The 139,665-nt window shown below is 41.1% G+C and overlaps 9 protein-coding genes across 12 annotated transcripts in view; 4 read left to right on the forward strand and 5 right to left on the reverse strand.

Moving 5' to 3' along the window:
* The window catches only part of LOC108411276 (NLR family CARD domain-containing protein 3-like), an 18,562-nt gene extending 4,429 nt beyond the window's left edge, over positions 1–14,133 (forward strand). Inside the window, exons 5-10 of the mRNA XM_037533658.1 lie at positions 758–931; positions 2,671–2,844; positions 10,793–10,966; positions 12,706–12,879; positions 13,380–13,429; positions 13,589–14,133. Of these exons, the coding sequence (XP_037389555.1) occupies positions 758–931; positions 2,671–2,844; positions 10,793–10,966; positions 12,706–12,879; positions 13,380–13,429; positions 13,589–14,133 (1,291 nt within the window). The remainder of the gene's footprint in view (positions 1–757; positions 932–2,670; positions 2,845–10,792; positions 10,967–12,705; positions 12,880–13,379; positions 13,430–13,588) is intronic.
* A 4,894-nt stretch (positions 14,134–19,027) lies between these two features.
* On the forward strand, positions 19,028–23,013 carry LOC108411282 (macrophage mannose receptor 1-like). The gene is made up of 6 exons (XM_037534089.1): positions 19,028–19,130; positions 20,330–20,368; positions 20,455–20,669; positions 21,891–22,053; positions 22,238–22,597; positions 22,694–23,013. Exons 2-6 carry the CDS (start codon positions 20,332–20,334, stop codon positions 22,699–22,701), a joined length of 783 nt encoding a protein of 260 aa, XP_037389986.1. The 5' UTR covers positions 19,028–19,130; positions 20,330–20,331; the 3' UTR covers positions 22,702–23,013.
* A 1,616-nt stretch (positions 23,014–24,629) lies between these two features.
* On the forward strand, positions 24,630–32,274 carry LOC108411277 (macrophage mannose receptor 1-like). Its single transcript, XM_017682767.2, has 5 exons — positions 24,630–24,734; positions 26,529–26,567; positions 26,654–26,862; positions 27,400–27,562; positions 30,679–32,274. The coding sequence occupies exons 1-5, from the start codon at positions 24,671–24,673 to the stop codon at positions 31,047–31,049; spliced, it is 846 nt and encodes a 281-aa protein (XP_017538256.1). The 5' UTR covers positions 24,630–24,670; the 3' UTR covers positions 31,050–32,274.
* A 2,662-nt stretch (positions 32,275–34,936) lies between these two features.
* Positions 34,937–45,952, forward strand: LOC108411286. Of its 2 annotated transcripts, none has more exons than XM_017682779.2 (5): positions 34,937–35,366; positions 38,720–38,789; positions 42,118–42,160; positions 42,463–42,799; positions 44,935–45,952. In XM_017682779.2, exons 1-5 carry the CDS (start codon positions 35,079–35,081, stop codon positions 45,334–45,336), a joined length of 1,140 nt encoding a protein of 379 aa, XP_017538268.1. In that variant the 5' UTR covers positions 34,937–35,078; the 3' UTR covers positions 45,337–45,952. The 2 variants fall into 2 exon arrangements, with proteins under 2 accessions (XP_017538268.1, XP_017538267.1); XM_017682778.2 differs by having other exon boundaries at positions 34,938–35,366; positions 42,463–42,838.
* A 5,485-nt stretch (positions 45,953–51,437) lies between these two features.
* On the reverse strand, positions 51,438–61,418 carry LOC108411285 (zinc finger protein 37-like). The gene is made up of 5 exons (XM_017682777.2): positions 60,950–61,418; positions 58,253–58,319; positions 57,123–57,165; positions 55,966–56,278; positions 51,438–53,607 (listed from the first exon to the last, which is right to left on the reverse strand). The coding sequence occupies exons 1-5, from the start codon at positions 61,235–61,237 to the stop codon at positions 52,072–52,074; spliced, it is 2,247 nt and encodes a 748-aa protein (XP_017538266.2). The 5' UTR covers positions 61,238–61,418; the 3' UTR covers positions 51,438–52,071.
* Positions 61,419–65,808: 4,390 nt separating this feature from the next.
* LOC108411278 (zinc finger protein with KRAB and SCAN domains 8-like) lies at positions 65,809–74,207 on the reverse strand. The gene is made up of 6 exons (XM_037532800.1): positions 73,646–74,207; positions 70,947–71,078; positions 70,671–70,746; positions 68,961–69,003; positions 68,505–68,787; positions 65,809–67,233 (listed from the first exon to the last, which is right to left on the reverse strand). Exons 1-6 carry the CDS (start codon positions 73,979–73,981, stop codon positions 66,118–66,120), a joined length of 1,986 nt encoding a protein of 661 aa, XP_037388697.1. The 5' UTR covers positions 73,982–74,207; the 3' UTR covers positions 65,809–66,117.
* Positions 74,208–77,462: 3,255 nt separating this feature from the next.
* On the reverse strand, positions 77,463–84,523 carry LOC108413148 (zinc finger and SCAN domain-containing protein 21-like). Its single transcript, XM_037533661.1, has 6 exons — positions 84,227–84,523; positions 81,912–82,032; positions 81,587–81,656; positions 80,802–80,837; positions 80,328–80,673; positions 77,463–80,051 (listed from the first exon to the last, which is right to left on the reverse strand). The coding sequence occupies exons 1-6, from the start codon at positions 84,521–84,523 to the stop codon at positions 78,945–78,947; spliced, it is 1,977 nt and encodes a 658-aa protein (XP_037389558.1). The 3' UTR covers positions 77,463–78,944.
* Positions 84,524–95,468: 10,945 nt separating this feature from the next.
* Positions 95,469–121,014, reverse strand: LOC108413146 (SUN domain-containing ossification factor-like). 3 transcript variants are annotated; one of them, XM_017685517.2, is made up of 24 exons: positions 120,729–121,014; positions 117,509–117,632; positions 117,110–117,223; positions 115,170–115,393; positions 114,658–114,759; positions 113,563–113,674; positions 113,068–113,179; positions 111,969–112,090; positions 111,359–111,426; positions 110,490–110,597; positions 109,796–109,901; positions 108,588–108,608; positions 106,022–106,077; positions 104,214–104,296; positions 103,966–104,031; positions 103,594–103,671; positions 103,370–103,451; positions 100,961–102,316; positions 99,291–99,378; positions 98,977–99,081; positions 98,014–98,171; positions 97,804–97,892; positions 96,628–96,683; positions 95,469–96,406 (listed from the first exon to the last, which is right to left on the reverse strand). In XM_017685517.2, exons 1-24 carry the CDS (start codon positions 120,782–120,784, stop codon positions 95,939–95,941), a joined length of 3,954 nt encoding a protein of 1,317 aa, XP_017541006.2. In that variant the 5' UTR covers positions 120,785–121,014; the 3' UTR covers positions 95,469–95,938. The 3 variants fall into 3 exon arrangements, with proteins under 3 accessions (XP_017541006.2, XP_017541005.2, XP_017541007.2); XM_017685516.2 differs by having other exon boundaries at positions 117,110–117,226; XM_017685518.2 differs by lacking the exon at positions 108,588–108,608 and having other exon boundaries at positions 117,110–117,226.
* Positions 121,015–127,698: 6,684 nt separating this feature from the next.
* Positions 127,699–139,665, reverse strand: part of dnm3b (dynamin 3b) — a 56,818-nt gene continuing 44,851 nt past the window's right edge. The window contains exons 18-21 of the mRNA XM_037544429.1: positions 139,392–139,556; positions 136,945–137,183; positions 135,855–136,028; positions 127,699–130,755 (exon numbers count right to left, since the gene is read on the reverse strand). Of these exons, the coding sequence (XP_037400326.1) occupies positions 130,713–130,755; positions 135,855–136,028; positions 136,945–137,183; positions 139,392–139,556 (621 nt within the window). The 3' untranslated portion in view covers positions 127,699–130,712. The remainder of the gene's footprint in view (positions 130,756–135,854; positions 136,029–136,944; positions 137,184–139,391; positions 139,557–139,665) is intronic.

A 139,665-nucleotide genomic window follows, 5' to 3' on the forward strand; every position in this document is an offset into this window, starting at 1 on the left:
ATCCATGATCTCTGCATGTCTACTGTGGCATCTGTCAGAATATACAAACTCATGACATTATTGTACATGAAAAACTGTTCATGTTGCAGTAAATTTCTTGAATCTTGAATATATGAATGAGATTTTATAAATGACTCTCTCCTTTGAATCCTATATCTATCATCATCAGCTCATCATCAGCTCCACAGCATTGCCTGACTTCAACCTTTACTTAATTTGAAAGCTGTAAAAACTCTGGTTCATACCTCTCATTTAGATCATATTTTTTATTATAATTCTTTTTCAGTAGCATTTCTAGAGACACTACACTGTAAAAAGTGAAGCAGGGCAGAAGTTCATGTAAAGTAAAGTGAGATTTTGACTGATGGAAAATATTGATTTTGTTCATTTGAAACAATTTTTATTGGTTAATCAAAATATTTATTTGGCTTGAATAAAAGGAGTTAAACTGTTTGTTACCACATGTTTTACATTTTAGGCTGAACTGATTGATTTTTTGCAGAATAAATAAACTCTATATTATTCAACATTCAGCTGTTGGGGTTTGTACTCACACTAAGTACTCTACACACATCACATAAATAATCCATCAGCAAAATTATGGATTTCATTCATTTTTAATTAACTTTATCTGTAAATGCAAATTTAATTGTTGTTATTCTAAAAATGTGTGGGGGAAAAAATGGACATAGCATCACTCCATTCTGATTCTCCTGACTTAAATGTACCATGTATTGTATTTACTCTTTCTTTTCAGACTAGCCAGCTGTAAACTCACCACAGTGTCTTGTGAAAAACTAGTGTCAGTTCTACAATCAGTAAACTCCTCCCTGAAAGAGCTGGACCTCAGTAACAATGACCTGCAGGATTCAGGAGTGGAGCTACTCTCTGCTGGATTGAAGAGTTCATGCTGTAAATTAGAGACACTCAGGTAAACTTTCTGTAATTTGGATCACTGTTTAGGGATAAACATATCATCATTGTAGCTTTATGAATGATTTCATTGAATTTTGGAGTGCCTATCTCTCTGAGGAGGCAGAAAGTTGAATTCTGATGTGTGGCAGTTCTTGATTTAGTTGTAGAAAAAAATTGTAACATCCACTGAAAAATATCTGACACATAATATCTGACACTGGTAAGCCTGTCAACAGAGTATTGATTATCATACGGAATGGAAATGTTTAATTGTGTGTCATTAGAATAGCTATGAAAAGTAATATCATGTTTCCCAATGACATCACCTAGAGATAACAGACAAAAGAGAAAAGCAAAGACCCCAAAACTGATCCTCATGGAAAATCATACTTTTGTAGTAACAGATTATTTACTTTTTACAAACTGATAGCAATGAGCCATGTAAGATCAGAACCAGGAAAGAGCTATTCCTGTTACTCCTACACAGTTTTTTAGTGATCATATCAAATACTGCACTAAGATCACGCAGAACCAGCAAAGATATGTTTTCTTTGTCAGAGAATAATAAGAGATTGTTTAACAGTTTCACTAGCGTTGCCTTTGTACTTTGATGAAGCCTAAATCAAGACTAAAAAGTTTCATGTATGTAAATACTATTCAAGTACAAACTAAGTTGCCGCTCTGCAGCTTTTCCCAAAGTCTAAAGGAAAGAATTGAGATGTCTATAATTTGACAGTTCACAGGGATCAGGATTAGGCTTCTTAATTAGAGATTTAATTACTGCTAATACATTTTGGTAGTTTGTGGTGTATGCCCAAGTAGAGTTTATTATTGATAAAGGAGGCTTGATTATTTTGGGTAACATTTATTTGAGTAATCTGATGAATGAATTGGATTTTTTATACAAGTAGGTTGAGAGGAGGCTTTAAAGAAGAAATAGTTTTAATCAAAGTAAGGTTAAAAGATTCTAACCTCTCTGCAGTAGTTACACTGTACTCAGGATCTTGACTGGCTTGGTAGGGCAGCAAATAGTTTAAATTGTATTGTTAAAATCTGAAATCATTGATGCTGTAGGCAAAGGTATTTATTGTAATGGTAGCTATTTGGTTCTTAGTTGTTGTAGGTTGAGTGTGCTGCAGTAAGTGCCCTTCTGCAGTCTATAATGCTATCCTTTCAAGCGGATTGGAATATTTCAGGCTTAGTGAGCTGCTATTTTCACATCAAACAGCAAAAATAAAAAATATATATTAAGGTAATAAGTTATTAAGGGAATAAGTTTATGGCCTCTTTTCAGAGCAGACTGTGACATTCATAAGTGGGACTTTTTTATAGACATTTAATACTTGGTATAAATTGTTTATTACATTCTTTTATACTTTAAAACACAATCTTATCTTCAACACGTTTTAAATTAGTTTACTTTAATGGCAATTAGGTAATTTCATTCCATGTCTCCTCTATAGTTTCACTTTGCATTGCTGCCCAGAGAAAAGTGGTTTCCACTTTGGAGTCTTGTCTTCTTTCAGAACTTCACCCTAGTCATATATCCTACATCTCTGAATTGGAGTAAGAGATTTACTGTGTGTTGTTCTTAGAAGTTTAAAGCTATTGTATACATTTTGATATGTTTTTGTGTTAACCTGTTTGATATCAGAATGTTGATGTGTATTTCAGAGAATTTGGTGTTTGCCCTGTTCATACTTTACAGTAGCCATTTTTTGGTTTATTTGTTCATTTTTTCTTTGCTTTCTGCAGATTGTCTGGTTGCATGGTTACAGATAAAGGTTGTTCCTCTCTGGTGTCAGCTCTGAAATCAAACCCCTCTCACCTGAGAGAACTGGATCTGACCTATAATTACCCAGGAGAGTCTGGATTGAAGCTGCTATCTGATCTACTGGAGGATTCACACTGTGCATTGGAGAAATTACAGTAAGTTACTGACTTGCTGTGTCCATAAACGTACTGACTGTAATTATACATATTATAGACATTAATGTTTTACTGTAGATGTGTAATATAAGGACACTGAGGTCCAGAGCTCAGAAGCATGGGGAGTGATGCTGGGGAGTGATTGCTCAAGGACATGATGTCCTTGAGCAAGACACCTAACCCCCAATTACTCCCCGGGTCCCGTGGATAGGGCTGCCCACCGCTCCGGGCAAGTGTGCTCACTGCCCCCTAGTGTGTGTGCATTCACTAGAGTGTATGTGGTGTTTCACTTCACGGATGGGTTAAATGCAGAGGTGAAATTTCCCTGGCTATGGGTTTAAAAAAAAGTATCACTTAATAATAAGAAGAAGAAGAAAAAGAAGAATCTTTGATCTAATGATGAACAGTAAGGATGGTTTATACTGTATTGATCTGTTTTTCTGTTTTTTTTTATATGAACTTTAATGAATGTATAAATGTGTGTGTTTGTTCTTCAGTGTGGATCATGGAGAGAAGATCTGGATTAAACCAGGAGGACTAAAGAAATGTAATATCTATCTATCTATCTATCTATCTATCTATCTATCTATCTATCTATCTATCTATCTATCTATCTATCTATCTGTACACACACACACACACACAAAATACACACACAGTCTTTAAAATTCTCTGTTTGTTTCCTCTAATCTGTGTGTGTACAGATGCATGTGATCTCACTCTGGATCCAAACACAGTGAACAGACGACTTTCTCTGTCTGAGAGGAACAAAAAGGTAGACTTTGTGGCAAGAGATCAAGGTTACAGGGAGCATGAAGATAGGTTTCAGTGTTGGGAGCAGGTTCTGAGCGTGGAGAGTCTGACTGGACGCGGTTACTGGGAGGTTCAATGGATTGGGAAGGAGGTTGAAATATCAGTATCATACAAAGGAATAAGCAGGGAAGGACGTGAATCTGACTGTAGGTTTGGATACAATGATCACTCCTGGAGTCTGTACTGTTTTGATGACCGTTACACTGTCCTGCACAATAAACAGAAAACTCACCTACCTTACCAGCCCTTGATCTTTGACAGAGTAGGAGTGTATCTGGACTGGGAGTCCGGCACTCTGTCCTTCTACAGAGTCTCACCTAAAACACACACACTGACCCACCTACACACATTCACCACCACATTCACTGAACCACTCTACTTTGGGGTTGGACTTAATTATGTAGGCAGCTTTGCTCATCTGTGTGAACTAGATTAACAGAGAGAGAGAGAGAGAGAGAGAGAGAGAGAGAGAGAGAGAGAGAGAGAGGGGAGGGGGGGCGTTATGGAGATAAGGGGAGTCAGTCAGTCCATGGTTCCTTATTTTTTGGAAAATGTTTTTTATCAGTTTGATCCTACCTTGAAAATGTGAGATATGCCAAACCTATCTGTGGTAAAAGTATTCAAAATAAATAAAGGGAATATAAAAATAAACTGTCTTCTCTAACTTTTTTGAGAAAGCGTGTCTTGCTGACAGTGTTTCCATAGGAACAAGTGAAGTAAACGGTGATATGTAAATGAAAGGTAAGTATTGTTAACAGTCAATGTATGTCACTGTTGCCCACCACCCAGGTTCCACCTCATTTTATTTCTCAGAACATATTTCCCAAACACACAGCTCAGTATCATACACACTGCTCCCAAAATCCTCCAGACTGAGACCTGCACAAGTTCCGTGCAAAGCCACAAGAAGCTGAAGAGCCACCTTGATCCTAACGACCCAACTTCAGTCTGGAAAGACCTCCAAGAAATCAAAAACTACACGGTGAGAGAGACGCTCCTTCTCCTGAAAAACCACCAGCTCACCAACAACCCGAACGAGTTCTACTGCAGGACAATCTACAGCCTCTCTCTGCCAGTCCCTCGTCCTCCTCTCTCACCCTAGCTCTCACCTCTGCCCGCTGCTTACATCACCAATAATGAGCAGGACGTTAACAGGCTTTATAGCAAAGAAAAAAAGGTCCCTGCATCCACCCTAAAGCACTGCTGTGACCAACTAGAGCCAATCTTCATTAACATCTTTTATAAATCACTGGAACTTTGTTCCCTCATGCTTCAAAACATCTGCCAACATTACAGACCCCAAAAAATGAACATTACTGGACCAAATGACTACCTGCCAGTAGCCCTGACCTCTGTAGTCACCAAGGTCTTTGAACACCTGGTCCTAGCCCACCTAAAGGCCATCACAAACCCTCTGCTGGATCCCCTGCAGTTTGCATACAGAGTTAACAGCTCTGTATATGACTGAGTCACTTGGCTCTGCACAGTGTCTTGACAGCCCTGCAACCTACACTATAGTTCTGTTTGTGGACTTTGGCTTGGCTTTTGACACCATAGTGCCAGAGCTGCTACAGGTCAAACTATCCCAGCTGTCAGTGACAGACCCCATGTGCTGATGGATTGTGGATTTTCTGACAAACAGGAGTCAAACACACATCAGACTCCCAGATCCTCCGTACTGGAGTTCCACAAGGTTATGCTCACATTTATATTTACATTTACAGCATTTAGCGGACGCTCTTATCTAGAGTGACTTACAAGAAGTGCTTTGTCTGTCTAGAGAAAGCATCTTTGCTAGTTATCAATAGGTTAGAGAAAGAGACGGTCCTGAGCTCAGATACTGCTAGAAACAAAAGTCACTGTAGATACCCAGAGAAAAAGAACAGAGCTGAACACAGAACTCAATACAATACATTTCAGTACAATGCATTACAGCGTTATGCATTAATTCAGTGCTCATTAAGTGCTGTGTGAAGAGATGAGTCTTCCGTCTGTGTTTGAAGGCCGTGAGAGACTCCGCTGCACAGACAGCCAGTGGGAGTTCATTCCACCACCTGGGCTCCAGTTCAGAGAACATTCTCGACGCTTGTCTTCCAGGCGCCTTGAAGGATGGCGGGTCAAGCCGAGCTGTACTCGAAGCTCGAAGGGCTCGTGGTTCAGTTCGAGATTTCACCATTGCCATCAAGTCGGTAGGAGCTGGTCCATTTTTGTCTTTGTAGGCCAGCATTAGGGTTTTAAACCTGATCCGAGCAGCTACAGGTAGCCAGTGAATGGAGCACAGCAGTGGGGTGATGTGGCTGAACTTGGGGAGATTGAAGACGAGCCGTGCTGCTGTGCCCACTCCTTCTCCTCAGTCTCTCCATCAGTGACCGTGTCTCTATAGAACCATTATCCGATATGATATTGAGCACTGAGAGGTCAGTGTTTAAACAGGTTACTGATCAGGTAACAACAACAATGAGAGCGATAACTGAGATGCTATTGAGTGACAATGTATAAAGATGGAATGATCTGGGCTGCATTTACTCAGATCTATCTGTCTGCTATATAAGTGAGTAACATAAAATGATGAAATGCAATACGTCTGCTCAATTCATTCCCTTTTAACATTTGCATTTAAATTGGCTCAGGGCATTTAATAGATATGTACAGTGAATTTTAAGTAGGAATTGATTTAGGAATTCCTTTTATAAGGCAACACAGATAGAAGAAACTGCCTGTATCATATTTCAGACTTGAAAAGCACAAAAATAACTGAACCATTTGATGTAAAGGTAAAATCTTTTCTGCTCCTTATAGTTCAGGATCCATTTTTTCATCAATATGCCTCCGACTAAATCATGCAAATATGATCATTTAGTTGGATAACATAAATATTCCCATTACTAACACTTCTCTTTCTTGTCATTGGAAAAAAGGCAATAGAAGTGATTTTGAAGCTCATAATAAGCAGACTGTGATTTGTATATGTTTTGAATGCTTAGTTCTTCAGTTCTTTATGTTCGGGATTAATTCACATTTACGTGCTACTGAAATGTGATTTTCATCTATATATCAAATATTCATTAATACACATAAAATACTGTTGTAGCAAAGGGGTTCTTTTTCTTTTCTCACAAGATTCCCCTGTTTGTTCAATTACCACTAAAATCTATAACAAATATTTGTGATATTTGCTATAAAAATAAGTTACTCTATTCTATGTGTATGAATAGAAAGCATATCTGACGTATATTATTTTAATTATAGGCTGTATCTAAAGTGAATCAATCGAAGTTTTGGAGGTACAAACCACAAAATATAAAACAAAAAACAAGGCAAAAACTAAATTTAGAGGTCAACAGCAATTCAGCAGTCCATAGACGAAATCACGTAACCAGTGTGGGGTCAAAAGCCAAGGCAAAAAAGGCCACAAAGTGAGAGCAGACATGGGTCAACAGCACAGGGACCTAGTGTAGGACGTAATGATGCTGCAATGGCCAGCAGGAGATCAGGCGTTACTATGGTGACTGTTCAGCACTCAAATGACAGTGACCTCTGGTGGCCAGTCCTGAGTCCTGCTGGGAATAGATGTGACAAATATCCAATAAAAATACTCAAACAATAATACACTGTGCGTCCAAACATTCATAGACCCACACATGTCCAGCATTTCTCCTTAAATCAAGGGCATTAATAGGGAGTTTGTCCTCCGTTGCTGCAGTAACAGCCTCTGGAAATTCTTTACGCTAGACATTAGAACTCTACTGTAAGGATTTGATTGCATTCAGCCAGACGAATACATAACCTCATGTCCACATACTCACTAAACTTTTAAACTTGTTTTATTTCTTTCTAAAGGCCTATCCAGGAATAGAGTATAATAATGAGCTATTAACGTTATTAATGATGGTCATTATTCCTTTCAGAGCCTTGTTTGATTAAATTCATCCAGCCGATGTTAGCTCTACTAATGCTAGCTAAGGTGTTTTTTCAAGCCTAAACCACAGAGACACATTGTCGCAAGTGAAGCCACTGTTACCTACGATATGTGAACATTTTGGGGATATTCATCTTACAAGGTGGCGTGGTGGGTAGTGCTGTCGCCTCACAGCGAGGAGGGCCTGGGTTCGATTCCCCAGCCAGGTGACCGGGGTCTTCTCTGTGTGGAGTTTGCATGTTCCCCCCGTGTCTGCGTGGGTTTCCTCCCACAGTCCAAAGACATGCAGTCAGGCCAATTGGACATGATGTGAGTGTGATTGTGTCTGTCTGTCTGCCCTGCGATGGACTGGCGACCTGTCCAGGGTGTATCCTGCCTTCCGCCCAATGACCGCTGGGATAGGCTCCAGCAGTCCCCGCGACCCTGTCGGAGAAGTGGCTTAGAAAGTGTCTTCTAAGTGGCTTAGAAGACGGCTCACATCAAAGCAACAGAAAAGGAAACATTCTCAATTTTCTTTCTAAAAGAGTAACAGAAATAAAAAGGCTGAGACAGAACAGTCCAGACCCAGCGGTCAGAAGAAAGGATGAAGTAAAGGCAAAAGAGTTGATATGCAGGGAGAGATGTGAAGTTGCGAAGGTCCGCACGTTGTGCTAATCTCTTTTTTTCTGTACTGCACACTGTGAACCGTAGTTCAAAACAGCTGCTGTGTTGTGATTCTGATAGTAATACATCTGGATCATATTCACTTGCAGTTTTAGGAACTATAGAGCACAGATGTAACCAACACAGTGTTATCATTACGTAGCCATTCACCAAGTACATGTCAGGTATTTTGCTGCCTATACATGATTAAGTTTTGTGACCCCTCTGTACGTTGGTGCCCACAGGTGCCACCCTGTGTTTAAAATGCTGGACACACCTCTGGCTGGATGTGGCCCTGTAAAACCATGAGGATCCACCGGGTGTCAGCGTAGGGGCCTTTATACCAGTCATTGCTGTCAACACACCTGATAACTACCCTGAGGTGTTTCAAAACTCCAGCAGCACTGCTGCGTCTGATCCACTGTACCAGCACAACACACATTAACACACCATCACCACGTCAGTGTTACTACAGTGCTGAGAATGATCCACCACCCAAACAGTACCTGCTCTGTGAGGGTCCATGGGGGTCCTGACCACAGAAGAACAGGGTAAAAGGGGCTAACAAAGTATCAGAGAAACAGATGGACTACAGTCTGTAACTGTAGAACTACAAAGTGCAGCTATACAGTAATCTGATAAAATGGGTGAGGTATATATAAGGTTGGTATACCAGTGGAAAACGGAAAATAGCCTTGGGCAGGTGCCTTTCATTTTGTGTATCAGTGTGATCTGTATCTAGGGACCGTTGTTCATTTGCATTAAGACAAAGAAGCAAACACAAATACAGAGCTGCACTGTGTTTAGTTATCACGCACAACATAAACTGCAGGAGACACACAGAGACTAACAGGGCACAACCTCCATCAGCATCAGGTAAGAAACCCTTTTAAGACTCTTTAAGCTGAAACACTTCTCTAAGAGAACTTTTCTCACGTTCTGTATATGCCTCACTTTTTTAAATATAATATTCCACTAATCATACCTGTTCCTTTTCAAGACGATACTGTATGGTATGTTCCTTTTCTTCTGATTACATATTCCTCATATGTAATCAGAAGTTGTTTACCCACTAGAACAGTTATAACGTTGGCACAAACTGACTTCCTGATACTATACATATTTTAACATTTGACATGTTAGCTGTATAGAACCATGAACACCCACAGAACCCTTTGCATGACCAAAGAGCTCTTGGAGAACGTGCTGTAGATGGTTCTATATCAAACCTTTTTTTTTAAGTGTTCTATATAGCACCCAAAAAGGGTCATCTGTTGTCAAGATGTTAAGCTTGAAGTGAAGAACCCTTTTGGGTACTATACAGAACCTTTTTCAGGGTTCAGAACCTTATAGAACCATCTACAGAACATTAATGCACAATTTCCATCAATTTGAAGAACCATTTCATCAGAGGTGGAAAATCCAGCTCCAGAAAGTAAAAATCCTTCCCAGGATTTTGTTCCAACAGCCTGGCTTCTCTAGTTAGATCTAACCACCAGCAGAGCTGTCCAGGCAGTTGGAACAAAATCCTGGGAAGGATTTTAGGATTTTTACTTTCTGGAGCCGGATTTTCCACCACTGCATTTCATAAGGCATTGATCCCCAGCTACTCCCCGGGCGCCGTGGATAGGACTGCCCACCGCTCCGGGCGCGCTCACTAGAGTGTATGTGGTGTTTCACTTCATGGATGGGTTAAATGCGGAGGTGGAATTTCCCTGTTGTGGGACTAATAAGTACCACTTAACACACTAAAAAGTGTAGCATAGTTTGGAGGCAACAGAGTTCCTGAGTTCCTGACCAAACAAGAACTATTAATCATCCATGATCTCTGCATGTCTACTGTGGCATCTGTCAGAATATACAAACTCATGATATTATTGTACATGAAAAACTATTCATGTTGCAGTAAATTTCTTGAATCTTGAATATATGAATGAGATTTTATAAATGACTCTCTCCTTTGAATCCTATATCTATCATCATCAGCTCATCATCAGCTCCACAGCATTGCCTGACTTCAACCTTTACTTAATTTGAAAGCTGTAAAAACTCTGGTTCATACCTCTCATTTAGATCATATTTTTTATTATAATTCTTTTTCAGTAGCATTTCTAGAGACACTACACTGTAAAAAGTGAAGCAGGGCAGAAGTTCATGTAAAGTAAAGTGAGATTTTGACTGATGGAAAATATTGATTTTGTTCATTTGAAACAATTTTTATTGGTTAATCAAAATATTTATTTGGCTTGAATAAAAGGAGTTAAACTGTTTGTTACCACATTTTTTACATTTTAGGCTGAACTGATTGATTTTTTGCAGAATAAATAACCTCTATATTATTCAACATTCAGCTGTTGGGGTTTGTACTCACACTAAGTACTCTACACACATCACATAAATAATCCATCAGCAAAATTACGGATTTCATTCATTTTTAATTAACTTTATCTGTAAATGCAAATTTAATTGTTGTTATTCTAAAAATGTGTGGGGGAAAAAATGGACATAGCATCACTCCATTCTGATTCTCCTGACTTAAATGTACCATGTATTGTATTTACTCTTTCTTTTCAGACTAGCCAGCTGTAAACTCACCACAGTGTCTTGTGAAAAACTAGTGTCAGTTCTACAATCAGTAAACTCCTCCCTGAAAGAGCTGGACCTCAGTAACAATGACCTGCAGGATTCAGGAGTGGAGCTACTCTCTGCTGGATTGAAGAGTTCATGCTGTAAATTAGAGACACTCAGGTAAACTTTCTGTAATTTGGATCACTGTTTAGGGATAAACATATCATCATTGTAGCTTTATGAATGATTTCATTGAATTTTGGAGTGCCTATCTCTCTGAGGAGGCAGAAAGTTGAATTCTGATGTGTGGCAGTTCTTGATTTAGTTGTAGAAAAAAATTGTAACGTCCACTGAAAAATATCTGACACATAATATCTGACACTGGTAAGCCTGTCAACAGAGTATTGATTATCATACGGAATGGAAATGTTTAATTGTGTGTCATTAGAATAGCTATGAAAAGTAATATCATGTTTCCCAATGACATCACCTAGAGATAACAGACAAAAGAGAAAAGCAAAGACCCCAAAACTGATCCTCATGGAAAATCATACTTTTGTAGTAACAGATTATTTACTTTTTACAAACTGATAGCAATGAGCCATGTAAGATCAGAACCAGGAAAGAGCTATTCCTGTTACTCCTACACAGTTTTTTAGTGATCATATCAAATACTGCACTAAGATCACGCAGAACCAGCAAAGATATGTTTTCTTTGTCAGAGAATAATAAGAGATTGTTTAACAGTTTCACTAGCGTTGCCTTTGTACTTTGATGAAGCCTAAATCAAGACTAAAAAGTTTCATGTATGTAAATACTATTCAAGTACAAACTAAGTTGCCGCTCTGCAGCTTTTCCCAAAGTCTAAAGGAAAGAATTGAGATGTCTATAATTTGACAGTTCACAGGGATCAGGATTAGGCTTCTTAATTAGAGATTTAATTACTGCTAATACATTTTGGTAGTTTGTGGTGTATGCCCAAGTAGAGTTTATTATTGATAAAGGAGGCTTGATTATTTTGGGTAACATTTATTTGAGTAATCTGATGAATGAATTGGATTTTTTATACAAGTAGGTTGAGAGGAGGCTTTAAAGAAGAAATAGTTTTAATCAAAGTAAGGTTAAAAGATTCTAACCTCTCTGCAGTAGTTACACTGTACTCAGGATCTTGACTGGCTTGGTAGGGCAGCAAATAGTTTAAATTGTATTGTTAAAATCTGAAATCATTGATGCTGTAGGCAAAGGTATTTATTGTAATGGTAGCTATTTGGTTCTTAGTTGTTGTAGGTTGAGTGTGCTGCAGTAAGTGCCCTTCTGCAGTCTATAATGCTATCCTTTCAAGCGGATTGGAATATTTCAGGCTTAGTGAGCTGCTATTTTCACATCAAACAGCAAAAATAAAAAATATATATTAAGGTAATAAGTTATTAAGGGAATAAGTTTATGGCCTCTTTTCAGAGCAGACTGTGACATTCATAAGTGGGACTTTTTTATAGACATTTAATACTTGGTATAAATTGTTTATTACATTCTTTTATACTTTAAAACACAATCTTATCTTCAACACGTTTTAAATTAGTTTACTTTAATGGCAATTAGGTAATTTCATTCCATGTCTCCTCTATAGTTTCACTTTGCATTGCTGCCCAGAGAAAAGTGGTTTCCACTTTGGAGTCTTGTCTTCTTTCAGAACTTCACCCTAGTCATATATCCTACATCTCTGAATTGGAGTAAGAGATTTACTGTGTGTTGTTCTTAGAAGTTTAAAGCTATTGTATACATTTTGATATGTTTTTGTGTTAACCTGTTTGATATCAGAATGTTGATGTGTATTTCAGAGAATTTGGTGTTTGCCCTGTTCATACTTTACAGTAGCCATTTTTTGGTTTATTTGTTCATTTTTTCTTTGCTTTCTGCAGATTGTCTGGTTGCATGGTTACAGATAAAGGTTGTTCCTCTCTGGTGTCAGCTCTGAAATCAAACCCCTCTCACCTGAGAGAACTGGATCTGACCTATAATTACCCAGGAGAGTCTGGATTGAAGCTGCTATCTGATCTACTGGAGGATTCACACTGTGCATTGGAGAAATTACAGTAAGTTACTGACTTGCTGTGTCCATAAACGTACTGACTGTAATTATACATATTATAGACATTAATGTTTTACTGTAGATGTGTAATATAAGGACACTGAGGTCCAGAGCTCAGAAGCATGGGGAGTGATGCTGGGGAGTGATTGCTCAAGGACATGATGTCCTTGAGCAAGACACCTAACCCCCAATTACTCCCCGGGTCCCGTGGATAGGGCTGCCCACCGCTCCGGGCAAGTGTGCTCACTGCCCCCTAGTGTGTGTGCATTCACTAGAGTGTATGTGGTGTTTCACTTCACGGATGGGTTAAATGCAGAGGTGAAATTTCCCTGGCTATGGGATTAAAAAAAAGTATCACTTAATAATAAGAAGAAGAAGAAGAAAAAGAAGAATCTTTGATCTAATGATGAACAGTAAGGATGGTTTATACTGTATTGATCTGTTTTTCTGTTTTTTTTTATATGAACTTTAATGAATGTATAAATGTGTGTGTTTGTTCTTCAGTGTGGATCATGGAGAGAAGATCTGGATTAAACCAGGAGGACTAAAGAAATGTAATATCTATCTATCTATCTATCTATCTATCTATCTATCTATCTATCTATCTATCTATCTATCTATCTATCTATCTGTACACACACACACACACACACACAATACACACACAGTCTTTAAAATTCTCTGTTTGTTTCCTCTAATCTGTGTGTGTACAGATGCATGTGATCTCACTCTGGATCCAAACACAGTGAACAGACGACTTTCTCTGTCTGAGAGGAACAAAAAGGTAGACTTTGTGGCAAGAGATCAAGGTTACAGGGAGCATGAAGATAGGTTTCAGTGTTGGGAGCAGGTTCTGAGCGTGGAGAGTCTGACTGGACGCGGTTACTGGGAGGTTCAATGGATTGGGAAGGAGGTTGAAATATCAGTATCATACAAAGGAATAAGCAGGGAAGGACGTGAATCTGACTGTAGGTTTGGATACAATGATCACTCCTGGAGTCTGTACTGTTTTGATGACCGTTACACTGTCCTGCACAATAAACAGAAAACTCACCTACCTTACCAGCCCTTGATCTTTGACAGAGTAGGAGTGTATCTGGACTGGGAGTCCGGCACTCTGTCCTTCTACAGAGTCTCACCTAAAACACACACACTGACCCACCTACACACATTCACCACCACATTCACTGAACCACTCTACTTTGGGGTTGGACTTAATTATGTAGGCAGCTTTGCTCATCTGTGTGAACTAGATTAACTGAGAGAGAGAGAGAGAGAGAGAGAGAGAGAGAGAGAGAGAGAGAGGGGAGGGGGGGCGTTATGGAGATAAGGGGAGTCAGTCAGTCCATGGTTCCTTATTTTTTGGAAAATGTTTTTTATCAGTTTGATCCTACCTTGAAAATGTGAGATATGCCAAACCTATCTGTGGTAAAAGTATTCAAAATAAATAAAGGGAATATAAAAATAAACTGTCTTCTCTAACTTTTTTGAGAAAGCGTGTCTTGCTGACAGTGTTTCCATAGGAACAAGTGAAGTAAACGGTGATATGTAAATGAAAGGTAAGTATTGTTAACAGTCAATGTATGTCACTGTTGCCCACCACCCAGGTTCCACCTCATTTTATTTCTCAGAACATATTTCCCAAACACACAGCTCAGTATCATACACACTGCTCCCAAAATCCTCCAGACTGAGACCTGCACAAGTTCCGTGCAAAGCCACAAGAAGCTGAAGAGCCACCTTGATCCTAACGACCCAACTTCAGTCTGGAAAGACCTCCAAGAAATCAAAAACTACACGGTGAGAGAGACGCTCCTTCTCCTGAAAAACCACCAGCTCACCAACAACCCGAACGAGTTCTACTGCAGGACAATCTACAGCCTCTCTCTGCCAGTCCCTCGTCCTCCTCTCTCACCCTAGCTCTCACCTCTGCCCGCTGCTTACATCACCAATAATGAGCAGGACGTTAACAGGCTTTATAGCAAAGAAAAAAAGGTCCCTGCATCCACCCTAAAGCACTGCTGTGACCAACTAGAGCCAATCTTCATTAACATCTTTTATAAATCACTGGAACTTTGTTCCCTCATGCTTCAAAACATCTGCCAACATTACAGACCCCAAAAAATGAACATTACTGGACCAAATGACTACCTGCCAGTAGCCCTGACCTCTGTAGTCACCAAGGTCTTTGAACACCTGGTCCTAGCCCACCTAAAGGCCATCACAAACCCTCTGCTGGATCCCCTGCAGTTTGCATACAGAGTTAACAGCTCTGTATATGACTGAGTCACTTGGCTCTGCACAGTGTCTTGACAGCCCTGCAACCTACACTATAGTTCTGTTTGTGGACTTTGGCTTGGCTTTTGACACCATAGTGCCAGAGCTGCTACAGGTCAAACTATCCCAGCTGTCAGTGACAGACCCCATGTGCTGATGGATTGTGGATTTTCTGACAAACAGGAGTCAAACACACATCAGACTCCCAGATCCTCCGTACTGGAGTTCCACAAGGTTATGCTCACATTTATATTTACATTTACAGCATTTAGCGGACGCTCTTATCTAGAGTGACTTACAAGAAGTGCTTTGTCTGTCTAGAGAAAGCATCTTTGCTAGTTATCAATAGGTTAGAGAAAGAGACGGTCCTGAGCTCAGATACTGCTAGAAACAAAAGTCACTGTAGATACCCAGAGAAAAAGAACAGAGCTGAACACAGAACTCAATACAATACATTTCAGTACAATGCATTACAGCGTTATGTATTAATTCAGTGCTCATTAAGTGCTGTGTGAAGAGATGAGTCTTCCGTCTGTGTTTGAAGGCCGTGAGAGACTCCGCTGCACAGACAGCCAGTGGGAGTTCATTCCACCACCTGGGCTCCAGTTCAGAGAACATTCTCGACGCTTGTCTTCCAGGCGCCTTGAAGGATGGCGGGTCAAGCCGAGCTGTACTCGAAGCTCGAAGGGCTCGTGGTTCAGTTCGAGATTTCACCATTGCCATCAAGTCGGTAGGAGCTGGTCCATTTTTGTCTTTGTAGGCCAGCATTAGGGTTTTAAACCTGATCCGAGCAGCTACAGGTAGCCAGTGAATGGAGCACAGCAGTGGGGTGATGTGGCTGAACTTGGGGAGATTGAAGACGAGCCATGCTGCTGTGCCCACTCCTTCTCCTCAGTCTCTCCATCAGTGACCGTGTCTCTATAGAACCATTATCCGATATGATATTGAGCACTGAGAGGTCAGTGTTTAAACAGGTTACTGATCAGGTAACAACAACAATGAGAGCGATAACTGAGATGCTATTGAGTGACAATGTATAAAGATGGAATGATCTGGGCTGCATTTACTCAGATCTATCTGTCTGCTATATAAGTGAGTAACATAAAATGATGAAATGCAATACGTCTGCTCAATTCATTCCCTTTTAACATTTGCATTTAAATTGGCTCAGGGCATTTAATAGATATGTACAGTGAATTTTAAGTAGGAATTGATTTAGGAATTCCTTTTATAAGGCAACACAGATAGAAGAAACTGCCTGTATCATATTTCAGACTTGAAAAGCACAAAAATAACTGAACCATTTGATGTAAAGGTAAAATCTTTTCTGCTCCTTATAGTTCAGGATCCATTTTTTCATCAATATGCCTCCGACTAAATCATGCAAATATGATCATTTAGCTGGATAACATAAATATTCCCATTACTAACACTTCTCTTTCTTGTCATTGGAAAAAAGGCAATAGAAGTGATTTTGAAGCTCATAATAAGCAGACTGTGATTTGTATATGTTTTGAATGCTTAGTTCTTCAGTTCTTTATGTTCGGGATTAATTCACATTTACGTGCTACTGAAATGTGATTTTCATCTATATATCAAATATTCATTAATACACATAAAATACTGTTGTAGCAAAGGGGTTCTTTTTCTTTTCTCACAAGATTCCCCTGTTTGTTCAATTACCACTAAAATCTATAACAAATATTTGTGATATTTGCTATAAAAATAAGTTACTCTATTCTATGTGTATGAATAGAAAGCATATCTGACGTATATTATTTTAATTATAGGCTGTATCTAAAGTGAATCAATCGAAGTTTTGGAGGTACAAACCACAAAATATAAAACAAAAAACAAGGCAAAAACTAAATTTAGAGGTCAACAGCAATTCAGCAGTCCATAGACGAAATCACGTAACCAGTGTGGGGTCAAAAGCCAAGGCAAAAAAGGCCACAAAGTGAGAGCAGACATGGGTCAACAGCACAGGGACCTAGTGTAGGACCTAATGATGCTGCAATGGCCAGCAGGAGATCAGGCGTTACTATGGTGACTGTTCAGCACTCAAATGACAGTGACCTCTGGTGGCCAGTCCTGAGTCCTGCTGGGAATAGATGTGACAAATATCCAATAAAAATACTCAAACAATAATACACTGTGCGTCCAAACATTCATAGACCCACACATGTCCAGCATTTCTCCTTAAATCAAGGGCATTAATAGGGAGTTTGTCCTCCGTTGCTGCAGTAACAGCCTCTGGAAATTCTTTACGCTAGACATTAGAACTCTACTGTAAGGATTTGATTGCATTCAGCCAGACGAATACATAACCTCATGTCCACATACTCACTAAACTTTTAAACTTGTTTTATTTCTTTCTAAAGGCCTAACCAGGAATAGAGTATAATAATGAGCTATTAACGTTATTAATGATGGTCATTATTCCTTTCAGAGTCTTGTTTGATTAAATTCATCTAGCCGATGTTAGCTCTACTAATGCTAGCTAAGGTGTTTTTTCAAGCCTAAACCACAGAGACACATTGTCGCAAGTGAAGACACTGTTACCTACGATATGTGAACATTTTGGGGATATTCATCTTACAAGGTGGCGTGGTGGGTAGTGCTGTCGCCTCACAGCGAGGAGGGCCTGGGTTCGATTCCCCAGCCAGGTGACCGGGGTCTTCTCTGTGTGGAGTTTGCATATTCCCCCCGTGTCTGCGTGGGTTTCCTCCCACAGTCCAAAGACATGCAGTCAGGCCAATTGGACATGATGTGAGTGTGATTGTGTCTGTCTGTCTGCCCTGCGATGGACTGGCGACCTGTCCAGGGTGTATCCTGCCTTCCGCCCAATGACCGCTGGGATAGGCTCCAGCAGTCCCCGCGACCCTGTCGGAGAAGTGGCTTAGAAAGTGTCTTCTAAGTGGCTTAGAAGACGGCTCACATCAAAGCAACAGAAAAGGAAACATTCTCAATTTTCTTTCTAAAAGAGTAACAGAAATAAAAAGGCTGAGACAGAACAGTCCAGACCCAGCGGTCAGAAGAAAGGATGAAGTAAAGGCAAAAGAGTTGATATGCAGGGAGAGATGTGAAGTTGCGAAGGTCCGCACGTTGTGCTAATCTCTTTTTTTCTGTACTGCACACTGTGAACCGTAGTTCAAAACAGCTGCTGTGTTGTGATTCTGATAGTAATACATCTGGATCATATTCACTTGCAGTTTTAGGAACTATAGAGCACAGATGTAACCAACACAGTGTTATCATTACGTAGCCATTCACCAAGTACATGTCAGGTATTTTGCTGCCTATACATGATTAAGTTTTGTGACCCCTCTGTACGTTGGTGCCCACAGGTGCCACCCTGTGTTTAAAATGCTGGACACACCTCTGGCTGGATGTGGCCCTGTAAAACCATGAGGATCCACCGGGTGTCAGCGTAGGGGCCTTTATACCAGTCATTGCTGTCAACACACCTGATAACTACCCTGAGGTGTTTCAAAACTCCAGCAGCACTGCTGCGTCTGATCCACTGTACCAGCACAACACACATTAACACACCATCACCACGTCAGTGTTACTACAGTGCTGAGAATGATCCACCACCCAAACAGTACCTGCTCTGTGAGGGTCCATGGGGGTCCTGACCACTGAAGAACAGGGTAAAAGGGGCTAACAAAGTATCAGAGAAACAGATGGACTACAGTCTGTAACTGTAGAACTACAAAGTGCAGCTATACAGTAATCTGATAAAATGGGTGAGGTATATATAAGGTTGGTATACCAGTGGAAAACGGAAAATAGCCTTGGGCAGGTGCCTTTCATTTTGTGTATCAGTGTGATCTGTATCTAGGGACCGTTGTTCATTTGCATTAAGACAAAGAAGCAAACACAAATACAGAGCTGCACTGTGTTTAGTTATCACGCACAACATAAACTGCAGGAGACACACAGAGACTAACAGGGCACAACCTCCATCAGCATCAGGTAAGAAACCCTTTTAAGACTCTTTAAGCTGAAACACTTCTCTAAGAGAACTTTTCTCACGTTCTGTATATGCCTCACTTTTTTAAATATAATATTCCACTAATCATACCTGTTCCTTTTCAAGACGATACTGTATGGTATGTTCCTTTTCTTCTGATTACATATTCCTCATATGTAATCAGAAGTTGTTTACCCACTAGAACAGTTATAACGTTGGCACAAACTGACTTCCTGATACTATACATATTTTAACATTTGACATGTTAGCTGTATAGAACCATGAACACCCACAGAACCCTTTGCATGACCAAAGAGCTCTTGGAGAACGTGCTGTAGATGGTTCTATATCAAACCTTTTTTTTTAAGTGTTCTATATAGCACCCAAAAAGGGTCATCTGTTGTCAAGATGTTAAGCTTGAAGTGAAGAACCCTTTTGGGTACTATACAGAACCTTTTTCAGGGTTCAGAACCTTATAGAACCATCTACAGAACATTAATGCACAATTTCCATCAATTTGAAGAACCATTTCATCAGAGGTGGAAAATCCAGCTCCAGAAAGTAAAAATCCTTCCCAGGATTTTGTTCCAACAGCCTGGCTTCTCTAGTTAGATCTAACCACCAGCAGAGCTGTCCAGGCAGTTGGAACAAAATCCTGGGAAGGATTTTAGGATTTTTACTTTCTGGAGCCGGATTTTCCACCACTGCATTTCATAAGGCAATGAACTCTTTAATCATGGAAAGGGTTCTTTGAGTATTCGTAGTTCATATTTGCAGCCCAATTAAGTGACTTATTCATCACTGAAATGCCTGAATTTCGTGAACCACTAAGTGATTTTCAGAGGGCTGAAGAAGTGTTTTGTCCTAAAATGTTTTTCCTGAAGTTGATTATTGTTTTTAGGTGCTTACTGTGTTAAACCATCAGCTAGGTGTACCCAGTAGAGTTTTTGTCAAGTTTCTGTCTCTTAAAAATGTTCTGCTACTTATATTTCTACAGCTTGTGTGTTACTTTAATCTCAAATGGCATCAGCAGCATCTCCTGCTTTCCAAACTGGCATGTGTTCCTCATCACAGCTCATCTCTACCTCCTATAAAGTCTCTCTTTCTCAGCTCAGGCTCTGGAAAGTTCGGTTTCATGTGCTGGTAGTAAAGACTGCTGAGGTGTTTAATGTGTGGATCGTGTCTCTCTTGTTCTCCACAGTCATGAGTTCAGCTCTGTATCTGGTCCTGCTTTTCTCAGGTCAGTGTAGCTTCATGATCATCTGTAAAACTCTCTGCTGCTTCATTACTGTACTGGCATGCTGATGAGAGCTTTCATCTCTACAGGTCTGTGGACGCTCTCCTTCTGTGCGACTCGTCAGTTTTATGTGGTGAATGAAAAGAAGACCTGGACCGAAGCTCAGCACTACTGCAGAGAGAAATACACTGACCTGGTCACCGTTGAGAGCCAAGAGGAGATGAACGCTCTGGTAGCTGTTCTCAATGGGAAAACTGGCTATTTCTGGATTGGACTGAGACAGAAAGAAAATAAGGACAACACTGTAAGTTGTATATAATATGAGGAAATTCTGTCATTCTAGTTTTCCTTATATGAAGTAGGATGCAAGTTTTGGAGCAACTCCATAAGCATTTATAGATTTTAAGCATTAAGCCCAAATTCTTCTTCACAATTATACACAGAATGCGTTCATGCATCACAGTAACTGTTCTCTGTTAGCTGTATGATATGCAGAGGTGGACGAAGTACATAAACCATGTACTTGAGTTAAAATAGAGAAACCCAAGGTAAAATTTTACTCCAGTAAAAGTAGAAGTTCCTCCCTTTAGACCTCCACTTGAGTAAAAGTACTAAAGTATTTACCTTCAAATGTACTTAAGTATAAAGTAAAAGTACTTATTAATTAACTTTATGCAACTTAGTTCCAGTTTAATAAAAACTGGCTTTAAACTCAGGATCACAGATGAGCTCCTTTACTATGTTGATCTGTAGGCGTCTGTTCATAAACATAAACCAGCCCAAACTCATTTACTATAAAATGAAATGGTGTTTGTAGAAATTCAGAAAAAAGCCGCGTCAGTCTCGACTGCATATGTGGACATATTTCTATATTGAGCTCTATTTACACAAAGTTAGGTTAGTTCATCATTTATGTTGAACAGACTCTCCCAAAGTTTTACGCTGCTGCGCTGACGTTGAACCGCGTGCTGCACTGGGTCGGTATGACCAACAGGTCAAAACCAGCTCTAAACAAAGTGACCGCTGGGCCCTGATTGGTGCTCTGGCTTTGCGCTTCTTTCGTTTTGACATGTTACGTTTTTATACACACAGAAACCAAAAGGAGCGACAGATTTGAAATGCAGTGGAGTGAAAGTAAAAAGTCACCAAAAGCGAAAAAACTTCAGTACAAATACAGAAAAAAGTACTTAAGTACAGTAAAGAATTACTTACATACTTTACTACTGTCCACCACTTATGATTTGTCATTAATGTTCATTATAGAGTTACACTTCATCTAAACTATGCTATAGTTGTGAATTACGTTTAAATAAAGTGCAAATACTAATTCAGCTTTCATACACATTTCCTCACTTTAATAAACACTGAAGAGAGCTCTTATAATAAACACACACACATACATCTTCAATCCTATTAAAACCTCTGCATCATAAAGATACCAAAGATGGTTTTATCGGGTGTGATGATGAGCTCTGAGAGGTCAGCGTTTAAACAATTCACTGATCAGGTATTAATGTGTTTCTAGGTCTGGATCTGGTCAGATGGGAGTAACTCCTCATACAGATACTGGAACACTGGAGAACCAAACAACGGTGTGGGTGATAACTGTGGGATATTAGTGAGCAACAATGCATATAGATGGAATGATCTGGGCTGTACATACCCAGATCCATTTGTCTGCTATATAAGTGAGTAACATAAAATGATGAAATCACTTTAAGCATTTGAATTTGTATTGGCTCAGGGCTTTTAAATAGATCTGAAGAGTGAATTTAAACAGGAATTCATTTCGGAATCCCTTTTAATAGGAATCAATCAGAGAAACACATACAGGTAGAAACGCTGCCTCTATTTTTTCTCACCTTTCAAAAGATATTCCACTCATCCTGATTAATGAGACCAAGACGTGGAGAGAAGCTCTGAGCTACTGCAGAGAGAATCATGTGGATCTGGTTTCTGTTCACACTGAGGAAATCCAGCACTGGGTGGAGATTATGGCTAAAAATGCCTCCACTGCTAATGTGTGGATGGGTCTGCAGCACACCTGTGTCTTAAGTATCTGGTTCTGGGTGAGTGGATTGACTATGTGCTATGAGAACTGGGCTCCGGGGAACGGGACGGAGGTGGAAGACTGCGGTGGAGGAGAAAGAACAGGAGCGGTGCAGTCTGGGAGTAAGCAGTGGGTCAGTCTGCCAGAGGATCAGAGACTCAACTTCATCTGCGCCACCAGGAGTAAGTCTGAGGATTATGCAGAGGGTTGAATATCTGCCAGTAGTTGAGTATTGATGGTAAAACCAATACTGAATAATGCTGCTTGCTTCTTTTTAGAGATCTAGAAGATTCAAGCTGTTCAGCTGGATCCGGTTCTTCACCAAGATGCTTCTGATGAAGTCAGACAAATATGATCGTTTGCTTAATAATATAAATATTCACATTACTCTTCTTTTCATTGGCAAAAGGCTTTAAAAGTAATTTTGAAACTCATAATAAGCTCATTATAATGTGTATGTTTTATATGGTTATTTAATGAGTTATTCATGTTGGGTATTAATTCAGACTTACTTGCTACTGAATGTTATTTTCATCGTTACATCAAGTAGAAATATTCATTAAACAAGGTTGGAAGGTGTCCAATCCCCAAAGGTCAATTCTCCTTCTCGCAACATTCCTGTTTATTCAATACACACTTGATGAAGAATTTATACACATATTTGTGATATTCATGACTACAATGAGTTTTTGCTTCATATGTACTAACTGTTCTATATGCACTAATACAAACATTCTCAAAGCATTTCTGACTTATTTTGCTTATAGGCTGTATCCAAAGTGAATTAAACAACAATAGTCAACAATAATTCTGCAGTCCATTAACTGTACCTCAACTGTTAACTGCCCATAACTGTTATTTACTGTTAACAGTGTATAAAAGCTCATAAAACCAGAGAAGGTTCAAACACTAAGGCAAAAAACACAGAAGAACAGTCAACAGGTGGAGAGCAGGCATGGGTCAAAAACACAGGGAAAAGCAGACACTGAAAAAGGCTTAGGAGTGGCAAGACTTCACAAACTGAGCTAGAAGGTCAGACTCCCTCATAGCTGTGGTAGGACTGATGCAGGACTAAGGGCCAGGGAGGAAAAGGGGTGGCAGTAGGGACTGCAAACACTTAAGCTGTAACATAACTTCATTAATAGTATTAATGATGGTTATTCTGATATTATTAAACATGGTTATTATTGCCCTCTGTCTTTCTCTACCAATTTATGTAGCTGGTGCCTTGCCCGCTCTCACGGGCACCCGTGGCACATCATTATTTGCATATTATTTGCACTCAGACCAGCGCAACACACACTAACACACCACCACCACATCAGTGTTACTGCAGTGCTGAGAATGACCCACCACCCAAGCAATACCTGCTCTGCGGAGGTCCTGTGGGGGTCCTGACCACTGAAGAACAGGGTGAAACTAGACTAACAAACAGATGGACTACAGTCTGTCAGAACTACAACAGTTTAAATATGTTAGATGGACCTGTTAAAACAGGTGAGAGGGTTGGTCTACCAGTGGACAGAGGAAAGCTGAACAGTGCCTATTCTGTCCTTATTGCCTGTAGCTTAGCACAACTTGACAGATAGCTAAACAGTTGGGGTTGAATAAAGAGCTGGACCAAAGGCGTTTCAGTTTCTTCAGTGTTTACTTTATCCAGATTCCCAAATTCTTTTTTGTGAAACTGCAAACAACATTGCATATCTTAAGTTTAGGAAAAACATCAGTATAATTACAAAATACACTGACATATTAGTAAAGCACGCTGCTTTGTATCTACAAAGAACATGTCATAGAAAGGCATCTAACAGTACTAACAGCTTACAAATGTGTTCAATATACTGCTCATCCATATCTTAAAACAAAATAGACAAAGTTTTACTCACAAACAGTGATGTCTAAGACACAAAACGTGAGGATGGAGAGAGATGAAGTTACATCTGCTTCATTACACACACGACTCAATCTAAGATGGCTGTGCTGACTTCTAAACTTCATCATGTGACTTAACTAGCGAATCAAATTAATTAAAGAAAAGTTAACAAACAATAGCAGTGCCATCTAGTGGCTGTGAAAGGGAATATCCAGTATATAAAACAACAGTCAGAACAGTGCCTTTTATTTTGTGTATCAGTCTGCTCTGTATCTGGGGATCATTGTTCATTTGCATTTACCCTCCGGAACGCATGTAAATGAGTATTTAAAAAAAAAGAAGAAGCAAGAACAAATACAGAGCTGCACTGTGTTTAGTTATCATGCAGAACATAAACTGCAGGAGACACACAGAGACTAACAGGGCACAATCTCCATCAGCATCAGGTAAGAAACCCCTTTAAGACTCTTTAAGCTGAAACACTTCTCAAAACAATTGAAAGCACTGTTGCTATGTTCTATATTTTCTATATTATATTTTTTAATAGGATATTCTACTATACATATATCAAATAGTGTAGTTTAAGAAGATGCTGCACTATATATATTATATTGTGACGGGGAGCGAGGAGGCGGACGCATACGCTGAGATAAGCGACTTTAATTAAGGGCAAATCCAGGGTCGTAGTCAAAACAGTCCAAGTTCAGGAAGCCAACACGGAGAGATTGGGGTTCAGACATGACAAGAAACACAAATAGCAAACAGATTCAAACACAATACAGCGGACAAAGACCGATACATTAAACAAAGACCGGCGAACACTAAGAGCAAACACAGGGCTTAAGTAACACAGGGACAATGACGGTCAGGTGCAGAAAATCAGGGGCAGAGTTACAAAACAAGGGGTTGGAATAGGACCACAACAAAAACGCACATGGACAGGACTGGGAGGGGCCAACCGTGACATATATTTGCTTATATGTAATCACAACTTATCAGTAAACTTATCTGTTTACACACTAGGACAGTGTCACTGTCAGTGTCAACTGAATTTACATATACTATACATATTTTAACATTTGAATGTCTCTGTTTATTATCTATGAGCTTATTTGTGTCAGATTAACAGGTTTACTTCATTTCAGCTGCTCTCTGCATGCACAGTGTTCATTATAAAGCTCATCACTGTCAACCCCTGCTGTAGTTATTAAATGACCTATGCTATACATGCACTAGATGACTCTGAAAAGACTCGTAAAAGACTGAAACACTAGCCACAGACTATGCTTTTACAAAGACTGGGGATCTTGCAGGGTCACCTTTTGCAAGAGGGCACCAAGACTTTTGAAATGAATTCCCGTCATGTAAAATTTATAAGAGAAACCTTTCCTTCCTCCACTTTGTAGGGGTACAAATGGGAAGACACACTGGCTGGGAATGCTCAGCCCAGTTCACCGTAGAATTGTATATTCTGGCAGATCATCACCCAGTATTTTTTAAATTAACCTGTAAAATGTGCAGTTAGTTTTTTTTTTTTTAATAGAAAGATTTACACATCAACACAACATGCAGCGATTCAGCATCGTTGATGGAGTTTTCTCAACTGATCCATAAAACCATTGTAACAGAATGAGTCTGTTATAGACTAAACATGCAGTTTACAGTTTGAGTTTATATCATCATTGTCCATTCTCTGTCTCGTTCTCTGTCTTTCTCTATCTATGTATCTATCTATATATCAGCTTGCTCGCTTGCCCATTCTCATGCACACCCCTGGCACATCACTATTTGCATGAGCCAAGATTTTAACATGGTTGATTTTATCGCTCAGCCCTGGAACAATGGACCAGCTTTTCACACTCACACAGACTACAGAGGGCCCCAGGGAATTTGCCAACCCAGTCTACATGTGTTTTGTGGAGAAGGCTTACGTTGTACAAGACTCTTGTTGTACCAGTAGCTGTCTTTATTGTCTCATATGGGTTCGCCTGTGAATGTGACCTTCTCATTTAACTACTCAGCTGCCTGTTGGTTTCATGTATGTGAAACCCCTTAGTTAGAGTATGTTTGTTTGTTTACTGCTGGAGCTTCTCTGTTCATCTCAGATCACTGATTGGGGATTAAGAGGTTAATGTTACTGTAATTACCTGAAATGTCATTACTTAAATGATCTAATGTGCTGGTAGTAAAGACTGCTGAGGTGTTTAATGTGTGGATCGTGTCTCTCTTGTTCTCCACAGTCATGAGTTCAGCTCTGTATCTGGTCCTGCTTTTCTCAGGTCAGTGTAGCTTCATGATCATCTGTAAAACTCTCTGCTGCTTCATTACTGTACTGTCATGCTGACGAGAGCTTTCATCTCTACAGCTCTGTGGACGCTCTCCTTCTGCTGGACTCCTCAGTTTCATGTGGTGGAAGAAAATAAGACCTGGACCGACGCTCAGAACTACTGCAGAGAGACATTCACTGACCTGGCCACCATTGAGAACCAAGAGCACATGAATGCTGTAAAAGCTGTTCTCACAGCGGCAGCAGGCAATGCCTGGATCGGACTGAGACGGAAAATTAACGCCGATGTAAGCAATTATGTACATTAAGAGAAAGGACCACAGAATTACTGAAACCACCTGAAAAATGAAAATCATAACTAATGAGTGTTAAACTATTAAAACATATATATCGCAATTAATCACAGTAGTTTGTGTAGTAGTATCCTGGTACAGACCAGTGATGTGCTGTTTAAAATGTAATCTGTCACTTTATCCAAAGCATTACTATTATTAAAGCGACCAGATTATTTTTCATGACTTTTTTTTCATTCATATAATTAAACATAAAACAGAAAACTCTACATTTCATTTGCAATCTATAATCTATTGTATGTCCACCATTATTCTTTCAAAAAAACCTGGTATATCCAAAATACAAATGGATATACAACAAATTGGACTGAAATTCTTCATTTGCAATGTCATTTCCCACTAAAGCATCTACATCAGACAGCTACTCCCTAAAATGACCATGTGGCTGACAGAATAACAATGGTGTAATAATATGTGATGTTACTGTATTAACATGTTCACTGATCTGATCAGGTATTAATGTGTTTCTAGAGCTGGATCTGGTCAGATGGGAGTAACTCCTCATACAGGGACTGGGACACTAGAGAGCCAAACAACGGTGTGGGTGATTACTGTGTGCAGTTATTGCAAGACCATGAATACAGATGGAATGATGAATGCTGCCAATGGGCAAATCCATTTATCTGCTATAAAGGTGAGTAATAGTAAAGAGTAATATAAGATGATGAGCTGCAGAGCATCTGTTACACGTCCAGTTCATTCACTGTTGCCTTTGTATGAAACAGGTTCACGTCTGTAGATCTAAATGGATTTAGAGAGACAGAGAAACAGAGAAACACCTACAAAAAGTTGTGTCTGTGTGGAAGAAGTAGAATCTTTAAGTGTTGTGACGGCTGCAGACTAGAAGCAAAAAGGCCAAAGCCTTGAAAACTTAGTCTACATCTTAGTCAGCAAAATCATACGTTGCACAGTTTATGACTTTCCATTGCTTTTCAAAGATACATCACATACAGATCACATATAGTGTCGTTACATCACCACGTACAGCCTACAGACTGCACACGTCCACGTTTAAACAGCTGAAATGAAAAAGAGCAGAAACCATATTTATAAAAGACTTACCTGGAACTCAAGTAGAATCTGTAAATAGCATCTTTAAATGGTGTATCTCCTGCGGACTGGACACAAAAAGGTTAAAGAAATACAAATATTTTCATATCTAGCATTACGCTGCTGTCAGAAGAAAACCTCGTATCTCCATTTTTGACGTTTTTCACTTTTTGACATAATTTGAAAATGCCTGTGACCCTTTACATTGTATGCCAATTTCCTGATGAATGGAGTACAAGAAATGAGCCAAAATGACTTGGGAAAAATTCTGGTTCCATTGACTTACATTAAAAGTAAAGTAGGTTTTTTCCTTCTCCTGTAAAGTTACCACTTTGGAGATACAAGGTTTTCTTCCGAGAACAGTCATAATGGACAGTAGAGAGAAAAAAAAATGCTAGCCAGCTTCGTTTAACCCAAACTGGAGAAACAATGAGAAAAAAGCTCTTAAAGTTTTGGAACAGTACATTTCTTGCAAAAATACTTGCTTATCTGTATGACAGTCATAGTGCGCAAAGTGTTTTTAATTAAAAAGAAAAAATCTTTAATCATTAAAATATCAAGGAAATACAAGGCAGAAAAATCAACGTGCTTCACTCCAGCATTGAAACTCATTCTGCTGAGTTTCCCTGAGCAGGGATGAGCAGATCGATACCGAGACATCGATATTTCCAATCCCGTTTCATATAGAGAATCAAACCTGATTTTCTTTAGTCAGTAAACCAAATAGACACCATCAACCATTACACTGGTTACTCTATAAAGGCTGATCACTTGGAGTTATTTCCCCAGACTTATTTGGCTGTTGATCAAACACCAATGCACTTATTTTGAATGCCCACTTCTTTCCTGATCATTAGACTTTGTATTGCTTGGTCCTGGATTGCAAAGACAGTTAATGGTACCACCCATCCCTATCTGCTGAGGTGCGGCAGCTCAGAAGGGCAAAACATTTGATCTGCAGTTTGCCACATTGCAGTAGAGGGCTCCCAAACACCATTACCCCACACAAAAATGCTTCAGTCCAAGACATTTACCTACAATTCGTGTCTGCTTTCTTACTCTGTTACTCCGTTACATAAGCCCTAATAAAAAACAACTGGACTCAGATGTAATTGTGTTTTCATTTTTTCCTGATGGTAAAACGAACACAATAAGTTGTGGGTAGAAAACCAGCAGTGTCATCTGAAGGATGGACAGGGCCAGTTAAGTCAGTGACATCACCCAAGCTTGTTTGGACCCCCCGTAGACACGCCACTCAAATCTGATATTACGTAATTATGAATTTCCGCAGTTTTTTCCCAAAACAGCAAGAAACAGATGATCCAGTTGCTGTGAATTAGGGCAGAGAAAGTCTCAGAAGACACAAGTGAGTGGGCTGGGTGTGTTTGTGCCCCCTTGTGAAGTAAAAGTTCCTTTTTATATAGTAGTGAAAAAGATAACCGAGCAGAACGAGTCTGACTTCCCTCTGTGGAATAAAAAAAATTAGAATAGCAAATCAAAGTGTGGTAGGAACAAAGTAAGGATGATTAGTATTATTCAAGTGTGAGTGTTATAATAGTGTTAATATCGGTGATGTGGTTTAATTTGCATAGTTAATCTGCACAGGTATGTACTCCATTTCTATAACCCTAACACCAAACCTATACTTCTAAAATCCCTCCAGTTATCTGTTCAGTTCAGATTAAGAGACCCTTAATAGTCCCACAAATTTCACCTCTGCATTTAACCCATCCATGCAGTGAAACATCACATACACACTAGTGAACACACACACTATGGTGCCCCGGGATCAGTTGGGGGTTAGGTGTCTTGCTCAAGGGCTCCTCAGTCAGGTACTGTGCCCTCAGGTACCTTCATGGATGTACAAGTCACCCATGCTTTGTGCACTAATGTCCAATACGGTCGTTCACTTTTGAAATGCGTGCTGATAACAAGCTGGATGGCCTCCTCTTTAGCCCAGAGGGTGCAGTGTCCACGACTTAGAAAAATACATTTGGATTCATCTGACCACATTTTTCTACTTCGCCTCGGACCATCTTAAATGAGCTCAGGCCCAGAGAAGGCGGCAGTGTTTCTGAATCCTGTTTAAGGTTTTCTTCTTTTCATGGTAGAGGTTTAACTTTTGCAGAGGTAGTAATGAACTGTGTTCACAGACGGTGGTTTTCAGAAGCGTTTCCGAGCCCACGCAGTGATTTACGCTACAGAATCATGTCAGTTTTAATGTAATGCTGTCTGAGGGCCCAAAGATCACGGCTAGCCAGTCTTGGTTTTTGGCATTGTCCCTTTTAATGATACTATGTACTGTAGATGATGAAATCCAAAAGAACTATTTTACGTTGAGAAACGTTACTCTTGAATTGTTCCACTACAGAGTGGTGAACCCCTCCCCATCTTCACTTCTGAAACACTCAGCCTCACTTAGATGCTCTTTTTACACCCAATCATGTTACTGACCTGCTGCCAATTAACCTCATTAGTCGTGAGATGTTCCACCAGGTGTTTGTTTTGTTGCTATCATCAAATTCAAAGGAAATATTTTTCAAAAAACAACACATTCTCAGGTTCAGCTTCAACATTCGAAACGCTGTCTTCAAGCACTGAAGCATTCGCTCAGAACCTAGCTATGTTTGCCTCTGTTGCAACGCCACTGAACCAGAAGAATCGTAGTAACATGACCTTTGTTGTCTCTCTCTGATTAAGCCATTCCACTCATCCTGATTAAAGAGGAGAAGACGTGGAGAGAAGCTCTGAGCTACTGCAGAGAGAATCATGTGGATCTGGTTTCTGTTCACACTGAGGAAATCCAGCACTGGGTGGAAACAGCTGTTTATTATGCCTCCACTGCTAATGTGTGGATGGGTCTGCGTCACACCTGCACCCTGAGCTTCTGGTTCTGGGTGAAAGGAGAGTTCATCTGCTACCAGAACTGGGCTCCGGGGAACGGGACAGGGGTGGAAGACTGCAGTGGAGGAGAAAGAACAGGAGCGGTGCAGTCTGGGAGTAAGCAGTGGGTCAGTCTGCCAGAGGATCAGAGACTCAACTTCATCTGCACCACCTCTGAGGGTAAATGAGAGAAATGCCCAGTTGACATGTAAAGCAACTGAATCTTCTTTGGTTCTTTTGTAAGGACTAAAAGAGGATGTGGGCATAAATAATGAACTGCATTTATATACTACTGCACTATATAATCCCGATATCTGATGCTAAATGCGTTCAGTCAAACTTCTAACAATGTATTATTTACTTATTCTTCCACTCTATAAAGCACCACTGATAAGTAAGCCTTAATCACTTTCAACATCATTTTAATTATCAGATTTTTCTCTTTTTCCCACAAAGCAGAATGGCAAGGATAGCTCAACTGAGATCGCACCTCTATTTGCCCAAGAAAGCATTCAAATTATTACAAGCAGAGCTTATCTATTGTCAGAGTTTTTGCCCAGGTACCTTGGATTGTTTTGTTTCTTATCTAAAGTTGGAAGAAAGTGCCATAAATCATGGGTTTTGCGGTAATAGTGCATTCCAAATGGCACAAACATCTGCAGATATAACTTGTGCAGGCTGGTTCTACTGTTCAAAAGCTCTTAGGAGAGCACCGCCAACAGAGTGGATTGCACAAGAGCTTTCGCCATGCCCAGTGCCAGTGGGGTATAAAGCCCCCTGCCAGTCTGGACTGACATCTAATATCTTTCACTATGATCCTACTAATGCTCTTGGGGCTGCAATCAAATTCTCACAGCAATGTTGCTACATCTAGTGTAAAGCCTTCCCGGACGAGTAGAGGCTGTTACTGCAGCACAGGGGAAAAATCTCCCTATTAATACTACTGATTTCAGAAGAAACACTGCATGAGCAGGTGTCCACAAACTTTTGGACACTTAATGTATCTGTTTATTTGCTAAAGCCCATGTTGGTCCAGGTATCTTTGGTTTCACCTAAAGAAGAGCTTTGCTCAGATGCTGTCAGAAGGGTAAAAGCATTTCAATTCTCCACGCAGAACAGCCTCCCACAGCTCCGAGATGCACACAGACTGTTGGTCTAGCGAGTCTATCCTTTTTGCTTGTAGTTTGATACTTTTCTTTGTTTTTTAATTCATATTTTATGGTAAATTTACTATTTTCTTTGACTTTATGTGACTGTTTTCTATGGAAGTCCATAGAGGCCATAGGCTGTTGCTATAATTTTCTGCATAGTTACCTTGACATAGCAAGATCAGTAACTTACAGAGCCCCGCTGGCGACATCATGTATATGTCGTTATTTCAAGACAACAAAGTTGTTATCACGAGATAATAAGATAAACGATTAGTTATTTCAAGATAACTTTATCTTGAGATCACAAGATGATCAACTCATTATCTCAAGATAACCACTTTTGTTATCTTGAGACAGCAAAATAAGTATCTTGTTATTTCAAGATAACGTTTTTGTTATCTTGCGACCACAAGATAATTAACTTGTTATCTCAAAATAACAATCAAAAAAATTCTAACTACCTCATGGCCTCCCTGGCCTTCCATAGTTTTCTGTGCAAAACAAAATAAAGGACATTATCGCGACACCAGTTCATTATTGAATCCTTTTTTTAACACGGTTTTGCTCAATTATGCCAATAATCTTTATTTATTTATCCATTTCTAACTGTCTTCATCACCAGCAGTTGCCTAATGTGTCTCATTGCGAGAAACAGAAATTCACCTGATTAGATAGAGGACCTTGTGTCCTTCTCCACACATCACAACGATGCTGCACGGCCGTAAGACTGCATGCAAACATTTGCTGCTTTCTGCTGCATTTCCACTGAAAATAACGGGACGTCTCTGCTGCTCTTCTTCATTAAGGTTGGTGTGGTTTAAGACACAGTATGAGTTACCGTGAAGCATAAAAACCAACAAAACTTCACTGCGGAGCCGCTCGGCCGCTTAAGACAGAAACTAATTGGACACGGCACGTTACACTCAGGATTTCTGTTGTTGCCATTAATGCATAACTTTAATAAGTTTAATTTCTGAAAAAAAACAAACAAACAATGGCTGAGATGCAATGGTTGTGCAACAGAATACACTGTACCACGTAATATTAATATAACAATATAATACAATAATTGATGTATAGTTGACACTATGTCGATGATCCAAACCTTTAAGTCAAACAAAAGTTTAATGTTTCTCAAAAACGGACAACGTAGTTGAGCTGTATCTGATACTTTTCTTTGCTTTTTAATCAATATTTTATATTTTTATTTGATATTTTAATTGACTGTTTTCTATGGAAGTCCATAGAGGCCATAAGCTGTTGCTATAATTTTCTACATTGTTATCTTGAGATAGCAAGATCAGTAACTTACAGAGCCCCGCTGGTGACGTCATGTATAAATAAAAATAACGCAGGGCCACGACTTAGTAAAGTGTGGGAACAAGATCCTAATGCGTGGCCACGACTTAGTAAGGCATGGGAATGAGATGATTAAGTCGTGGTAGTTGAACTGTATTGTAATCTTCCCAGTGACTTGGCTGTACAACACACCCAGCTGTTACACTGTGCTCCCATCTGCTGTGCTTGTGTTGCTGTACGACGCTGTTTATAAGGGTAGACGACGCCTACATAAGCTTGTTATGACAACTGACATAACCCTACACTCTTAAAAGGATGGCTTTTCAAGGGTTCTTTGGAAAAGAAACTGGTTCTATATAGAACCACAAACATTTAAAGAACCATTTGCATGACTAAAGGGTTCTTTGCATTGTGAAATGGTTCTTCAGATTCATAGAGAATGTGCTGCATATGGTTCTATACAGAACCTGTTTGAAAATGGTTCCGTACAGCACCTACTGTTACGAGCTTGGCATCATAATAGCAGAACCCTGCATAACATATCACCAAGCACAGAACCATTTAAGCACGCAAAAGGTTCTTTGAACGCTCATGGTTCTATAGAGAGCTATAGCTGGAGTGATCTTAGATCGCTTCACTGGGTTCAGCGATGGAAAATGTGCTTGAATGTGCTGTAGTTGGTTCTAAACAGAACCTTTTTTTTTTTAAAGAGTTCGATATAGCACCCAGAAGCTTGATCTCATAACAATAGAAGAACCCTTTTAGGTGCTATATGGAACCATTTTCAAAAAGGATCTACATAGAACCATCTACAGCACATTCTCAGTCAGTATGAAGAACCCTTTCATGATGCAAAGAACCCTTTAATCACCCAAAACGTTCTTTGAATGTTCATGGTTCTATATAGAACCATCTTTTTAAAGATATAACTTAACAAATTCTTATTTCCTTCTTAAACTACTCTTAAACAGGTGGTTCTTCAAGGGTTCTTTAGTAAAGAAAATGATTCAACATAGAACCACAAACACTCAGACCCCATGGCATGATGGTCCTGAACAGAACCCTTTTGAAAATGGTTCTATAGAGCACCAAAAAGGGTTCTTCTATTGTTTTAATGTCAAGCTTGTAACAATAGGGGCTATCTAGAACCAATTCCTAACAGGCTCTATACAGAACCATCTACAGCACATTCTCCATCAATCTCCATGAACACTCAAATAACCCTTTGCATGATTAAAGGGTTCTTTGCATCATGAAAGGGTTCTTCATACTGACTGAGAATGTGCTGTAGATGGTTCTATATAGATCCTTTTTGAAAGGATCCTTTTGTTCTATACAGCACCCAAAAGGGTTCTTTTTGGTAGCATATAGAACCCTTTTTAAAGGGGTTCTATATAGAACCATCATGCGAAGGATTCTGGGTGTTCATGGTTCTATGTAGAAACCTTATCTTTACTAAAGAACCCTCTTTTTAAAGAGTGAAACACTGGTATTTTAAGTGTTTTGGTTAAATAACATAAAATAGACACGTTCTCCCGAGCAGATAGATGTGCACTAGATAGTGTAGTGTGCAGTGGGCATGTGCTCGAATTGGAACACAGCCCAGAGCAACCTTCGCATCCGGGTTACAAGCACAAAGAAACGCCCATCTGCGCTGAGGAAAGCCGTGGACTCGGTCCGCGCTGCTGAATGGGCGGCTGGTTTCCCGGTGAATCCCCGTAAAGCCTGAGCGGTCAGCCGGCGAGCGGCCACTCTGCCCCGGGTACAATGAGGTGCGTCGTGCCGGGCTGCAGTAACTCGAGCGTGTCCGCGCGTCTCCACGCGTTTCCTCTGGGCGACCGCGCGCTGTGTCGCACTTGGCTGCGCTCCGTCCAGCACCCCGAGTTAGGAGCCGACACGGACCCGGCGGTGGTCACTCAGCAGCGGCTGAGGGTCTGCAGCGACCACTTCGTAGCCGCGGACTACAAGGGCAACTGCCTGAAGGAGGGCGCCGTGCCCTCCGTGTTCCCGTGGACGGGGATCCGAGTGGAGATGCTGTCCCAGCCGCTGGAGGAGGTGCGAGCACTGGTTCTGCACTAGGCCTGGCCAGGGTTGCCATATCAGCGCTGTAAAACTCCCCGACACCCTGTTCAGTCACTGGATGTTGTTGCCGTAAACTCGGCGGTGCTGTAGTTCTGAAATCACAGACATGTCACTCCAGCTAAAGATGGTTCTGTATAGAACCACACACACCCGAAGAACCATCTGCATGTTTAAATAGTTCTTTGCATGGCGAAATGCTTCTTCAGATCGATGGAGAACGTGTTGTATGTGGTTCTGTATTGCACCAGACAGGGTTCTGCTGTTGTTAATATGGCAAGCTTGTAACCATAGATCCTATCTAGAACCAATTTCAAACAGGTTCTGTATATAGGACCCTGTACGGCAGGTTCTCCACGGGTCTGAACCATTTCACCATGCAAAGAGCCATTTAAGCATGAAAATCGTTCTCGGCGTGTTGATGGTTCTAGGTAGAGCCATTGTTTTTACTGAAGAACCCTTAAAGAACCATCTTTCTGAAGAGTGTACGGACAGAGATGATGCTTCCTAAGCAAGTCGCACTTCATAAACGGTTGTCCGCGCATGAAAGGCAACCCATTCTTTTTATAGAAGCAGAATAATATGAGGATGAATTATGATGAATGGTACGGAAATTATAGGGTGAAAGAAGCAGTTTAAGCTTAGTAGGACGTGCTGTTTGAAAATGCTTGGAGGACAGGACGTCGTCCCTGGTCAGAAAACCAAAATCCCGCATCAGTGACACCAGTGACACCACGAATGACCCCATCCAAAGGTGCCAACAGCCACTTCTGCACAGTAGGCCAGAAACCGTGCACGTTCTGTAGAAGTGCGTGTTCAGCTTTGGACGCATCTGTGGTGTCGTGGTCAACTTCGAGCTTACGACTGTAAACAAACAATACAGCACACACACGTCTGCTGTTAGCCATCAAGGCTGAAGAGTCTAAATAGGCTGTGCTGTCAGCGATCTTGCCTGATAAGCTATAAAATAACATTGTTATGCCGTCATAGAGATATAGCGCTGTTCGGCCCCGACTCCCCAGACAGCGAGCATATATCAGTCCACTGGCTTGATAAGGTCAGCATCCCGCTGACTCTTCGCCACTGCTGGTCCACCTTCAGGCTACCCAGATTTCCGCCTCATACAAGCTCTAACTAGTTTTTAATCTCCACAAACAGATTTTAAACGAGACTTTTATTTTAGAAAAATGAACTAAGGCAAAAAAATTACAAACATCTGAGAAATTAAAAATAATCGCTAGGCCTAATGTAAAACGATTTCATAGAAAAATGTGTTGCTGGCACTAGATGGCCACTAGGTGGCACTGTGCTAGATTAAAATGATGGACATAAACTAATTCAGTAAATTAAAAAGTCATTTACCTTATAAATAAAGTCATTTAGTATTACTAAAGAAAGGAAGGAGGAAAACTTAAGTGAATGGGAATGCGAACGGAAAATGAGCGATGATAATACGTGGAATGTTTAATACTCTGCTTAACCAGCAGTGGGCCGCCCCGGAAAACGCTGAGCAGAACAGCAGTGGACCACCAGCTTTGCCATCACTGGGCCAACAGTGGCCCACTAACGCTTTGCTGTCAGGGTCTAGTAGCTAAAGCTTTTGTTGTCGAGTTTGAGTTCACTTGTTTGCTAAGTGGGTCTACAAAATATGATCTAGTCGACTACAGATACACAGAGCGGTGTGTAGAGCCGAGGAAAGCTTCAAGTTTCCCTCTCAAGCGTGAAAATATGAGCAAAAACAGACGTTGTGACTGCCAGCATGAATCCTAACAACATGTTAGCTCCCGGTTCATTCAAGTTAAGTGATACCTTTTTGATCCATATACACATACACACTAGTGAACACACACACACTAGGGGGCAGTGGGCACACTTGCCCGGAGTGGTGGGCAGCCCTATCCACGGCGCCCGGGGAGCAGTTGGGGGTTAGGTGTCTTGCTCATGGACGCCTCAGTCATGGACTGTCGGCCCTGGAGATCGAACCGGTGACCTTCCGGTCACCGGGCCGGTTCCCTAACCTCCAGCCCACGACTGCCTCAAATGCTGTGATTATTCGTAAAACTGTCGATGCGCCGCTTCATTCTCGTTAACTTACTGGTCATATGATCCCGTCTGGTGACACGTGGAAGAGCAGAAAATCACTAATTGTGTATTGGGCTGGCTGTGAGCGTGACTGTGTGCTAGGGCTGGGCAATATGACGATATTTATCATTACCGGGATAAATTCTGATCACAATACAACACAGCATGGATATAATCAGTACTTCAACAACACTGACTTACAGCACGTGGTACAAAAAAGAGAAATTCTGTGTATTAGTTCCAAATATTGAATAAAAACCATAACGTTCAGTTTTTGAAATGATCTTTTAAGATGTAGCCCTACTGTTTGTTTCTTTCTCTTTTTAACGGATGTGTGTGTGTGTGGCCTGTTGAGCTGTTGATGTAACGTTATATTATTGCCCACGTCTAATTAACCTGAAGACAGCTCATATATAGACGCTACTTAACAAGGGTTTTTGCTCACCAGTGTTTTTATGGAGACAACTGAAGTGTCATCTACAGGCTGGTGCCTCTCACTTTTTCATTACTTATTTTTCCATATTTTTGCTCATTTTTTACTATGGGTACCACTACTGTACTATTTCAGCAGTGACTGTGAAGTATGTTGTTTGCCCCCCTTTCACCTTAAGTATTAAAGTGGTACAAAATGGAAAAAAATAAATAAATAAATCTGTTGTGATCGTAACTATTAATCTCTTATGACGGCGCCACAGTCGTCTCTAGTACTGATTGACATTTTTGCGTAAAGCGTGCTGGGTAATGTAGTGTAAGAACGTTGCTGAACAGTAACAAAAAGAAGGAACTCAGTTGTGAATTCTGTCAGGCGGGTGAGGCTGAGGGACGCAGGGCTGCTCTACTTGGCAGTAAACGTAGTAACACAGTGAGAGATTTCCAGTACGTCTACTTATGTGTGGTCAGCCACTGAAATACTGTGCAAATTCACGTACCTGAATGGAAAGCATTCATTTGTGCCTGCAGCGTGAGTCACACTCAGTAACAGATGTTTGTTTCTACTTCAGCCTTGATAGTGGGCAGTCGTGGGCTGGAGGTCAGGGAGCTGGCCCTGTGACCGGAAGGTCGCTGGTTCGGTCCCCAGTGCTGACAGTCCATGATTGGTTAAACGCGGAGGTGGGATTTAAAAAGTATCGCTTAGTAATGAAGTTGTAATGTGAAGTTAAAGCACTCTAGTAACACGCATTGCAGAATTAGTTAGAGGCTTTGTGACTTAAACATTTGTAACATCTGAAGTAATTCTTCATTTAAAGGAGATGTCTGACAGAGAAGACTTTCCGGTGGCAACCTGCTCCCAGATGAAAGACGATCCAACTCTGAAAGGTAGGGAAGATGTTAATACAGTCAAAATATACACTGTACACTCATTATAATGTACACCTACATACATGTCCACTTTATCAGCTCCACTTACTGTATAGCTGCACTTTGTAGTTCTACAGTTACAGACTGTAATCCATCTGTTTCTCTGATACTTTGTTTGCCCCCTTTTACCCTGTTCTTCGGTGCTGAGGACCCCCACAGTGCCACCACATTTCAGGTATTATTTGGGTGGTGGGTGATTCTCAGCATTGCAGTGACACTGACGTGGTGGTGGAGTGTTAGTGTGTGTTGCGCTGGCACAAGTGGATCAGACACAGCAGTGCTGCTTGAGCTTTAAACACTGTCAAAGACAAAATGCGTGATCACAGATTTGACTCTTCTTACTGAGGTGTCAAGCATGCCATTCTGGAAGGTATGGACACCCAACTAATGCATGCGTCATGCAGCTTATCTGTTGCTACACAGGTTGTTCTCTGGTCCTTCATCGGTGTTCACAGGACTCAACTTGTACCAGCACAACACACTAACATGCTGAGAATGATCCACCACCCAAATAATACCTGCCCTGTGGTTGTCCTGACCATTTGATGAGCAGGTGTACTCTTAGAAATTAACGTATGAAACTATCACTGTTCCCTCAAGGGTACATCTCAGCACCTTTAGTCAGGGAACATAACCATATCATAATCCACTGAAATGATATGTTCTAAGCTGTACTGACTACACACACCCTGCCTCGCCTCCAGGCTTTTATTCTACTGTTCTGTTTTAAATCATTCGGTTATGAAAAGGTACAAATACGAACTTTTCACCTGGAAAACCCATTTAAGGTTCACAACTGGACCTCAGAACCGCTGCTGGAACATTGAGGGAACATTTGCGTTGTTTGTACCTTGATGAAAGAAAAATGTACCTGCACAGAACCTTCTTTTCTAACAGTGTAAAGGAGGGACAGATTGACTACAGTCTGCAAATGTAGAACTACAACCCCATATTTTTGCAAATATTCACTCATTTTGAAATTGATGCCTGCAACACGTTCCAAAGAAGTTGGGACAGGGGTGTGTTTACCACTGTGTTACATCACGTTTCCTGTTAACACTCAATAAGCGTTTGGGAACTGAGGACACTAATTGATGAAGCTTTGTAGGTGGAATTCTTTCCCATTCCTGCTTGATGTACAACTTCAGTTGCTCAACAGTCTGGGGACTCTGTTGTTGTATTTTGCCACACATTTTCAATGGGAGACCGGTCTGGACTGCAGGCAGGCCAGTCTAGTACCCACACTCTTTTACTACGAAGCCACGCTGTTGTAACACGTGCAGAATGAGGCTTGAGCCTTGCTGAAATAAGCAGGGCGTCCCTGAAAAAGATGTTGCTTGGATCGCAGCAGATGTTGCTCCAAAACCTGTATGTACCTTTCAGCATTAATGGGGCCTTCACAGATGTGCAGGTTACCCACGCCATGGGCACAAACACACCCCCACACCATCAGAGATGCTGGCTTTTGAACTTTGCTCTGATAACAGTCCAGACAGTCCTTTTCCTCTTTGGCCTGGAGGACACGAAGTCCATGATTTCCAAAAATTTGAAATGTGGACTCGTCAGATCACAGGACACTTTTCCACTTTGCGTCAGTCCATCTCAGATGAGCTCAGGCCCAGAGAAGCCGGTGACATTTCTGGGTGTTGTTGATATACGGCTTTCGCTTTGCATGGCAGAGTTTTAACTTGCACTTGTAGATGGAGCAACGAACTGAGTTCACTGACAGTGGTTTTCTGAAGTGTTCCTGAGCCCATGTGGGAATATCCGTTACAGAATGATGTGGGTTTTTAATGCAGTGCTGCCTGAGGGATCGAAGGTCACGGGCATTCAATGGTGGTTTTCTGCCTTGCCACTTACTTACAGAGATTTCTCCAGATTCTCTGAATCTTTTGATGATATTATGGACTGTAGATGATGAAGTCCCTAAATTCTTTGCAATTGCATGTTGAGAAACGTTGTTCTTAAACTGTTGGACTATTTGCTGATGCAGTTGTTCACAAAGTGGTGAACCTCACCCCGTCCTTGCTTATGAACGTTTGAGCCTTTCAGGGATTCTCCCTTTATACCCAATCATGACACTCACCTGTTTCCAATTAACCTGTTCATCCGTTTGAACATTAAATATCTTGTCTTTGTAGTGTATTCAATTGAATATAGGTTGAAAAGGATTTGCAAATCATCGTATTCTGTTTTTATTTATGTTTTACACAACATCCCAACTTCACTGTGTGAAGGTTGTACAACATACAACTATAGTGTAAGTGGTGCTGATAATTGAAGCATAGCTATAACAAAGGTGTGCTTCCCTACCTCGAAGTGGCCAAGTGTACGTAGCCCCAATCGGGGGCCCAAAAGCATTTGGACACTTAACTGTTGGTTGGTCCTTTAGGTTGCTTCCTAAAATATTTTACAAAATCATATTTAAAAAAAGACTTTTAGCACAGCATGAAACTGATAGTGTGTGGAGAAATCCTGGAGACGGATTCCAACCAGACTGCACTAAAAGTACTGTATTAGGAGTAGAGCACAGTGGAGATCTGAAAGTGTGGTGTGCTTAAAACGGTATCCGTGAGCTTGGATCATGAAGTGCATCTTGGCTCCAAGCCTGCAGAAGTCGGCAAGAACCTACTCAAATGACAGAACTAGAACTGTTGTTGATGACAGAATAACAATCTGAAACACACCAGCCGCCTTTTGAAAAGTAATGGTACAGTCTGTTTATAATAAACAGCATTTGGGTGGACGTTCTGTTTTGTAACACAGTGCACTTAGTATATTTTTAAGTATGATGCCATTATTTTGAGGCCACGATATGTAGAGACTATCTTAATATATGTCTAAATAAAACAGTTCTCACCTTGTCAAATGGATGGTTGTTGTGGAAGGTGGATGTTCTGCATTTGTCATTCAGTACCTCAGCTGATTATTAATGCTGAGACCACGAGCCTTAAGATAAGCTTCATTTACACCAGTGGTTCTCAATCCCAGTTCTGGGAGGCAATGCAGTGCATGGCTTGATGTTTTCTGTTCTGTAACATCAGGTTCATCTCATCATGTATTTACTGAATCCTTTATGCCTGAGCAGTTTAACTGTCTCAAAGCAGGGACCCATGCAAGGGGCCCCAGAAACGGAACTGAGAGTCACTGATTTACACCCAAACTTTTGTGGCAGCAGTGCTGAAATGAAAGTGAAATTCAATAGAAGTGAAAAGTAAATTCACTGCAATTGTTGTGTTACTTGGATATATGGTGTAATGACATGGGATGAAATGATCTTTTACAGCGTTCAAGATCAGCCAGGCACCTGAAGTGTCCGGTATACTAAAGTAAGTCCTGAACTTTGCTTTCAGTTCTAAATATCCTGCTTTGAAGCTCAAACTATGATTGCACCGTTGTAACTTTCACTGATATGTTCTTAACACAAAATTCAAGTAAACGTAGTCGAATTGAGACATAGTACAAGTTTGCGCGAGTAATCAGTGAAACGTACCGGCTGTGTTTCTTGAAAAGCGTATTTTTAGATATTTCTGGTGCAGTAAAGGCATGGCTTGTGTAATTATGAGCCATGATGTCATTTTAAGTATTAAAATATTACAACAAAAAAACAAAAACCTTCTCCTTGTTGCAGGAGTGATGAGGTGTTGGTGAACACACAGTGTTTGCTGGAGCTCTTCAAGTGTTGCTCTGTTTGCCTGGTCGAGTGCTGTGTCACCATTGAGGGCAACGAGAGGCTGTTTTCAGTCACCCAGGATTGCCAGAGCTGCGGCCACCACAGAAAATGGAGAAGCCATCCTAACTCTGCTGATGAACCTGCGGAGGATTTCAGTGAGGAGCATGAAGATCATGAGGAAACCATCCATAAAGAGCACAAAGACCATGAGAAACCCTTCCGTCGAGGATACAAAGACCATAAGGAGTCCTTGCATGAAGAACACAAGGATGAGGATGCAGTTTCACATCCAGAGGTACAAAGTACACCCGAGCCTGAGGAGAAGGATAGCGAGGTGTGTTCTTACTCAGTTAAGAAATTGCATTACATGTAAACAGATGATTGAAGAGCAGCTGCCACATTGCCTTTAGCTAATCAGGCATGGGTAGACTAGTCTTTATTACAGACAGCAAAGAGTGTTCTAAAGTAGAGAGGAGAAACAACAGCTCTGTCCATCATCTCTGAATCCATCACAGTTTACACCGATCAGGCGTAACATCATGACCACCTCCTTGTTTCTACACTCATTGTCCAACACTAACATGACGGTCCACCTTGTAGATGTAAAGTCAGAGACGACAGCTCATCTGCTGCTGCACAGTTTGCGTTGGTCATCCTCTAGTCCTTCATCAGTGGTCACAGGACACTGCCCACTGGACGCTGATCCACCACGTCAGTGCTACTGCAGGGCTGAGAATGATCCACCACCTAAATAGTACCTGTTCTGTGAGGGTCCATGGGGGTCCTGACCACTGAAGAACAGGGTAAAAGGGGGTAACAAAGTATCAGAGAAACAGATGGACTACAGTCTGTAACTGTAGAACTACAAAGTACAGCTATACAGTAAGTGGAGCTGATCAAATGGACAATGAGCATAGAAACAAGGAGGTGGTCAGAATGTTATACCTGATCGGTGTATATCATAATGAAAATTTCATACAAAACGGTTGACAGTGAAGATATGGTAGGGAAGACATTCGTTTGGACGTCGTCTCCATGGTGTACAAGGTTTGCTAGTGAGATTGAGTGAGCTAACTTTTCTAGCCCATGTGGATGACTGATGCACTCTTATCATTATAAAATCACAAGTCTGTATTTTAGTCTGATTTCAACACAGCAATTTAGATTGTTTATAGGCCCAGACAAGTTTAATGTGGTTCCTCCATTTGCTTGATGACATGGAAACACCCATGGTGGGGAAAAGAAAGCAGAGAGAAGGAGTGCACGTGGACACATACCATGTTCAGACTAAATGAACACCAGAAACACCTATTTTTAACAATTTCTATCAGATAAATAACATAACTTGCTCCTTAATGTGTACACAATCATTTAAATACCACCTGAGTGCATTTACCCGATACCAGTCGTTGCCTGTGTTCATCAGAGTTGACGGGAGAGGTAAATGGTTTGTACTATGTATGCAGTTTAATCATATACTGTGGTGGCAAAAAGAGATTTGGACACTTAAGTACACTACTTAAATATAAGTTTGTTTTAGAGAGCAGTGTGTCAAACCAACTGGTTTTAAAATTAGACCCTTTCATTGCTTTTTCAAAAGGCAGCTGGTGTGTTTCAGATCATCCAGCTGCCAGATCCAGTTCTGTTGTTTGGGCAGTTCCAGATGACTTTTGGGCTCAATCCCATTTCTTCTTTTTACCCCTACCCCTTGCTTTCGAGTGTCACCCTCATTTAGCCTGAACATGGTATGTGTCCACTTGCATTTTTTCTCTCTGCTTTTTTTTTTTGTTTGTTTGTTTCCATCAAGCAAATGGAGGAACCACATTAAACTTGTCTGGGTCTATAAACAACCTGAATTTCTGTGTTGAAACGAGACTAAAATACAGACTTATGATTTTATGATGATAAGAGTGCATCAAGTTACAAGGGGTTGAAATCTTGCCCTACAAAACGGGACAAACCTCAAATTAAACAAAAATACAGCGCTTCATTAACAGCTACTAGCGCTGCTCTGTAGGCGACCCGACCCGACTTCAGTGATAGCAGGGGAGGGTAAAGTTCTCACATTTGTGCCTCTGAAAAACCTCCATTTGGAGGGCCATATAGCCCTAACAGAGGGCTAAATGCTAAGTGGTGGGGGCAAGGGGTGGAATGGGATTGGGCCCTAGTTTGCCTCCAGAATGTCTTTGTACAGTTCATGATCTCTGAAGTTCATGATCTCTGACACCACTGTAGGAAAAAACGCTTCAGACTTCATTACCAGAACAATTTGACATTTACCGATGGTTAAAGTGTCCAAATACTTTTGGGGGCGCTGTGTCCTAAGCCTGTCAACGTCAAATGCAGTTTTGTCTATTTTTGCTCTGTTTTTGGTGTCTGTCACAGCGTACATGATCCGAATCACAACTGTATGCTCTGCTTTACCTTTAGACCGCGGTAATGGTGCCCCACCGCATGAAGACCAAAGAGGTGTCGATGGAAATAAAACAGATCATAGTGAGCATGAGAAATGAGAAGAAGTCGATCAGAGAAATAGGCAAAACGTTAGGCTTGTCCAAATCAACTGTCGGGTACATCCTTAAGAAGAAAGCCAGCACTGGAGACGTGAGTAACAGGAAACGACCCGGAAGGCCGAGGAAGGCGACCGAGGAGGTTGACCAAATAATCCTTTCCATTATGACGAAAAATCCTCGAACCCCAGTCCAGCAGATCAAGAACACTCTGAAGGAGGTAGGCAGGGAAATATCATTGACCACGATACGCAGAAAGCTGCATTCGCTGAACCACACGATAGAAACGGCTTTCCTTCACAACTTGAAAATGGCAAAGTAGCTTGTCTCACTTTCCTTCAAGTATCTGAATAAAGTATTTTGGTAAACGCACTTATTTTATGTTGAAGATCCTCTTGTCTTTTGCTGATTGCATGGGACAAGTTTCTGTCTGACAAATGGGTGAAATTCAACATGTTATGATGGGTGACAAAGCAATCTGTAGTTAGTTTCTAGTTAGTGAAGCTTGAGAAATATTACATAAAGCTTTCAGAGGACATGAACACTAATGACTCGTGGGAAGCTGAGGCCTTTTCTGGATGTCCTGGAGAACCATGTGGAGCTGTTATATCTGCAGAGATCGTGGTTCAGCTCAATGAAACAAATAATCCATGGACAAATCCCTTTTTCCTCCCAATTCTTCCACCTGTGCATCAGGAGATTTCCCTTAATGCATCGGGTACACAGGGAGGTTCTCAGACCACAAAATGGAACATATTGGAGCTGAAGAGTTCCTGCTGTGAACTGCAGGATGCCACGGACATGGGCCTGTTGGAGATTCAAGGCTAAATAAATAAACTAGTCACTCAACCTCAAGATTTGCCAAGTCCTTTGTATCCTACCTTCACACCCAACACAATGGCCTTGCCATGCATTAAATAAAGGGTTCAAACAAAGAGGATCTGACTGGTTGTTCGAGTGTTAGATGATCTCTATGTAAGGGGATAAATGCCTGTTAATGTTTGTTTGGGTGGGTGTTAGATTTCAGCAATGTGTAAACCTTTTGTTCCCCTCTTGGTCGAAATGTGCTGTGTCACCATGGAGGGTGTGGTACCGTATTATAACGTGCAAAAGTCAGAGATCACTCGTTTATGTATTTTCCAATCAAAACAGCCATTAAGTAATTCATTTTTCAGGAGATATGTATGAGGTATAAGAGAATCCACTTGCATAAGGATGGGGAAAATAAATGGGTTTCAAAAACTAGACTTCAAAAAATGATTTAAAGCTACAGGAAAAAATGGGACTCCTAACAACCACCTGGAAGACCAGCAAAATGATCCCCATCTGATAAACAGCACAAAGCTTTTTTTTTTTTTAAAGAGGAGAAAATCAAGCTGCTTCAGACCTAAAACATCCACAGGTGTTTCTGTCCATCCTTCCACTGTGAGAAGACGACTCAGTGCTGTAGGTCTGAAAGGATGGGCAGCTGTCGGGAAGAACCTCACTGAGAAAAAGAGACGGACACACCAAAAAAAGAAGCTGAACGACCCCAGAGTCCAGACCTCAACACCACTGAGTGTGTTTGGGATTACTTTGATTCTGAGTATCAGAAAATGCGGCCAAGACTGAACTTCAGAGGTGTCAAAAACTCAGCAGGTCTCCTCAAAAGCTGGGTTGGCTCACTGCCCTGCATGTTTGTAATGCTTTTCCTGCTTTAACACAGCCACTTTAACTTAACTATGGGCTGTGAAGGAGCTGGTTAGTTGGATCAGGTGTGTTGGGAGCAGAAAAACACTAAAAAGTGTGCGACAGTGGGCCTCCAGGAGCAGGGTTGAGAAACAAAGCACAAATACCGAGCATTTTGATGTTATATTCAGTTGTTGGTGCTTCTGTGTAATTCCTTTTTTTTCTTGGTGCTAAAAAAATGAATAACCTGTACCAGCCAGCTTGACTGGAAATGAAATAAATGAAGGCTGGTCTCTGACTTTTGCAAAGCACTGTAAGTAATGCAAGTTAAAAGCAGGAAAACCTCATTTGTTTTCACAATTTAATTATAAACATTACAGAATATAAATGACAAGACAAAACATCTACAATACTAATTATCAGGGGGGGAGCAATTGAAGCAGCTGATCAGTTATGACAGTCATGATACAGTCAACTCAGCAAACTGTACTAGGCAGACAAGATCAAATCCAACTAGTCCCCTGAATTGAAAACAATGCACAATGTGTGTTTTTGTTAATGAGACTTTTGGTTGCTCTGTGGAATGTTCTCCAGCAGATGGAAATATCACCAAGAGCCAAGATGAACATTGACTAAACATATATGAATTACTCCAATCAGGAATAACATCATGACCACCTCCTTGTTTCTACCCTCACTGTCCATTTTATCAGCTCCACTTACTGTATAGCTGCACTTTGTAGATCTACAGTTACAGACTGTAGTCCATCTGTTTCTCTAATACTTTGCTACCCCCTTTTACCCTGTTCTTCAGTGGTCAGGACCCCCATGGACCCTCACAGAGCAGGTACTCTTTAGGTGGTGGCTCATTCTCAGCACTGCAGTAACGCTGACGTGGTGCTGGTATGAGTGGATCAGACACAGCAGTGCTGCTGGAGTTTTTAAACACTGTGTCCACTCACTGTCCGCTCTATTAGACAGTCCTACCTCGTCGGTCCACCTTGTAGATGTAAAGTCAGAGATGACAGCTCATCTACTGCTGCACAGCTTGTGTTGGTCATCCTCTAGTCCTTCATCAGTGGTCACAGGACGCTGCCAACAGGACGCTGCCGGCTGGATATTTTTGGTTGGTGGACAGTTCTCAGTCCAGCAGAGAAACTGAGGTGTTTATATAGTCCAGCAGCACTGCTGTGTCTGATCCACTCAGACCAGCGCAACACACACTAACACACCACCACCACCACCACCACCACATCAGTGTAACTGCAGTGCTGAGAATGATCCACCACCCAAATAGCACCTGCTCTGTGAGGGTCCATGGGGGTCCTGCCCACTGAAGAGCAGGGTAAAAGGGGGCTAATGGATAATGAGTGTAAAAACAAGGAGGTGGTCGTCATGTTATGCCTGATCTGTGTATGAATTAGGTTCAGACATAGAAGGCATCTTATATACACAACCAATGATAAAGATGTGCTAATATTGTGTACATTGTTAACAATAAATCAGATACTAAAGTCAAATGTATTAGGACACACGTAACAAACGGAGCAAAAATGATCCAAATGCGGTAGCCTAGATAAATGGTTCTCAGAACAGGCCTCCCGATTTCTATAGGACTGATCTATAGGATAATAAATCTAATGAGGAGCGAATGTAGATGAACACAGAAAAGGCTGTCAGTTAAGTCTGCTCTGCAAAAGTGTCTACAAGTGCCACGTGCTTACCAAGGTGGTCTTTAGAAGAGGGGGGGGGGTGAAATCACTTGAAGTGATTTTCACCAACAGCTGTAAACAAATGTGTGTAGGTTTTTAATAATAATGATCATAATTATGCACCCATGGTTAGCTTGTGTACAAGAACGCAAACAAAAACATTTTCTATTCTTGCATGAACTCACTAAAGATCTTCATTGGCCACAGATCCTCATGAAAACACTGCGTTTACATGCACTTATTAATCCGATAACTACAGAAAATCTGACTTTGTCAGTAATCCAATCAATCAATGCGTTTACATGCACTTATCTGATAATGGAGAAACTCTGCATCTACATCAGTCGGGCAGTAATCAGAAACTCGCAGAAGACGTGACGTAAACGCAACATAAAACTCAAACTTTAACGTCATGCGAGTTTACCTGAAAACATGAACACACGTCATCTAGTAAGACGAAGAATATTTAAATCCTTTATTTTGTGTTTGGTTTCAGTGCTGCTCCAACAGTATTTTGCTGCGTCTTACGACAGCCACCGTCTGATCTTGCGTATGTGCGGACTGAGAAATCCAGTAGAAAATGGAGTAAAAGTAAAATCCAGCGCAGTAATCAGATCTCTTATTCGGATTTCTAGATCGCAGCATGCTGTTTACATCACCATTTGAATAATCAGATAACTGCAGAAATCTGATTACGATCGGATAATTGAGTGCATGTATGCGCACTCGCTCTATGTCCTGAATTTCTGTGTTTGTACCACTATTCAAATGTATAGCCCCTCTGGGCATTTGCTCTAAAATTAGTTTGATAAACCTCACAGTCCTTGATGCAATCTATCATCAAACAGATCTAACAGCAAACCACAGAATACAATGGAATGTTTCAAAGGTGTCAAGTCTGGGAACTGCTATGTATACTGAGCTGCCAGTTAATTAGGCACACTCACTGGCCATTTCATCAGGTATGCCTATTACACTGGGACATTTATAGGCATACAGTTACCGACTGTAGCCCCTCTGTTTCTCGTCCACCATAGAACCACCACTGATCAGATATTATGCAGGTGGTGGGCCACTCTCAGCAGAGCAGTGACACTGACGTGGTAGTGGAATGTTAGTAAGCACAGCCTTTTGAAATTCCACAGCTCCAGCTCATTATTTCAGGCACATCTGAATCTGGACATCATTTTTATTTACAGCTTCTTTGAGTCCTGCTAATACTTTGAAAGCTGTGAAGCTGCACAAGGCCATCACTTATTTTATACACTTATCTGCAAACAAATTTATATTACTAAAAATACTGATTCCAAACTTTTCAAAAGTGAGGTTGTGTACATAGTATGGTATGTACAGGCATATTTGATTTGGTACAGTGTAGGTGTACCTAATAAACTGTAATCTCCGTGTAGAATGAGGTCAATGGTATAGGGGCAAATAAAAATTTAGACTAAGTTATGTACTTACTTGGCCTTCAAATACAACCCCATTTCCAAAAAAGTTGGGACGCTGTGCAAAATGTAAATAAGAACAAATTGCAATGATGTGTCAATCATGTAAACCCTATATTTAATTGAAACTAGTACAAACACAACATATAAAATGCTGAAACCAAGAAATGTTATTAGTTTTTTGAAAAATTCATGCCCATTTAGAATTTGAGGCCAAGAACATGTTCAAAAAAAGTTGGTTGGTAAAGGCTGGTAAAGTTGAGTAATGCTTTAAAAAAACAGGTCAGTAACATGATTGGGTATAAAAGAGCACCTGAGAGAGGCTGAGTCTTTCAGAAGTAAAGATGAGGAGGAATTCACCACTCTGTGAAAGACTGCAGGATCAAATAGTTCAACAATTCAAGAATAAAGTGACAACATAAAATAGCAAAGAATTTTTCGCTTTTCATCATCTACGGTGCATAACATCAAGAAACGAGAAATCTCTGCAAATTTGCTGGTTGTGATCTTTGGGCCCTCAGGCGGTACTGCTTTAAAACAGACATGATTCTGTAGAGGAAAATCACTGCATGGGCTCAGAAACACTTCTGAAAACAATGTGAAAACAGTTCATCACTGCATCCACAAATGCAAGTTAAAACTCTCAAACGCATAGAAGAAACCATATAAAAACAGGATCCAGAAATGCTGCCATCTTCTCTGGGCCTGAGCTTATTTAAAACTGAGGGGAAGTGGGAAAAGTAACCTGTGGTCCGACAAATCAAAATTTGAAATTCTTTTTGGAAGCCATGGACACTGTGTCCTCTGGGCTAAAGACCACTCAGCTTGTTATCAGTGCACAGTTCAAATGTGCATTAGGCCGCATGGTATGGGTGACATGCACATTAGGCACCATTAATGCTGAACAAATCTATATCTGTCTATCTATCCATCCACACACACACACACACACACACATACATATATATATATATACACACACACACACACACACACACACACACACACGTTTTGACAACATATGCTGCCATACAGACGTCTTTTTCAGGGAAGGCCTTGATTATTTCAGTAAGACAATGACAAACCATATTATGCATGCATTACAACAGCATGGCTCTGTATTCAAAGAGTCTGGGCACTAAACTGACCTGCCTGCAGTCCAGACCTGTCATCACTGATAACATTTGGTGCATTATGAAATACAAATGAAAAATACAACAAAAGAGATCCAGAACTGTTGAGAAGCTGAAATTCAAGAATGGGAAAACATACTTTCAAAACTTAAAACTTGGTCTCCTCAGTTCCCAAATGCTTACAGAGTTTTGTTAAAAGAAGAGGTGATGAAACACAGTGGTAAACAGGCCCCTGTCCCAACCTTTTTGGAATGTGTTGCCAGTGCCAAAGTAAAAATGGGCACTTTTTTTTTTTTTTTTAATTTTTATATATATATATATATATATATATATATATATATATATATATATATATATATATATATATATATATATATCTCAGTTTCAGCATATGATATGTTGTCTTTTGAGTATTTTCCTTGAAAAATATGGGTAACATTATTTGCATATCATTGCACTGACAAAGGCACACACACATCTTTATTTACATTCTGCCCAGTGTCTCAACCTTTTTGGAAATGGGGTTGCATAAACTGTTAACTAAATGTACGATGTAGCCAACATGCATAGGGCTGCCTTTTTAGTTACATTGCCTGAAGTTGGTTATAGAGTTTCAAGACAAGTTACTATTCACAGAACTGTAATAAAATCAAGTGTCAAAAGTGTCATCTGATGAATTGACATGGATAACCCATACAGTGATTTTCAGAATTGTTGGCACATTTGGAAATTAAGAAATGAGGGGAAAAAAGGTCTTGTATAGCAGCTAGATGTTAAATTGAACAAGTGCAAGAAATTCAGCCTACTGGTTGAAACATGCCAACAATTCTGGACAGTAATTCAGATTTAATTCAGATTTCCATCTTTTCAGGAGACTGGCTTCATGGTATGGCTCTTTCAGTCTATTTAGGGTGTTTGGCTACCTAGTTGTTCTAGGTAAGAGCCATAAGTGAATTGAGAATTTACCTGAAAGTAACAAAACCATGTGGTGGTTACACTGTCCCCCTTTTTACTGCGTGCCTTCATAAAAGCAACCACTCTCCAAAGTTCAACATCCACCTCCATACAGCACACTGCTCTCTGGATCAACTTAGCCCTACTGTGTCTCCATCTGAGACAAACCTGAATAATGATACCGCATCAGGTGGTTCTTCAGGCTGACGTTGTGATTGAAACACTCTCCACACTGCTCACACATGAAGGGCTTCTCCCCAGTGTGGAGGCGCATGTGAGAGCTGAGATTTCCAATTTGGTTGAAGGAACGATCGCACACCTGGCACCTGAAGGGCTTTTCTCCAGAGTGAATGAGCTTATGCCTCTTCAGCATAATGATGTCCCTAAAGCGCTTCCCACAAGTGTCACAGGCATACTTATACGGACCTCTATGGAGCTTCAGGTGGCTGTTGCGTTTGTGAATGTTGTCGAACCTCTCTGGACAGTCTGGACAGCTGTATGGCTGTTTTTCCTTTGGATGGGTCTGCTCATGCTCCAGCTTTGATGGCCTGTTCGTGAAGAGCTTCAAACAGTATTTGCACGGGTGGTCTGCGTCCTTATGGAGCTTACTGAAATGTCTCTTTAGGCCAACCTCGGTAAGGAATCTTTTTCCGCACTCTGGACAGACGATAGATTTGGCCTTTTCACATTTGTGATCTTTCCTACCGCTGGATTTGGGTTCTGATAAAACGAGCTTGCCACATTCCTGACAGACTTTGTGAAGTGGTTTGACTCCATGCTCCTTCTCGGCATGTTTCTGAAAGCTGGCAAAGTTGTTAAAGCGAAAAGCTAGTTTTTCAAAACTGTGTGTCTCAGCATCGTCACCAGCACCACATTGGGCACAGGCGAACACTTTTTTGTGGTGACGGAGGGAACAAGAGAGCGTAGCGTCAGTCTTACAGACTGTGCACCAGACTACAACTTTACCCTGACCATCCTCTGTTAATGTGTTAAAGAGATCTTCATCCATGGATACATCAGAATCTGCTGCCACCTCATCCAAACGTGGTTCCCACTCATCCGAACTGTCCTGCTTCTTAGACTTCCTTTTTCCCGATTCCTTTTTCTCTTCCTCTTCCACACCGAAGAGATATTCATCCAAGAATTCATCAGAGTCTACATCCATTTCATTGAAGTTGTACTGCCTCTTGCACTTCCTCTTTCTTGTGCTCCTTTTCTCCACCTCATGCACAATGAAGAAGCCTTCATCCTTAGACACATCAGAGTCCGCAGCCATTTCATCCAAACTGTCCTGCTTCCTAGAATCCTTCTTTCCAGTATTCTTTTTCTCCATCTTTTCCACAATAAAGAGACCTTCATCCATGGAGCCATCAGAGTCTGCATCCACTTTATCCAAACACTCCTGCCTCTTTGACTCCCTCTCTTCCATCTTTGTTTTCTCCACCTCCTCTACAATGAAGACACCTTCATCTTTGGATATATCAGAGTCTGCAGCCACTTCGTCCAAATGGTCCTGTCTCTGAGACTTTCTCTTTCCATTTTTCTTCTTCTCTGGTGCTTCACGTTCACTTGTTTTCTCTTCAGCCCTTGATAAATATGACTCGTTCTTTTCGAGCAACACTTGCTCACAGTTCTGTTCTGTGCCTTCATTATCTGATGACACAATCTGAATCACAACCTGCAGAATATAGAAAGCCTTTCATTAGATCACTTCATCTAATGGGAAAAAAGTATTCATCTTATTGCTACATTACATTGCCAAAAGTATATAGACACCCAAACATCACATATGTGCTTGGTGAACATCTCATTCCAAAATTCATTAATATGGAGTTTGTTCCCCCTGTTCTGCTTTAGCAGCATCCACTCCTCTGCGCTTTTCACTACATTCTGGAAAAAGGCTTCTGGGATTTACTTCAATTCAGCCTCAAGTGCAAGGGAACCCAAACCTGATCCTTGAAATCTACCACCCTGCAGAGTTTAGCTCCAACCCAAACCAGCACTTCTGATCCAGGTAATTAAAGCTTTCAGCATCTGAATATTACTGCCAGGTGTAGAACTCTCCAGGACCAGGATTGGGCACCCCTGCTCAAGAGCATTGATGAGGCTGGGCGCTGATGTTGGGTGATAAGATCTGGCTTGCAATCATGATGGTATTCTGTGAGGATGAAGTCAGAGTTCTGTGATGGCCAGTCAAGTTCTTCCACACCAAACTTAGCAGACCATTTCATTTTGTACCTCACTTTGTGCACGAAGGCACTGCCATGGTGAGATCAGAATATATTCCTGTTTCAAACTGTTGCAACAAAGTTGGAAGCACACAGGTGTGAAGAATATCATTGTAGGTTGTAGCCTTAACATTTCCATTCACGAAACAATAAAAAGTATTCCCAGACCATTATTATTTTTACATTGTTTGAACGTCCAATGGCAGTATACTTTACACCACTCCAGCCAATGCTTGGCATTGTACATAGTGATCTTTGGCTTGTGTGCAGCAGTTTAGGCATGGAAACCCAATTCAACTTCCCAATGAACAGTTCATCCTGAAACTGCTTCAAGAGGCAGTTTGGAACTCTGTAGTTATTGCTTCAGCTAGAAATACATGTTTTTTACCTTCATTTTTAGCAGTTAAGACATTTAGCATCTTAGCTGTTGTTCCCCCAAAGTATTTGCACAGCAGTTACAGCTGATTAGGAAAGCTCTGCAGCAAAAATTTGACAAACCAATACACTGGACAGATGGTATCCCTTAACAGTGAAAGGTCCTGGAGCATTTCAGTATGACTCACTCTACTGCTATTGTTTGTCTAGATATACTTGAAGATATACTTGATTTGATATATCTGTTAGCAGTGTGTGTGACTAAAATAGCCAAACCCATTAATCAGAAAGGGTGTCCAAATACTTTTGGCCATGCAGTACACAATTATATGTGGTATTTGGCTTATCCAAGGGGCATTCTTCTAAAAACCTTCAGGCTCTAAGCTGGAACATGCTGTAATTATAAACTCGGTGGGGCCGTGATATGAATGCAATCAAAAGACAGCTAGTCAGCCAAAACTGACGAACACAGCTTCAGGGATTCGCTTCAATTCAGCCTCAAGTACAGGGGTTGCACAATCCTGATCCTGGAGATCTACCAACCATGACTGTATTCAGTGAGGATGAAGTCGGAATTCTGTGATGGCCAGTCAAGTTCTTCCATGCCAAACTTGGCAGACCATTTCATTTTGTACATCCAGCTACAAAACATTAAAGAAAATTTAAATATCTGGTCATATTTTTGAAAGTAATAAAGTGCATTTTCCACTGATTACCTTCATTTTGATTTGTGCATGTTTCATAGTCAGCAACCTACAAGTAACAGGTAGCTTGCTCATTACTTGCAAAGGCCTTGGGCACTGCTCACAGTGGTACTCATAGTGGTGCAAAGTTTGCAAAGTTCTTTCAATAGTTCTGGGCCCATGCGTTCCACGATGAGAAATGCAGTACTCTGTAAAAAAAAACCCTTAATTTGTTCAATTTCCAGTAAAAACAGCAATCATGTACAAGAGAAAGAAGTAAATACTGAAAAATGTGGTATTTTTCAGTGTGTGAGTGGTTGTGTATGTCTGTCCTGCCCTGTGATGGACTGGCGAACTGTCCAGGGTGTATCCTGCCTTCCACCCGATGACCGCTGGGATTGGCTCCAGCACCCCCCACGACCCTGAGGGAGAAGCGGCTAAGAAAATGTGTGTGTGATTTGTGATATTTTTACTTGATGTTTTGTTGAAGTGTTTTAATGAAGCATTTTGATTGGAAATTAAATGAAGGCTGGGGTCTGACATTTGTATAGTACTATATGGAACAAATAATAATGTAAAATCTTATTTCAGATTTGCATTCTTTGTCTCTACTTTGTAATCAATGGTCAGACGTAAGCAAACCACATACACGTATCCCTACATGTGCATTTGTAAATGTTAAAAGTTTTTAAAGGTGTTGAATCTGCTCATAACGCAGGTTGCAGGACAGGTGAGTGCATAAATACACACCTCCTCTGAATCCTCCTCCCCAGGCTCTGGTGTACTTTCTGTCTCTGGGTATGAAGCTGCATCCTCAACCTCTTGTTCTTCGTGGATGGCCTCCTCAGGGTGTTTGTGCTGTGTATTTAAGGCCTCCACAGGTTCGTCAGCAGGAGTGGGGTGACTCCTCCACTGTCTGTGAAAGCCACAGCTCTGGCAGTCCTGGGTAATTGAAAACTGCCTCTCATTTCCCTCAATGGTAATGCAGCTCTCGATCTGACAGAGTGAGCAGTACTGGAAGAGCTCCAGCAAACACTGTGTGCTCACCAGCACCTCATTACTCCTTAAAATGGGGAGAAATAAAAGATAGCACTGCTCACAACTAGACTTAATATACTAAAAATATATTTGGAAATGGTAGTAAACATATGTGACCAACGATAACATACACTAATCAGGCCTAACATTCTGACCACCTCCTTGTTTCTACACTCATTGTCCATCTTATCAGCTCCACTTACTGTATAGCTGCACTTTGTAGTTCTACAGTTACAGACTGTAGTCCATCTGTTTCTCTGATACTTTGTTACCCCCTTTTACCCTGTTCTTCAGTGGTCAGGACCCACATGGACCCTCAAAGAGCAGGTACTATGTGGGTGGTGGATCATTCTCAGCACGGCAGTGACATTGACGTGGTGGTGGCGGTGTGTTAGTGTGTGTTGTGCTGGTATGAGTGGATCAGACACAGCATTGCTGCTGCAGTTTTTAAACACTGTGTCCACTCACTGTCCACTCTATTAGACTCTCCTACCTCGTCGGTCCACCTTGTAGATGTAGAGTCAGAGACGACAGCTCATCTGCTGCTGCACAGTTTGTGTTGGTCGTCCTCTAGTCCTTCATCAGTGGTCACTGGACGCTGCCCACAGGACGCTGTTGGCTGGATATTTTTGGTTGGTGGACGATTCTCAGTCCAGCAGCAACACTGAGGTGTTTAAAAACTCCGGTAACAAAGTATCAGAGAAACAGATGGACTACAGTCTGTAACTGTGGAACTACAAAGTGCAGCTATACAGTAAGTGGAGCTGATAAGAAGGACAATGAGTGTAGAAACAAGGAGGTGGTCATCATGTTACGCCCCGATCGGTGTATATTTTTGGTCAAAAGGGACAAAAGGAACAGTAACCTACTTGTAAACGCTAGTTCCTTGATTTGTTTGAAGGCTCTTGGCAGCTGTGGATGACAAATAAATGGTTTCATTCAAACACAAACACACAGTTGAAATCAGTGAAGATCATATTGTAGTGGTTGTGTTGTGTTTATTCGATGTGCTAGAATGACCAATCACTACTGTAATTTGCATGATGCTAACGGGGTCATCATGCTACATAATGTTAGCAGCAGTACCAGCTATTACTGTTACCCAGTCATCTAAATGATTTCCACATATTATTAAAATATTATATATTTTGAGAAGAAATTGCCCAGTTCTAGATGCACACACAATGTGTCCAAAAGTATTTCTCCTAATTATTGAGTTTGGTTTTCAGCCACACCCATTACAGGTGGATAACATCAAGTACATAGCCATGCAATCTCCATAAAGAAGCTTTATCAGTTGAGTCATACAAAAGAGCTTGTGACTTTAAACGTGGCACCTGTCATAATTTATTCCCTGTTAGATCTGCCATGGTCAACTGTAAGTGCTTTTATTGTCAATGTTCCAGACTAGCCTTTGAAACAACATTAGCACAAGAACTGTGTGTCCGAGCTTCATGAAATGGGTTTCCATGGCTGAGCAGCTGCACACAAGCCTAAGACCACTATGTGCAAGGCCAAGCGTCAGCTAGGCGATGTGAAGCACTTCACTATCTGGCAGTCTGATGGATGAATCTGGGTTTGGTGGATGCCAGGAGAGTGCCACCTAAAGTTTGGTGGAGGAGGAATAATGGTCAAACCAAGTTTTTCAGGGTTTAGGTTTGGCCCCTATGTTTCAATGAAAAGTAATGTTAAGGTTGCAACCTGGGAACTGGATGGACACAAAAGGTCTTTAATTCCTTCAAAGACATAGCGGAGTTTATATGATACCCTAGATTAAATCTTCGCAGGTGGAGCACATGTACTCCATCCACGCTTCCTCTTCTGAACTGTTCAAAACAATTAAAAAATGGTCCAATGTTTGTTTTAGGCAAAGTTCAACAAGTTTTTTTGTAGAATGATGCTGAAGCCCTGATAAAAAACCTTCTGATACAACAACCAATGCTCGCTTATCCACTGCTCTGTTGGTAAAACACCGACAACCACATTTATTTCTGCCTACCTTTACGCCACGATTTCTCTTCCACTTCTGAACCCGTTGAGGCCGTACCTTCTTTATCAGAAAACACCTGTAAAACAAATAATTTGTAAGATATTGTGAAGTATCTTTTCTGGGAACCTTAAACAAAATAAAGGGAGCTACAAAAGAAAAAGTGTTAACAAAGTGGCCCAAAGTGGCCTGTAGCTTCTCTCCTAGAATGCATCATTGGTCCATCAGCCAAAGCATTGCAATACTTCCTTCCACTATATGGTGGCAGTAGTACAGTAAACTTACAGTATGATACCGCAGACCATGTTAACATTAGTTAAGGTATAACTTTTTCTGTGAACAGACCTACAAACAGATGAACAAGTGGTTGGTTAGTGTAGTGGTTAACACCTTTGCCTTCTACACTGTAGACTGGGGTTCAATCCCTGACCAGGGCAAGCACCCTACACTATACCAATAAGGATCCTTGGGCAAGACTCCTAACACTGCCTTGGCCTACCTGTGTAAAATGATCAAGTTGTAAGTCGCTCTGGATAACAGCGTCAGCCAAATGCCATAAATGTAAATGTAAAATGAACTGAATGAATTTAGTCATGACTACAGTGAGGATCGACAACAGATGGAAATGAAAGAGACATGACAATCATATATACATTGTCTCTAAGAGCAACAGCAAACGTGCCTCATATGATGAGAAACTGTAAGGAATTGTTTATTGCACACATTATGAAATAAAGCATGCGCATTAAAACAGATATCAAGGGTCAAAGCAGATGGAAGCGACTCAGGTCTTGCAGCAGCAACTTTCCTATTACTGTCCAATCTGGGTCCTCTTTAAAAGTAAGTGTGGACACCCCTGTGTCATATAATGGACAGAGCAGTACTGCGATCAACACAGTACAGTTAATTCAGGCGTTTGAAAGAGCACCAAGTTAAACTAATAACGACATCCTGCCATGTTCCCTTACTGTACTAAATTCATGCCATCAGTGTCTATTAGGTGTGCTGCAACTATCTTTTACATGGCATGTACGAATTTATTTGTTTGTTTTGTTTTTTTCTTCTGCTAAAAAAAACAGAACAGACTTTTCTGGTCTATGTTGTTCTGGTGTTGCTTTAGCTGTTCATGCTGGCTGACCAACGTATCAAAAACACAATATGTGCTTGTTTTCTGGTGATCAGCCATGCTAGCTGATGTTGCTTTTTCTAGTGGGGTTATCTAAACCAGTGTTTTCAATCCTGGTCCTGCACTTTTTAGTGTTTTTCCTGCTCCCAACACCCCTGATCCAACCGATTAGCTCATTAACAACTCACTGCTGAGTGCGTATACATGAACTCAGTAATCCCACCATAATCGGATTTCTGCAGTTATCTGATTATTCAAACGGTCATGTAAACGCCATACTCCGATCTAGAAATCTGATTAAGAAATCTGGTAAAGAGGCTGGATTTTAGCTCAGTAATCAGATTTCTCAGTGCATGTGAACTCTTACTCTGATTTCTTTCAGATCATGAGCATGCGCGAAAACAGACCGGAAAATTACCAAGCAGCGTTGTGCCAAGACGGCAGCAAAACACAAAGTGCAGCACTGAAACCAAATACATGCTTGACGAAATGAAGGATTTAAATATTCTTCATCTTCTAGATGAGAAATGTTCATATTTTCAGGTAAAGCGGCGCAATCTTAAAAAAAAATGACTGCATGAAGTTTTAAATTCATTGACGTCACGTCTTCTTCTAAGTTAAGTGACACTTTTTTTAATCCGCATTTAACCCATCCGTGAAGTGAAACACCACATACACACTAGTGGGCAGTGAGCACACTTGCCTGGAGCGGTGGGTGCCCGGGGAGCAGCTGGGAGTTAGGCGTCTTGCTCAAGGACACCTCAGTCATGGACTGTCGGCTTTGGGGATCGAACCGGCGACCTTCCAGTCACAGGGCCAGCTCCATAACCTCCAGCCCACGACTGCTCCATCTACCTTCTGTGAGTTCATTGGCTGGTTTCAAAGCAGAAATCTACTGTCTGACTCCTGTAGACCCAGAGTCGTCCCCCACTATCTGATTACTCACATGCATGTAAATGTGTTAATCGGATTACACACAAAATCAGATCTTCTGCAGTTCTCAGATTATTAAAACAGGTTCTCATCAAAACGGGTGAGTTAAACCAGGATAATGCCGAGCAGTGGGCCTCCAGGACCTGGGCCAAGACACACTCCTATAATCCAGGAATGTCTGTAGGTCTGAACACCTTCCTTCCCTCCCTAACCCAGAAAGCAGTGAATCAGCCAAGACGTGTTTATGTCTTGAAATTTGCCTCTAGTTTTGCACTGGAGCTGTGAGGCTAACAAGTAATGGAAGCCAGTGGCCCACCAAGTAGCACTGTGCAAGACAGCTCACCTCAACTGCTGCCTCAAACCCTGCTGGGACATGCAGGGCAGTGATTTCAGACAGACCTGGTTTCTTGGTTTTGGACACTGCAGCGCGTTCTAAGGACCTCACAGGGCACAGTACTGCGAGGCTAAAGTTGGCTTCCTATTCGAATCTCCCCGTTCCACCTTAAACGGTGCAGCAGTTACAGCCTGGCGCCTCGGGCTTTCTAATAACTGCTGCACTATTTAAGGTGGAACGGGGAAATTCGAATGAGAAGCTGAGTTCATGACAATAACAAGGTCTACACTGCCTCACAGCAAAAACACCAGCTCACCTCCGTGTCACTTCCTCGAGGTAGACTCCAGGAGAAAACCGAAGGCACGGCTGAAGCGTTGAGCGAGTTATTCAGGGATCTTTCTCTGTAATCCTCCGGTAAGAAGTGGTCGCTGCACACCCGCAGGTTCTTCACACTGTCTCTGTTTATGTTCTCCGAGGCCAGCCGGTGCTTTATGACTGAGAGCCACAGCCTGCAGATGTTCAGGTCTTTGGGGAACCTGTGGAAGCGCTTGGTGGTGCGCTTGGCTTCGCTTCGGCATCCAGACACGCAGCAGTGATTGACCATCTTCAGAGGTTAGTCTGAGGGCAGCGTCTGAGCCCAACTGCTGTGTATACAGTTAACTCGGCACAGCTCCACCGATTCACTGGCCAGCTCTGAATCATCAGCGAATCGCTTCTCTGAACCGGAAATGTGTCCCAAATGTTCCACACACAGACGCGGGCTGTGTCCCAAACTGGAGGCATCTGCCTCGAGGACTCGCCACCCGAGCTGTGTCAGCGAAGGGGGTGGGGGGCACTTCGATTCATTTTAGCGAACCGATTCTTTCCAGCTGCTCGATTCAATGAATCGAACGTCCAGTTCACCTGGTTCGTTTTCATGGGTCCTTCTAGGGTTCTTTAGTACAGGGGACCGTCCTGTTTAGAACCATGAGTTCTGTATGAGCTCTCTGCATGGTGAAATGGCTCTTCAGACTGACAGAGTATGTGTCGTATGTGGTTCTTTAAAGCACCAAAAAGGGTTCTGCCAAGCTGTGGCAATAGAAGAACCCCAAACCATTTCCAAACAGGTTCTATATAGACCCACATGCAACACATTCTCCAAGCAGATAGTTCTTTTGAGTGTCCATGTACACCAGTCATAACATCCTGACCACCTCCTTGTTTCTGCGCTCATTGTCCACTGCATCAGCTCCACTGACCTTATAGGTGCACGTTGTAGCTCCACAGTTACAGACTGTAGTCCATCTGTTTCTCTGATACTCTGTTACCCTGTTCTTCAGTGGTCAGGACCCTCATGGACCCTCACAGAGCAGGTACTATTTGGGTGGTGGATCATTCTCAGCACTGCAGTAACACTGGTGATGGTGGTGTATTGGTGTGTGTTGTGCTGGTACGAGTGGATCAGACGCAGCAGTGCTGCTGGAGTTTTTAAACACTGTGTCCACTCTATTAGACACTCCTACCTCGTCAGTCCACCTTGTAGATGTAAAGTCAGAGACGACAGCTCATCTGCTGCTGCACAGTTTGTGTTGTTCATCCTCTGGTCCTTCAGCTTTTACAAACCGCACAGTAATGCAAAACATTTGCGAAGGAACGCGTTTTATTTGACTTGTTTTAAGGACATTATATCAAAGTTGGATCAGCCTGTAGTGTGTTTTTCCACTTTACTTTTGTGTGTGACTCCATTGGTTAGTAAATTAGATTTCCATTGATTTTTGTGAGCTTTTGTTGTCAGCACATTCAACTTTGTACAGAACAAAGTATTCAATGAGAATATTTCATTCATTCAGATCTAGGATGTGTTATTTGAGTGTTCCCTTTATTTTTTTGAGCAGTGTATATATACATATATAAAAAATATAGATAGATAGAAATTTCAGATTAAAGAAAAATACCACTTTTCAAAACTAAGTTCAAAGTTTGGAGTAAAAAACAAATTTCTCATTTCTGTTAAGACAGTTTACTGAAAAACACAATAAAATGACAGTTTCTTCTTTACAAATATATGAATAATTGGAAAAAACAAAAGAATGACTGAAGTTGCTGATCACAGTTGGCATAAATCACATCAACTCCAATCACAATCAACTGGACTGCAATTCAGCAGATAGTCTTGCAGGGCCAGCCATGATCTACCAACGAGAACACTGGGGGCAATTTTTAAACTTTTCCATAAACAAGCACATCCAAAAATAACATTTTTAACATGCACTGTATTCTCCACACACAACTCACATCTGCCTGGAGGGATTTTTCAGACAAGCTAACTTGTGTTACATCTATGGGCTAACAGGTTTGTTGTCCGTTGGACAATATTGATGAGCGCGCCATTGCCCCCTACTTTGGGCTCCACCTTCACATGGAGTTAGACTGGTTTAGAAATTTCACATTCAGTTTGTTCCCACCTAACAAATCTACGCACCCACCAACATTAAGCCCAAAATGTCTCATGGTTGTCCTCATTATGAGATCACAGCTGGCCCAGAGAGACCACAGAAGTGGAAGTCAAGATGAAATTGAACCTGAACTCAAAGTTATCTGTATAATGTAATGTATAATGTGGGTGGTTGGTTAGTGTAGTGGTTAACACCTCTGCCTTCTACGCTGTAGACTAGGGTTCAATCCCCACCTGGGTAACCACCCTACACTACACCAATAAGAGTCCTTGGGCAAGACTCCTAACACCACCTTCGCCTAGCTGTGTAAACTGATGAGATTGTAAGTCGCTCTGGGTAAGAGCGTCTGCCAAATGCCGTAAATGTAATGTAAAGCTGTATACAATGTACTGTACACCCTTGCCTCCACAGTCAAAAGCTTGGCCTTTAATCGTTCCATGAAATACTTCAAAGCAAATATGAATTGCTAAACAATGCAATCAGCTCTGGAATTCAGACATGGAAATACTCAGAATTATGTACATACCAAATTGCCATTCAGTGTACACTTATGCTCATTGTTAATGATAAATCAGATGTTAACTAAAGTTTAAATGTACTAGAAATACATTTATCCAGCCTCCTTTGAACAGCTCAAAATGGTCTCACTAAGGAAGCCTAGATAACTGCAGCGATATTTAACGATGAATCATGTATAGAAAGTGGTGCTGCCTTAAAGACAAAACCAGCTTGTACATAATCTAACTGCTTTCACTCACAGCAGTAAACAGATGTCCATGTTAATGAAGTGTTTTAACAATTTCAATTAAAACGATTAAGAATAATGCACTCAGATGATTAATTTATGCATGTGTGTACAAAAACATGGTTCTCGCAAACTGTCTAAAAGCTTTAAAGTAATCAGAAAAAACAGTGTGTGGCCATAATTCCTTCATTTCTACCACCTGGATTCATTTATTTGACATACTGGTGGCTGCATAAGCATACATAACCATTTGTTCTTAAAAAGGTTTGGAGAAATCTTTTCAATTTGGTGCTCTGCATGTAAATTTTATCTGCATCTTGAAATCCATACAATAAAGCCTGGATACAATCAATCTATAAAACAAAACAAAACAAAAAAATATATAGATTTTAAACAATCTACAGAACACACCAGCATTTTTCAATGTTCACAAATTTGAGAACTGTTCCATAAGTGCAAAAGAAGTGCGGCATGAAAGAGGTTACACTTTTTTTTTTTTAAGATAAAGGGGTAAGTTGTAATTTGAGCCAATTTATGCTTTTCCAGCTTCAATCATTCTTTATATGCATGATTAAACCAACCTGGAGTGGGGAATTAATTGCTGTCACAGCCTGAAGTTGCTCAAAGAGCTTAAAGATATTAAAATAAGTTACAGTTCCAAGACGTGTGACAAAGAAATGTCAAAGCATTCTATTCTGTCATCTTGTGAATGGGCATGGAATAAGCCATAAAAGTGAGTAGGGATAGGCAACTACACCACAATACACCTTGAGCATATCGCTGCTGTAGGAAGAAAACCTTGCATCACCATATAAATTTCATGATGAATGGACCAAAAGAAACAGAACAAAATTACTTGGAATAAAGTCTGGTTCCATTGACTTACATTAGCCACCTTTACATGCAGCCTAAAAATACGTTAATAACCCGACTAATAGCTCAATCGGGATATAATACGTCCATGTAAACACTTCAATCGGAATAGTCTAGTCCGACTGAGGCCATTCGGAATACAGTTTCTATCCGAGTATATCTAATCCTGTAAATAATACATTTTACGCATGTGCATCGCGTCATAGCAAAAGCACAGAACTCATAAACCGGTTCTGGCAAAATTTTATAATGTTTAACATGGTGGAGCAGAAACCGGTCTGTAGAGGAGACGAAGTTTATGCTTTGAGCTTTAATAGACGGCGATGGGATGGACGTCCAGCCCGTGTCTCAGAACACGATGTCCTCCTCTTGGCCTTCTTTAATAAGGACATGTGAAGAATGTTTTCCTGAGTCTGACGTCATTTTAAAGCAATTAAAAACACAAGCACTGCTCACTGCTGCTCATCTCACTCTGACTGGACTTACGAGATGCCAGCTGTCATGGAAACATTTACTCTAAGTGGTTCTCCACGCAAGCGTGTCATTTACTCAGATTATTTGTAATGAGCATGTAAACAAAGATTTTCCATCGGATTGTTGAGTAGAGTGAGCAAATAAAAATCTCAGTCTGAATCTGTAATTGAAATGTATTCATTCAGATTGGCAAAATCTTTGCATGTAAACACAGCCAGTGAAAGTAAAGTAGGTTTTTTCCTTCTCCTGTAAAGTTATCTTTTTCGAGATACGAGGTTTTATTCCGACAACAGCAATATAATGGATGTCAATAGTACTTAGACTTAGAAACTGTATGTTTCATTACTAAAAGACCATACTTAGTCCGGATTAATTGGACGTAGTGCAGCTCAATGTGTGAAACGGATAAAATCCTTGTATTTATAGTTTTTGATAGTACTTTTTTTTTTTTTCTTTTAATGTGGCACTGACCATTCTGTCTGTTCTAACATAAACCCCAGAAAAGCAAGAGTACAAGTATAGCAATGCTGTGTTGTTGCCTTATCTTGCAGCCTTACCTGTGACTTTTGTCACTTATGGTAAATGAGGTTAAATTGAGGTCTGTTTACCAGTTTGGCACTGCACTGAAAATAAGCAAGAAATCTAACCTTTCAGTGAAGTAAACCTTTAATAGTGAGGTAAAAAAGTTTTCCTTACTTTTACCAAATGTGCCAATAATTCTGGGGGGCAAAGAAATCCAGATTTATCTATATCATTCAGTCTCTTGAGAGTTTTGTTTGGTGGTATGGCACATTCAGTCTCTTTAAAGAGTATGGCTCCCTCATTTCTCATTCAGTCCAGAGCCAAGATTAAAATTACTGACAACTTAAAGATAAAATGGAACAAAAACACAGTAGTTGAATTGTCCCTTGTTCTGCTGAGTGCATCCTGATAAAGATTTCGTCCTTTATCCAAAGTTTAACATCCACCTCTATTCAGTGTCCTATTCTCTGCATCACTTTGGCACTGTCTATCTCCTGAATAATGATACCGCATCAGGTGGTTCTTCAGGCTGACGTTGTGATTGAAACACTCTCCACACTGCTCACACATGAAGGGCTTCTCCCCAGTGTGGAGACGCATGTGAGAGCTGAGATTTCCAATTTGGTTGAAGGAACGATCGCACACCTGGCATCTGAAGGGCTTTTCTCCAGAGTGAATGAGCTTATGCCTCTTCAGCTTGATAATGTCCCTGAAGCGCTTCCCACAAGTGTCGCAGGCATACTTATACGGACCTCTATGGAACTTAAGGTGGGTGTTGCGTTTGTAAATGTTGTCAAACCTCTCTGGACAGTCTGGACAGCTGTAGGGCTGTTTTTCCTTCGGATGGGTCTGCTCATGCTCCAGCTTTGATGGCCTGTTCGTGAAGAGCTTCAAACAGTATTTGCACGGGTGGTCGGCGTCCTTATGGAGCTTACTGAAATGTCTTTTTAGGCCAACCTCGGTAAGGAATCTTTTCCCACACTCTGGACAGACGATAGGTTTGGTCTTGTGTTCACACACATGATCTTTACAACCGCTGGATTTGGGCTCTGCTAAAATAAGTTTGCCGCATTCCTGGCAGAGCTTACGGAAGGGCTTGGCTCCATGTTCCTTTTCAGCATGTTTCTGAAAGCTGGGAAAGTCATCAAAGTGAACAAGTAGTTTTTCAAAATTATGGGTCTCAACGCCGTCACCAGCGCCGCACTGGGCACAGGCGAACACTTTTTTGTGCCGATGGAGGGAACAAGAGAGCGTAGCGTCAGTCCTGCAGACTGTGCACCACATCACAACCTTACTTTGACCATCCTCTATTAAACTGCCGTCTTCACCCACAGATACATCAGAGTCTGCAGCCACCTCGTCCAAATGTGGTTCCCACTCATCCGAACTGTCCTGCTTCTTAGACTTCCTCTTTCTCTTTTTCTCCACTTCTTCCTGCTCGCTTGATTCATCTTCAGTGCTCGATAAATACGACCCGTCTTTTTCGATTAACATCTGCTCACTGTTCTGTTCAGTGCCCTCGTTATCCGAAGACACAATCTCAACCACAACCTGCGAGATATAGAAAGCCTTTGATAAGGAAACTGGGGTCATAGGAACAAGTAAAGAAGTGTTCACATGTTAATGTTTGTAAAGGCTGTCAATAAGCATTCTACACTTATAGTCCTCGAAGTTCTAGGTATTGACCAGGTAAATGTGAGGTACAAACTCCAAAGTATGAGAATTCATTTGAGTAACATGGCGAGTTCTAAGACTTACACTGAAATGTCACACAGGTTCTACATACTGACTGAGTATGTGACAGGTACAGTCACCAAAGTGCTGGGTAATTATTTGGGGGAAAACGATAAGTTCTAAGACTGATAAGATGATAAAAGATGTGGTAAAGTACCCCATAACTATTTGGAGTAAAAAGTACAAAAATACCCTACGTTTTAAATTACGGTCACATTTTTAAATGGGAAAGTAAATAATAAATAGGTACATACTATATAAGACTCTTTGGATTTCATTTGTGTACAATCTTTCTACACCATATAAGTACCTGGTACCTGCTACTCAAAATAACTGCACACACTAAGGAATTTGTACCACATACTTATCCACTTAATAGCCAGAAGCTGTTACATTACAGTGTAGTTCAGTAAGACTGCCCTGGAACTTACCATCACATTACCTTAAATAAATATGTAGTACTTTGTACCACACATTCATCTGTTTAATACCTAACATTTAAGAGTTACCAACATAGCAATTTAATTAGTTATATGTTGTGAGTGGATGTGAATGCTGTCCAGACAAGGCTAGTCAGGCTGAACTTTAATACAAAACTCCCAGCTATAAATACACACGGATAAATTTAAGTATCTGGTCACTCTGATGACAACTGAACGAATTCAAATGGGAAGAATTTATTTTAAAGAAGATAGAAGATTTTCCCACCAGAAAAATGCAAGTGCTGTATGAATAAAGAAAAGAAAGAAAAGAGAGAAACAAAGAACATTTTTCACTGTGCTGCACAGTGCACCCTTCTGGCTGGCTGGCTGGGTACACTCATATCCAATCGGGGGGCCTGGAAAACTTTTATGACCAGCTTTAGCTTCACCTTACAGGGTGTTTAGCTTAAGCAGAGAGGGTTAGCCAGAAATGTCAGGAATGTAGAGACAGAGAACAAAAGAAAACAAGAATATGCTGGATCTTTAACATATAAATGATACCAGATAACAAAGAAAAAATACATCTGCTTATAGTTAACTCATGCACATTTGATAATACTGAAGATTTCTCCTTAGCCTCAGTAAGATCAGTGCTTAAACACATACCTCCTTGCTATCCCCATCCCCAGGCTGTAGTGTGCGGTCCACCTCTGGGCATGATGCTGCACCCTCAGGGTGTTTGTGCTGCGTATTTAAGGCCTCCACAGGCTCATCAGGAGGAGTGGGGTGACTCCTCCACTGTCTGTGGTGGCCACAGCTCTGGCAGTCCTGGGTAATTGAAAACTGCCTCTCATGGCCCTCAATGGTAATGCAGCTCTCGATCTGACAGAGCCAACAGTACTGGAAGAGCTCCAGCAAACACTGCGTGCTCACCAGCACCTCATTACACCTGAAAAATGAGGAGAAATAGACAAGATCATTGTTCATAACCAGACTTTATTTGCCATTTATGTATGTGGAATGCATGTGAATGAGTATGACAAATGGTAAAATGTAAATTCAGTATGCTGATGTTCAATGCAAGCAGTACTGCAGTCTCATGGCAAAGTACGGAAAACTCACTTGAAAATGTTCGTTCCATGACACGTTTGAAGGCTCTTGACAGCTGTGGAGGAACGTTGAACCGTGTTCAATCCAAGCACATAAATACATGGCAAAACTGAACTTGTGGTTGAACGTTTCAGCACAATACTAGTATAAAAGTCTGCATAATGCCAACTGTGCTAACACCAACACAGATTCAGCAGCAGTCTGAATGCTCCACGTATGTACACAACATTATGTTTTCTGGCACGACTGGCCAGAGCTGTTGTTTACTTTCACCACCTTTTCACCACCATAAAGACTCATAAAAAGTCTTTAATTTGTTGGCAGAAACAGCAGAATTTGTGGGCCGTAGCCCAAAAAAAACTTTGACTTGCCTCTTCATGAAAAAGTTTAACTTCTTACTTTTTTTAATAAAAACCTTTCACGGCGCTGTATTATTCTGATCGGCATCTGGACTTCCCCACCTACAACTTTTAGACATTTGACCTTGTTAGCCTAAGAACACAGGCCTTAAATTTTGGTCTGCCATCAAAATTAAATTAGCCTAATACTAAACATTCAGGTTGCTTGCTTCTCTTAGCACAATCTTAAAACCAAATGTTCCTTGGAGGACAGAAGGACCCAAGCAGGCAATCTGCTTTGTGCATAGAGCCCATTACTGCACTGTTAGTGTTCAGAAATAAACAAGAAGAGCCAGAAGTTAAACTGTTTTTGGGTCCGACTTAGTGGTGAAAGACAAAAGTGGGTCCCGAGGCAAGATGGAGAATCACTTGCCTACAGCATTTCTCCTTTACAGGTGGAGCACATGTACTGTACACTATCCAGGCACCTCCATCACTGTTCTAATCAAATGAAATACCAGTGGTTAAAGTTCAGAGATTGTTTTGGACAAGGTTCAGGGTGCTTTGCCCCAATATAGCAAGGGCTTGATAGAAAATTATTCCACTACAACAGCCTACACCCATCAGGCATAACACTAGGACCTCCTTCAATGGTCAGAACCCCCATGGACCCTCACAGAGCAGGTAGTATTTGGATGGTGGATCATTCTCAGCACTGCAGTAACACTGACGTGGTGGTGGTGTGTTAGTGTGTGTTGCGCTGGTCTGAGTGGATCAGACACAGCAGAGCTACTGGAGTATATAAACACCTCTGTGTCACTGCTGGACTGAGAAAAGTCCACCAACCAAAAATGTCCAGCCAGCAGTGTCCTCTGACCACTGATGAAGATCTAGAAGATGACCAACACAAACTGTGCAGCAGCAGATGAGCTGTCGTCTCTGACTTTACATCTACAAGGTGGACCTACAAGGTAGGAGTGTCTAATAGAGTGGACAGTGAGTGGACACAGTGTTTAAAAACTCCAGCAGCATTGCTGTGTCTGATCCACTCATACCAGCACAACACACACCAACACACCACCACCAGTACGTCAGTGTTACTGCAGTGCTGAGAATGATCCACCACCCAAACTGTGCCTGCTCTGTGAGGGTCCATGGGGGTCCTGCCCACTGAAGAACAGGGTAAAAGGGGGTAACAAAGTATCAGAGAAACAGATGGACTACAGTCTGTAACTGTAGATCTACAAAGTGCAGCTATACAGTAAGTGGAGACAATGAGCGTAGAAACAAGGAGGTGGTCATGATGTTAGGCCTGATCAGTATATGGATGCCTGCCTGCTCTGCTGCTAGTAAGACACAGATAACCAGTTTTATTTCTCCCTACCTTTACGCCACGATTTCTCTTCCACCTCGGAACATGTTGAAAGTGGAGTAGGTGTATTTTCTTTTTCGGAAAACACCTTTAAAATCAAGAATTACATTAGGTACTGTACATTGTTCGAATGATTAAAAAGTGCAGTGGTCTTTGCGTGTGGTGTCATCTGACTTTCAGCAAAATCTGGAGTTCATTCACCAACGAATCTGTTCCCTAAAACTGGACTTACTATCTTCAAATGTACTGAACTGAGCGCCGTGTCCAAAACATCAAAATATGAACCACCTTCTGACGTCTCCCTTCACTCCTCGTCCTCGGAGCCAAGACGGTACAGGATGATGTTGTTGATGTTGAATGCTGTTGATCGGCGAGTCTAAGGGCTGGACTTGGCTCATCCTTGGGGCTACAGTCCTGGACCTGTGAGGTGAGATAAGTCATAATGTCAGAGGAGACTGATAAGTTACAAGAGATACTGTATCGAGCCTCTATGCAAGAGAGGTTACATGTGTGCTACCTTCACAGTAGGCCTGGGCGATATGTAAAGATAATCAGTACAGTGTTTATTACATGTTTGTTCTGTACTATCTGTTCTGCTGCAGTTGTTTTCTGGGGTTTATTTCTACAAGGAACCTTATTGTGAAGCCTTTTTCTCTTAATGCTTAGTTCAGGAAGAGTGTCAGTTTTATCGTTAGAGGAAAGTTAGAGTTAGTGAGTCTTACAGCGAAGAAAGAAGCAAATACAGCCTCAAAAGCTGGTGTGAAAACCGCTGTGTCTTCCTCTAAAGCGTAAAATGCTACAGTACTTACAAGCTGTTTAACAGTACATTAGTTTTCTCTAGTTCTCTCTCTGTTCTTTTCCCAAAACTCTGATTATCACCTTCTACACATCACCATCATCGATGATGTGCGATTACATCGCCCTATTGCCCAGGCCTACTTCACAGCTTCGTTACTCCAGTTTCTCCACTCTGATGCCTGACATATTCAACAAAAGCTTAGTGATGCTGTCGAAACAAAACCTTGAATCTCCAAAATGATAATGTTATAGGAGATTTTAAGTGTTTCTATTGGTCCACTCACCGTAAACCTGCCAGTTTTGGGCAGCTGGTCATTTTCACATCGTATGGAGATATGAGGTTTTGTTCCAACATGTACCAGTGATAGCAGTGGCTGTAACACCAGTGACACTTTGGCCAAAACAGGGGATCATCTCAAAAACGCCTGACACCTTCCTTAAAAATGTTAAATTAGTACTCAGTTTTGTTTATGGCATTATTTTTTTTAAAGATCACATACTGTGGTTTTAGAAAGTGTTACACCAGCGATAGAAGTTCAAGCACAAAATACATACGTTTGTGAAAAAAGAGAATGTCTCAACTCCCCATTGAAAGTTTTGAAGTGGCAGTTCTCCACTGACTTTCTGATCCAGAAGGAAGGTACACAGAATATGAGCAAATGCTTCAGAAACATATTGAAGTGTTCTGATAAAACAGCTGTGACTAAAACATTCTTCATTGTTCAGTGCTCGTCTCTTGTCTAAATCGACAGTAAGCTGTGATAATAGTACACAAAAACTTTGCTACCAGACCACCATCTTCTGCTGTTTACTGTTACGCGAAAGAAAATCCCCGGCTCGGCCAATCAGATCAGACCTCGTAACCTGTAAGCCAATCATATCAGTCCCTGGGAAGGGGGGGGGGGGGGGCGGGAGTCTGGCTCTGCGATCTAACGTTGTTTAGCAACGGCTGAAGTTGTGGCGGTTGCTAAAAGCTCAAATAAACATTAGCCCATTTTTCTGAATATAAAATATATAAAATACACCTGGCTACAGAGTGAAATTAGCCGCCTACAGTATGAAGTTGTGCCCATTTATGGTCAAAATAGCTGGATAACCAGTTTTATACCAGTTCCCCAGTTAGCCCACAGGTTTACGTGAGGTAAGTGAAACGGGACAGGTTAGCTAGTTAGCTTAGCTAGCTGGCTATTTTAGCGCAAGTGTGAGTTTTTGAAGTGTGAACGAGCGAAAAGAAATGTCTAAGAAATACCAGTGACAGCTCTTCATAATCTTTATTTTCCTATTTCTCTTCAGTAACTGAATATCAGCGCATCCGTGTAACGCCAGTGTCCGCAGACCCTTGTTTACAGTAAGTCGGGGCCAGTGAAGTGGTCGTGGGGGTTAGCACTGCTCATAACGCAGGTACACCCACCCCTCCACTCCTCAGCCTGCAGACGGGCATTTCTCCGTTGAAGGACAGTCAGGTGAGAAGATTTTTGCCAGTTCAAACGGATTGATCTTACATTAAGATGAGTTCTGGTGAGATTAATAAAAAACTTAATAACAGAGGAGAGGAGAGGGAGAGGAGGAGGCTGACCGAGCAGGGCTGAGGGAGCAGGTCTGATCAGGTACTGACCTATAGTCTGTGTTTTAGTGATAAAGCTATTACTGACTTGCATCTTAATTAATTGATGGGATGGCTTGACCTCAGTACTGTTGCTTGATCTCCGTCTTAAATGCGTGTTATAGCATTTAAGTTGTTAAATCCGTGCCTAATTCTACCTAAAGAGACAGAGAACTTGTGCCAGCTTCACCAAGCAGTCATATTTTAATGATGCACTCTCTACCCATTACTACATGGGTATCTCCAGGGGCCACCCTCATCCCCCTAGTAGAGTAAGCCCCCTTATCACTAAATCACTAGTGAAGCCCCTGGACGCAGCGAAGGACTTCTGGAGGGAATACATTAGATTGATCAGGGGGATTTATAAGTGCTGGAGCTAAAGACGGCAGGTAGGTAGACCTCCAGGAGCAGGGTGGGTGACCACTGACCAAAAGCCAACCCCCAGTCCTGGGGACGTACTGGCCCAGCACAGCTGATCCAGCTCATCAGGTAATCATCAAGCTCTTCATGAGCTGAACTAGGTGGGGTGATCCCTGAAACGGTGTAGGGCTGGGGGTCCCTAGGACCGGCGCTTCACTTAACTTACCCCAGGAGGCTGGACAACCCCGACTGAAGGTACCGCCGAGTCCCTCAGAAAACGCCTCATAGTCCGGGTCGCCAGCTCCATCTTCTCGTAGTAATCACAGGGCTGGAAATGCTCCTCGCAGACCACTTTGCCTTTGAGCTTCTCCACCGGGGTGCTGGTGTCCACCCCGAGGGCGATGAGCCACAGCTTCAGCCGCTCCTCGTCCCTCAGTGGAAGGCGGTGGAACATCGTAGCCGACCACGTCTTTTGTTTATTAAAGCACGCTTTGACAAAACACTCACGGACCATGATGGAGCTGCTGCAGGCAGGCAGGCTCTTACTGAGCGGCTGATTCATACACGGGCGCTTTTCTCAGCCCTGCTGCTCAGACACTACGACATGCAGGTCAGCTGGTACCCACATTTCCCAGGAACTTTACTATCCCAGCACAGCCTACAGACTGAGCCTCGCCATGTTTGTGGGGGCGGGCACTAGTATCCATTACTGGATTGGACGATGCACCTGTCAATCATCGATGCAGCCAGCCAACACCGTCCACCCACAGATACCACAACACAGTTATAAATGGGAGAAGCGTTCAGCCGATCAGAGCATCCTCCACTAAACCCTTAAAAGAGATGGTTCTTCAAGGCTTCTTTAGTAAAGGAATGGTCCCATTTTCTATTCCATACAGAACCACTTCATGTATGGTGGTTCTTCAGACCGATGGACAATGTGTTGTATATGGTTCTATATAGCACCAAAAAGTGTTCTGCAATTACGAGATCAAACTTGAAACAACAGAATAACCATTTTTGGTGCTATATAGAATAATTTTCAAAAACGTTCTGTGTAGAACCATATACTTTTTTTTTTTTACCATGGAAATAACCATTTAGTAAATAAAATGGTTCTATATTGAACCATAAACACTCAATAGAACCCTTTGCCTGACGAAAGCTTTCTTCGGATTGAGGAATGTACTGTAGATGGTTTATAGAACCTTTATGAAAAGGGTCCTATTTTAACAAGCCTGACATTGTAACAGTAGAACCCTTTTTGGTGCTATATAGAACCACCTACATTCTCCACCAACCTGAAGAACGCTTTTATGATGCAAAGAACCCTTTAATAGTTTATACAGAGCTATATAGAAGAATTTTCTTTACTAAAGAAACCTTCAAGAACCATCATTTTTAAGTATCAGTGCCCTGATGTAATATTTATTCGGAAGCCCATCATCTACATTCACTAATAAAATGACTTTTGTACTTTATTAAGGATAATAAAGTGTATACATCAAAACACTACTCATAAATTATTTGTCCAATCCAGAAAAAAAAATCTGGGAAATATAAATTACCCTTAAGCGTCCTCCAGCCTGACATTTCTAACAAAAGGCAGACGTTTGAATCAAGTGGGTAAATTCAAACTTCTGGCTTGGAAGAACACTGAAGAACAACATGAAAAAACTGAATCATCATTTTCAATCACACATTGAATTTGCTTCTTTGCCCATATCAGCTTGTCTATAGAAATAAGCCTACATTTGTAGTTCAGTTCAAGCCTACTTATACTGTACTTATGCTGTGCCTTGTAGGTGGAGATGAATGAGCACGTCACTGCAAATCATCTCAGACAGAAACACTTTGTCCTACCTACTCGTTTAGAACGGAATCAAATCAAATAAAATTTATTTGTATAGCGCTTTTTACAACGGATGTTGTCACAAAGCAGCTTTACAGAATTTCGGAAAAGACAAAGTTTCAACAGGACTGTAAGAATGTACAGAAACCCCCCGGTGGGCAAGCCAGGGGCAATAGTGGCAAGGAAAAAGTCCCTCAGAACTGAGGAAGAAACCTTGGGAGGAACCAGGCGAACCTTGGGAGGAACCAGGCCAAGGATAATGATTCACAGCCCTTTATCAATGTCAAGACGCTAATTTTGTTTAAAGTCTGCTATCTTGCAGGACAAACAATTAAGGAAAACAATGGACGTGGGCGGTGTGAAGGTTAGTCAGAATAAAATAAAGCCTGTAGATCAGGAGTGCACAACTCTGGTCCTAGTGCCGGTGTCAAGCATAGTTTGGTAATTTACCTGCTCAAGCACATGTTATTACACTCATCTTTTAATTGCAAGGTTTAGTGAGTGTGTTCGAGCAGGCGAACCACCAATCTGTGACAGACACCGGCCCTCCAGGACCAGAGTTGTGCACTTCCACATAGATGTTGACTTATACCAACTAACACGATACTAGGGGTACTACATGTGCATTATCACTGCAGTGTACATTGCCCTTCAGATTCCTATCACTGTCTGTCCAAATCTATTAGAAAGGCACATTTTCAGGGCTGCTAAGACAACCTAGTCTGACTAATTTAGAAGAATTTTTGATGTATTATTTTTCAAGTAGAGTAGGACCAGTTTTCATATTTTTAAATCCAGAAATAAATTGCTATCAATTTAACAAACTACGTTTTTTTGGCTGCTTCAAAACACAAAGTTCAGTCTTTAATGTAAGTCTAAAAATCACCGAAGTCTAAAAGGTACTGTGGTCTTCTATATATTACAGACTGTGCAAGCTATGATTTCTTATTTCTCAAAGCAGCACAGGTTTTCATCCAAATGAATAACATTACTATGGGAATTACAGGAATGATTTAACTAAAAATCTTAATTTGCTAATGACAAAATACTAACAGCTACCAAACTAGCATGCTTCAGTCAAAGCTGGTCTTTCAGGTGAGCACAGAGACTATGCCTGCAGTTAGTTCTGTGGTGCTCTTGATTCCTCCGAATGAGTGTGCAGTTCTGCAACTGTGAAGCCTTTCTTCAGCACTGCTTTAGTCAAGACATTCTTCAGACAAGAACTATATATAAAATCTACCAAAGCAAGGATCGCAGATGTACTCTACCAGACTCTACCTGGCTGCAGGAGAAGTCCCAAGCAGGTCAGCAATAATTCATCACTGAGATAATCAGACTGACATGTTTCGTCTTGCCCTAAATATCCATCAAAGCATCCCACTGGCAATCAAGATCAACAATGGCCTTCAAGCTCAAGGCATTGGAGGCAATGTTTCGTCTTAGGATACTTACTTTAATTACTAGCTATTAGGATAAATACATGCTCTGTTTAAAAGGTTTAACCACACGACAGAGGCTTAAAGGGAAAGTGCATTTCTCCTGTCCATGTATAAAAAAAAGTGATTCTTCCCTCTCATTTAATTATCTCTGTATCCGTTTCAATAAACTCTGAGTTATGGGCACAAGCTATAAGTTGTAGCTCCATGTTACAGAAGTCTTGGAGAAGGGATGGAAAGAAGTGACAGGAGTTGACTCAGCAGGAACGCAAGGAAACGACAGGATGCCAGCTGAGGAGCATGGTGAAGGATGCAAGCTGTGCAGAATGGTGGAGAGAGGCAAAGCTGCTGAAGATCCTGGCCAACGGCATTGTGACTTAATGTAATCTCACTTCCATCATTTTTGGCCCATGCTTGCTAGAGAAAAGCCTGATTAACAAGAATGGCAGGAGACAGAGGCGATTTGGGTAGATTGCTAGGGTTTAATCAAGTCTGCGCTGTGGGTGAAGACGGCCAAGACTGCAGGCAAGAGCAGGAAAAGCCATACTTGGAGTGGAATGCCACATCTGATAGCTGCTTGGGCACTTCAAGGCTCAGTGGCTGCAGAGTCGGCACACACAATGCAAATTCAGGGCGTTTTGAAGGCCAAAGGAGTCATAATATATTAATAACAGTAAGACTAGTAACCTACTAGAGAGATGTAGTTGATAAACTGGTAACCCAATGCATAATTTAGCTAAAGAACAGGAAACCTATTTTCTGTTATCAAAGTTTATTTAGAATTAAAAAAGCATCAAAGAAGTTTTGTGGTTTTGGCTGGACAGACAAATGCATTTGTAATCACCTAAAAATACAAAAGAAAAGCCAGATTAACTAAATTACACATGAAGTCCAATCAACTTCTTGAGATTTGGCATAGAAGATGAAATTTGAGTAATCATCTACTAAAACTGGACCCCAGTTGTACAGAATGCAAACCCTTGCCATCCACATTGTGAGCTCTGCCATTGTTGCTTTTGTGGAATATTTTTAAACAGAGTCCAAGTCCAAGAGCCAAACTTACAGGCATTGAGATGCTATGACGCACAATAAACTGAGATTGGCAAATTACATTGTGCTCAACACTTTCCATAAACAGGGTGATCTTTAAAAAAAAATTAAAAAGCATATTTACATTTGAATTATGTTTTGTCCATAGTGGTAAATGAACGTACATGTGTTAACCATAGGTTCTTATTAAAATAATGACTAATAATTATATGTACTTTGTTTTTACATAAGGTCCTTGAAGTGATTAGAGAATCATGGTATGGAAATTTATTTCCATCACAAGGAACTGTGTACAGTCAAGAGTAAAGCTTAAATAAGCCTACACAAGCATTTCTTCTTCAAATTAGGTTTGATAACAGTCTAACAGTCAGTTAGACAATACATGTACAGATTCGACAACCACCCACAGAACAAACCAGCATTTTCAGGGCTGCCACAGGTCAGGCAGCTGCTTAAGTGCTTAGAGATATCAAATGTTTTAAATATCTTTTGGGAAAATTTATTTAAACTGAAATTCCCTGAAGAATAACTAGAGAGTAAGCCACAACATTAGCTATGACTTATTAGTATATTTTACTCCATGCACTAATCACCTTTTCCAACATAAAGCATTCTTCAGATGCAAGATTTAGCCAACCTGTTGTGAGGATGTTGCTGTTTTGGATACACAGCCTGAAATTCTTCATAGATACATAACAGATACATAGATATAAATTGGAGACATCAGGGCCATTACTATGGGGCAATTACTTTTGTGTCTCCTGTGTTGTGAAATAGCCAACTGGGCAGAGGAATTTAGAATAACTGGTACCCGGAGATAATATTTTATATTTTTTTCTTTTAAACAGCTTAATCTTGCACTGCAAATATTCAAGAAACCAAACACAATAAGCACCTAATGAAATTGTTTCATAGACTTTCTTCTTTATCTTTATCAAGCATATCAAAAATTTCACCCAGCACTGTACTTCTCAGTCTGATTAATATAATTCAGTCTCTTTTTATGTGTTTGGCTGAATGATGTGCCCCTATTCACTTTAGTGTTTATGACTCCCTGGTTGTTGTTCCAGCTAAAAGGCATCATTGAATTCGCAGAGAACTTAAAGAGAACATGAACGAAACTACATCATAGCTACATATTTTACTGGTCCACTTTGTGCCTTCATCAAGGCAACCACTGTTCAAAACTATTCCCTGTGCACTGTTCTCTGGATCACATTGGCACTTTGTGTCTCTGTCTGAGACAAAACTGCATGATGATACCGCATCAGGTGGTTCTTCAGGCTGACGTTGTGATTGAAACACTCTCCACACTGCTCACACATGAAGGGCTTCTCCCCAGTGTGGAGGCGCATATGAGAGCTGAGATTACTCATTTGGTTGAAAGAACGATCGCACACCTGGCATCTGAAGGGCTTTTCTCCAGAGTGAATGAGCTTATGCCTCTTCAGCATAATGATGTCCCTGAAGCGCTTCCCACAAGTGTTACAGGCATACTTATACGGACCTCTATGGAGCTTCAGGTGGCTGTTGCGTTTGTGAATGTTGTCGAACCTCTCTGGACAGTCTGGACAGCTGTATGGCTGTTTTTCCTTCGGATGGGTCTGCTCATGCTCCAGCTTTGATGGCCTGTTCGTGAAGAGCTTCAAACAGTATTTGCACGGGTGGTCGGCGTCCTTATGAAGTCTACTGCAGTGTCCCTTCAGGCCAACCTCGGTAAGGAATCTTTTCCCACACTCTGGACAGACGATAGGTTTGGTCTTGTGTTCACACACATGATCTTTACAACCGCTGGATTTGGGCTCTGCTAAAATAAGTTTGCCGCATTCCTGGCAGAGCTTACGGAAGGGCTTGGCTCCATGTTCCTTTTCAGCATGTTTCTGAAAGCTGGGAAAGTCATCAAAGTGAACAAGTAGTTTTTCAAAACTATGGGTCTCGACGTTGTCATCAGCGCCGCACTGGGCACAGGCGAACACTTTTTTGTGGCGATGGAGGGAACAAGAGAGCGTAGCGTCAGTCCTGCAGACTGTGCACCACATCACAACCTTACCTTGACCATCCTCTATTAAACTGCCATCTTCACCCACAGATACATCAGAGTCTGAAGCTACTTCATCTAAATGTGGTTCCCACTCATCCGAACTGTCCTGCTTCTTAGACTTCCTCTTTCCTTTTTCCTCCACTTCTTCCAGCTCACTTGTTTCCTCCTCAGTACTTGAAGAATAAGATTCATCATTCTGCTCACAGTCCTGTTCAGCACCCTCATCATCGGATGACGCAATCTGAACCTCAACCTGCAGGACATAGATGGCACCTTCATCTCACTCCTCATGATGAATTGACCAACAGAATTGCAGAAAACAAAGTGCTACATAAAAATGCATTAAAGATAAAACATTTTTTCTTCTCTGTTTAAGTTTCCATTCTAGAGTTTTTTTTTAAACTACAGTAGTAATTTGCTCTCCTTGTAGTTTTTAATGTTACTTCTGGTCCACTGAAGATGCCACTCTTACAAAGAAATATCTGCACATATGTTATTTTACTGGACAAATGAGTTTATAAATACATACCTCGTTCGCCTCCCTGTCCCCAAGTTCTGCTGTGCGTCCTACCTTTGGGGATGATGCTACATCATCATCCTCATGCTCTTTCTGAAGGACCTCTCCTTGTTCTGTGTGTTCTTCATGGATGGCCTCCTCAGGGTGTTTGTGCTGTGTATTTATGGCCTCCACAGGTTCGTCAGCAGGAGTGGGGTGACTCGTCCACTGTCTGTGAAAGCCACAGCTCTGGCAGTCCTGGGTAATTGAAAACTGCCTCTCATTGCCCTCAATGGTAATGCAGCTCTCGATCTGACAGAGCGAGCAGTACTGGAAGAGCTCCAGCAAGCGCTGTGTGCTCACAAGCACCTCACTGCCCCTGAAAATAAGGAGAAGTAAACATACTTTTGTTCATTTGCGTATTTCAAATGACTTAATATGTATGACAAAAATGTTTCAGATCAAACTAAACAAAAAAAAAAAAACCCTGCAAAATGCATGACTTACTTAAAAATGTCCCTTGATACGTCTGAAGGCTCTTGACTGCTGGGGAATAAAATGTAACTTCATCTAATTATAATGTTGTAGACTGTAACTGCGCTATCATGCAACACAGTGAGCCACCAACACAGTGTCAGCAGCATCCTCAGCTGTTACTGTAATTCACAGTAATCTAAAGCACATATATATAGCTGGGAAGATGAGGGAAAAAACAATTCAGGACAAAATTAGCATCAAATATTGACATATTAATTATTTAAACCCATTTTTTTTACAGTTCAACATTCAAAATATTTAGTCTGCTTTTCATGTGTGCCAGGAGGGGTAAACAAAGCCTAGCAACAACGTGTAAATATTTGTCTATAATACAACAACAAAAAAATATTACAGATATCATTTTATTGGTGTGACAACTAGTGCTCCAGTGTTTTACTCATGACATGGCTCAAGTAAAACCAGGGCTGGAGTTTCAGATAATGGATCAGAGAACAGGAAGCGTATTTATACAAATCAGAGGGGAAAAGGGGGGAGAAAAAACAAACAAAAAAAAGCCAATATTTATTATTAATAAAGCGCCAAATGGTCCCAGCTCTATGTATGTATACCCCATCCATGCTCCGCCGTCTCAACTGTTCTGACCAAACAAAATGATCGCAGTGCTCGATGTTTCAGGCAAAGTTTAACAAGCTGTTCTGAAGAAGTATACTAAGCCTAAAAAACTTCCATTAGTACATTCCATTAGCCTGTCTGGATCTGGCAAGACACTGACAACCAAATTTATTTACCTTTACCCCATGATTTCTCTTCCACCTCGGAACATGTTGAGAGTGGAGTAGGTGTATTTTCTTTTTCGGAAAACACCTTTAAAATCAAGAATTATATTAGGTATTGCACACTGTTTTAAAAATAAATAAAATGTGCAGTGGCCATTGGTCTTGGCATTTCTCATCTCCAATTCAGTTTAAATAAATCTCAGGAGAAGACAAACTTCATTTGTGAAATAATCTGTGTCTAACAACTGGACATCTATGATTACATTTCCTCAGCTACCCCTAAAATCTATCATCAAAATATCAACCACCTTCTGTCGTTTTACTTCACTCCTCGTTCGCCGACCCAAGACGGTGCAAGATGATGCTGATGTTGAATGCTGTTGATCGGCACGTGGGAATTTATGATCAGGTTGGGGCACTCTAAAGGCTGGACCTGGCTCATCTTTTGGGCTACAGTCCTGGACCTGTGAGGATAAAAGTAAGACATAATGTCAGAGGCCCTGGATAGTTACACATACATCACATTTTCTCAGACACACTCACACCCAGGGGTAATTTAACATGTCCAATTGGCCTGACTGCATGTCTTTTGACTGTGGGAGGAAACTCACGCAGACACGGGCAGAACATGCAAACTCCACACAGAGAGGAACCTGGTCACCCGGCCGGGGAATTTAACCCAGGCCCTCCTCGCTGGGAGGCAACAGCGCTACTCACCACGCCACTGTGCTGCCCCTAATGATGGTTTCCCACCTTTTAAGATCAAATAATAATGAGGAACAATTTACTTGAACCCAGCTACATAACCATGCCATGAACATGTTATGGGAGTTTTCATATGCCATCAAGAGTTGTCATGAGAAACTTTTACGGTGATAGAACAGTCCCATCTTACCATTATCAGTAAGTGCCATAAGAGATGCTATAATGTTTGATGTCATGACAGCTCATGTCATATGATCATTTTTCCTAAGTGCACTTATGCACTCATCAAACCTGTTATAACAATTACCAGTCATGGTAACATAACCCTGTTATATTACTGGACATAATCGGTCATACAACCTCCATCATGACATATTTAGTATATTTAATATGTAGAAGAGTTCACGTAAACTTTACTGAATGAAGTTAACTCTTTGCCACGGCCTCAATTACAGAGAGGTGATCTGGAAAAGTTTTACTAAGGCAATGCTATTTAGTCTCCATCAAGGCAGAACCTAAGGTACTTGAAAAAAAGATCTGAAGGGCCCCAACCTGAATCCTTACAGGTGAAACACTGAAATTACTCATGTTATTAATACTTTTTATTAAATGACATTAATAACATTGTTATTTTGTTATTGCTGGGATATCACAGTCATATTGAAATTCAAACCAAACTCATGGCTTCTGTGAAATGCAACACATCTGTGAACTCACAATGTAAATGTAATAATTAAAGTAACTTAATTTTTTGTTTGACTAACTTGTTAAAATTAATAATACGATTCTAGCAACTTAGTGACCGAAAGAACGAGATCGTGGATACAAGCGGCCAAAATGAGCTTTCTCCACAGGGTCGCCGGGTTCTCCCTTAGAGATAGGGTGAGAAGCTCGGCGATTCGGGAGAGGCTCGGGATAGAGCCGCTGCTCCTCCACGTTGAGAGAAGCCAGTTGAGGTGGTTCGGGTATCTGGTAAGCATGGCCTCTGGACGCCTCCCTAGGGAGGTGGTCCAGACATGTCTGACAGGGAAGAGAACCCAGGGAAGGCCCAGGACACGTTGGAGGGATTATATCTCTCGACTGTCTTGGGAACACCTTGGCATCCCTCCGGAAGAGCTGGAGGAGGTGGCGGAGGAGAGGGAGGCCTGGGCCTCTTTGCTTAGGCTGCTGCCTCCCACGACTCGGATAAGCGGTGGAGGATGGATGGAGTCTAGTAACTTACTATTTCTTCTGTAATCTGTAATCGACATCTTTTACAATGATTTGGCTGTTTCAGGCAACCTAGCCTCATTTGATCACCTCATATTACTGATCTCATCATCATCTTCACTTTCAGACACTACTCCTCTACTTTACTAACCCTGATCAAGGATGTGTTTCGGGGCGTCCTGGGTTGCCTGTCATTTTACTGCTCATACTGCTCATCTTTTCAGCCTCTGACAGCACAGATGCATAATGTTGGTAGGACTATAGGAACATATTGGCATTATGTGGGTAATACAAACATGCATGGAGGTTGCAAACAAGTTAAATGATTCATTTTGCATTTACATATTCCTTTCTAACTTTGAAATGCGTCAGCCTGGCCCACAACATAACAGGAGGGTTAAATAAAATGAACTCATTTAAATGTACAGTGCACATTTGGCGTCTGACGTTTGCTTCTTTAGCACTGGATCCATGAGGCTAATGCAGCCAACAAGTAATAAAAGCTCACTCAGCAATGAGCACTCAGCAGACTGCAGACCTAAATCATCACACACTCGTCTCAAACCACTTTTAGCTGATAAATGATCTCTATTAGACTTGCTAATGTGGTTTCTGACACTGTATGACACACTGTTGTCAATACAAATGGACACAAGGCATGTGGCACAGCTCAAAGGTGCAGTGGTTGAATGACTTGTTTCCAGCACACAGCTGCATAACTCCCTGGCTCACTATTGTACTTACCCCTGCCTCACTGGTCTGAGGAGGTAGCGTCAAACTCCACGGAAAAACCGAAGGCACGGCTGAAGCGTTGAGCGAGTTATTCAGGGATCTTTCTCTGTAATCCTCCGGTAAGAAGTGGTCGCTGCACACCCGCAGGTTCTTCACACTGTCTCTGTTTATGTTCTCCGAGGCCAGTCGGTGCTTTATGACTGAGAGCCACAGCCTGCAGATGTCCAGGTCTTTGGGGAACCTGTGGAAGCGCTTGGTGGTGCGCTTGGCTTTGCTCGGGCACCTCAGCACGCAGCACTGATTGACCATCTTCAGAGGATTGAGGAGGTCGCTGAGCACTTTCTGATGACCTGACACAAACCGTTCAGCTAATTCGGCTGCAGTTTGGTTTACAATGCTGGCTCAGTTCCCACCTGCGACTTCTGCTTCTTCTCTTTCTGACGTTTGCACACAAGCTAAAAGTGCATTACTGCCACCTAATGAGCGAGCCGGTGGACTGAAGATGTTCAGTGGTCTAATTTTTTAAGAGTGATCATAACACCATAATTTGTATGCAATATATATTGTAGCGTCGGCCCAAAGGGGGACGGTGCTACTTCCCATGAGCCCCTGCGGCTCCGGTATTGGTTCCTGTTATGTGTAATGTTGGCGCATGTATTTATTAGTTATGTGTGTTATGTAGCTTGAGTCCTCCCTTATCGGTTTATGTAGTTGTACTGTATAAGTTGTCACCTGCCGTGTGTGTGTGTTGTATTGTTGTTGATGCCATTCCCTCGTGTGCTGTGTGGGGGAGAGGTCCACGTTGCTAAGGCATCGAATTAAAAGAGCCTTTTTTCTGTCAAAATGGATCGGTTCACTGTCTCTCCCTCCTCCACCACGCCACAATATATAGGGGTATGTTTACCACTGTGTTTCATCACCTCTTCTTTTAACAAAACTCTGTAAGTGTTTGGGAACTGAGGAGACCAAGTTTTAAGTTTTTAAAGTATAATGTTTTCCCATTCTTGAATTTCAGCTTCTCAACAGTTCTGGATCTCTTTTGTTGTATTTTTCATTGGGTCCATCACTTTTAGTGTCCTCCGGAAACACTTCCATTGTATTATGGCTCATTTCCATTGTGTTGTTATCAGATTCGTTTCTAAGGTTGCATTTGTTTTCTGTGTTTGCTTCACGTCCCTGAATTTGCAGTGTATTTGTTGAATGTAGTGCTTGTTGTCATTTTGATTAAAGTGTGTTCTGAATTTGTACAGCATGTTTGAATTTGCAGTGTGTTTGTAAAATGTAGTGCATGGATATGTTTTCCGACTTTGCAGCCCCTTTTTAATTTGCTGCACGTTGGGTTTTCTCGGCCACCATATTACTGAGCAGTCCCTTCTAAACCCGGATAGTCCCATCTGACTAGGAAGGGGAGTTGGAGGTCATGGACAAACCCAGTTGATAGAGGCCACTGTTTTATTCCATTTCCTACCCAGGGGGACCGTGGGACCCTGTCTCATGTCTCCCTGCACACAGGAAACTAGAATCTTATTGGAATCTTGTGGCCGTTGAGTAACAATTCACATGTCTGGATATTTGGAGAGGGGGGCCGATATAAGTGACATCCAGCCAGCCAAGTATTGGCCTTTGTGGCGTGGAGGGCTTGGGTTATGTGGGCATGGACTCATCTCGTGATGTGCCTACCCCTGCATAGTCTCATGGGGGCGGGGGCGGGAACTCCAACTGGGACTACTCTCAATCCATGTGGAGTTGATTGCTCAGATGATAGAACTGTCTCTTTTTGATTTAGTTGAGGTTCCTAAAATACAACTTTACTCAATATTTTGGTTCAACTATATAAACAGGAAAACGCAGGTGTTTAAACTACTAACAAAAGTTTTTTTGGTTGTTCCTCTGCATTTTGGGAGTAATGATTTATGTGTTACAAATTCCATTAGACTTAGCCTGTGCTAAAACTGCTAAAGAGCAATGAAATTTAAAATGCCCAAAATTCTAGTCAGAATCAAGTTGCAGTTTGCTGTGGTTCCCAGTACTAAAGAATCAGCTTATACAGATGTTTAGAACCTGTGTAGAACCTTCAAATCTAGTTACTTCAGTAAATTCTCAAATGCCTACTTTTACAATTCTTTTTGTAAGTTTTTAGATGTTGAGCACCTCATAGAACTACCTAAATCCTCCACAAGGGGATGCCATGAGCATTCAGATAACGTGTGATGTTTCATAAGAGCAGTGCTTTGCCTCAGTGGCACTGGGTGCACTTCTTTAAAGCTTCATCAATCCTAAGACTGGACGCTTTAAAAATAAGTAATATTTTGTTATATAACATGTTCACTGCTGCATACTTAATACTATAATATGTGTTCCAGTGTTCCTTGTTTGTCACCTCCTCTCACTCCTAGTTTCCATACTATGTATGTTATGTTGCCTAGTTGTGTTCCCAGTTTGTTTTATTCCTACAATTGGCATTTGTGTTTTTTCCTTCAATTTCAGAATCAGAATCAGATGTACTGTCCAAGTATGTTGACAAAGCATATATAATGATTTATGTAGCCATATCTAAAATGAACAAATAGTGGAACTAATTAAATTTCATTAGTTATATTACGTATTAAATAGATTCATGTGTAATTTTACACATTATATACATTTTATACACTAGCTTAGTGCTGTAGATAGAAATAACCTGTCTACCCTTCTGAAATACAAAAGTTACATTTATGGCATTTGCTCTTATCCAGAGCAACTTACAATTTGATCATTTTACATAGGTAGGCCAAGGCAGCGTTGGGAGTTTTGCCCAAGGACTCTTATTGATATAGTGTATGCCCAGGTGAGGATTGAACCCCAGTCTACAGTGTAGAAGGCAGAGGTATTAACCACTACACTATCCCGACCACTATCCCAAAATGTTTTGTTTCTTCTCATGATCTGTGATGATGTTGATGATGATAAATATGTTGCAGTAAACCCAGAGAATTATTTAAAACCATCAATTCTGCTATCAATCCACCAATTTTTACCCTGGTGAGTCCTCTAGAATTTGTGTGGATTTTCAGCACTTTCTACCACCAATGACACCCCTCTAAATTTGGGGTGCGCCAACAGTTTTAGTCTCTTTGAGCCCATCTCCTTTTCATTTTTTGAGATTTTTCACTAGGAGTCTACATCCTCTCCCGGTGACATCATCCCAACTCCACTTTTGAAAGAAATGTTTGACATAGTAGGCCCCTGTCTATTACTCATAATGAATACCTCCCCATCGTCTCTTCCTGGCACTGTTCCTGCTTGTTGTAAGCATGCTGCTGTCCAGCCTCAAAGCACAACCTTAACTCTACTATACTTTTGTTCTAAATTTTGACCACTTTCAAAACTACCGTTTCTCTCTAAGGTACTGGAGAAAATTGTGCTTTCACAACTGCAGGATCATTTCACTAAAAATGAAGAGCTTTGTTTTTGAACATTTTCATTCTGGTTCTAAACCCTACTACTGTCTGCCCTCTTAAAGGTGACTAATGACCTGCTGTTTGGTGTTGACACAAGAGAGTGTGCTATTCTGGTTTTGCTGGACCTTACATTTACATTTTACATTGACCTTTACAGCATTTAGCAGATACTCTTATCCAGAGCAACTTACAAAATGTGCTTTGTTGTCAATGTCAAGAAAGTATTTTTGCTAGAAACACATAGGTAAGACAGAAAGTGAATCCTGAGCTCAGACACTGGCAGAATTACAAAAGCCTGTGTTGATACCTAGAGAAAAGAGTTAAACACGGCACAGTGCAATACCTTTCATTAAGTGCAGTACAATACATTACAATGAATACTTACTGAGTGCTCATTTAAGTGCTGTAAAAAGAAATGTGTCTTCAGTCTGCGTTTGAAGACCACAAGAGACTCTGCTGTTCGGACAGCCAGTGGGAGTTCGTTCCACCACCTGGGTGCCAGAATAGAGAAAAGGCTTGATGATTGTCTTCCACACATTTTGAAAGATGTCTGGTTAAGTTAAGCTTTTCTTGAAGTTCGAAGTACTCGAGGTACAGTTCTGATTTTGTCCAGTGCCATCAGGTAGGGAGGGACTGGTCCATTCTTGGCTTTGTAGGCCTCAGGGTTTTAAATCTGATGCGGGCAGCTAGAGGAAGCCAATGAAGGGAATGCAGCAGTGGAGTCACACAAGTTAACTATGGAAGAATGAAGATGAGCTGTGCTGTTGCATTGTGGATGAGTTGCAGGGGATTGAATACCTCGATAGGAAGACCAACAAAGAGTGAGTTGCATTAGTCAAGACTTGAGATTACAAGAGAACGAACAAGCTCCTGGGTGGCCTCTTGAGTGAGAAAGGGTTGAATCCTTGTAAAGGAGTAACTTGCATGACCAAGTCAGGTTCGCTGTACAAGCTGAGGACGATAACTGGCCATCTAGAATCACACCAAGACTTCTTGCCTCTTCAAATGGAACAATCAGAGAGTTCTTGAATGAGATGGTAAGATCAAGATGAGGACCTGTAGTTGCAGGGATGAATAGCAGCTCAGTCTTGCTAGGTTTGAGCTTCATCCATGAAGAGACATCAGTCAGACATGCCAAGATGCGACTGGAAACCTGCATGTCATCTTGGCATCCCTACATTAGTTCTTTGTATAGTACAGGATTCTATTCAAAGTTATTTTATTTGTGATTAAGTCACTAAATAGATTTGCACAGTCTTGTATAGGAGATTTCCCCAAACCCTATCCTTTCTTCAGGTCCCTGATGTCATCAGATCAGTTTCCACTGGCTGTGCGACAGTCTTGACTGAAACTCAAAGCTGACTGGGCCTTTGCTGTTTCGGAGCCTAGAATGTGGAACAGTCTACCTCTGGACATTAGGTCTGCACCCTGTACTGATGCTTTTTAGTCTACATTAAAAACTTTTTTTAACGATTAGCCTTTGATTCAGTGAAGTGATTGTAATGGATCTTGTTTTGTTATATATATTTAGGTTCTTTTAATCGTATCCATTTGTACAGCACATTGGGATAAGTGTGCTTTACCAGTGAATACTTACTTACTTACTAAGTTATGTACTAGAAAGATATCCTTTGTCTGAATCTTTTCCTGGTTTTCTTTGAGAACTACCTGAATCTGAGTCAGTTCTTTATATGTGAGCTTCTTGAACTCAGTGAGTTCTTGCAGATTAGAAAAGCAGGCTTTTTTGATTGTTCTTGGTCAGATCTCTTTCAGTCTTCTCTAAGCTTTTGATCTGGCCTTTCAAAGATGAGAAGAAGTCCTTTAAAATTTCCTTTGTGAGCTGCCAAGCATACTCATACACTCTAATATGTTGTGATTCGTTTTTCAGCTTGGCAGAGCTCAAATAAGAAATAAACAGGATCAGTTCTATTTTCTTTCCTGCTAAGGATACTTGCTTTCTTGATGGCATTAAAAACATTTGTTGGGGTTCCTCCACCTGAGTTTGTGGTAAAAATCACAACATTATCCTTTATGTCTTTAGCAATAGGGGCAGAACTGCACCAAAAATGTAATGCTGTCTGTACCAGAAACAACAATTTCTTACACTCCACTGTCGTCTTTAAGCAGTTTCCACAAATGTTTAGCCATCCGTATGTCATATTCTGCTCCAATGGTGTCTCCATAACCTGGAGTATCAATGATGGTAACAGAGACTGGGTTCTCCTGGTGAAAAACCTTTAAACTGTGATTTCAGATGTTTGAGTTTTTGCCCGATCTGCTGTTTGAAGTTCAGGTTGATTAAATTCTTTTAGAAGATTAAAGTCTTCTGTGATCTCAAACCACAGATCATCATCAATCTTCACGCCTCGTATGTAATTTATTATGCTGTTGATAAAAGTGGTTTTGCTTGCTCCAGTTTCTCCCACCAACAGTATGAATGCTTTTTGCATTAAGTGATACTTTATTAATCCCACAAACAGGGATACTGCCCCAGTATATATAATATACTAATAATAGTGGGCATCTGTAGGCTGGAGGTTAGGGAACTAGCCCTGTGGCTGGAAGGTTGCTGGTTCAAACCTCAGTGCTGACAGTCCATGACTGAGGTGTCCTTGAGCAACACACCTAACCCCCAATTGCTCCACGGGCGCCGTGGATAGGGCTGCCCACTGCTCCGGGCAAGTGCGCTCACTACCCCCTAGTGTGTGTGCATGTGGCGTTCCCCTTCACGGATGGATTAAATGTGGCGGTGGAATTTCCCCGTTTGTGGGATAAAAAAAAAAGTAGCTCAAAACACAAATTGTCGATAACGTTTTGCACAAGCCGACAATTGATCATATAGTTTCAAAGTAAGGAAATTTAATGGCAATTTAAGAACAAATCATCTGAAAGTTCAATTTACCTTCCAGTTTGCAGCCCTGGACCAGTCTACTTTAGGGACCTTATAAAAGCTGATTATTCTTCCCTCCTGGTCTTCTGTGTCCTCTCTTATGTCCATTCTAAACTTCAGTGGTGGTTCAGTTTCTTTTTCATGTATTAATCCCATTCTGTACAGCACTACTGCTCTTTGTGAAACTTTGGCCCTCTTCCATGCTGGGGAAAAAAGTTAGACACATTTCTACCAAAAAATGAACAAATAAATTTACCAACAGCAACTTTCAGGCATTGCAGCTCTGCTGGCTGACGTTCTGCTGTGCCAGAAGTGGATAGGCCAACAGCACTGCTTTCAGTTGCAGTGCTTTCAAAACCACTGGTAGTGATGTACCTTCTTCAGTGACATTCCTGCTCATCATTGTGGAAATCATTTGAGGAAAACTACAAAGAAAACAATTTTGAAAGTAACATCTTTTATGAATACTGGACACACACACACACACACACACACAGATTTTTATATTAAAAATCTATGCACGTTCTTATGACTTGTTTATGAGCCCAGGCTTTAGACTAGTACTTTGCAAGTATTGCTTCTCCCAGTAGAGCTACTGAGTGTTTCCATTTTTGTCCTTTTTTGTATTTTGCCCTGTTACGAACCCCAGGTGTAATCACACTACTTTTTATCTGTTGTATCCATTTCGTGTGTTTTTCCATCAGTGTCTTATGTGCAGGTACATGATTGGCCATCGGGAGACGTTCACAGCTCTTTCCCCTTTGACACAACCTGGAAGGACACCTGTTCATCAACCCATCACTTTTCAAACACTCTTAGCTTCACTATGTGTGTAAAGTCTGAAAGTTTGTAAAAGCTTTGTCATATTTTGTGAAACTCTTGTGAACATTGGAAAAATAGGGGATGGGTGCCACTTTGTTTTGGGTACCCTTTTTTTTCTCCTGTGTAAGGTAGAGAGTTTGTCTTTTTGTTTCTTTCATTTTTAGGTTTAATTCGTTTTTGTCATCATTAGCAGTCTGTTGTTTCGGCAAATGCTTGTCACCTTGACTTGTTTGGGGTTTTGAAGAAAATAAGTCTGTCGTTTTCTGGTTTAAATGGTGTCTGGTCTGGTTCTCACTTTCTTTTTCACCTTCTCCACTGGGGACCTTTGAATGGTGAAAAGCTTTTAAATGAGGCCTTTGCTTGGGTGAGTTGCAGCAGAAAGCCTGCAACCTAGCAGTTGTGCAGTCGCGCACTGGAATTCCTCTCAGCTTAAAGATTTGAGTGTGCCATGCTACTATGCTGGCTTTGTTATTGAGCAAATCTACTACTGTTACTGACCCATCTACCAGCCAAGGTACCCTTCCTGAGTTGTGTGCACCTCAGCAGTCATTCACGGCTTCTGATTTTTGTGTGTGGTGGTGTTCTTGGATGCAGTAGCATCAATGCACTTGCTGATATAGCCAGTCACTGATGCTGTATATTCTTCCAAGTTAACAGAGTCCCTGTCAGTGACAGCCTCCCTAAACATGCCCCGTGCAGTTTGCTCAAAACGGTCTTGAAGAGCAGAGATGGCTCCCGCTGGCCAGGTTTTTGCCCGCTTCAGAATTGGTTTAAAGCAACTGATAAGCAGCCCGTATGCAGGCATTTGCATTACAAAACCATTGTCTGAGTAGCCGAGATGGAGGTGGGGCTTGTGCAGCTCTTGGCTAGAACTTCTGTTTTTATATCCATAGCAAGTTGTTCAGCAGGAGTAGGTTTCCTCTCACTTTGCACAGCAATATAAATGGATTGGATTGCATGATCACATCTTTGCTGATCCTCAATCTCACTCCAATTATATCTGCAGACTCCCTTCCGTAATCTTGTCTGCATCACTCATCTCAGGCTCTTCTGGGGAAGGAATTCTTAACAAGGCATCAGTGTTGATGTTTTGCCTCCATGGCTTGTAACGAACATCAAAATTGTCCTCTGCCAATTGGGTCATCTACCTTTATTCAGCTGCTCCTAGGTTAGCCGTCCCCAAATGCAGATGGAATAAAACATTTGATTAAGAGGCTGGCGAATAGGAAGGAAACTTCAGCTCCGTTTAAAGATGAACATCAGCCATGTCCACTGTCAGTTCGATTGTGAAGGGAATGAAAAATGCCGACTTCCCTTTCACAGTCTGGAATGGTACAAGTTCTGCATGTCTCCCATTTCCATTGCTGTTGCTCTATTGTTGTTTTACTGAGCTGAAATGTGGACAGCTGTATGAGTCAAGACTGTTATTTTTAGGATTTTGGAATTGGTCTGTTTTTCCGTCTACATTTGCTAATGTAGGATTTGCATTTGAAGGAGAAGACAACACTATTTGAGGTTCACAGTATTTCACTTCCACCTACCAAAGTCTCCTTATTCAACTATACCAGTATAAAAACAAGTTTCCATTCAATGTCACTTCAACAAAATGATTCGTACAATGGACACTATGTTTACCATTAAGTCAAAAATTAAATGAAACTTTTGCGCCCCTGGTTTGCAGCATTCAAGTTCTGGCCCATGTACCCAAACTCATCAGGTGACAAGGACGAGTTTCGATCAACCCATCTTAGAAAATATCAGAGAGGTTTTAATGATAAATTTATGAAATACATAACTGTTTAGTGGACAAATGATTTTGATTATACTGCCCTATTAAGTCTTCCGTCATTCAAGAGATTTTGGCTACAAGTATTTAGTTTAACCTGTGTTACAAGTCAGGTCCCTGAGATACATCTAAAAATTACTTCTTCTATCTGGATTTTTTTTTTTGGGAGGCCTGTTCACATCATGATTGTCCTTGACCCCCCTAGACCCACTCAAGCTTGTACTCAGATGACACATGCCTTTTTTTTGTTCATTGTGAAATCTGTTATTTTGTCTTCCTTTGGCTTTCATGTTGCTCTATTGATTGATGTGAGATGCTTGTGAAATTAATGCTTTTGTATTTAAAGCTTACCGGATCACAAAGTGTAATTATAGTGTAAGGGTCAATTTCCCAGACCCACATTAAGCATATCTCTAGACTAAAAACAGAGATTCACCATTGGCAATGCAGTTAGTCAGTGATTGGGCTCAATCCATGTCTAGGAATCCAACCTCATAAGTCCTGCTTGTTGTGTAGTGGTGCAAGACCATTTCAGTTTAGATTAAACCTAGAAAAACAAATCCCTGGTTACCTTTTCATTCTGCTTTATTTAATCCTTATTAGTGCGGGTCCAGGTGTAGTCAAATTATAGCTATATTACTTGTTTACCCTACTGTCTATTTTTGTTCACAAAAAGACTAGTGATGCATTCATACAGACTTGTGTGGGTATCCATGGTAGTTTATAAAGCATCCAGACTCCAGTTATTCTCAGCTTTTCACACCCTCATTGTTCTGTTTCTCTCTCTCTCTCTCTCTCTCTCTCTCTCTCTCTCTCACATAAACCATTTGATATACTGCCCCACTCGCACATGAAAGCAGATATTACAACATTTAGTTCAGGCCACCCAAGCTGATTGGTTGAGGAGCGTTCTGTGCTGTTACTTCACCATAACATCAGTTTTTTCACATTCACTATATCACTCTGGTGAGACGACTGATTGGTTTAGTGACAACAACTTGCTGTGTCATGGGGCGACAGTATATTACTGCCTGCAACGTTGTTTTGTCCAATTCACACACCTTTCTAATTTTAGTGATTTCATACTTATTACCATATGCAAATTGGCAGGAATTTTTTACAGACCATTTGAAAATGCTTCTATCCGGAGCACATCAAACGCTCTTAAAGAAACACCTACGTTCATTTTTATTTAGGAAGTCCGGAAAAAGAACTGACTCGCCAAATAAAGCAGACAAAATGTGGAAGAACATTCTGGAACATTCTTGTCTCAGTAAAAGTTTTGGCTCTGCAACCAAATGTTTGCATTTATTTCAATCTTTGGTCAGTGCTTTGTTCTAGAAAGAAACATGGTGTTCTCGAGCATTTGATTTAAAAATATTCCACACGATTACGGTTATGACATTTTCTTTAATTATACAGGATTGCCAGAGTTGACCAGGCCAAATCAGAACGGCTAGGCTGTGACTGGACAATCAGCATTTAAGGGAGGCATTTAGTAAAAGGTCTGTTATGACTGGTTTGATTTATTTGTGAAAATGAATCATGTTCGTTTGGATATTAAGTGAAATCTAGTTTAATACGTCTTAATATTTTGCAGAAAGTACTGGAGTAAAAAGTTGGGTGTTCTATTGTAAGACGCAGTAGACAAAGTAAATGTCTCAAAAATGGAAACACTTTATAAAACTAGATACTTGACAAAGAACGTAAGTACAGTAAAGAAGTATACAGTGCCATCAAGAAAACAGACATGCCTTGCAGGAAAGACGGTAAGAACCTTGTTCATGTTAACAAGCGCTTGCTGTATGGAAACTTTACCTGAGACTTTAGATACACTAGCATTTTGGAAAAGCCGAAAGCTTAGTACATCCGATGTGTTGTTTATATTATATGTGTGTGCCGTCGTTGAGATTTTGAGTACTACCTTTGAGAAAGTGGTACTGGTATGCTTTGATAGTCTAAAAGGATTTGAGAACCACAGCTTTAGCTTTTGTGCCCTGGTACACAAGAACTCTTTCACAGGGTTTCTAGCCATAATTCTCGTCCTGGAGGGCCAGTGTCCAGCACATTTTAGTGACTTTTTTTTCCCCTTTAGGTTTATTACCAGGTCTAGACCAGGTAATAAACAGAGGAGTTGAGCCAGGTAAGCTTGAGCAGGGAAATCACCAAACTGTGCTGGACTAAGGGCCTCCAAGACCAGAACCCTGCATTATAACCAAGTGGCTCTGTGTTTTAGAACTTTTCAAGACATTTAAGAAAACTCTGAAGACCATTTCGTAAATTTATGACACACAAAAAAGAGACAACCACTCAGAGTGAAAGCGAGTTTTTCCCATTCATTTTATCAAAAAATAATCTGCAATCCATTAACAACCTGCTGTTGTTTCTGACTTCAAAAGCTCATTCATTGACATTCAAAAACAAAAGCCTAGAAATCACTGAGTGAAGCTGAACTGTTACTCGGGTCGTAACCAGATTATGAAGTGTGCAAATTATTCCTCTCCATGTAGCAGTGTAGCGGCATGTTTGATCATGTGTGTGTCATGTTTTCAGCTTTGACTGATCCCTCCGTGCTTAGCACAAGAGTGGATGATTGTCTCAGAGTCCACAACCCTGTTCTGGGTTCCCGCAATCGCGGGCAGTTTTCATTCATCCACAGGATTAATATGGTATTATAACGGGAGTTAGAGTAATAAGCTGAACAGACTCCTAACACTGCTAATGAGAGAAAGCTAGTAGCCACCATTCAGCCGTACCTACAGATATCAGCAGCGTTAGTGTTTCAGTCAAGTGAGTCCAGAGATGGTGGTGACTTCAACCCTGCCAGCACTGAGTTCTGTGGTGGTCTTAATGAAACCCTGTACGGTGGGCCCAGGCCGCACCAGTGGGCCACTGCTCTGCGCAGGCTGGAGGAGTTGCTGGACCACAGTGCAGGAAGGCTTGGAGTGCCGCCGCTTGAGGGCTCTCTTCTCCGAGCGGCTCTTTGGAGGAGGGAGACCCTCGCAGAGGCGGCCGCAGGTGGAGATGCCGCAGAACGACGGATCGTCTGATTGGGAAGAGGCCTCAGAGCTGCCCTCAGATGGAGGGTCTCTGAAGGTGAAGGGCGAGGGGTCAGGGCCACAGGATGACAGTTTTAAGTCCAAGCCCTGAGGAGGGAGGCTGTTACTCTGCAGTCTCCCATTAGGGATTGAGGAGAGTACAGCTGGAGTTATTGTCTCTGGTTTTATGGTGGATTTAATTTTACATCGCTTTTTCTGTGATGGAAAAGAGAGAAAGAGAAAAGTTCATATTTGAAATGGTTTCATCAACCTACAAAACAGCCACAAAGTTCTTGTGGGACTTTAAAAGCAGCTGCAGGGGCTAAAAAGGACTTCAACAAAGAGCAGGGCAAAAATATGTAAGTATAATTGATGGATTCTGACTTGCGCTTTAGCATTTTGTAGCAATCCACCAGGAAAAGAAATGACCATCATACCTTTTTATTCCCTGTTGTATTCCTGTGAGTTTCTACATTATATGCTTCATTTGGACCTACAAAAGCACCATATAAAATGTTAAAACTAATTAAATAAATGGATGATGTAATATAAACACTGGCAAGCAAACATGTGACCGATGGTTTAAGATGAATAAACTTCATTTGTTTACTTTCTTCTATATTTAATGTAATTGGAGAAAATGGATAAATTGGTTGTAGACAGGGCTGAACAAAGTACAACACTCCTGTACTTGAGTAAAAGTAGACATACTCTTGGTAAACTATTACTTAAATAAAAGTACAAGTATTCTTGAGTATGTACTAGAGTGCCTAGAGTAGAAAAAGTAAATGTACTTGAATATCAAAAGTACTTTCACTTCACTGTGTAATACTCCGGTTAGCACAGATTGTCTTAAAGGGGAATTCTATTGATTTTTCACAATCTCTGCAGAATTTAATGGTTAAGAAGTAAACAAACTCATTCAGAGCACTCTGAAAATTCACTGTATAAAAATGTATTGTCTCTGATTTCATGTAATGTTCATAATGGAAAAACAGTGCTAAGTCTGAAGAAGGAATTTTTTCCTTCTTTACGTATTTCTCTGCCATTGATATATTTTAAAAACATGTTTTAGTCCAAAATCTTATTTCAAAATGATCATAAAACATCATCTCAGACATCAGGCAGTGTATTCAGAACCATTTCATCTAATAGTTTTCTATGAAGGAGCTTTTAGAGGCATTAAACTCAACAGATGTCTGGTTCCTATCACCACCACTGTGGACAATTCGGACTCAGAATTTCACATCAACCCACTCCAAATTATGTTATTTATATCTTACATTTTCACTTATGCAGACATTTCTGAAACATCTCTATTAAAAATAGTTCAAATAGTTAAAATATTCCACAGCATCTAGCTGTATGTTTACTTTCCAACACATACGTACATTTACAAACACGTGCTTAACACAGATATTTGTATTTTAACTCAAGTAGTATTTTTCTAGGACCATTTCTAAGAAGTGTTGTACTTTGTCCACATTTACTTACGGAGATGTAAGTGTATAATGTACATTTAATCCAATCAGTGTTAACACATTTTTCATTTACAGTAGAAGTGCAGTCTTTTCATCTCTGTTGCAGGCCTGCTTGAAATACTGCATTTATACCTTCAGCAGCTGAAATCTGCAGTGATGACTGTGAGAAGGGATACGATGCTCTACGCTTTAGGCTCACATCTTCATAGTCAAATGAAACTCTGAAATAAAGAGAATGTCTGCATTAGGCTGAATCCAAACAACATAAAAAAAACAACACTGGCTTGTTTACAAGCACACGTAGGCGTATAAACGTATGGATGTGCGTGTGCACACGCTCACCTGTCAGGGCAGCAGTAGCTGTAGGTTTTGGGTACAGCAGAGTCAGGCTCTGTGGACAAAGTCTCAGCCGACATGCGACAGAAATTAATGCAGACGGCCAGTCCAAGGAAAAAGCAGAGGACCAGCGACAACAGCAGGTAGCTGTGCCTGTCAGACACCTGCAGAACAAACCACTGCTCAGACATCGTTCCTTACAGACTAGATGGGATCTCAGAATTTACTCTTCAGACTCTCAGAAACGTGCCAGCTGAGAAACAACTAGGTTATTCACATATACAGCAGTTCAAACTTATCTAAGTTACCTGACTATTCAAATAATACATGTGTCAAATAAGATTTAACTGATAAAATAAATAATGAAATAAAACGTGCATCTTCTAAATGAGCTGCAGCCTCACTTTTGGTCTCCCACTTCAAGATATAAATATTTGTTGATTTTTCAGCTGTGCTACAGTGGTACAATCATCCTTTACTGAAAGTCTTATCTTGTGTGGCAATTAAAGAAACGAGTCGAAGTTGTAAATGGAAACGTTTTAGATAAAAACGTGACAAATTTTTCCAGTTTCCCATCATTTTGTAGGTCAACTGCCAGTATGTTAAGTGATATGACTAAAACTAAGGTAAACCACCAAAATTGGCCCTCTCATGCTAGCAGAAAGGAATAAACCAATGTTAAAATTTCAATGTTTTATTTATTATTTAGTTTTTTTTCCCTCATTTTAGTTATAACACTAACATGTTCTCATTTGGATATCTGAATATGTTTATTTGAAAATCGTTAAAATGTATATGCCTAGAAGCTACAGCTTTCACTGTACAATTAAGTATAAACATACAGGACAGACCAACTGGGTTAAATGTAAGGTTTTTTTCTTTTTAAGGGTTTTTCCATCACATGATTTCTCAGGCACTAAAAATAAAAATAATACTAATAAAAAATAATAAAAAATTGAGAGTCCCTACCTCTCTCTGTAGCTGGCTCACTCTCACAGACAGGTTAAGAATGAGCTGAGTCATGTTCTCCAGCTGCCCCTGCAGTACTTGAATGGACTCGGTCTGCTTCTGGTCCTACAGGGAACAAAGGAAGACAAAAGGATTTCAAAGCTAAAAGTATAAAATGCAGGTCTAGCTTCTTGGTTAAGTGCACCGAGGCTTAAAGGTATCAGTGTGTTTATCCAAAGCTGATTCAGAGAAGATAGTCAATCAACAGGACAGCATTACAGAGAACAGTAAACACATACATATATACAAATACAATAATACAGATTTTTGCTGACCTGTTCTTCAGCAATCCTTGAAGTGTTCTGGAGTTTGATGATTGTTTTGTTGAAAGCTTTCTGCATCTCCTCCATCTGCTTTCGATACCTGAGGAAAAAGCCACAATGAATGAAACTAGCAAAAGAAGGATTAAAATAGACACCTCTAAAAACCTATATCCTAAACCACTTTCCATTTTTAAGATATTTGAGTGATATGACATTCCGTACACAGCCTGCAGGGAACTATAACCATGAGGGTGTGATGTAGAAGATTAGTGATGAAACCAGCCAAAACCAGCATAACCTGAAATCTGACTCACTGAAATGATAACTAAAACACAGCATACATATCGTGATTACAGGGAGAACACTAAACCCTGTAATGCTGTAGACCAGAGAAATTCAGTTTGATGTGCTATAAAGTATCACCATCATAAACTGCTTAATCCAGATGGTCGTAGTAGCAGTTGGGAAAGCAGAGAATCCCAGGCGCCCCCGTTCCCCACAGCTTCCTCCAGCTCATTCCGTGAGCCGCTCCCAGGCCAACTTGGAGATATAATCCCTCCAGCATCTCTTTGGACGACCTCGGGGTCTCGTCCCAGTAAGTAAACTTCAACCGGGAGGTGTCCAGGGCGCATCCTAATCAGATGCCTGAACAACCTCAACTGGCTCCTCTCAATTACACAAAGCTCATGACAATTCATCAGGTGAGGGTTGGGATGTAGACCCAGTCTGGTACTGTGACCACATTACTGCTGCTGCCAGTCCCAGCCTTCAGCTGATCTCACAATTCCTTGTGAACAAGACCCCCAGATGCCACCTGCGGCAGGACCTTTCTCCTTACCTGGAGTGGACATGCCATCCCTTTTCAGGCTAGGACCACAGATTCAGACTTGGAGGTGCTGATCCGCTTAACAGTCAGCTGCAAACAGGTTCACCTGTGGGTCAGAGCCTCCTTTCCAGGACTCTGGCACACACTATTTGCCCCCCTTTCTTAAAACAGGTACAACCACCCTGGAAGCTTTGAGTTCTGGTAATGGCTAGAGCTTGAAATATTTGTCTGCACTCAAAAGGACCCAACTGCTCATGCCAGGTTTAGTTGGGTTTGGGTTTCATTTCTCAAATGTGTGTCCAGCTTGAGTTTAAGTAACTAGGTGCTCACAGCCTGACTACATTTTGGTCAGCTGATTTTTTTATATTATCAATTTACATAATTTTAAAATTGTATTTATCTGTGAACTAAAGACAACCATTGTTATCATCACATGATCATTTAACCAGTGCCATCACTACAAATGTGAGGATACATTCAGGAGGCAGGTTTGATGGTCTGGTTTCTCATTTACTTGAATTTTAATTAGAATTTTCTTTGTTCTGAGCTAAGGTCAGTTTCAGACTAAACACTTGATTAATTTTGCTGAGCTGTATTTGGGTTTGAAATTTCAAACTTTCAGGACCAATTAAAGCTCTGATGAGTGCTGACATCATAACAAGGGGAAAAAATGCTTTGGCATTACATCCAAGTTAAAAGTTGATTTTCCTCCAAATAAACCTTGTTAATCTTAAGTTAATTTCTTGAAAATCAAGAACAAAAATCAGGCACTGGCCTTCTGAAGAGCTAGGTGTTACCAAATGTCTGATATGCTGTCTTTATGACTGAACTAGTATTCAGTGAAAGCAGTAGTTACCTCTGGCTGAGCTGTTCCAGGTAGCGCCCACTGAGAGACATGTTCACCTCAAGGGCCTTGATCCTGTTGTTGAGCCTCATGAAGACCGACTCCTTCTGGTTAGAGCCATGGATCGGCGCATCTGTGGAACTGGGCATTTCAGCATAGAAGTCTGAGGAGGATGGCTGTCCTAATAGTCCATTACTCCCGTGGCCTCCTAGAGCAGCTTCCTCAAGGAGCTCTTCAATTTTGGGTTCTGCTGCAGCCACTGAGCTCTCTAAAGCTTCTGTTACTGCAGCAGCTGTCAGTGACCCAGCAGGGGCTGCAGGCCTGGTCTTTGTTGGCTGAGGAATGGACTGATCTGCATGAGTGGACAGACGAGTAAGTGGTGTCTGATCCACAATGCTGGACAGTCTGATACTAGTGGACAGGATACTCATTTCAGTGGTGGACTTTCCTGCAACAGATGGTAGCTTCTGGTCACGATCTACCTCATCACTTTTGGTTTTTAAAACTGGAGTAGAAACTGATTCCAAGTGCTCAGTAAGGAGAGGAGTCTTCTTGACTTCTGCTGGTTTCTCCTTGGTCTTCTCCTGGTGAGGGAAGGTGACCTCAGGTGGCTCTGTGACCAAAGAGTCCAGAAAGTCGATTGCATGAGTGGCTTCAGAGGCAAGGGCATTCATGGAAGTAGGTTTTGGAAGGGCTGAGGTCAAACTAGGCTCAAGCTCAAGAGATCCGACCTGAGGCTTCTTTTCTCTTTCCTGGAAAGAAGATACTAACACTTCTGTGGTGGAATCTTCTGAGATGGAGGGCGTCTCCACTGTCAAAGTGGTAGGCGTCTGTGTCAGAGACGATGTGATCACGACTGGAACTGTAGCATGTGCTTCCTGTGAATATGTATTAACTTCAGACTGCAAATCTTTTGACATCTTACTTTTTGTCTTTATTTCCTTCTTCTGGAGAGTAGGTGGTGGAAAGCAGCTCTGCAGGAGGTACTCTTTAAGAGAAACAACGCAAGAGTATGAATCGAGAGAGAGCACACAGCAGTTGTTACTCTCTTTAACTCTTGAGTACTGCTGATACGGTTCTGACTTCACTTTCTGCTCCTCTTCCTGTGGTATGGAGCTGGATGGCTGTTCTGAATGGTGTAGTTCATCTGAGTCCTCCTCCTCCTTGGGCAACAGAGTAACTATCTGTTCTTCATCAGGAGGAGTTGGGGTGAGGGACTCTGGGATAAACAGCGTTGCGGAGGGAGCCTCTGAGAGCGAGGCTGTGGGTTCAGGTACCGTCTGGTCTGCATCTCTTGTGTCTTGTGTGATGGAAATTGTCTCTGTGATTTCACTCAAGTCCCGCTGGTGCTGCTCTAACGTCTCTGACCTGAATAACAGGAGACAAATGCAGTGACAGAAGACCTCCCAAAAGATTAAAACACCTAACACCAAATGAAACTGGTGGAAATCCATTTGCATGGCACAATGCTAATTTGTCCCTATTAGTCTTTATTTATTACCCCCAACTGCTCCCCATGCGCCGTGGATTGGGCTGCCCACCGCTCCGGGCAAGTGTGCTCACTGCCCCCTAGTGTGTGTGTTCACTAGTGTGTATGTGGTGTTTCTCTTCACGGATGGGTTAAATGCAGAGGTGGAATTTCCCCATTTGTGGGATCAAAAAAGTATCACCTACCTTAACCTACCTTAACCTACCTTAACCTACCTTAACCTACCTTAACCTACCTTAACAACCAGGTATCGATCTAGCTGTTGAACTGAATTCAAGCTAATAACAAAAAATTTGCAAATGATGTATGAGAGAATAACTCCGGCACATTTGTAATGATGCTTCTTAGTAATATGAACTGAGTTTACATAAAAAAAAAATGTTGAGCATTTTCTTGTGGACATTTTAATTTTATGGCTGTATTTTAAAATGTAAAACAAGTTATTCATTAGGCCACTAGAATCAAGGGCCTTCCTTTATATTTATATAGCCAGGCAAAAACGGAAACAGGCAAACAGTCATACAATGTAATTCAACTTGCATTGACATTATTTATTCAGTTTTCATAGTTATTTATGATGTTTCATTTTTACTGTCATAAAATACTTCAAGCAAGTATGCAAATCTATGTAGAAATTTGGACAATATGATTTTGAACTCTTTATTTGAAATGCAAAAAATACATAAAATACTAAAAATGGAAACCTTGCTATGGTTAGTAAAATGTGAAAGGCAAAACATTCCCAGTAATGCATCTACTAAGTACTGAACAGGCTTGATTAGCTGTATAATTAAACAGTACTGTACTTTCTGCAATGTTTAATAAACATCCAAAACATTTCTTCAATTCCCTTACAGTCTTTTCTTTGGTAATTCATTTTGCCATGCAGTTATCAATTATTTTGAACACACTTAATTGCCATGAGTACTTACATAACGTAGGAGGTGGTTGGGGGAACTGTCTGAGGAGTTCCTGATGTTTCTGTTAAATTCAGATTCAGGGAGGAAAAGTTGCCTGCCGAAAGAAGCAAAACAAACACATTTTTGTCTCAAAGTCTCAAACCTTTTAAAATCTAATGACCAATTATTTCACATTCTCTGCTTATTGTATGGGTCAGGTGTTTGAAGCTGTCTACTCTATGTATACACAGATGTACCTCCACTCCTAGCTGCATCTTCTGGATTTCCACCCAACACGTTGGCAGCAATGTTGTTTACCATATTAAGAATAACATCTGTAAATACATACAAAAGATACATGACAAAAGCAATGCTTAGATAGTCAATCAATGACTTGATTGTGCTACAATGCATTATGTTTTGGCATTATCAGTTAAGTAAAGTAGCTAGTTTTATTTTATTACTTTATCTACAGTGGTTCATACTAAATATCTTTATTTCTACCATGGTTCATGGCAAATAGTAACATTATATGGCATGTTAGTCAAAACACATGCAATTTTCAGATTTAAATTCTCAAACCATAAATGAGCAAGGACAGGAATGCCATGAAACTCAATGAAACTTACCCTTAGCAGACCCAATCAGATTCTTTGAAGATTTGTCATCTGAGGGCAGATATCCAGGAGGGTAATCTACAGGTTAAGAGAAAAATCAGAAATTAAACAGTAATACCAATATCTTACAAGCAACTACAAATAGCTACTACCATTTAAAATAGGTACATCACTACATGCTATAAACAGAAATGTGTATGACTGAAAAGACTCTCCTGATCACGGTCATGCACACAACTATACAGTTAACAGCCCCTCACCATAGTCCTCATCTTCAAAGTTGAGTCTTTCAGAGGGCTCAGAATTTAGTTCATACTCCTCCATCATACTCGTCCCAAAAACCCTTAAAACACAAGAGAGAGGAACAAATATTGACATGAGCAAAATGCATCAGACTACTAATGAAACTTATGTATGTATATGCTTTCAAATAGTGGGCGATAAAATGCTTAAATGTGATTGATAGTTCAATACAGAAAATGTATAAATGGGGTTTTAAAAGTTATATGAGGTAGTTTAGTAGAGATAAGGAAGCAGACTGCTTGAATTAGACGGCTGTGCTTTTAGTCAACTATGAAAAACTCCTACCTAGTGTTTCGTTGTAGCTTAACATTAAAGAACTATACAGAGATAAAAAGGGAAAAAAAGAGATCTCCTCACTAACCACATTTACTGGGGTCACTTTTACAATAACTGTTCTACAAGCTATACATTGTCAAACCCTTTAGATATTTCTTTTGTCTGTACAGACTGAAATCTGGGTCTTCCCTTTACTACTGTTCAGCAGTATAAACTACACCTCAAATACCATTATTTGCTCCACAGTCATATGAGAGAAGAGCATGTCGACTAACTTATTATCTAGAATAGTAGTCAGAGCGCATAGTGACATTTATGATCTAACCTAGCTCTCAACACACCTGGATCAGGTATTCTTAACGGTTAGGATCAGGCCTGCTGGAAGCTAAGATAAAGCAAAAACGTGGACCTTGTGGTGGACCCTGAAAATGCCTGAGAATTACTGAATGCAAATTCTACTTTATACAATTATAATCCATGAATATACCCGGTGTGGCCAAAAGTATGTGGACATACCTCCTAATTACTGATTTTGGGTGTTTCAGCCACACCCATTGCTAACAGGCATATACAATCAAGTGCATAGCCATGCAATCTCCACAGACAGACAAACCCTGGCAGTAGAACGGATCATAATGAAGATCTCTGTGATTTTAAACAGTTATAGGACGTCACCTTTGCAAGTCAGTTTTGTGAAATTTCTGCATTGCTAGATATACCAGAGTCAACTGTAAGTGTGGTTACTGTGAAATAGAAGCATCTAAGAGCAACAGCAGCTCAGCCACAGAGACAGAACAGGCAAACTCAGTGTAGGGCTGCCGAGTGCTAAAGTGCATAGCACATAAACAATGCCCACCCTCTGTTGCATCACTCATTACAGCGAACACCAGCACAGGAATTGCATGTAGAGAGCATCATGGTATGAGTATCAGTGGTCTAGCAGTTGGACACAAGCCTATGATCATCATGCGCAATGCCAAGTGTCAACTGGAGCAGTATAGATATAGTATAGTATAGTATAGCATAGTATAGAACAACGCCGCCTCTGAACTCTGAAGCAGTGGAAACGCGTTCTGAATATGTGTTTGGTCCCTAAGGTGTTCTGATGAAGAGTAAGGTCATAGCTACAGCATAAAAAGACAACTCCATTGGCCTCCACAGAGCCTTGACCTCAACCCCACTGAACACCTTTGGGATTAACTGGAAGGTCAAATGTGAGCCAGGCCTTTTCACCCAACATCAGTACCTGACCTCACAAACGCTCTTTCTACTGAATGGGCACAAATTCTCACAGCCATACTCCAAAACCTTGTGGAAACCCGTCCCAGGAGAGTGTAGGTTGTTATAGCCACTATGGTTTTGGAATCCAACAGGCTCACAGAGGTTTGCTGGTAAGGTGTCCACCTACTTTTGGCCATACAGTGTACATGACTACCATCAGGATGCATCATATTATAACAACTTTTGAGGAACACTCCTTTAACCTTACCTGATCAGGCTGAGAGGACAGAAGTGCTCAGACCCAAAGTGTGACAGCAGCTCCACCTACAATCATGTGCAAATATGACCACAGAGAAGATCCATTTCATATTACATTAAGGAGATCCAGTTGTGAGAAAACAATGCAATCAAACCGAATAATTTAGTTTCAAGGTGATGGAAGACGAATTTCAGATGTGTTAGTCAGGTCAGGTGATGAGAGATAATGAGGGACATTCAGACTCCCTGAGGCATTGTGCTGAAAGTGGAGAACCTGCTACATAACACTGACATAATGCCATCAACGTAGTATAACAATAAGACCAAACATTATGGCATATGTCATGACAATTACCAAAAATGGTAACAGAACACTGTTATATTAATCAAAGTCTACTATGAGAACTCATGGAAGCATATGACATCTGCCAACCCATGTTTATGGCATGGTTATGCCAGTGTTATGTAGCAGGGTTTAATTAAAGTGATCGGTATGTGTATGGTGTAGGGATGGGACTGATGGAGCAACAAAAAGACCGAAAAGCTCTTTCGGTTTCAAAACAGTCTGCACAAAATCACAAACATTTGGAATCAAGCTCGAGTCCACGGACACAGACAACCATAAACAGGCGAGCATTCTGTAACACACATAGCATTAAAAGGCCAAGCACCTTGATTCATTTGGAAATGAGGCCTTTACCCAGACGTTCCGACAAGATCCGTAGAAAAACATTTGTCTCTGCAGGTCTAAATACCAGCAAATTCATTGCCAGCTCGTTTAAGTTTCCCAACTGAGCGTAGCAGTTAAAACATGTTAAGTGGGGAATTCAAGTACCCTTCACCTTCTGGTGCCACACATTAAAGAGCCCACATCCGACATATTTCTTAGTTTTTCTCTTTATCTCTTAGGTTTGCTTAGGCTGCTTTTGTTACCGTATTTGAGACTGATATATGTAAATGACCTCGTTTTGTCTGCCAAGATATGGGCCCTTTATTATGAGATTCAGCTCAGATAAGCCCAGTCCAACACAATGTTAGTTTAACACTCAAGTCTGTAAGTACGGGTATCCAATGCCCACGCACCAGTGTCTGCATGCACAAAGGAATTAGTGGTCATGTGTTACCACAGACATAATTTCCATCTGCACTACATGCTAAGAAGTCATTTCTACTAAAGGGCTCTTAAAGTGTCCAGTAGATTGTGATCGTGAGCAAGCAATTCAGAACTGATCTCTTATTGAAAGCACAGTGTGAAATAATTCCCTGGCCAAAGAATATCGCTGTTATTGGAAGAAAACCTCCAAAATGGTACCTTTACAGGAGAAGGTAAAAAACTTACTCTACGTTAATTAATTAATTAAGTCAAAGGAACCAGACTTTCTTCCAAGTCATTTTGGGTCATTTCTTTTAGTCCATTCATCATGAAATGTATAAACTATGTAAAGGGCAACAGGCATTTTCAAACTAATCAGCAGTAATTCCCTACATAAAGTTTGGGGAGGGGGGGGCTTCCTTTGATAATTCATTTAATATTTGGGGTAGCACTTTACAATGAGACTACTCTTATCAAGGGTTTATAAATGGGTTTTAATAAACGTTCATTCATGATTACTTTGTAGGTTATAAACACCTTTAAAATGATGAATAAGCAGTTATAACAAAGAAAATGGGTGACAATGACCTGTTGCTTGGAAAATAGTGAACCAACATCTGATAAACCTCAGATCTTGCCTCAGATCTTGAGCAAGACACCTAATCCCCAACTGCTCCCTGGGTGCTGTGGATTGGGCTTCCCACCCAAGTGTGCTCACTGCCCCCTAGTGCGTGCTCACTAGAGTGTATGTGGTGTTTCACTGCATGGTTGGGTTAAATGCGGAGGTGAAATTTCCCTGTTGTGGGACTAATAAGGGTCACTTAATCTTACTCTGTCTTCTCCATCAGCTTCATCAGATATTCATATTCATCCGATTTTTATGATTTAATTAATAATCATTTACAGACTCGTTTTAAATAACTTACATATCCCATATAAGGGCACTCTTATTGTAAAGTGGTACCAGATTTTCCTCAACAACATTTTTGCTCCCCATCAGAGGATGTTGCCAGGTTTAATTGTTCAACACCAAACTGCACTGTTGTGCTCAGTTCAAGAACCCCATGTGGGAAATAACTTCAGCACAAGAGTACGAGCTGCACACCATTATCTTCTGGAACCTTCAAGAGCAGTGGATGCCAACCTGGTCCTGGAAATCTACCTTCTTGTGGAGTTAATTACCTTTAGCAGTTGACTAACTCAATCAGATGCATTCACGTTTGTGGTGGAGGATGGAGGGATGGGCGCAGGACTAAACTATGGTTGAAATGAACTACGAGGGAAAGTAGATCTCTAGGAGGAGGGTTGGTGACCACTGCGTAGTATACATATTATAGAGACCGCTAGATGGTCAGAGATCTTTCACTGCTAATCAGAAGATCCACTGTGACTATGTTCTTGTATCTTCTACCTAACCTCCCTTAGTCTCTTCACCCACACATCCAAGCACATCTAACAGAAAGGTTGGGGGGGGGGGGCTAACCTTTATGTACTTGGTGAACATCTGAAGTAGAAGAGAGAAAAACAGAGAAAAGGTTGAGAAAAAACAAGCTGGGAAAGGAAACAAGCTGAAAGCATGTAATTCACAAGAACACTGACAAAAGCATCCTGTTTTCACACCAAGGGAATATAAATTGATCCTAAACCAACACGCCTACTCAAAACTAATTTGTGTTGTGAATATAAATTAAGAAGTACAACTTGTTTAGAAACTATCCTGGAAATGGAAAACTTTATTTTCAATTGTAAGTTGCTCTGGATAAGAGTGTCTGCCAAATGCCGCAAAAATGTTCTGGGTGAATATGTACAATGCAAATACCAAAAGAAAGCAGTGAATGGTAAATTTCAAACTGGCCTACATTTCAACAACTGTAGAAAGACAATACCTTTAATCTTCATTAACTTTACTGTTTGTTTGTTATTTTAAATATATAAAAATAGTAATATATTAAATATACGCTAATTATAAAACTAATGCCTGTAACACATTTCAAAAAAGTTGGTACAGGAACAGTTTAAGACAGAACATTAAGAAAAGGCGAACAATCCAACAGTTGTGTTCGAGATTTCTGTTTACAGAAATAATGGACATTGAGCTCTCCAAGCCAAAGAAGAAAAGGACCATCCAAGGCCTAGTTACCCAACAGCATCTTAGTGTTAAGATCATCAACTAGCAGACAGAGTGTTCAGTGTGATGCTCTTTCCATTTAAGAATTATCCTTGTGATAAGATGCTTTGAGGGAAACCCAGACCAAACTGTTACCAGCTTAAAGTTCAAAAGCCTAGGGCCGGTCACTGTATGCAGGCGTATTAGTCCCCATGACATGGGTATCTTAAACATCTGTGGCATCATTTAAGATGAAAGATGTATACACATTTTGGAGCAACATATGATGCCTTCTAGATGACTAATTTTCAGGGATGTCCTTTATTATTTCAACATGACAGCTGCAACAAAAATGCTGCATGCTTTACAGACAGATGGCTTCTATCCTATTTTTTTTAAAACACGTGGCTGGCAATCACATTTGAAATGAGCATATATTTACATAAAAAAAACAAATATATGGTTTTTAAGGTCAACCTAAATTTACTAATCATCGCCTTCTGTTTTTATTAGGATTTCACATACAGCCCCAACTCTTTTGCAACCAAGGTGTGTAGAAACTGTGTGAAACTCTCCCCACATACCTTGACGTATTTAGCGTATAAATGCTCATCCAGTGGAAAACTCTGAACTGTTCGTTCGTCACGAGCATGAAAGGTCCCAAGCTTGGCCCATTTGTTGGTTGGATATCTGTGGATAATACAATAGAGACCAATCACAAAATACCAAATACCAATATTTTTAATTATGCTGAATAATTATACTGAATAAATAAATATTTGTTTAAGGGTTATGTAACATCAGGGATAAATATGTGGATTATATAAAGACTAACAACACAAATACTTTCTCTGATACAGCCTCTTAAAGGGATTCTAGATTACAATGATGAAAACAGACGTAAAAGCGGCTTATAACCGTAACTAGAAGAAACAGAACATCTGGTTTCAACAGATATGAGATCAAATACAGCTACCATACCACCATACAGCATGCAGTAAAACTCCAACAGCAGCACCATTTATCAAAAACGCTGACATTACATTACATTAGCGCCTTCTGTACTTACAACCACTGTAATTAACAGCTGTAACCCATAATCAAATGGTCCGAGGCACAAAGAGCTTAAATTAAACTTTCTCTTGAACATTTAACAGTTGACTGTACTGGCTTAGCCTGTTTGATTTGTTACATGTGTACACTCACTACAATTCATCTGTGGGTCAGTATTAAACTGGCAATATAAAAGCGATTCTGTTTGTAAGCAAATGTTCTGACCTGTCACTGATTGAGACCAGGAAGTCTTTGGGGGTCGAGGAGAAGAGCTCAAAATTGGCAATGTCCAGCTGCTTCACCTGAATGGGCTGACACAACTCAATGATAAACCTGGAGGTGCACAGAGAGGAACAGAATGGTTGAACTTGAAGAAAAGGTGGATGCTATGGTTGAGAGAAGTGGAAGAGCTATGGAAGAGAGGTGATGGAAAGATGAGGGAAAAAGAAAACAGGAACAAAGATCAGAGTGACCAGAAGAGTGAAGTGTGGTGAGCAGGGTTAAGGAAGCAAGAAGAAGATTCAGTTAACTTCTGTCTCCATTCTGTATTAGGGCTGTTGCATTTACAGGTCAGTACAGATACAATAAGTAAGTACAGAGACAGACTCCCAGAAAAAAGACTGGGGCAGGACCCCTCCTGCCACTGACGTGGTTCCCTCAAGTCAGTACGTTTAGTCAGGGAACACAACTGTACCAAAATCCATTGAAACTATATTGTCTACGTTGTACTGACCCCACACACCCCGTCTCGTCTCCAGGCTTTTTATTTATTGTTATGTTTTAAAACATTCGGTTATGGAAAGATACAAATATGTACTTTTGACCTGCAACACATAATTTAAGGTACAGAACCAGACCTTAAAACCACTGTCGTACCATAAGATAACCCTTTATTAGTCCCACAGCGGGGAAATTCACAAGGAGCTGCTGTAACAGGCTGCCGCTCTCGCCGGCGCCAGAAGTAGTATGTACGTTGTTTGTACCTTGATGAACAAAAAAATGTACCTGCACAGCTTTATTTTTAACAGCGTATAGGCCCTGATTCACACGGCAGTGGTTGCAACAGGTTCATACTGAATGCTTGTTAGACTCACCATATCTTGTTGCTGCAGGGATTCAGCATGTACATATCCATGTTCTCCATCAGGATGGCCGAAGTGCTCTAAATAAACAAATACATAAATTATCCATCCATCCATCCATCCATCCATCCACATCATTATCAGACAAAAGTTTAGACACATGATTGTATGTTTTTCTTTCTGATTTTAATAATCTGATAATCCGATGAGACAACTATAAACATGCATTTGGAACTTCAGAGAAATCCATCTATGGAAAATTTAGAGCTTGACCAATGATCATTAGATCATCCTGTGTGTCTCTCAATAAAATTGTGTGTCCTCACTAATCAATTGCCTTCTGACAAGAGGAGGAAGACAATTAAATAATTCCATATGATCTATTTCACTGCTTTTGATCCTTATTACTCTAACTCATTAATAATGATTAAGTATAATAATAATAATAATAATAATAATCTTTATTATTCTAAAATGTGCAAAATAGTAAAATAAAAACTGTTCTTCAAGTTGATAGACCACGCTTAGCAGCAAAAGTCCTTCTCACATTCATTAATGTAGCATGATCACTGTAAGCCACTACCAACTCTATTACGCAATATCATGAGGTGGTTTTGGGTACCTTTGCCTCAGGATTAGAGGACAGAATCTTAGCTCCGCATTCCACTGAGGCATAGTTTGTAGTTTTCTGCACTTTCTTAACGGTGCTGGAACCGGCGTTATAGGACGTGTGCGTGGTTTGACCTGATAGAGGCAAATGAATGCGTTTTCAGTAATGCAGTCCACATTCAGACAGACACTTAAATGGCTTATATCATAACTGAAAACTTATTTTCCCCTCACTTTCGTGAAAGTAGGTGTTTGTTCTACACTCCTGGGCAAAAAAATGGGCTAAGTCCAGAATGTAGTGGTTTTTACTGATGGTTTTGGCTGGTATGAGTCCAGATTTAAACCCTGTACAGAATCTTAGGTCTCACACTGAACAGAAACTAGCTCAGCAATGTTTTTCAACTGCTTGAAGCTGTCAGTGCTGAGTGGAAAACCACTGACTTGTGCACTTACACACAAGACTTACAAGACAAAAGCTGTACCATATCAAATCATTTTATCCATTTGTTTAATGATTTGTTGTTCAAATCATTAAAAGCTTAATGTTTTCCACTTTTTTGAGATTGGCCCATTTTCTTGCCCAGAAGTGTAGTATGTAAAAAAACTGTTATAGTTTCAAAAGGTACTGTTCACCCCCCATCTCAGCCGGAAAAAACAGGCTGTACCGAATTCAATGTTTCTCTAACGTCACGAAAACCAACACCCATATGACGGCTTATTTTAGCCTACAGCAGTTTATCTTCCATTCATAATGAAGTTTTAAAGAGTGTTTTGGTTCAAACTTTTTTTCTGAATGGATCATAATACAGGGCAGCCGATCAGAACAGAGGTCATTTACATATCAGTCTTAAAGGCACAGCAAACAAAAACAGCAGCAAATCTAATTCTAACGGATAAACATTGGAATTGGAAGGTTGGAAAAAGATCATATAAAATGAATGATGCGCATAAAATGCACATAATTCTTTCAGAGGAGGAAACAAATAAAACACAAAACAAATGTAGGATTTGGACCCCTTGATACACATGAGGAAGGTCTAGAAAACATTGACTGATGTGAACAAATAATATCTTTGATGTCTCTATTAATCGAGACCACCAACTCAACTTACTTTTTTCATTCTCCACCTCCAACATGATCTTCTTCCACTCATCAAAAGTAGGAATGTCTTCTTGGTCTTTGTTGGGAACTGATGGATCCGTTTCTGTGGTGGCGTGGACGTTCTGTTGAATGTTAAAGTTGAGCAAGTTAGGCTACTCACATTGATCATAAACACAAAAAAAACAAAAAGATATATAAAATAATAAATATAATATATGTAAAGATGTCTTTGCTTATCAAAAATCATGATCTTCTCCAACTCCCCAGCTACATCCACAAGGGAAAATGTATATTTTATGCTTTGTCTTGATATTTCATTTATATATAGAGGCAGTCTAGCCAAAAATATTCAAATGAGCAAGAATGAATAGAAGCCCGCTGGAGTGATGAAAACACCAGAGTTACTATGACTTCTAAAATATTGGTATTTTTTGACTTTGACGTTTGAATTTTTGGACCACATTCTTTTAAATGTTCGTCAGTTTAGTCCTTTGGGAGGGCTTACCGGGTCTTTCGGCAGGCTGGAAACATTAGTTCCTTGATTTACTCTGTCTAAACTAGCCTTGGTACCCTTCCCTGTTCCAGGTGTGCTGGTCTCCAACACCATGGGAAGACTACTGCAATACACAAACAAGAGAGAAAAAAAAGGAAGCTGGTTAAATGAATGTTTTCAACAAAGACCAACAGTACTAGCCACAAATCAGACTAAATGTAATACAAATTAAACTGCTAGTTGCCGGCTTTCCCTCTGTACTATTTTACAGAATTGTCAATACATTTTCGTCATATCGAGAAAAAGGAAAGTGGCTTGTCACGAAAGCTGACATAACCCTTCGTAACTGTTTATAAATGCTTGATTCAATAAGCGTCAGTATTTATAACGGTTACATTTGGCAAATTTCTTTGTTTCTCTTTCTTTGTTCTCGAGAGTGCAATCTGTACTCTTTCTGTGCAATATTATATAATATATAAGCTGTCCAAGGAATGTGCAACTACAACTGCTACCTCACCTGTCTATTGTCTATTGACTGTTTTAGAATATATAGTTTTATAGTCCTTTTTCTTTATATTTTAGATTTTTGATACTTTTTTCCCCTTAAATCTGCACTTTATATATTTCAGCCTTATGTTTAAATTGTTTTGTATGTAGGAAGTGCCGTTGGATTGCTGCTCAATTTCGTTGTACACTGTGCAACGACAATAAACGCATCTTATCTTATTTTATCTTTTGATCAAAGCCAGCTAAAGTAGCCTTTATGACAGATGCGCCCTTTGTAATAAGCATTAAGTGTTACTGGAAAGTGCTTCATCATCTGAATGATGAACAAGTGTTGCGTAACCTATGCTACAAATCTACATGTTCTTGTGCCATAATCTGGCTACTGGGTTAAGTGATGAAATGTGGCTACTTTATCTTAAAATCCATCAAATAACTTCCACAAAAACAGAAAGGGCTTAACAAATGCTAGCATCCACTGCCATTTCAGGAGACCTGCAGAAGCTGTGACCAAATGAAGAAGCTCACATTCTCAGCATCCGATTCATGTCATGAATCACCTAATAACTGGGTGAAGAGTAGGTGTCACATTACTTGTCATACCTGGTAAGGTCCACAACATATGAAGGATTGTCCCCTGCCTCACAAGCAGCCGTGGTGGAGACAGCAGCAATGGAAGCAGAGGTGCAGGAGTCATCGCCACCACTGTGAAGAGAAAGAAAATCCTGTGACTCACATCTCTCCGGTCGGATGCAGGAGCAAAATGAAAGCATCGGAGTAAACAAAGATGTCTCGAAACAATAACTTGAGAATGATGTGAAATTCACAGGATCTGATTTTCAGACATAATTTGGCCAGAATTTGGTTTTACGGATTAAAATTAATCTGTGCAATAGCTGATGAAATTGCGAGATTTTAGGATTTAATGCAATCCAGAAGCAAAAACCTGACCAGTGGCTTTCAGATCATTGTCTGGTATCTCGATGGATAACTTAAGGAAACTCATCTCTTTGGTATTTAAAAGAACATTAAAGAGGCAGATGCCTCAGCCGTCACCAGTTCATCTCCTGGTCATTTCTGTAATGAATTCCTCAGTGCTCTGAAAGGCCTCTGACCTGCAGGGAGCTGGTCCAGGTAAGGCAGTGGTAGTGGAGGACAGTCCCTCGTAGACGGAGGCAGGCTGAGGAGCAGTTACAGACTCAGCAGGGACAGGGGAGAGGTCGGTGGTCTGCTCTTGGGGAATGGAAGTTTCTGGTGCATTGTGTTGTGAATCTTGCTCAGGTACTGAAGACTCTGAGGTCAAAACAGACTCTGCTGTGGTCCCACCCACCTGTAAATCCTTAAAACAACAGAGGTTTCAACTTTACGCAGCACCACCAGATTCTGGAGGCATATTCAAGGTCACAAAGGGTGTACTAACACACATTTTCAGGCTGAGTGTGATCTCTGATTACGGGGTTAAGATCCTGTAAAGTCTATTCTTTGTGACAAAGCTTGCAAAATATATGGGTTAATGACAAATAAGGTTTCCGAAATGACGCTTTTTAAAAAATATTAAAATCTGCATAAATGTGCATTTATATCTATACGCATTTTATATCTTAAATGTCGTTTGTTTTATCAAAGCTTTTAACTGCCTATTTCAATCATTAAAGCTGGTCTGATTCCACCATCTGGCTTACCGGTTCTGCCACCTGACTTTTCACACTAATTTTAAATTAAATGGGAATCTACTTAGACACCCATAGAAACAAATAAATAATTATTACTATAATAATTACAAATTTTCTGAATTTTCCTGAGGTCAGAGCGTCTCACATAGTTAACTGAACCATTCTATCCACGACTCAAGAATCACTTTTTTTTCTTTTTTTTTTTTTTACAAAACTTGCACCATATCTGACTGTGCACTAACTGTCTATACGTCCAACACACCTATAACATGTGCCTATGCACATCTTGTCTACGTTTGACACCTGTACCTACTGACTGCACATTTTGTCTCTTTTACTGTCTTTTGTCTTTGCACTGTTCACTATGCATCTTTTACTACTGCACTGGAACGTTAGCCCGATAGTGTTTTGTTATACTGTACTACCCTGTATTGTATAATGACAATAAAGCTGAATTGAACTCAATTGAAGGTCACTTGGGGATTCCTAGGGATTCTTTATAATGCAATACTCGGGCAGCTATTTCGTAAAAGCAAGTCAAAATAAAAGTTCTTAGTCTTTTTGTTGTGCTGAGCACTTTTTTCAGTGAGCTGAGCACTTTTAAAGTTGCCTTATTTTGCAGTATGTTTTTAGTTAAAAACTTTCTGAAAAAATATGCCAAATATTTTATTTAGAATTTTATTCAACTAAATTACTTTTTTTTTTTTTAATTCAGCATATACAGCTACATGGTTGCTCCACCTAACATTTTGGACTTCTGGAGGCAAAAAGAAACTAATACGAGTTTTATACCGATGCACTGAACATTGTTTCATCTAAGGCAAAGCAAGTTTATTCATATAGCACCTTTAATACATTGCAGTCATTCAAAATGCTTAATTAAAAGAGAGAATACAAACACAATTAAAATTAAACTTTAAAAAGCATCATAAATCAAAGAAATATTTAAATTAAAACATGGTTAAAATGAAAAAGGTATTATTGAATAACTTGATATACGCCATGTACTAATTATAACATATTTTGCGAAAATAATAGACTTGGACACACAAAATGCAGATCATATCAACATCAACGATGTTTGTGTACCTGGTCATTCCTTCTCTTTGGACTCATTCATCATATTCCTGAAATTCTAAAGTCTAGACTTAATCTGTGAAAAGTGTCTCTTACATGTCTTAGTGAGATATAAAGGGGTATTTTGCAGTGGACATAAAACACCATGCTGCTGTAGTGAGGAGCCAAAGGCTTACAGGGCTTTTACCATGTGTAATCACGGTATCCAAAGGCAAACATTCAGACATTCTTCTGGGAACAAAGAGCGGGAAGAAGATCACAAGGATAATCCTTGTCAGTAAATGTCAAACCCAATATGGCAGTACCTTTTCATCTTTCTCCTTTAGCCCAGTTTCCTGCGTCTGTAGCTCATCTACTGGACCTACGTCCGTCTCTGTACTGTGTTCCGCAGTCTGAAGGTCAGCTGGATCCAAAAAGACCTGCTTAATAACCACAAAAATGCATAAACACGAATGAAAAGTCTGCGTATTGCATCAGAAAGCCAAAGCTAAAAGACTGAGATCAAAATCTGTGTTACAACAGCAACTCATCCAAAGAGCTTTAATGATATTTATAACAGGCACAGCTTGAAGACTCAAGCCTGATATTCTACTGCTCCATGTTAATGTTCAGAGAGAAAAGGGAGCCTAATAATAGCTTTGCTTCTCAAATCTGTACACAGGTATGTGTACATGAACATATGTATCTCAGAGATGCTTGTGTACCTGGTCATTCCCCTTCTTCTCTTTGGACTCATCCTGCTGTTCTGTGATGTCCTGTGTGGTCGGTGCTTGATTCTGTGGGTCAGGTTTATTCTGCTCCGAGCAAAGGCCATGTTGAACAGGGTGCCTGGAAAGGATCCACAACAGGTTTACAGTTAACTACATCACCCCGTACAGGCCACTTTTCAAAATGCTGTATGACAAGATTTTTAAGTTTTCTCTCACAAAAGTGGTATTAAAAAAAAAAAGATACAATAACCACTGTATTATCTTAGTTATGTCATTTCAAAGAGCTGCAGCTGATGTCTCGGTAGCTTGCCAGCTAAATTTCCTGTTCCACCTTAAATGGTGCAGCAGTTACAATCGGGCACCTCAGCAGTCAGAACCGCTGACTTCAGCTTCAAATCACTGACGAATTAGGAGGCGGCGATAATAATCGTCACATCCCCAAATCTTTGAAGGCAAATGATGCCCTTAATGTAACTACAGCCCAAGTAAGTCAGTTCCAAGGAGCAAGGTGACACTCGAGAACAAGGGGAAGGGATAAAAATAAGAAACAAGATTGGGCCCCGACACTCTTTCAGCACATTTCAGCCATATTCAAAGCAGTGCAGTCTCTCTTAAAGCCGTAACTAAAAAGGTAAAACGCTGGAGCCTGGAGAAGCAGTAACTAAAACAGCTCTGCGTGACAGCTGCTCGGGACAAATCACCCTCTCAGTAGCTCAAACTGTCTATGCTACACAGTTTAAGCTCAGGCTGCCTCAAATAGGCGAGCTGCACATAGTGAGGCATTCCTTCCAAAGCAGCCCCCACCCCCCCACTCCAAACATCAGCTGCTTTTCTGGAAGGACTGTCTTGACTCTGTGACGCAAGCTCGGATGAAGTCCACCTTTTGACCAGACTGCAACACAAATGTGATGTCACCAACACACGTGTGAGCTGTTAGTTAACCTTTGAAACGTTGGCCTACAGCGTGAACTACGCAACACCGGCAGAAATTAATACCTGGGAGAATTAACGAGTTGAAATGAGCCACATTCACTAGTAAATATCCAGACACCTCGTCTACTTGTGATTTCAGCTGCTTTACGGTTCACCCACTGCTGACACAGGTGTTCAGCGGCGCACACAGAGCTCGTATAATCACCACAGCAAAGCACTGACCAATGGACACACTGAACACAACGGGATGCTCTGGAGCAGCTGCACATGTGCCCAAGGTAACCATGCCCAATGCCAAGCTAGAAGGGTATGAAGCCCCCCAGTACTGGGCTGCGGAGCAGTGGGACTGCATTCTCTGAAGTGATGGAGCTCCATCCAATACCTTCAGGATGAGTCAGAGTGACCAGAACTGATCATCCAACATCAACATCTGACCTCACTAACGTTCTTTTGGCTGAAAGCAAACAAATCCTCACAGCAATGTTCTAACATCTGATGTAAAGCCTTCCCAGAACAGTAGAGGCTGTTTCTGCAGCAACTGCCCAATGAACACCTTTGATTTCTGAAGAAACACTGGACGTAGAGATTTCTTTGGCCTTAAGCAGTGCAGCCCGGAGACCGAACACTATGTTCAGGAGATATTTCCCATTAGGCTGAATCACTACGCGCCTGTCATTTGAAACCCAGTGTGTGCTGTGAGCAACAGCTCTAATGGACAGGAATTCCCCTTCAGATAAACATACCACTGTGAATCTAATACTCTACCTGCTGAGTGTAGGAAGCTGCTAAATTAAGTCAGACAGTATGCAGGGCAAGGCATCCCGAAACAGCCAGGAGAGGAATGCCTCTACACTGGGCAACAGAAATGTGCTTTGGGTTGGCAGTTATGGCACTTCTGACTAGCAACGCACGAGTAGGCGTAGATTAGATATGGTTTCGCCTCTGCTGCACTTTGTCTGGGTGTGACTCTACACTCCATCAGTTTACAGAGCTAAAAGCTCATTCTGACACTTATTAAGAACAGCTGCATCACTATTAAGCTGCATCACTATCAATGCAGCTCTAATCATAACAGATATAAGCTGGTCAATGACAGTGACACCAGTGCAGGACAAGCTACACATCTAAGACATGGCCTTAAAAAGAGGGTTCCTCAAGGGTTCTTCAGGGGTTCTTCAGCAAAGGGCATGGCTCGATTTGGAATCATGAGTAACCCACAGAACCATTCCGTGCTTAAATGGTTCTCTGCATGATGAAATATGTCTTCAGACTGATGGATGGTGTGCTGTAGCACCAAAAAGGGTTCTTAATCACAACAGAAGGACCTTTTTGGCGCTACATGGAACCATTTTCAAAAGAAAGGCGCTTATACACCACCTGAAAAACCACTGCACCACACAAGGAGCCATTTACGTATGAAGTGGTTCTACATAGAACTCACTAACCGATCTTTCAACCAAAGAACCATCTGTCTAAGAGCGCAGCTACTGTCACGGTTCTGCAGCGATACAGCTGCACTGTGGAGCCACCTGTTGAAGTCAACCAACCACCTCTCCAACTGCGTCAAAGCCCAGCAGTCTGAAGGAACCTGGGCGAACAGAAGGTCTAGCACGGCAACTACGAACTGACCAGTTATCTAGCACGTTAGAGCTAAAAAAGTGCTGCTTCTGTCTCCTGAGGCATCACATCACTAACGTTTGTTTACACCAGCCTGCTTTTTATCTTAGCTTAGCCGGTCAGGCTAGCTGGCTGGCTAACCTGGCTGGGCAGTTGACGTTGTCCTAATATATTAAATATTTCTAATAAACACGCCTTATTTATTAATATCAGGGCTGGTGAAGAGTATTTAGACACATTTCAGGTTCGCCCAGCAGCTTAAACGAACAAACTGTCGAAAAGAGTGTCGGTTAGCTTAGCTTAGCTAGCCACCTAGAACCTATAGGAGGGAGCGAACCTGACGTAAGCTAGCTGAAATATGTTCAATAACAGTAATAATAATTAATATTATTAAGACCTATTTCTTTAATGAAAGCAGTCAAACGCACAGGGACACTGAGACACCGCCACTGACATTATCTAATAACCTGCTAGAGGAGTTTGCCAGCTTCTTGTTCGAATTTCCCCGTTCCACCTTAAATGGTGCAGCAGTTTCATTCCGGCGCTTCGGGCGAACTGCTGGAACAGCTGCACCATTTAAGGTGGACCGGAGAAATTCGAACAAGAAGTTGGCACTGTCGAGATGTAATCTCATAATAAGTGGACTACAGGTGAATCCACTCACCAGTAACACAGCAGTACCAGGCTGAGACAAAACAGCGCGAACTCGAGCCTCTTCATTATCGACCAAACGCGGAAAGCAACGACATCGCTGCTGCGGTTCCTTTCTTCCGAAAATATGAATCCCGACAGGTGAGTTACAGCCCAAAAGCGGCGCCCCACAGTTCTTAAGCGGAGTTGTTGGTATTCTGTGCGTTGTCCTCCTCTCCGGCTCTCTGGGCGTCCAGGTAAGTCTGTCAGAGGAGCGAGCTCCGGCTGGTTACGTGGACAAGTGACAAGTGAAAGCGCCGCGCAGCCCCGGCCGAGCGACTCGCTCAGCCAATGAGATCGCAGGAAAGCCGTGACGTGACCAGAACGTTGGCGCACCTTACTCAAAACCACTGACCGTAAACACAAGAAAGACAAAATAAAAGTTTGGGGCTCAGTTGAGTTGAGGCTCCAAAACAAGCCTAATGCCTGGAACTAATGCCTTTAAAACAACGAATAAATTAACTAATGAACTGTGGGGGCCACTCATTGTGGGCTGGAGGTTAGGGATCTGGCCCTGTGACCGGAAGGTTGCCGGTTTGATCCCCAGCTCCAACAGTCCATGACTGAGGCGTCCTTGAGCAAGACACCTAACCCCCAACTGCTCCCCAGATGCTGTGGATAGGGCTGCCCACCGCTCCGGGCAAGTGTGCTCACTGCCCCCTAGTGTGTGTGTATTCACTAGTGTGTATGTGGTGTTTCACTTCACGGATGGGTTAAATGCAGGGGTGGGATTTAAAAAGTATCACTTAACTCTCATCGTTACCCGTACAGATGGTTCTTTATGCCCTGATAAAGGCAATGGTTCCATATAGAACCACTCAAACAACCCTGTACATGCTAAATTGGTTCTTTGCATAGTGAAATTGTTCTTCAGATTGATGGAGAATGTGCTGTATATGGTTCTCTCTCTCTCTCTCTCTCTCTCTCTCTCTCTCTCTCTCTCTCTCTCTATATATATATATATATATATATACATATATATATATATATATATATAGTATATAGCACTAAAAAGCACATAATAATAGAACCATTTTCAAAAAGGCTCTATGTAGAATTGCTACAGCACATTGTCCAGCACTCACAATTATCACTTCAGCATGGAAAGAACCCTTTAAGCATCCCAATGATTTTTTTGAGTGTTCATAACTCCATAGAGAACCACTGTCTTTATTAAACACTTAAGGGACCATCCTTTTAAAGAGGGTATTCCTTGTGTGCACATGTATCATGAAGAGTAAGGCATGTATTTCAAAATGTATGTACATATATGTAAGTATTAAATACTGGATGTACAGGCACAGCCTGTCTGACAGGTGACTGAACACATATGCATAATATATAGATCTCTTACATACTACATGGGTCATACATACATGTCTGATACAAACACTGAAGCATACACTTATAGTGTCCTACTAACAGGCAGCTAGTGTATGTGAGTAATATACGCCATCTGTATATGAATAATACTTTCTGTCATATATGTTAGCCCCCTAGATGGCCACGACGTTCCGGCAGGAGCGAGGTTTTCTTACATCCATAATCTAAGAACAGCTCAACCAGTTTTTCCTAAAGCCCCTGTAGTTACTGAATAAGCCTATGTAATAAGCCTGGGATTTTAAGGGATCAAATGTGTGTCACATGTATGTCAGCGCTGTCCAATTAAAAACATCCCTTCTCTGTTTTATTTGTGAATTCTACCGCATCATTTGAGCTCAGCAGCTCCTTTTCATTGTGACCAATAGAAATGCTCCAAAATCGCTTAGAACGAAATCTCTTTCCATTAACTTGCTTCGAAAGTAAAGAGCGGTTTTTGCCCTCTCCTGTTAAGCTACTATTTTGGAGGTACTTGTTTTTCTTTATGTTTATATATGTTGAGCATGTCCCATATTTAAAAACATAAGCCCAAGGGAAATCCATGTCTGCTAATGTACGTCATACATTTGAAGCCCAAATATCGTCTCATATCAGCTTCACATACGGGTCATCGCTTTCATGTCAATACCTTCTAATTGTGTTTCATTCTTTTCTGATTATTTACACTCTTTGAAGTCCAGAGCTGGACTTTACATTGTGTGAGCATCTCATAATAAATGGGCCAACAGACATGATCCGAAAGCCATCTGGGTTACATCATCGTACCCTACAGTTGAGAGTTTTCAACTGTGCTCCAAACGGTTAGAAATAAAGGTTCTCTGCAGGTACATTTGTTCATCAAGGTCCAAACAGTGTAAATGTCCCCTCAAAGGTACAGCAGTGGTTTTAAGGTCCAATTATGAACCTTAAATCAGTTTTTCCAGGTGAAAAGTTGGTATTTGTACCTTTTCATAGCCGAATGTTTTAAAACAGAACAGTAGAATAAAAGCCCTGGAGGCGAGGCGGGGTGTGTGGAGTCAGTACGGCTTAGAAAACATCATTTCAGTGGAGTATGGTTCAGTTATGTTCCCTGATGTTCAGTTACCCTCCCCTTGAGGGTCCCACCCCAGTGACAGGAGGGGAACTGCCCCAGTGACAGTTTCAGACCTTTATTTCTGAGAGGACCCAAGGTTTTCTCACAGTTGTGATGATATTCATCTTATAGTAATTACAGGATAATTCATATAGTTCTTGAATTTTAACCTTAAAGTCTACAGGCTGATTACGTAGTTATAAGTCTTAAGACTTGTTATACAGTAACTACTGTCAATTATTCAGTAGCTACCATGAAACGAATATGTAATAAATGTCAATAAAACTGATATGTACTTATGGGAGCGAAGCCCGCAATCGACCTTTATTTGAACTCAGAATACATCGAGGGACACCATGTAAGCGGGTAACACAGGAATCAGGGTTTAATTATCAAATGCTGTAATTAAATAAGAAATTAATACATCAAAATAAATTTAATAATAAAAAAGGCACCAATAAACTTATCAAGTAAGGATGATGAATAAAAAAACAAATTAATGAGATAAAAGAAATAGATGCAAGACAATAAAGTGACAATAACAAAATAAAACTAATTAAAAGAAATTAAAAAAAGGTAAAAAGTAAAAAAGTTCAAAGTACACAAGTAAAAAAGTCAAAACAATAGCTAACATATTACAGCTTATTATTCAGTAACTACAGCGACCTCAGTGCAAACTGGCTGAGCTTATAGAAGTGTGTAATACAACTTTGGGCCCACTGGTGGCCCTGTCCATTTAAGGTGGTCTAGACGTGCTGGCAGGCCCTTTCGTGCTATGGAACTCCTCGTCCCATCACATTAGTGACGGCTCATCCGTTACCTCTTTTAAAACTGACTTGAAAACGTACCTCTTCACTGCGGCTCTTCATCCTAACTGCCTCAGCCTTGTTGCAGGTTGTACTTGTACTCCAACTTCTGTCCTTTTACTCCTCTGGTTTGTGTTGTTTTTGCCTCTTACGGTCTTTAATTTGCTTTTCCTTCTACTCTCCTGTGAAAATAATAACCTTTTTCTGGGTTTTTTGTTATTACTGTACTTCTTGTGTTGTTTATCTTCCTTTACATCCCCCCTGGTTTTGTTTTCTTTAATGACGTTCTTGTGTTTCCTAGCTGGCTGCTTTGCTGGCCTGTTCTGATGCTCGGTGAAGCGACCTTGAGCTTTGGAAAGGCACCGTATAAACAAATCATCATTAATGAGATGAGTAAACTCTCTATATGTCATACAGTTGTATGTAAAAGTTTGGGCACCCCTGCTGATTTGAGATCTGCGCAAAAGTAATGGCACATTTTTTCCCCAACATGTTAAAAAAGGTGCACAAAATTTGCTGATAAAAGTCAAATTTAAGAGTGTTGAATAGAAGAAGTGTTAACTTATTTTTACTTAGAAAATCAACAGCATGGTTAATTTAATCTGGGTGCAAACCTTTATATAAAGCTGCACATCTAGACTTTCTTTCTCTATATTCTCTCTGGTCTGGTCTATATTCTCTCTGGTCTGGTCTATATTCTCTCTGCTCTGGTCTATATTCTCTCTGGTCTGGTCTATATTCTCTCTGGTCTGGTCTATATTCTCTCTGCTCTGGTCTATATTCTCTCTGGTCTGGTCTATATTCTCTCTGGTCTGGTCTATATTCTCTCTGGTCTGGTCTATATTCTCTCTGGTCTGGTCTATATTCTCTCTGGTCTGGTCTATATTCTCTCTGCTCTGGTCTATATTCTCTCTGGTCTGGTCTATATTCTCTCTGGTCTGGTCTATATTCTCTCTGCTCTGGTCTATATTCTCTCTGGTCTGGTCTATATTCTCTCTGGTCTGGTCTATATTCTCTCTGCTCTGGTCTATATTCTCTCTGGTCTGGTCTATATTCTCTCTGGTCTGGTCTATATTCTCTCTGGTCTTCCAGTCAATCCAGGTTCTTCAGCTGAACCTGCCTCTGACTCACTCTGAGCTCTGTGTAAAAAGAGAAGCAGGCATTGACCCCTGAGGGCTGGCAGGTACTCCAAGCGATTTATTGAATGTTTATTCAAATAGCAACTCAAGAGCTTATTCAAATCTGAAATCTGATCTGCTGGATGCTTATTTAATAGTCAAGGGTATTTTATAAAGCAACGCCTGCAAGTAAAGACAATGCAGAAACGATGGGACTGTATTATATATATATATATTATGGAGCCTATCCCAGCGGTCATCGGGCGGAAGGCAGGAAACACCCTGGACAGGTCGCCAGTCCATCACAGGGCAGACAGACACAGACAGTCACTCAAACCCAGGGGCCATTCAGCATGTCCAATTGCCCTGACTGCAAGTCTTTGGACTGTGGGAGGAAACCAGAGATCCTGGAGGAAACCCACGCAGACACAGAGAGGACCCCGGTCACCCGGCTGGGGAATCGAACCCCTCCTCGCTGTGAGGCGACAGCGCTACCCATTGTGCCACCGTGCCGCCCTATGTTTATTCCTTCTGCTGTAAAGTTCCCATTTCGGAGAGGTTTTATTCCGTCAACAGCGATACATAAACAGCAAATATAAAATCTGACTACACCCTACTACTCATACTAATTCTGATGTACATCCATATTTTATCTTTGCTGAGTGCAAAAAAAAAATCTAAAACAGAAAAAACAACTGATCAATATACTGACACCACTAAATATTCTTTTACTGAATATGAAGTTAAATAACAAGTAGTGGCGGCACGGTGGCATGGTGGGTAGCGCTGTCGCCTCACAGCGAGGAGGGCCTGGGTTCGATTCCCCGACCGGGTCCTCTCTGTGTGGAGTTTGCATGTTCTCCCCGTGTCTGCGTGGGTTTCCTCCCACAGTCCAAAAGACATGCAGTCAGGCCAATTGGACATGCTAAGTTGCCCCTAGGTGTGAGTGTGTGAGTGACTGTCTGTGTCTGTCTGTCTGCCCTGCGATGGACTGGCGACCTGTCCAGGGTGTATCCTGCCTTCCGCCCGAAAACTGCTGGGATAGGCTCCAGCACCCCCCCCGCGACCCTGACGCAGAAGCGGCTTAGAAAATGGATGGATGGATAACAAGTAGTTCTTATTATTACTCAATAAAACAGACCTTCTTCCTCTTCTTATGTCCATCCCTGTTAAAACTGTCACTCTTTCAGGAACACTTTTCCCATAATTACTGGCACAAATAGGAATTCTTATTAACAAATCCCGTTTTGCTGGCCATGAACATGATTTTCCTCCATTGCAGCTGCAGGAAAGAGCGAGAGTTTCAAGATCATTAAGAGAGGACGCCTCCTGCTGTCCAGATTTTAAAACTTCACTCTCATCGTCTGAAGAGGCTGACAATTCATGGATCAGTGTATCTCAGAGAAGCACTGCCTCCTGGAATGCTGGGAAAAGTCGGCGAGGATCCAGAAACATCAGGCGATGATGGTCTTTGTAAATTTTATGCGTCCTCACTGCCCAATACATTTATTCTGAAGCCATTATAGCAAGACAGGATCCTCGCCGGGTGCTTCGGCAAGACATTCTCAACATAACAGATCTCCAACCAGGAGGAAATAGAGGAATATCATCGCTCTCACGGCAAAATACCTCATTCCTTACAGAAGGAAAATCTTTCTTAACTTTGAAGGGAAGTTAATGTAACAAGACTTTTTTTTCATAAAATTTGGTACATTTCTACTGAAATTTCTCATGAAATTTTAACATTAGAGATTCTGCAAAAATAAACACAATTTGTTTAGTTTATAAACGTATTTAATGTATAAAAATGGTTTTCCTAGGAGAGATATAATTATATAGAGAAATAATTATAAATATCTTTACATTACGGTTGTTAGTCAAATATTTTATGACCAAAATGATTTTTAAAAATTAAAATGACTAAACCATGAAGGAGTCATCACCAATAACATTGCATGTACTTTTACATATTAATAAGACAAGTGTTCTTATGGTGGGAAAAGTCAGAATCAGAATTATTAGAAAAATCTGAATTGGAAAAACAGAATTAGTCCTATTTAAAGAAATATAGGGTCATACAAATGCCTGAAATTTTTGTGGTAGCTTTGAATATTACACAAAGAAATTAATTCCAAATTTCGTGAGAAAAGTGGAAAAGTATATAGAATAAGGAAAAACATCCTGGACGAACATACGGGAATTACAGCAGCTGATGCTGAAACATTGATCTTAATATTGCAATATTCTGTCAGCAGTTAATCTCAATATTTAAGATGAAATTTAGACAAACTGTAAAAAGTCTTAACTGAAAAAATATTTAGAAACACAGCTTTAAAATTTTAGGCATTAAATCAAAGTTTTCCCGTTCATTTTTTTCCATGATGTGAGCTACCAGGTCCTAGATGAGCTGGCGTGGCGCGATCCATGTTCAACACAACTACCTTATTTAAAAGAACCAGACTGCAGCTTTCCGAATTTCCTATTTCCATTGAATAAGACTGAAATACTGCAACCCAAAGAACTGGAAACAGGAGCTTCTCCCATAATGAAAGCAGAAAGCAGAGCGTCAACGGTCTTGAGCACAGGTTTATTGAATTACATAAAGAATATAATCACTAATACAGCTCCCTCAAAAGAAACACATTTACAAAAGGGAGGCAAATGTCTTGATTTCCTCCGGTGAACAATATTATTCCTTTATATATTTATATATATCTATACGTATGCATGTATGCATGTGTGTGTAGGTGTAAGTAACACTGTTACGTTCTGTTGCATATTATATAGATTGTTTCTATTACTAGCTTTGGCAATACAGACTTATTCATGCCATTATAATTCTTATGAGTCGGAATTCTGAGATACAGTAAGAGACGATAAGAACAAAAAGACAAGATTTTCAAGTACCATCGTGTACAAACGGAAAAATAAATCAATAAATCAAATCAAATGCTGGGCTTTAGCAGCGCACTAAAATGGACAGAGACCCACAGATACAACACATCAACTGCCCACTTTAACTGGTACAAATCTAATTTTACTTCTAGTACACAAATTGTTGGATCTTTTTTTTTGTGTGTGTGGGGATACATCATACATCATATCGTGGAAGAAAAAGCAGATTCCAGACAGACGGAATGGTGCAGACCGGGACAAAAGGCAAAAATTCCATTGACGATGCTAAAACGGCTTGGTTCAAGGGTGTCAAGATTTAAAAGACATTCTTTCGCTTCCTGTAAATCCATCTACGGAAGTCCAATCCCAAAGAAGGAACTATTTAAAGTGGTGGTTATTCTTGATCTTTAAGTACGTACACATATATGGCTCATACATGCCACAGTTGCACAGTTACTGTAGAGCACACAGGATGCTGCAGATCTGCATGGTGTTCATATCGAGTGTTTTCTAAAGCTATACAGATGGTACGTGGTGAGGGGGTGTGTTCAGGAGCATGGTGGTGGGGGGGGGTCTATGTCTAGGCTGTAACAGACACACACACACACACACACACACACACACACACACACACACACACACAGATACAGTCACGATGGCTAATAGTGAGCTGAGGGTTCAAAAGCAGCGGGATGAGCAATCATCAAAACAAAAACAAAAACAGCAAACAAACACACCGGCAAAACAAACATGCCAACAAACGAAAAGCGCACAACACGTACAGGACACACACACCCACACCCACACCCACTTTTACTCAATATCAATTCAAGAGATAAAGCAATGCAAACACCCGCCCACCCACACAAAACACACACTAGAACAGGGGTTCCCAACCATTGGGGTGTGACTTGTTTGGCACCGGGCTGGCAGTGAGCAGGGAGAGTTACCAGCCTAACTGCTGAACCTCCTCCTTTATTATTATTGCAGTTCCTAGAAAACGGCTCCGTTTCATTATTCTACATTTTTCCTGGTTGCTTTTTCCTGTGGTTTTCTTTTCCCCCATGGAAAATGAACGCCGGAATGTTAAGAAAATTCTAATCTAACTGCCACAAATGATGTCACAATGGACATCTGTCATACTGCCCCTCATCGACATTACATACACACTAGCACATATTCATATATACACATATATTAGCAACCGCCTGGGAGCACAAAGCAATGACCTAGCAACGACCTTAGCAACCACCTGGGATGCCGTAGCAATGGCCTAGCAACACCTTAGCAACCACCTGGGATGCCGTAGCAATGGCCTAACAACACCTTAGCAACCACCTGGGATGCCGTAGCAATGGCCTAGCAACACCTTAGCAACCACCTGGGATACCGTAGCAATGGCCTTATAACATCTTTGCAATCACCTGGGATACCTTAGCAATGGCCTAACAACACCTTAGCAACCACCTGGGATACCTTAGCAATGGCCTAGCAACACCTTAGCATCCACCTGGGATACTGTAGCAATGGCCTAGCAACACATTAGCAACCACCTGAGATAATGTAGCAACGACCTAGCAAGATTTTAGCAAGCATAATCTATCCTTCCTTCCTACCTTCCTGCCTACCCCACCCCCACCCCTTCCTACCTTCCTACCTCCTTCCATTCCTTCCTTCCTTCCTGTCACCATAGGCCTTACAAACAAAACCTTGCATCTCCAAAATGATACATTTATAGAAGATGGAATAAACATACTATACTTTTAATGTAAGTCAATGGAACCAGCCTGTTTTCACGTAATTTCATGCCATTTCTTTTGGTCGATCCTTCATGAAATTTGCACACAATGTAAAGTCCAACAGGCATTTTCAAATTATGCAAAAAAACCCCAAATTTATATATATCAGCATATCAGCCTTCTACATCTCATCTCTGAACGGCCTTGTTCATGCATGTATGTTGCTACTTGTTGCTTCCAGTTGACCGCTACTGTAACTGATATGGGCTGCAAACCCCAAAATAAATATTCATTGTGACTGAGGGTGCTAACGTGCCGAATTAATTGCGTGTGGTGTGCAGAGAGAAGCTAGCGAATGAGGCTATGAAGCCATTCAATTTCTTCAGTATCTGGAGAAAAACAGAACAGTCATGGCTCTCGTGGCACCCCACCCATCCCCTGGGTCGCCACCAGTGTGTTGAAACCTTTGCGGGCTGTAGTTCAGTCTGTGCCGTTAAAAGGCTGGAAACCCCTGAACTACTAAGGAGCTTCGGCGCACACTCACTCACACTCACTCAAACTAAACATGCAGTGGACGCAGCGGGGGGTCAGCGCTGCTCTGCTCTGTTCAGCAGGTCCGGCGCTCTTACCGAAGGGTTTTCACATTGACAGGAGGGGGAAGGGGAGGAGCCTGTGCGGCAGGACGACTCAGCCCGAGTGCTGCAGGAGGCAAAGAGACACACACACGGCACCACAACGAGCACGGCTAACGGCTAACACGGACACTAGCACTAGCAGAAGGGGGCGCACTTGGCGGGTCGGGGGATGAGGACGTTTAGGAATGATTCGGGAGCAGAGAAGCTAAGACTGGGGCATGCGGGAGCTGAAGGGTCGCAAGGAGACGCTGAGCGCTGGCTGGAGATAGAGTTAGGGTCCAGGAGAAGAGGAAAGGAAGACCCGCCAGGCCACTTAAGGGGGGACCTGCCTGGTGGGGGAGGGAGGGGGCCGGCGGCTGAGACACACATGTAAGAGAAGGAGGGAGACGACAGGGAAGAGGAAAGAAAGTCAGAAGAAGCAGAAAGACACAGCAGAGAAAGAGAGAGAGAGACAGAGAGAGAAAGAGAGAGAGAGACAGAGAGAGAGAGAGAGAGAGAGAGAGAGAGAGAGAGAGAGAGAGAGAGAGAGAGAGAGAGAGAGATTAGTAAGTGTAAGCTGAAAAGCAGTAAGCTGAAGAAGAAAAGCTTTGTGAAGTAGATTAATTTCAAAGTTAATGCAAACATTTGTGTGAATACATTAGAATACATTAGAACCACACCAGGCCTTTATAATCACAGGAAATGACTTCAAACAATGAGTGCTGATTTTAGAGGCACAGGTTTTAGAGGCACGAATCACTATTGGCCCCCACAATTTGATGTAACTTCATATATTACCTCATTCTACTGTAATTTTAGATATGCTAAATAATGAAATATTGTGGTAAAGATGAAGAAAAATGTGGTCAATTATATCAATATTACACAAAAATATGAAAAATCGAACCTAAATATCATCTAAGAAAACAAATCAAGACTTTTTTAAATGAAAGCATGTGTCAAAATGATTAGCACTCCTAGAAATTCTCATGAAGGAAATAACTGAAGCCCGCTCCTGTTTATGTTTCACTTATTTTTTTAGGTCCACATGAGCGTTCAGGAACTCTGAAGTTAGGTTAAGAAGGTTATCAATGACTTCCTATTGCACTAGGGCACAAATACGAGGCAGCAAAATCCCCTTCATTCATCAACATTAAAGATGAAAGAATACACAAAGGAAAAGAGAAAAATGCGTGTTGACCTCCATAAATCAGGCAATGGCTATAAAAGGCCCGTATCCACTCTTAGGACAATAAAACAAACAGAGCTGTAGTGAACCGGCCTGGAAGGGCATGTAGGTCACCCCCACACACAGTGAGGAGGACATGTACAGAAGCAAACTAACGACTTATCTATCTATCTATCTATCTATCTATCTATCTATCTATCTATCTATCTATCTATCTATCTATCCATCTATCTGCCCACTTATCCTTCCACCCATCTAGCTATCTATCCATCCATCCAACCATCCATTCACCCACCCACTTGCCCATCCATCCACCTGCCCACTTATCCTCCCACCCAGCTATCCATCCATCCATCCACCCACCCATTTGCCCATCCATCCACCTGCCCACTTATCCTCCCACCCAGCTATCTATCCATCCATCCATCCATTCACCCACCCACCCACTTCTCATCCATCCACCTGCCCACTTATCCTCCCACCCAGCTATCTATCCATCCATCCATTCACCCATCCACCTGCCCACTTATCCTCCCACCCAGCTATCTATCTATCCATCCATCCATCCATCCACCCACCCAGTTGCCCATCCATCCACCTGCCCACTTATCCTCCCACCCAGCTGTCTATCCATCCATCCATCCATTCACCCACCCAGTTGCCCATCCATCCACCTGCCCACTTATCCTCCCACCCAGCTATCTATCCATCCATCCATCCATTCACCCACCCACCCACTTGCTCATCCATCCACCTGCCCACTTATCCTCCCACCCAGCTATCTATCCATCCATCCATTCACCCATCCACCTGCCCACTTATCCTCCCACCCAGCTATCTATCTATCCATCCATCCATCCATCCATCCACCCACCCAGTTGCCCATCCATCCACCTGCCCACTTATCCTCCCACCCAGCTGTCTATCCATCCATCCATCCATTCACCTACTCACCCAGTTGCCCATCCATCCACCTGCCCACTTATCCTCCCACCCAGCTATCTATCCATCCATCCATCCATTCACCTACTCACCCACTTGCCCATCCACCCACTCATCCATCCATCCATCCATCCATCTATATATCTATCTATGCCCTCCCCCTGACTGTGATTGGCCCTAATCACCACCGTGATTACAGTTTTGAGACTGTAATTTATTGGTCTGTAATCACTGTGTTGTTTGTTCTGGGACCTCCCTCTGGCAGTGACTGGTCCAAACCATCACCTTGTTAATTATGTGGGTGTGTATTGACTACCATTATAACATTAATCCAGTGTCTCAAAATGAGGTAAGAATGCAATCTAGAGTTCACGCTCTGAGTCTGCTTGCAAATGTACAACAGGCCTTCTTACAGTCATTTCAACAAGACACTGTCCCTGAAGACCATATGATGATATTACACTTCTGATGAATGTTTATTTTTAGTAATATTTTGAGATAAGTTGTCTTCCTTTCACCTTCCTGAATTTGGCTCTGGAAAAGCCTGTTGATGAGATTTGTTTCTGGTGAAAGGAAGATTAAGTGTGTTATCTGAATTCAGCCGCTTACTGAGAGCGTTAAATTACTGAGCAGCTCTGTTCTGCTCAGGACTCAGGATTCATTTAGGCAGCTCAGCTTCACTCAGTGAGAGCTTTCCAAAGCAAAGCTGAGCCGAACACACTCGCGAGGAACACTACTGCCAGCTCAGCTTTCCTCTGCAGGAACTGCTCAGAGTGAGTCATAAATATCACTGTTGTAAAATTGAGCATCATCTTATTCTTAAATGGATAATCATTTTATAAAATTTAAAAACATCTTTCAACATTTCAGTAGTCAATAGAGCTTGGCATCAATTTTTCAACACGGATACCAAAATCTTGAAAAAATTCCTGGATGATACTTTTTCTGATACTTTATTTTAAAGTACAAACCAAAACTAGGCGACTTACACCAGAAGGTGCTGGAAAAGGGTGTGTTTAGTCACTATAATGGAACTCACTGGAGAATAATCCAGGCACTGACACTACAGAATGCAATTTAGACCAGGGGTGCACAACGCCAGGCCTGGAGGGCCGGTATCCAGCACAATTTGGTGATTTACCTGCTCAAACACATCTGATCATACTTAGATGTTAATTGCCAGGCTAAGTGGGGTTGTTTGAGCAGTGAACATTCCAAACTGTGCTGGACCAGAGTTGCACCCCTGATTTAGACAGCCAATCAATAGTCTAGATCTTGTAACGCACGTTTACTGGCTCAACAATGCTGAAACTGCCTATATAGATACTGAAATTTGGCTCGTTATGGCACAAAATTTTTCAAAAAGTAATTTGGTCAGTGTAATAAGAATAATATTGAATTTCGATACCCAGTCCTACATTTCAACCGTCTACAGCATCAGTGGTCCAGGTTCTGCTGAAGCAGACAGGCCAAAATCCATTTCTGGCTGATGTCGGATCTCAGCATTGCCAGAGTGAGCTGCTCGGTTATTTAACATGTCCACTGGCTCGTGTCATCCATATTTCTGCTTCTTCTTCAATACTTACATCATCTCGGCTAATCTTGCGCTGCCTTGGACCGCAAATGAGCTACATTTATTTACATTTTAGGCATTTGGCTGACGCTCTTATCCACAGCGACTTACAATTTGATAATTTTTACACAGGTAGGCGAAGGTGGTGTTAGGAGTCTTGCCCAAGGACTCTCATTGGTATCACTATACCAATGAGAGTCCTTGGGCAAGACTCCTAACACCACCTTCACCTCGCCTTCACCCAGGTGGGAACTGAACCTCAGTCTACAGTGTAGAGGGCAGAGGTGTTACCCACTACACTATCCCAACCACAGGGGTTACATACTGAAATACCAGTTACAGTAATTCTGCTGTAGTGGGACTGTACTAATGTGGCCGACAGACACGCCAACCAATGTCCCAACTAGCTTGCTGGGCTTTTGTTCACCGTTAGAGCCCTGACACACCAAGCCAACTGTCGGCTGTCAGGGAGCATTGCTGGCTGACCATGTGTTCTGACAATATTGGCTAAATGAGCATGCTGAATCTGCCCTGGCGATCAGCTGTGACAGTGCTACAGATCAGAAATGAGATCAAAAAGAGCAAAGCAGGCAAAGGGCAATCGCAAGACGGTGCACAGAAAGCCCCAATCCTATTTCAGCCATTGCTCCTCACACTTAGCCTTACATTTTGTACTTTTACGTCCCAACAGTTGTTGAGACGGAGGGGTGGGGAGAAGTGTTAGTGTTATATGGCCCCCCAAACGGAAGTGTTATGAGAAAAAAAGAAAAAACGGCAAGATGGCTGCACAAGAGACCAGAGAAACCCACAACTATTAGTTAAGCTTTTACAATAACCACAGTATTATCTGTATCTTTGAAAGCATATGGTGCAACTAAAGCCCAGCAGTGAGGAGCTGAACTTTACCCTCCTCTGCTGTCACTGCAGACTGGCAAGGTCGCCTGCAGTGTTTGTCCCATTTCATAGGGGAAGATTTCAACCACTACCCCTCATAACTCAGTTCAAAGGGGCAAAGTGATGCTCGAAAACATGATGTAGGGGTGCAAGTAAGAAATGGAATTGGGCCAAAGAATGATCTTATTAGTCTCACTGTTTTATCACTAACAATGGGAATTTTGAGTATTTTCACTATTTGAATGTCTAAATCTAGAAAAGAACAGTATTTGTATTCCCAATGAGGAAAAATCTAATAGAGTTATGAATAAACATGGAGACACACAGGCTCTAAAGGTGCTCTGACAGCACACTAAAATAAAACAAAGCATGAGATGCTCGATACTTTCATTGACTTTGATACTATTTGTCATATTATTATGAAAACGTACCTACTGTGCATTTTATTTAACTGTTTAATGAACAAACCAACGCTTTTAAGGAGATTTTTACCCACCCAGCGCTGCTAAGGGTGGTTTAACTTCACTTTCACTCAATGACTTTAACGTAAACATGCACTGTTAAAGCTTGCAAGACATGCAAACAGTACGATCTTTACTTTATACGTGGCAGACGGACGGCTTCACAGACAACTGCAGCTTGAGCTGATGGAAGGTGATCATCAGCTTTACCTGGCACTAGTTCTTCCTTGTTGGCTTGGGGTGTCTGGGCCTTAAGCCTCATTAGCAGTGTTTGTTTATACCATCCATTTAAGCATCGGAGAGCGTTATTATACGGTCATACTCCTTCAGTCATCTCTCAATGATGTTACACTGCACTGTTCAGTGGAAAAGACCTGAATTCACCTCTACATACCTGTGACTGAGGAAAGAACTCACCTTGGAATGCTGGGTGGAGCCCGGTTTGGGCGGTTGGGCACCTGGGGGCTGTCCCCGCTGTTGTTGAACGGTCCCAGGGGGCCCGGGCGTGATGGTGGTGGAGGAGCCCCCCGGCCCGCTGGCCTCTGACCCGCAGACATTCTGCGTGGTGCAGTGGGGCTGGGTGGAGGAGACCTGCACAGCAGAAGAGAAAAACTAATGATTTAAATAGTTTTACAGAAAAAGATCTACAGGTAATGAAGGCCATAAAGCTACACACTACATAGGTTAAGGCAACCAGTCTGCACAATGCCATGAGTATAAGCTGGAATTACTTGTTAGCTACATTAGTCTTACTGCTACAGTGTAAAACTAAAGTGGCAAATTTCAGATATTAACCAGGTCTTGGGTGACTGACTACATTAGTCACAAACTGTTTAAACCATCACTTTACCGAGTAAGGTCCAATCCCATTTCAGCCCTTGCCCCTTCCACTTAAGCTCTTCGTCCTCTGTTTTGCGCGTTCGTTTCTAGGGGTAGGGTGTCCCGATTTTGGTTGAGATTTGGCCTAAGTCTATATCATATTTATGCTTAATCTATATCTGGGAAGCAAGGACTTTTTTGTGGAAAGGGCATTTAGACAGGACACAACATGATATCTTGTAACAGACCTGGACGACTTTCAAGAGCAACACTACAGCACTGCTCTTCAAGTGCTGCTTCAGATTTATTTGATCCATAACGGGTCATAACTGGCCACATGTTTGGAATCACTTGTTATATTGGCATTTTGTTTTATCTATAATAACAACTTTCTCAATTCAGATATAAATCTTTTAAACCAAACACCGAAAAGTAGTTTTAGATGTTTCATTTAATATTTCAAGCATTTTATCTACCTCAAGATTTGACCATCACTTTTTAAATAAGAGGCACTCGGGAGGTCAACTGCTATAAACCTTTCAGTGTTAATGACTCTGGACTCTTAACATTTCTTAATGTTTCTACAGCTTCTAACTGATTATCTAAAACCTTTGAGGTTTATAGTGAACGTGAAACCCGTGTGGTTTTATATCACCAAAACATGTAAATAGGAGCTCAGCATGGTCACCTGCGGGAGCCCCCAGGGCCAGCCTGCAGCCAGGAGCTGTCCACAGGCGGGGGCAGAGGAGTGGACACAGTGGTGGTGGAGATGTCCCCGATGATGGCCAGCGCCTCCTTCAGGGAGTGGTGGGTACGCAACACTTCGTCCCTGCGCTGCACCTGCTCCTGGGACTCGTCCATCAGAGCGTTCTGGTCCCCAGCTGAGTACAGCTGAGCCAGCAGCTCCGCATTAATGAATTCCTTTACCTGAGGAAGAGACAGGAGAGTTTCGATTAACTCACATTTACTTTCTCAGAGGTTCTCGACCATTGACTCTCTTATTCAGGTGCTGAGTTTGAAAATCTCTGAGTTCAAAGAGACCAAAATGTTTTATTATTTGGCGATTTAAACGCCAAATGGTGGCAATTAACGCTTCATAAATTCTTTATGGATCTACGTTTGACTCCAGGGGCCTGTAACTCCTCTCCCTTACACCACCAATACTGAGATTAATCATAATGTGTTAATTGACAAGTATTATGTATATGCAATGCATCATTAGAATCCTTCTTAATAGCAGTAATACTAATAATCTTAGCAGTATGAGTAATACTGTAACTAGTATCAGTAGTAGTGTAGTACAATAAATAGGAGCAATAATAGTAGCAGTAATAAAAGAACGCGTGTAATAGTAACAAGAATAGCAGCACCACTATAAATAACAATAGCAATGGTAGTAATAATTGCAGTAATAGTGGTGCAAGTATAAGTAATTAGTATAAGTAATAAGTAAAGAACTATTACAAGTAATAGTATAACAAGTATTAATAGTAGTACTTCTATAAGTAGTAATATTAGTAGTAACACAAGTAACAGTAAAAATAGTACAAATAGGGGTTGCACGACTTCAGATTTTTTGAAGTTGAGGAGAGAATGCTTTGAAACAAGCAGCTTTAAAATTCAGACTTTAAAAGTCTGTGATGAAGCCAAACTGCACAGGTCAGCAGAGAACTGTTTCCCTGGATTGCACTGCTAGGCTTCAGGGAACCGCAGGTAGGAAGAATAGAATAGAACAGAATTTACAAACATTTGTCACTGTGTCTGCACTCTGTGGAATTAGACCTCCGCATTTAACCCATCCGTGCAGGGAAACACCCACGTACATGCACACTAGTGAACACACACTCTGAGCACACTTGCCCAGAGCGGTGGGCAGCCCTATCCACGGCGCCCGGGGAGCAATTGGAGGTTAGGTGTCTTGCTCAAGGGCACTTCAGCCATGGACTATCAGCGCTGGGGATTGAACCGGCAACCTTCCGGTCACAGGGCTGGTTCCCTAACCTCCAGCCCACGACTGCCCCTGGAGACCACATAACCTCACAAATTTGTGTGTCTGACTTTGATGCTTCCTAGACGGCCTTACAGAGACGCTAACCTGGGATGGAGGTCCAGAGACCAGGAGAAATTTAGAGTGCTCAGCGAAAATAAGTAACTGACTTCAAACTTGAAATGACTACAGGGCGTTGAGCTCCTTCTCCAACAACACCTGACTTTTTATTGTAGTCTTGGGGAAACTGGAGATAACGACGTCCAAAATCTGATCTTTGGAGTACTTTAGATTGGTGGAGAAAAGTTATAGCAAAGCTCCACAGGTCAGTAGAGCATTTCCCTGGATAGCACTGCCAGCCTTTAGGGAACTGGAGATACAGACTCCAATATCACCACGTTCCTCATCTGTTCTCTTCTCTGAAGTGTCCATGTTGTTTGTGTCATAATCACATGATCAGCAACTTGTCTACATCAAGCTTAAAACATCTTCGCCGAGCAGTGAGGTCAAATCAACTAGTCTGTGCAACCCATGAGTACAGAAGTAATAGTAGCTCCACTATGAGTAATAGTAATAGTAGAAGTAAAAGGAATAGTAAACACTTTAAAAAGATTCTTCAAGGGATCTTTAGTTTAAAAAAAATCATTCTATATAGAACCATAATCATTCATAGAACCCTTTGCATGATTAAAGGGTTCCTCGCATTGTGAAAGCGTTCTTCTGACTGACGGAGAATATGCTGTAGATGGTTCTATATAGAACCATTTTCAAAAAGGTTCTGTGTAGCAACAAAAAGATTTCCTGTATTGTTACAAGTTTGACATTTTCACAATAGGAGACCCCTTTTGGTGCGATATGGAACCATAAGCTCCATCAGTCTGAAGAACATTTCACAATGCAAAAACACTTACATCATCCAAAGGGCTCTTTGATCGGTTGTACATGGTTCTACACCCTTGAAGACCAGCTTGAGAGTGTAGTACAAGGAGTAGTACTACTAGTAACAGAACTGATACTTTGACTAATAGTAATAGTCGTAAGAACAATCAGTAGATTAATTAGTAGATGAATCAGATGTGTTAGAGAACATGTTCTTCTGACTCTCCAGAGTGGAGTCCTGCTTCTCACACATCACAGATGGACCTTACGTTATTGATCATAAGGTGCATGATGGTCTTGGGCATGAGGTCCCGGATGCACTTGCTAACTATGGCCATGTAGGAGTCCACCAGGTTGCGGATGGTCTCCACCTTCCTCTCCAGCTGAGGATCCATAGAGAAGTTCTCAGCGGCGACAGAGCTTTCACTCTCCACCTGGAGAAAAACAGAGATTTGAATTCAGGCAGGCAATGTAAGGTGACAGAACAGGGAACGACTGAGAAGAGATAAAAATAGTTTCAGCAGAAAAACAAGAACCATGGAT

The sequence above is a fragment of the Pygocentrus nattereri genome, chromosome 2, assembly GCF_015220715.1.
Source record: "Pygocentrus nattereri isolate fPygNat1 chromosome 2, fPygNat1.pri, whole genome shotgun sequence".
NCBI lineage: Eukaryota > Metazoa > Chordata > Actinopteri > Characiformes > Serrasalmidae > Pygocentrus > Pygocentrus nattereri.

Excerpts from the sequence above, each read along its gene's own strand:
- LOC108411285 (XM_017682777.2), bottom strand. The coding sequence starts at position 61,237 with ATGGTCAATCACTGCTGCGTGTCTGGATGCCGAAGCGAAGCCAAGCGC. Across the intron at positions 58,320-60,949 it reads CTCGAGGAAGTGACACGGAG|GTGTTTTCTGATAAAGAAGG; the intron begins GTGAGCTGGTGT and ends TTTGTTTTACAG. Across the intron at positions 57,166-58,252 it reads AGAGAAATCGTGGCGTAAAG|CTGCCAAGAGCCTTCAAACA; the intron begins GTAGGCAGAAAT and ends TGTCATCCACAG.
- LOC108413146 (XM_017685516.2), bottom strand. The coding sequence starts at position 120,784 with ATGAAGAGGCTCGAGTTCGCGCTGTTTTGTCTCAGCCTGGTACTGCTG. Across the intron at positions 109,902-110,489 it reads CTGGTCTCAATCAGTGACAG|ATATCCAACCAACAAATGGG; the intron begins GTCAGAACATTT and ends TATTATCCACAG. Across the intron at positions 104,032-104,213 it reads CTTTGAAGATGAGGACTATG|ATTACCCTCCTGGATATCTG; the intron begins GTGAGGGGCTGT and ends CTTAACCTGTAG.
- LOC108411286 (XM_017682778.2), top strand. The coding sequence starts at position 35,079 with ATGAGGTGCGTCGTGCCGGGCTGCAGTAACTCGAGCGTGTCCGCGCGT. Across the intron at positions 35,367-38,719 it reads TGTCCCAGCCGCTGGAGGAG|GAGATGTCTGACAGAGAAGA; the intron begins GTGCGAGCACTG and ends CTTCATTTAAAG. Across the intron at positions 42,839-44,934 it reads CTGAGGAGAAGGATAGCGAG|ACCGCGGTAATGGTGCCCCA; the intron begins GTGTGTTCTTAC and ends CTTTACCTTTAG.
- LOC108413148 (XM_037533661.1), bottom strand. The coding sequence starts at position 84,523 with ATGGTCAATCAGTGCTGCGTGCTGAGGTGCCCGAGCAAAGCCAAGCGC. Across the intron at positions 82,033-84,226 it reads CTCAGACCAGTGAGGCAGGG|GTCCAGGACTGTAGCCCAAA; the intron begins GTAAGTACAATA and ends TTATCCTCACAG. Across the intron at positions 80,674-80,801 it reads GTATCAAGGGACATTTTTAA|GGGCAGTGAGGTGCTTGTGA; the intron begins GTAAGTCATGCA and ends CCTTATTTTCAG.
- LOC108411282 (XM_037534089.1), top strand. The coding sequence starts at position 20,332 with ATGAGTTCAGCTCTGTATCTGGTCCTGCTTTTCTCAG. Across the intron at positions 20,369-20,454 it reads TCTGGTCCTGCTTTTCTCAG|GTCTGTGGACGCTCTCCTTC; the intron begins GTCAGTGTAGCT and ends TCATCTCTACAG. Across the intron at positions 22,054-22,237 it reads TCCATTTGTCTGCTATATAA|ATATTCCACTCATCCTGATT; the intron begins GTGAGTAACATA and ends ACCTTTCAAAAG.
- LOC108411278 (XM_037532800.1), bottom strand. The coding sequence starts at position 73,981 with ATGAATCAGCCGCTCAGTAAGAGCCTGCCTGCCTGCAGCAGCTCCATC. Across the intron at positions 71,079-73,645 it reads GGGTTGTCCAGCCTCCTGGG|GTCCAGGACTGTAGCCCCAA; the intron begins GTAAGTTAAGTG and ends CTCACCTCACAG. Across the intron at positions 69,004-70,670 it reads AGAGAAATCGTGGCGTAAAG|CTGTCAAGAGCCTTCAAACG; the intron begins GTAGGGAGAAAT and ends GTTCCTCCACAG.
- LOC108411277 (XM_017682767.2), top strand. The coding sequence starts at position 24,671 with ATGCAGAACATAAACTGCAGGAGACACACAGAGACTAACAGGGCACAA. Across the intron at positions 24,735-26,528 it reads ACAATCTCCATCAGCATCAG|TCATGAGTTCAGCTCTGTAT; the intron begins GTAAGAAACCCC and ends TGTTCTCCACAG. Across the intron at positions 27,563-30,678 it reads TCCATTTATCTGCTATAAAG|CCATTCCACTCATCCTGATT; the intron begins GTGAGTAATAGT and ends TCTCTGATTAAG.